The following is a 144179-nucleotide window of genomic DNA, read 5'->3' on the forward strand; positions in this document are numbered from 1 at the left end:
AGCGAAACAGGAAATGGAGAGGTTTTATCTTGTTACTAACAGATTTTGATTAAAAAACTTAAGAAAAGTTTGCCAATAAAATTCTGTAAAGGAGGGGTCAGCAAGAGCAGGAGTAGTGAGAGAGGCTGACGTCAGAAAGACCGCGCTGGGATTGGTCAGCTACAGACAGATGAAGCGTTCACTGATTGGTGCGTTAGTGTGAGACGCGCTGGGAGTGGAGAATTACCAGAGTGACGTAGACGCACAGGATTGGTGCGTTAGTGTGAGTCGCGCTGGGATTGGAGAATTTCAAGAGTGACGTAGGCGCTCCGGATTGGTGCGTTAGTGTGAGTCGCGCTGGGATTGGTCAGAATACAGAGAAGCCGTGAAGAAGTGATTTGCAAAGCTTAGTTGATTAAGAACTTTTGAAAATAAAAATGACATACTACGATCCACTTGAGAAAGAGAAAAAAATCATGGTTTGGAAAAATCAAAGACCTATTTAAAAAGGATAAGCCGATTGTAACTAGGGAAGGGCAGATACTTCCTCCACCGAAAACGCCTGCATCTTTTATGGTGGCAAAATATGGTTATCATACTTGTATATGGTTGGAGAATTGGGCAAAGTATACCAAAGATGATGGAGTATTAGCGTTTCCGGAAAATGGTTCATTTAGTTTGGCAGTATTACGAAATTTAAGAGATAGAATGATGAGGCTAGAACCGAAACCCAGACTTACCCAATTTGAGGCTTTCACTGAATGGGAAGAAGAGATGTACGAAAGGGAAAAACATCGGAGGGGGAGAAGGTATAATTATATATTTGGTAGACATTGTGGTCAAGAAAGTCATGATGACCGAATGAGAAGATGGTGAAATGCGAGCATGACTGATGGTATGTTTCCTCTGAGAAATGCTGGAGAGATGAGTGGCAGAAAATGCACAGAAAAGAGAAATAACACAGGGACAGAAGGTTACAGATATGGAGTGAGTGAATCGGAGGATGAAGTGCTGGAGGACATGTTTTATTTAAAAAAAACTCCATATCAACAGAATTCTGCGTTGGTGACGCCAAGTGCACCGGCAAAGGGGACTGTAATAAATACAAATTTTGAACAAATGCCACCTAATTTGGGAAAAATAATCCATTTAAATTTTCAGAAATGTCACAGACCGTAAGAACTGAAAAAGAAAAATCTGCAGAGTTAGCTAGAACTACACTGGAATTAACGGAAAAGATTAGAGAATTAACAAAGAATATGGAAGCAGTGACTGTGCCTGTAACTATAGGACCAGTGATACCTGTTTTTTGATAAACAAAAGGATAGTGAGCATTGTTTAACAGTCCCATATAATTGCGGTACGCAAAAGAAAGGAGTAGTTCAGGAGAAAATGAATGGAAGGTTACTGCAGGAATATCAGGATTAAGTACCCCTAAAAATTTAACTGTAAATCAAAGTCCAGCGAGTAAGACACCTATGTCAACGGAAACCCCAGAGAGAATGACAGATAAAATGAGAATAGAGACAACCCCTGTAGGACCAACATCGGAAGAATTAAGTGATTGGTTAAGAAATTTACAGAAAAAAGATACAGAACCACAACCTTTAGATGTGGCAAAATTAAAAGTAACCTTAGAAGAGTTAATTATAGGAACAATTCCAACTGAAATACTAAAAGCATATCAAGATGAGAAGTTAATGTTTTTATGTATAAGCATAACCTGGAAGCAAGGACTGCATGAAAAATTAGAAGAAACAGCGAGTGAAATGGAAATAGATTTAAAAAAAATAACTTTTGTGGCTGGCAATTGCATTGGTCTCCATTGAACTTTGGACAGCACACCTCCATGAACTTACTGATCTGTGTATGTGACTGGAACTTTTGTGCCACGTTGATTGTGCACTGGTGGTATTATATGTACTGGACCAGGCTGTAGATGTAGTTTGTTAGGAAAATGGATAAATGAAGTTTAAAAAAAAAAAACTTGAAAAAATAAAATCATTACAGGGTAGATTTTTCTGAAAAGGACATTGAAAACTTGAATACTGCAGGGAGATTGACCCAAATTAAAGAATTAATTGAATTGTTAAGAAAATGGGGTGATGTGGATCGTTGGAAAAGTAGATGGTTTAGAAGGAGAGAGGAAACTACAGATAAGGCCTCTCTAGCTTTCCCAGTGAGAGAAAAAGAGTCAGTGGTAACAGAATGTTCCATGAGAGAAATTCCTGGAGGAGGATATGTACATGTTCCATGGACTAGACAGGATATTTTGTCATTTACAAATGATTTTCCAAGGTTAAGAGAAAAACCAGTTGAATGGTACAGACAGGTAGATAGGTTTATCAAACTTTCAAAGGTGTTGTGGATAGATCTGAATGGCCTTTTTGATATAATGGTGCCTGCAGATTTATGGGCAGAATGTAAGATTACAATAGATTGGCCAACACAAGAGTATCCTAGGGATCCTAAGACGGGGGCCCCCGATCCAGAAGTAATGGAAAAAATATGATCAGGTAATTACTTTTTTGAAAAATAAAGTAGCTCTGAAAGGAACTGACTAGGTAAAGATTGACAGAACTCAGCAGGAGGCTAAGGAATCAGTGCATGCATATTACGAATAGTTATTGGTGGCTTTTAAACAATATAGTGGAGATGAGAAATTAAGTGAAAAGGATTTAAGTCATTTTGTGTACAGATTTGTTTATGGTTTAAGGCCTGAAGTTAGTGAAATGATTAAACAGCATACAGTAGATTGGCAAAACAAAAAAATAGACGAAGTATTACGACATGCAAAATATTTCAGTGATGAAATTGAAGCCAAACAGCGTATGTTGAAAGAAAAGGCAATGTGGGCACAGGTTAAGGTAGCAGAGCGACAAGAAGCCCAGTTAATCGAACAAGCTAATGGAATAGGGCAAGCAAAATAAAACCCTAATATTGGGAAAGGACAGATTAGTATAGATGAAGCTAAAAAAAAAAAAAAAATCGCCATGTCATAATTGCGGAAAACTAGGGCATTGGAAATCAGTGTAAATTGCCACCAGAAGCTAATGGTGATAATTCATCATTAAATCCACAGGTGCAGAATGAGGTGAGTTGCCAACCGCCGTGAAATCAGCAGGTAGTTACCTAACAGTGTCAGGTGCCAAAGTCACCTTTTCCACAGAAAGTAAATCCTCAAAGATACGGTAATGAGACAGGATTCTACAATGAAGAACAGGTAACAAAGCTACCGCGCGCTGGTACCATTTCGCAGTATTGGCTGCAACACGATGAGAGTGAGTCAGAAGAGATTTATGGACAGTGCCTAGGAGAGGAAGAAGAGTGCGTACTTGGCGCAACTCTAGAGGTAGACCAACCAGGACCCTTTGTGGATGGAAAGGTGAATGAAGTAAACATTAGTTTCCTAGTGGATACTGGTGCTACTTGTTCAACTGTTAGATCAGCTGAAGTGAAAAATCTTCCTCTCTCGCGTGAAACAACCCGAGTAGTTGGAGTTTCAAATAAACAGATAACAGCTTGGTGATTGAATCGTGGCAGGCAGACGGATGCGGCCCTGCTGCTCTACTTTAACTAAGAATTTCAATCACGCTTCTGGAGAGCTGATCACACGGGCCCACGAAGGAGGAGGAGCCTGCTTTCCCGCGGACTGCTAGTGCAGTAGTTGAGCGAAGCTGTGGAGCTGTGGAGCCGGGTGCTGCGGAGCCGTGACGATTCGGCAGAGAGCAAGAGAGACACAGGTGGGTTGGGTTGGGCCGGGTCGGGTTGAGCAGGCTGGTGCAGCAGTCCAATCTGCCCCCCCCCCTCCCCCCTCCCCGCTCCCCGCGGCTCCCGTAGCTCCCGTAGCTCCGGCAGCTCCGGCCCCTGTAGCTCCGGCTCGTTTGTTCTCCGCCCCACCTCGGCATCACCCTTAAGAGACTAAAAGGGTGCTTAAAATTGCGCACACAGAGCTGGCGTTACAGCTTCAACGTCTCCGCCTGCATTACAGTGACAGATGCGGACGGAGGACGGAGGTTGCAGGCACAGGAGGTGCTACCTTGTCTCACCACCCCCAAACACTGCCGTGATCTGAGAGGAGCAGCGCAGAGTCCTCGCAGGACAGCAGGACAGCAGAAATCAGCAGATATAACGTCAATGCGATCAGAGGAGATGAGAGGGGCGCAGTGAGAGGTGCAAGCTGTTAGCGCGCTTCTCTAAGTCACATCGACCACCACCCCTCCCCCTCAAGCTCCCTCCTCGTGGTCCGAGCCAAAAAACCTGAAACTTGAATCAGCAAGCCGACGCCGCAAAAAGAAAAGAAAAGAAACGACAGGACCACTGATTCATCGCCGGACTGAACCCGGCCAACAGTGGTGCCGAGTGAGCGAGTGAGCTAAGGCGAGGCGAGGTGAGGCGCGCACGCACGGGAGAACACGGGTCAGAGGACTGGCAAACTGGCAAAACCGGCACAGCTGACGCAGCGGGAGACAGTGGGACACAACGGGATGTGGCAAGGAGTAATCTCCTGACGCTGTCTTGTTGTTTGTTGCTTGTCGTGTCCAGTGTTGTCCATTGTTGTGCCTAGTGTTCAGCGTCCCGCCTTGACCCCCCCTGAGGGGACTGCCAGCGCCTGTCCTCAAGTTACCTCTCCCTCGCCACAGACGACGCCAGGCGTCTACTTACTTGCTTCCCGGAAACAGCAAACAACCCGGACACGGATACGGACACGGTCCTGGGGGTCAGGGGTTTGAGGGTTTGAGGGTCTGATCGTGTGCACCCCTTCTGCACATTATCTAACTATCTACACACCCCCCCAGCTTTATCCATCTCATTCCAATCTAACTTAACTACTCTAAACTAGGCCTCCGAGATAACAGGCCTTCAAGACAACAAAGATGAGATCTGGCAGAGTCAGGGAATTGCTACCCAACCCCCACCTGAATCCTCCCTCAAAGCCCAAGAAGATAAAGAGAGCACTCGATCTGCACATCAAACCGCTTCAAGAGGGTCTTCAAGGGTTTGTAGAGGTCACCCAAAACACCTCAGTCAAGACAGATAGGAGCGTTCTAACGGCCTCACCAAACCCAGCCTCACCTACGAATGGAGACGGCAAAAGGACAGAACAGGACAAGACACCATCAAAGGCCAACTTCCCCAACCTGAGTTCTGTCACGGCCCATCAACAACAATCGGACCCGGAACTACCAACAGCCGCCGCACTAGGCCCATCACTCTCAACATCGCAACCCCCAATCATCAGGACGAAGTCATTTTTAAAATCTCTTAGCGAATCAAAGGAGCTCATTTCTATAGAGAGACTACTAGAAACATCAGAAACAAAAAGGAAATGTACTAAACAACCCAAGATATACACAAAATTTTCCTTCCTGAAAGATCCAGGTTTAGCAATCTACTCTAAGACTGGATGCATAGAGGGTCTGCAAACTCCTCTCCTACCCGAGGCAGTCACTTATACCTGTTCTGATAGTCACACAAATGACGCCCTACTGACTACAGAGGGGAGCAGTAGCACCATACTAGACGATCCACCAGTCTCAAAAACCTCGCCAGTTCTGAGGAGTCCGGCAACGTCACCGCCAAAGGTAGACCAAGGAGCAATCAGAAGAAACCACCAAAGCTTGGCTAACACACGTGACAAGGACACGGTCGATCGCACAAGAGAGACCACATCAGAAACGGGCGGACCCGCCGTGACAGCCAACTCCCCAAATACCATCTCAAGGGAGGCACTTCACTCAACTGAAACCAACAAACCGCATCAGGAAAGTTGGGTCAGCCAGGAGAACCAGGACAAGAAACTGCAAAGCCCATCCATGACAGTAGACAGCAAGGACGGTAACAGTTGGAACATCCAAGATGCGTTACCTCGACAAACAAACAGAAATTTCTCAACGGAGCAACAAAACAACCGGACAAACCGGGACAGCTTGAGCACCAAGCAAGAAACATTACTAAAAGAACAATACCAACAACTCCAACAGACTAACATAACCACTACGCAAACAGAGCCCCCAATAAGAACAAAACCAGACCATGGGGGGCATACAAGCGCCCAGAGCGGGACAATCGAGTCCAATTCAAAAACGCGTCGCTCCCTATCTCATTACAGCGACCTCAACTCCACGACCTGCTCCGCGGAAAATGATATGACATTCATGGCCACGCAGGAATGGGAAGATCTCATCGCCTCTTACAACCTGAGGCCAGAGTACAACACTTTATTCGACGAACCAAACACCTCATTAAGCCAGGGGAACAGCAATAGCACGTTAAATCCACTAGCTGAAAGCCCATGGCCTATAATCATAAATACTTTGCAAACAACTGCCAAAGCACTAGAGTTCCAATCGCTAAAAATGGACACCCAGCTAACTGTCTTACAATCAATAGCTACTTCTATACTAGGCATTGAGGGGAAGATATCTGAACTAAACGGTCTCATAAAAAGGGGCCAAGAAGCGACCTACACGATCAAGTCACCCTCCCAACCATGCTCCTGTGAATTGATATTAGACAAACTAGCCACAATGCCATCAATGCTAGGGGACCTGATGCGAGAAATAAAATCATCAATTCCACTAACGCAAGATTGTAATGCAGCATCATTTCCAAAACAAAAACCATCAATTCCTCTAATGCAAGATTGTTGTGCAGCATCAATTCCAAAACAAAAACCGCAGGACCCCAAGCCAACACTGGTCCCGGGAGCAGCCACCAATCCAACTGCAGAGAGCAGGGAATTGACCTCTACCCAGCTAAAGGTCCCAGGCGTCGAACCAGTAATCCAAATAGCCACCCCCACTAATCTGACACCAAAGAACAACAAAGCACAGAACAAAATTCGAAGGAAAAAAAGGAAAGGGAGGAAAAAGCTCATATCAAACGTCAACTTTTTCACCAAAAAACAGTCCAACCCACAGCAAGAAGACAGCAAAAGCTCCTCTGAAGCAACGGACACAGAGCCATGCCCACATACACCACAACAAGAGGATCAAGATAAAATACAAGAGCAGCTAATTAACCCTCCTCACGCCACAGCCCAAAAGACAACCAGAAGCCCAGCCAAGAAATTTCACCTGGAAACAAACAACCAATTACTTGACCAAAACAATTGTGAACCAAGAAAGATCGATGACCCCACAGTCAAGTTTAATTCAACACAAAAAACCACTTCTACAACTAAGCTCATTAATAATACAGAACTCATTCAACCATCAAATAGCACAACTAATAGCAATATAACCGAAACAAGAGTCGAGCACACATTAAGAACCCAAATAAACAGCCCAACTGTGAGCAGCATAAGCAGGCAACCCCACTCTAGTCACAACACCTACGTGAGTTTCCAACCAAACTGCAAAAACATCACCAACCAAGCAAATTCCACTGTCATTCTCTTTGCGCCAGAATACACGTCCCTTGGCAGGGACGACATATTAAACAGGGGTAACATTCTTAAACTCCTTCACTCAATAACAACCCTAGAGAACACTTACTCTTCAGACCTGCTCCAAATTGAATTCATCCCCAGTAACGACATCATCCACCAAGAAATGACAAAAACAACGTGGAATACTCCCGAGACAGCGAAAAAGATAATGGAAGAAAAAATAATCTTTAAAAATTGGGGGATCGACTTACGACTTGTAGAACAACCTCGATACCCGGCACCTTTTTTACTTCCGCCCAGATCACCGGCGCGAAAAAAGACCAATTCAGTGCTAAAAGGAGCAAGGAGTTTCTCGCCGACAGCACATTCCAAACTTGGGGCAACAACGGTCAATGGTCAGGAACTCCTACAAAATGACCAAAACCCACCAATCTTCACCCAAAAGCTGCCATTGATCCAGCGAACCATTAATACAGCTATTCCAAATTGACAAAGGGTTCTGAACACTGAGAGCACTACAGAAAAAGTCAAACAAATAAAAATTTGTATTTGGAATATCAACGGCCTGGCAAGCAAAAGACACGACCCTGAATTCCTGCAGTACCTAAACCAATTCGACCTCCTGCTCCTCCAAGAAACTTGGGAGGAAGAACCATTCGAAATTCAAGGGTTTACATCATGCTTTCTCCCTGCCAGCAAAAATTCTATCTTTGGACGCAGATCAGGAGGTCTTGCCATCTTGGCATCCATAGCCACAATAGGAACAATAAGACCCACAGAGTTTTACATATCCCCCCCCAGCGGAATCCTGACGGTTAAAACCCAGCTAACACTACAACAACATACTCAAGAGGTTATAATAATAAATACTTATATTCATCCTACACAAAAACGAAAAGCAGCAAATGAACTGATAAAAGTACTGCAAAAAATCTCCGAAGAAGACCAGTCCGACCAGATCATAGTCGGTGGTGACTTCAATATGTTCCTCATCAACACAGACCACGATAATAACATTCAGCAAGAACTCAGCTCCGCGTGGGGCGTGCCAAGACAAAGCATGGCTAAAACAGATAAATCAACAACCAACTCAAAAAAACTATTGAGACAGCTAGAAGACCTCAACCTAAGGGCACTTAACGGGCGACTTGCTGGCGACAATCCACCGGCCCCAACATTTCATTCCAATAATCACACCTCCCATCTCGACTACACCTTTACATCCTTAAACATGTTCCCAATGATAACAACATTTAGGATAGGGGTCAACGACCTTAGTGACCACCTCCCCCAAGAAATCTGTATAAAAGCAAGAGCACTATTAAACACAGAACCATACACCGGCCCAAAGATAGACACAACATCAAACCTAAGGCGACTTCGATGTAACTCCAACAACATCACTACAATAAGTCTCGACGTAAAATCTTTATACATTCAAACAGTAAAGCGCCTGAACACACCATCAAAAGAATGGCAAAACTTCACCCAAAAAGTTGCAGACAAATTATCTAAGGGTCCAGTAAAGAAGCCTCCGTATGGCAAGGGACACCTAAATAAAACATCACTCTCTCCAGGCATGAAGATCCAAAAACGAATAATAAACCACACGCTGAGAAAGATACGGCAAGACCCGGACAATAAAGATATGCAGGCAACCTTGAGGGAAGCTAAAAAAACACTAAAACAGAAGAAATGGGAGAAACAGAAAAATAAAAACGATCAACTGTGGGCAAAACTATTCCACGAAGCGAAACAAAAAAACAGCTCTAAATTCTGGAGAATGATCAAGGAAATAAAAAATCCTGACCATGGTGGCATAGATTCTAACATCACAGAAGAAGCATGGATAAACCATCTAGCCAGTCACTTTAATAGCGAGGCTACAACTAAAGAGGAAGTGCTAAGGAGGTTGAGCACGGATGACGTGGAGGTAGTACCAGGATACCACCAAAGAGAAGCAAACAACAAACGCAGCACTTTCATCTTGAAAGCGAACGATTTAAAGAATGCCGCCGACACCTCAACAGTCTCAGATCCACAGCCATCGACGATTGGGACTGAAGACATCAGAAGACAAATAGCGAAAGGAAGACCAACAGGAGCCCCTGGACCCAATGGCTTACCATCAATGCTTTACAAAAACGACGTAGAGTTCTGGAGCGTCGCGTTAACATCTTTATTCAACTACGCAAAAACTAATCAGTTTCTACCAGAGTCATGGCATGGTTCAATAATCAGTCCAATCCATAAACATTCGAGCAAAAAAGACCCAAAAAATTACCGTCTGATAGCACTAATTGACGTAGAAGCTAAATACTTTGCAGGGAACATACTAGAGGAATTAACCTCATGGGCCGCCGCAAACTCGGTAATCCCGAACACCCAAACCGGATTCCGTCAGGGCCAAGGAACAATTACAAACATCACGGCCCTGACTCTACTGATGGAATCAGCAAGAGATAACAATAAATCTTTATATCTCTCCTTCATCGACTATACTGCAGCGTTCGATCATGTAGACCGCAACATGTTATGGCAAAAACTGACCAAATGGGGCATACCTGTTCATCTCTTAAACGTACTGATAGCACTACACTCTGACACCTGGATTAAAGTGAAACTTGGTGCAGGCACACATCTTTCAAAACCAATAAAAACAACAAAGGGCCTCAAACAAGGCTGTGTCCTAGCCCCAATGCTATTCAACCTCTTCCTAGCCGACCTGCCCGGCGAACTAGACAAAAAATACTGCCATGCACCAAAGCTAGGGAAGACCACACTATCCAACCTGCTGTATGCAGACGACCTGGTGCTCATCAGCCAGACACCCATTGGTCTTCAGCACCTTCTAAACACCATCTACGATTTTTCAAATAAAAATGCACTGCAGATAAATTTCAATAAATCTAAGGTTATGGCAGTAAACTAGAAAAAGAAAAGGGAACATAATTGGCATATAAATGGAGAACGATTGGAAAACGTAACAACTTACAAATACTTGGGCATAATACTGGACTCGAAGATCACTTTTAAACCCCAGCTGGACTCCCTGCGAGGCAAGGGAATGGCAACCTCCCTTGCCCTAAAATCCTTAAAAACTAAACTCCCAGATCTGACCTTCTATCCACTTCTCCAAGTACTTCGCGCAAAACTGCAACCAACACTCACCTACGGGAGCGAACCCCTTCAAGGAAAAGACGCCACTCTTCTGGACACAATCATCTCAAACTCTTACAGGCTCATCTTTAACTTGCCAAAACAAGTCTCCTCAGCACAAATACGACTGGAATTTGGCATCGCGAAACAAACCTTAGAAAGACGGTGTGCATACGTCACTGCCTGGCACAAGATACGTAACGCCAACAATGATTCCCTAAATTCTAACATCTGGGATGAGACTCTTCAGCATCAAAAATCATCAGCGAGGAAGTATTTAATTGACTCTCTTGAAGTGCTGGGCCTATCCAACTTATGGGACATTCCAACAGACCATGTGACGTTTAAAAAAACAGCCAAAAAAGTAGTTAGACTCATCTCTAAAACTGAAGACAAGGAGGCCCTGACAAAAAAAGCACATGGTTGGGTAATCCTTAATGATTATGGTCCAATGCAACCACAGGCTTACCTCAATGTGGGCATGAACCTAAGAATGAAAGAGAAATTTTTAAAAATGCGTCTGGGCGTAATCCCGGTATATCCTCACCTACCGCCCTGGATAAGGAAAAATCTTGATCCACAATGCCGTCTGTGTAAAGCAGGAAAGGAAGACCTTGTCCACGCAGTGTGCATCTGCCCCAAACTGAAAGATCTGAGATGCAAATTCCTGCGAGACTCATTCAAAACCTATGGTATACGGACATGCAGACAGGCAGTCAAACTTTGCTTCAATCCCAGCAAAACAAAACTAAACTGTCAGGTCGTAAAATTCTTTGAACTGGCCGGAGTCAGATACATGAGAGCTTGAGGACTGTTGATTTTAACAATGCAACACTTTAATCTGAATCAACTTGGCAAACGCACAGGACAGAGAGAACTTTTAAATACCCTTTGGTTAATTCTCTTTGCAATTTTTAATTGTCCTTTTAAATGTTTTTTATTCGACTTGTAAAGATTTTAATTAATCATGTACAAATAAAATATTTACTTACTTACTTACTTACTGATCCGGTAAAGGTTAGAATAGAGAAATTTGCTGATATGCATCGTTTTGTAGTTTGTGACACTAGTCCTGTAAATCTGTTAGGGAGGGACTTGCTTTGCAAGATGAACTGTACCATCTTTTGTACACCTGATGGTATAGCCTTTGCAACTCCAGACGATGATGTATTGTATAAAATGACAATGCCAAAAATAGACCCAGACATTACTAAAGCATTTGTTGTATTTGACCCAGAAGGATTACCTTGGAGTTAAACGAAACAGTGAAAACAGAAGTGTGGGATTTCACAGGAGAGGATGTTGGATTAATGAAAAAGAGTAGATCCTGTGAAAATAACTGTAAAAGATGGAGTAAATTACCCGAACATTCCTCAGTATAAATGAACACTAGAGATAATTGTAGGAGTAACGCCTGTAATAGACAGAATGATTGAACAAGGAATTCTAAGAAAAATAATGAGCAGTCCATGTAACTCTCCAATCATGGGTTTGAAAAAGCCAAATGGGACATTTAGAATAGTACAGCATTTGAGAAAGGTGAATAAATGTTCCTTGCTGTCCCATTGTGCCAAACCCTTCAGTAATTCTATATCAGATTTCACATGATGCAGAATGGTACGCAGTCATTGACTTGTGTCATGCTTTCTTTTCTATTATATTGCACCCGGATAGTCAACAAATGTTTGCGTTCCGGTTCGGTGAGCGTATTTTGGCATGGTGCCGTATCCCTCACGGGTATACAGAGAGTCCTTCAATATTTAATCAGATTCTAAAAAAGTCACTGGAAGATTTAAAGATGCCAGAAAGTTCAGTGCTTGTTCAATATATTGATGACCTATTAGTGGCATCGAAGACGTGAGAAGCATGTGTGGTTGACACAGTTGCCCCGTTAAATCATTTGGCAGATGGAGGACTTAAAGTATCACCATCAAAATTGCAGTTTTGTCAGAAAGAAGTACAATACTTAGGTCATAAGATTGAAAAAGGAGTGAGAAAAGTAACAATGGACAGAATTAAAATAATCAAAGAATGAGAGCCCCAATGACACAGAGAGAAGTCAGAATGTTTCTTGGAATGGTGGGATATTGTCGACAGTGGATCAGCAATTTCTCGCTGATCGCAAAACCATTAGTACGTTTGACAAAGAGTGATGTGAAAGATCCCCTTGAGCTGAATAAAGAAGAGATGAAATCTTTTAAACAATTGAGAGACAGCTTGTGTGAAGCACCGGCTCTTGGAATGCCCGATTATGAAAAAGAATTTGAGCTTTATTGCCGTGGGAGAGATGGATGTGCGCTTTCCTTATTAGTGCAGAGACATGGAACATTGAGACGACGATTGCTTATTTTTCAGCTGTACTAGATCCAGTAGCTGTAGCATTGCCTGGATCTTTGAAAGCAGTGGCTGCCACCTGTAAGCGTTTGGAACAAAGTGAAGGAATTGTAATGGGATACCCTGTGAGAGTTTGTTCCCCATGATGTGGTGATTCTTTTGACAAGCAGTAAAACACAGTTCATAGCGCATAGTCATCTAACTAAATATGAAAAGGTGATTTTGGGAGCTACAAATGTGAGTCTTGTAAGATGTACTAATGTGAACCCATCGACATTACTACTTGATGCTGTGAATGCAGAAGTGAAAGATTAAGTTGATCAAGATTGTTTGTAAGTGCTTGATTTTTGCACCAAACCGCGTCCGGACATTAAAGATGTGCCTCTGAAAGAGAGTGACTATGTGATGTTTGTGGATGGATCGTGTCTAAGAACTGGAGAAGGGATATTGAGTGCTGCATATGCTGTGTGCACGGTAGCGACTGTATTGGAAGCATCTTGTTTGAGAGGAGTACGATCTGCTCAAGTTGCTGAGTTGTGTGCACTGATTAGAGCATGCAAGTTGGGAAAGAATTTGTGAGTCACTGTGGTTACGGACAGCCAGTATGGATTTGGAGTGGTGCATGATTTTGGGCAAATTTGGTCTCAAAGAGGTTTCTTGACATAGAGTGGAACTCCAATTAGAAATGTAGAAATAGTTGGAAAATGACTTGAGGCGATACAGCTGCCTAAACAGATCGCTGTTATAAAATGTAGCGGACACAGGAAAGGATCCGACTATGTGTAAGCAGGCAATTAATTTGCCAATGATCTAGCACAGTACTGTGCACGAAACCAGACTTCATTAAATCGTAACCGGGAAAAGGAACTGGATTTATGTCCCTTGCTTTTTACTAACACCGTAAGTACATGGGATGAAGTGAAACAATTACAGGAAGAGACAGGGGAAGAGGAGAAGAAACAGTGGATAAAATCAGGATGTACACAACGAGAAGTAGACAGAGTTTGGGTTTACAGAGATGGAAGACCAGTAATGCCTGATGGCATGATCTCTACCATGGCACGGATGTACCATGGACAGGCCCAAATAAGCAGGGATGCCATGATTAGACTTTTTTTTTTTCATAATTCTGTTTATTAAACTTAACACAGTGGTCATGCGATACAGATATGTGTTTCGTACATTTCCATACAAGATTTTCTTTACAGGCATCGGCATATTACTTTCGTTATAGCGTTTGTATCTACAGTACATGCAGTGAGTTCTACACCGTACAGTGTTCGTCGAGGGATGGGCTAGATGGGGGTTCGCACAGCTCCCCCCCCCCCCCCCCCGATATACATTCCATTTAGTCCAAATTACTATCTATTTCTTAGGACATCCCCACGCTACATAGACTGTTTTCTCTCTCACCATACACCAGTCCATGTCCTCTTTCCATTTCTTCATTGTCGGTGGCGCAGCGGCTCCCCATAACTGCGCTATATTGCGCTTGGCGATCATCTGCCTGAGTGTGGCCCAGATCCTCCCTTTCACATTTAAGTCTGTGGGCTCCCAAATGTTCAACAGGCATCTCTTGGCTTCCGGCCGCAAAGGCACCCCCCAAACCGTACTCATACATTTCAGGATTCTTTGCCAATATTCTTGAATTAGTGGGCACTCCCAGAGAACGTGCAGGAACACACCCTCCATCCCACATCCCCTCCTGCACAACCCGTCCCCGCTTCTGCCCATGAGCACTAGTTGCTTCCCTGAAAGGTAAACCCTGTGTAGAATCTTCAGTTGTACCGGTTTCAGTTTTGCCGATATAGCAACTTCTTTTGGTGAGGAGAGTGCTTCCTGCCACTCCTCATCATCAATTTCCAGACCATCCCTTACCCATTTCTCTCTAAGTGCAGTAATGGGATCAGGGGTATGGTGGATGAGCTTTTTATATGTAAGGGATATGCATTTTTCTGGTAAGTGCCCATCCGGTAACCTGTCCTCAAGTGGGGATGCCTCAGGCAGCTCCGTACCAGTTGGGATGTTGGCCTGTAATGAGTGCTTAATCTGCGCGTATCGAAAGTGCTCTGATTCAGCCATATCATATGTCTGTTGTAGTGCAATGAACATCTCCACTCCATTCCGCCCCCAAAGGTCCCTTATGTGTGAAATACCTATGAGGTCCCATTTATCGAACCCTTTAGTTCGCCCCAAAGTTCCTAACTGTTCTGAATCCCATAGGGGGGTGGCCATCCTGAGTTTATTGCACACCCCAGAGCTCTATTGGCCACGTGCCATACCTGTACCGCGTGTTTAGTGGGGCCTGTGAGCTTGAACCTCGCTGGTCTAGAGTAAAGTGCTCTTGTGAAGTCGCCACCAGGCAGTAACCACCTATCCATTCCGTATGCTGGGTCATCCCCACTTCCGTATTGGCATCGATTAATTGCAGCCAGCTGCGCTGCCCAATAGTACTTTCTGATGTCTGGTAGGGAAATACCTCCATCATACCATCCGAGCGTGAGCCTACCGAGTGCTATGCGTGGTCTGCCATCCCACAGTAGATATCACTGCAAGGACTCAACCTCCTTAAAGAATGCATGAGGCACCATGTCTGGGTAGTTCTGGAGGGCATATAAGAATCTAGGCAATGCCATCATTTTAAACAGCGCTGCTCTCCCAAGAAGGGACAGGGGCAACTTCTTCCAGACATCCACATCCCTTCGAAGCCTCTGCAAGGGAGGAGCGAGATTTCGCTCATATCGAGTCCTGGCATCGGCGGTGATAAATATGCCAAGATATTTAAATCCTTCTGCCGCTACCTGTATCGTGCAGTTTCTAGGAATGGAGGGAGCGTTTCCGTGGAGAACATAGAGCGTCGACTTGCTCCAGTTAATTCGGAAACCCGAGTTTCGTCCAAAACTGGCGAAAATATCCAGCACCACTCTCAATGAACGCGCAGGGGATGAAAGATAAAGGAGGATATCGTCCGCGTACAGCGAAATCCTATCCTCCCAACCCTCGGTCCATCGAAGTCCCCGGATAGAGACATCACTTCGTATCCATGCCGCGAGTGGTTCGAGGGAGAGGGCGAACAATAATGATTAGACTTTTTAAACAGACCTGGTATAATGCAAAGTTTTTGGCTTATAGCTGAGAGCCTGTGTCAGAGATGTCTCATATGCCAGCAATTTAATCCAAGAAGGAAAACTGTGGTGAGCTTGGGAACCATAGGACGGGAGGGAGGTCCTTTCACTCGTATGCAGCTCGATTGCATTGAAATGCGGCAAGCGGCTAAGATATGTACTGGTGATTGTCTGTTTTCTCGTTGGGTTGAGACTTACCAGACCAGAAGGAATGATGGAGTTACTGTAGCAAAACTCCTACTGAGAGAGTTAATTCCTAGGTTTGGTTTCCCAGTAACGATTGAAACAGATCGAGGAACACATTTCCAGAATGAGGTTATAAAATTGATTTGTGAAGCATTGAATGTACAACAAAAACTGCATTGTGCCTACCGACCAGAGGCTTCTGGAGTGGTGGAGCAAATGAATGGCACCATAAAGAACAGATTGGGGAAAATGTGTTTGGCCACAGGTTTAAAATGGCCAGATGTCTTGCCTCTGGTGCTGATGAGCATTAGATCAATTCCCGATAGGAAAACTGGTCTGAGGCCCCTTGAAATTATCATGGGTAGAACAATGAGACAGGTTTTCATTCCTGTCAACAAACTGCTGCCTATATCTGATGACTTCGTCTTGGATTATTGCAAAGGATGGGCTGATCTGGTACATTCTGTGTTTCATCAGGTTGGACCAGATGCGACCACTCTTGAAAAGAAGCCAGCTCATGACTTGAGTCCTGGAGATTGGGTCTGTACAAAAGTACACAGAAGAAGAAATTGTCTTGTTCCACGCTGGGGGAAGACCACGACAAGTGATTCCGACAACAACAACTGCTGCGAAGTGTGCAGGGGTGAAGAACTAGATTCATGCCAGTCACACTCTTCGAGTCCCAAATCCGGAAGTTCAATCTGAAGAGGAACAACGAGAGGTATCAGATACCAGTTCTGAATCATAATCAGAAGAAACCAGGACAAGACAAAACCCAGAAGCAGGAGAAAAAGGTCCAGGTCAAATTGTTGGACAAGAAAATATACCACTAAGACGACGACTTGAAATGTCTGATACAAGCTCTGAATCTGAGACAGAACCAGTGGGAATACAAGAAAGAACAAATCAAGATACTGGAAGAACTGAACTTGGAAAAGACATCCAGAGTACAAGCACAAGAGAAATTCCCCCCGAAGTAAGAGATAGAAGGTGAGGAATTAGATAAAGAGAGTGAGGGTGAAGTAATTGCGGAGGAACCCAGAGGAGGTGTAGGGACACAACACACACAGGTAGAAAAAGAGACAGATAGTCAGCAGGAAGACTGCGTGGAAGAAACATGAGGAGGGATAGATACAGACAGTGAACCCGAAATCTTGAGGATAAAATCAAAAGAAGGTGAAATCCAGACGGAGACAGAATCCGAAGAAAGCGAAACAGAAAGTAAAGGTGGAAGAACTTTGAGGAAAAGAGCTTGGAAAACAGAGCGAGAAGGGAAAAGATCGAAACTGAAAAGGCCTTTGAAAGAAGATATTTGGCCCAACAAAATCAAGAGGTTGAGATACCGACTAACCAGAATAAAGTCTGAAAATGCTGAACAAGTGAATGAAGTGTCTAGTCAAGAGAAACAAAAGAACACTGATCAGAAGCACTTGCAAAGAGCAAAGAGGATAAAGAAACCAAACCAGAAGTACAAGTCACCGGAATGGACATATGTGGCACTTCCGGATATACAAGAGGAAGCTGATAGCCAAGAAAGTCTAAGAGTGACTGTGCAGGAGGTGTGCAAAGGAGAAGATTCGGAAATCCTGAGAGTTATCTTGTCTGACACCAGAGAAGAAACGGATGATCAGGGAATTCTGAACAAAGACTGTGAACCTAAGGACAAGGACGATTCATACATGGATTGAGTGACAAAAGAAATCGAAAGGAATTAAAACCTGGACAAGACACATGACCAGAAAGGAACCAAGTAGGCAACTAAAGCCTTAGGTTTAGACAAAGGTAAATTGTTGAAGAAAAGAGGCTAAGTCAAAAGACACTGATCATTTCCAAAATGGCAAACAATGAAAATAGAAATCCAACATGTGGATTTCTCCGAAGATGGTGTAAATTGTGTTTTTGTTGTACAGGATTACTAATGCTTGTTTGGATCATATTAGCAATAACAATTTCATTTAGAGTAACATTTGAAAATATAGGTGGACACACCAAAAACGCAACTAATGATGAAAAGGCTGATGAAAGTCATGTCACAAAATTGGTAGATAGAATAGAATTTCACAAAGAAGTCCATAAACGATTTTTCTAACAATGTTTCTTCCAAGTTATTGTATAAATATGTAAAAACAATGGAGGTTAGAGACTGCTATGTATGCATGCAGTTACCTGCATCTGTATCAGAAGGTGGCACTTATCACCTTCCTTTGACATATGGGATAACTTGTAGTGTCTTAGCTAGTTTGTTTTATAAAACAGGAAAATTAGAATACTATTACACTGATATAGATAATATTTTCTCACAGATTCCAGTAGTTCCTGAACTAAACAGGGTGATTCCTGGTAGAACGCTAGGTGAATTTTTCCTGGAAACAAGAGAATTAACTTTAGAAGAAGTGTTTAGGAATAACCTTACTTGTAGTTTAAGAAAAGAAGAGAAAACCTTCCTGAACATGGTAGAGGAGAGGAGAGTTAAAATGCAAAAGAAGGTGTCTGGGGAAAAGATGGAAACAACATTTTGGGATGTTGGGAACGAAGATCACTTAAAGAGAGAAACAAATCCAGCAATGGCTTTAGATTGGCTCCAGAAAGGGAAGTTATGCATAAGTAGAGATAATACTGTATATGATAATTATTTTGTAGGTGCAAGTGAGTGCCATGACCTATACAAAATCATGGGAGGATGGGGATCTAAAGGGGGAAAAGATCCGGTATTCCCTGGAATAGATTACATCTGTGGGAACAGAGCTTATTATAGGTTGCCGGACCATTGGTATAGGACTTATGTAGGCCTGGTCTTTCCAAAAAAATGTCATGCGGAAAGGGGAGATGACGGATTGCACGAAATAGGTAGACAGCCAACACGTAGAAGGAGGGAGAGTTGGTCAGAAATTATAGGTGATATCTTTGGAGCACTGATACCAGCAGTTGGAATATCTCTGAATGCACGTAAAATTAGAAAGTTGTCTACAGTTGTGGATCGTTTATTAACAAGCACAGCTGGAGGGTTCTTAATGGTAAATATCGAAATGATTGCCATGAGAGCGATGATAATGCAAAATAGACTTGCCCTTGATATTTTATTGGCACAAGAGGGAGGAGTCTGTGGAATGCTGAAAGTACAACATTGCTGTACTTATATCCCCGACGAAAGTCAGAACTTAAAGAAATATAATAAGAATATAACTGAATTGCATGAAGAAATTGTTCCAATGAAGGTTGAAGGTGTATGGGAGAAAATTGGTAAGGGTTTTTCCACTATTAAGAATCTGTTAACAAAACTAGGTAGCTCCTTTGTGGGAAAAATACTGATACCTGTGGCCTTTGTGATTATTTTAGTGTTAATATTAAGATTAGGATGTGTGTGCCTAAAAAGAAGAAAATTACAAACTAAGATAAAAAGAGAAAACAAGAAAAAGAAAGAAAGAAATAAGAGAAAGAGAGATAGAAGAAATAGAATTAGAAGAGTTGCAAGATAATGTGTACAAGAAAACAGTATGGAGAACACTATGATTTAAACTAACAAATGCAAGTGGAACTGAATAAAACCATTTCCGTAGAAAAATTTAGTGAAATCAGTGAGTAGTGGTGATATTAAAAATCACCAAAGGGGGGGGATTGATGGAGCAGGTAAAACAAAATGTTGTATACCTACTCTAATTTGCATGAAATGAATTAAGTAATCATTCTAAAAATAACTTGTAATAACAGGTTTGCAGTGGAAAATTATTAATCAACCTTTGCACCTTGATAAACACGAGATGCACGTGGGACTAAATTGCTAATTGCAATTAATTAACTATGGTACGCAAACTAATCATAGATTGTGGTAAATTAGAAAATTGCATGATTCATGTTGCTTTGTGATTGTTTGTGCTTTTAAAATCATCAAATGGTAAGTATTATCGCTTTAAATGTTGCTACGGCTAGGAAAATACTAATAATCATTGGGATTAGTGTGGGTTTAAACATAAGAATCTTCATTTCTATATTTTAATTACTGTTATATCTATTTTTGCTTAAGGTGGCATTCGGGCCTACTAGGCCGCAGTACCCAAGATGGCGTTCTCTGAAGCAGATGCCACCATGCGAGCACGATGAATTCTGCGCATGTCCGGATGGCTCTGGAGATCACCAAATGACCTGAACTAGACACAGTGTTCCCTGTCAAGGTTAGGGACTTGTTCGCCTGCCAATAGATGACTGTGGGAACAGCGGAAAGGACAATAAAGAGCCTGTGTAATACAACTTTTTCACCTTGGGAAGTGTTACATTCGCTGCTCTCGCCTGTGAACCAAAACGAAACTTAATAATTTGTGCCTTCCTATGCCAAGTCATCATGAAGAACCAGTTTTGCCCTGGGAAACGTTTAATAACCTACAGATAACCCCGAACTGTCCCATCAGAACATTTTCTCTGCCCCCAATTGTCGCTAATTTGCCTGATGGTTTGATCCCTCGGTGTGGGTCAGACAGCCTGTCCTGGGAGTTGTACCTGAGAATGCAGATAACGCTCCGTTTGATCAGAAGCCATCGTCGCTTGCAAATTGGTAATTAATTAACTGCGATTTCCTAAACTCATGTCTATTTACTAGATGTTTGATTTCTCTTTAAATAAAACAAAATTTATATTATGAGCTGTAGTGAGGAAATGCAAACGTAAAGAAATGTATTAGATAAACAAAATTACAATAATGAGAAATGAATTTGTGGTTCTTTAATTAATTACAGAAAATACCAAATGTTTCCTAGGCTTTAATTGTGATTTAGCTGGTTCTAATTCACCATCAACCAGTCTAACTAATTGGTCCATCGACCAAGTGGTGGAGTGCCTGGATGTTAAGGTCAGGATTCTGAAAATGTATATGTATAATGTGTATATAATGTAAAGCAAATTAATCCTGATAGGTAATAAGGTACCCACATGTCCAGCGCTTTTCTCCCGTGTACAGATGCGAGTGAGATTATTGAATGGCGAGTGTGTGTTGGTGTTATGGGCCCCACCAATGAATGCGTGTATGAATGAGTTGTGATTAAGAATCTGTGACATAGGGAGAAAATGTCAATCTTGTCCACGGCTCTGCATCAGCATCTATATAGCCTTACTACACCATTGTATAGTTGCACTAGCTCATTAGCACTGAGATTTTGTACATTAGGGTACGGTGTATAGCCAACATGGGTCAAGTAGCTCCTTCATTACTAAAGGGGCCTGTGCGGACATGGGCCAGCAAGTGTACTAATTCGCTTGGGAAACAATTTTCATGTTCACAAACAGATAGTGAAATTTCTAGCTGCTGTTATGCTTAGTATTGAGCCGAGGATACAGTGTTAGTGTATGTATAAAATGTTTGTGTGTTAGCATCCACTGATGGAAAATTGACCCAAGAATAAAAGAATCCCAATCTATAGGCATTGTGGGCTTCAACCACGAAGGTTATTTCACCCTCAACATTGCCAAGTCCATAGAAAACGATATGCACCTGAACTGCAGGTCTGCACTTATCAGCGATGTGTATTGGCTGTGGCGCCGACATTACCATATAGGTAACACGAATATGGGGATCCCTTTAAAGGTTAAAGCTTGAACAGCCAACAGTTAAATTCTATACTTCCTAACAAATACCTTGGAGGATTAATCCCAAACACCACAGGCGTCTCCAGTAGAGGTGTAAAGGGTGTTAAAGGACCACACAAGTACTAATCAGGAGACCAATTAAATAAGTACCGGACCAAAGTTGGTAGCGCCATGTTGCACAGAATCTGCTGATTTCACACAACTGTGCGTTAGGACGACATGACATCATAATGTAGGGACTGGGTCCTTTTACTACGTCAGTGCCTGTCGGCCTGTAGAATCTGAAATATAAGCAAGAAATGAATCCACACAAACGGTTCTCAGTCAAGGGTAAGATGACAGCGTTTATTAGAAACCAACAACAGATTAGCGTGCAGCACGGGGGCACCCAGCAAAGTCACTGAGTGCCCAAAGATGTGACATTGGTGATAGCTTTTATAAGCCAAAACCACAAAGGATACGGCATCATCACATACGTAGCACAAATTAAGCATAGTTCATTTGACCAATTTGCAAGGGCCTAGATAGTTATATACCATTTAAGGTCCGAAAAGTACTGTTGCAGACTGCGTGACCTAGGTCTGCTTCTGGGACTTTCCACTGTAATGTAAGATATAGGTCTGGTGCTTTTCCAGTTAATAGTTGCAACATAATAGAAAGGACCAGACATATTACAAAATGTGCTATGCTGAAATGTCTGTGTCTACATGAGCATCTCTCCCTGTCACGTATTATTCTTGATCGAACCTTGTGTTACAAAAGCTGTGTCTCTGAAGCGAATGGTAAAGTACGGGCATTTTGTGCACTGCTTTTCATGTCAACTTAGCAGGGCCTAGAAGCTTACAGCATTTGGTATCATACAAGAAAGATGGCTTCTACATTGCCCCATCTGATACCAAATCACTATCTTCTAACCCCTCACCTCCCTGCCGGCCATTGATGAACAGTATTTCAATTGTTTTTGCAAATATTATTATCAGTGCAGTCAAATCAAATCTTTATTTCGGTTATTGCTAACCATAAAAGACATACATAAAATATACAATTCATCATTACAGAGACACCAACCATTTTAGTGCACGAAGAATATTGCTATCTAAAATATGGACACAGAGCGAGGGGCATGGTTTCACTGGTCCAGGCAGTTTCTCAATCTAATACATAATTTTAAAAATTCCTTCATTTGGAGAACACTGTCACTGTGCAAAAGCTGCAAGTACAAGAGAGCCGGTCTGATTTGTTTAAAATCAAGTTTTTTTAAAAGAGTCACTAAATATAATTTACGAGGAAATTCATAAAATTTGCATAAAAAGATAAAATGCAGCATATCCTGCGGAGACTTTCCGTCGCAGCCGCAGGGCCCTGCCAATTTATTAAAAATGTCACATTTGGGTCGGATAAGCAGATGATGAAATTGGTTAAACCTAAATCTGGTCAGTAAAAATTTCTCATGTGAAGAAAAAGACCCTTCCAAATATGGTTCGATGGCCAAGGTAGTCTTAAGCATAACAAATTTTCTTACACTTGGTTTCTGGAGCTCCACGTCTTCTCTTGTGATCCTCTTATCACACAAAAATAATTGTTTTATGTGCTCCAGATCTCCCCTGTTAATTGATTGTGGATTAGAAAAAAGATCAGGGCGACCAAGATTGTCAAAAGTTGTTTTTAAATAGCTTAACCAAGGAGAACTCAATGCCTTGTCCAGTGACATAAAGTCCTTAATGATTAAGTGTGTTAGGGGTATGTTCTCATTTAGCCAAATTTTAAGCCAAAACATCAAAGGGCGTAAGGAAAGCAAGTCGCATATATATTGGGACCCCAACTCCTCATGGACGGCGAAATTAGCCGTACCAGATGGGACACACAATAAACGCTTCATAAAACGATTTTCAACAATCTGTAATTGCTCTCCATTAACATACCCCCAAAGTTCACTACCATAGGATACAGTCGCCACAGACTTAGCATTGTACAATTTCAGCATTGCACAGATTGGCTTTTTTCCCAATTTGGTTGCAAAATTAAATATTGATGCATTAACCCTCACCATTTCACCTTTTTTCTTTACAAGATGGGGTTCCCAATTTAATTTTGTATCAAAGAGAACTCCTAGGTAGCAAAATGTTTTAGTTGAAGGTATTATTTCTCCGCCAATCCTAAATTGGAAGGGTTTTCTTGGTTGCTGACCAACTTGTAACACAAAGGATTTAGAGTTATTTACCAAGAGGTCTCTATCTCTCATAAATGTATTAAAAGCTGTTAATAATGATTGCAATCCCCTCTCGGTCCTAGATATAAGTACTGCATCATCTGCGTAGAGAAGTATTGGAATTCCTCGCCTGCCAACTCTAGGACAGTCAGCATGAACATCTTGTAGCACCCCATCTAAATCGTTAATGTAAAAGTTAAAAAGAAAGGGGGCCAGGATGCAGCCCTGCCGGACACCCTTTCCAATACTAAAATTATTAGATACACTCAAATCCAGGGAATATCTCACGTTGGCACTGGTATCATGGTGCAGGGCAACCAAGAAATCAACCAAACCGCTATCAACCCCTTTAGACCTCAAGGATTGCCACAGCTTACACCGATTGACACAGTCAAACGCTGAAGACAAATCCATAAAGGCAAGATGAATAGTACCTTTCTGTATTATGGTATATTTACTTAAGATCAGGAAGAGATTAAGGCACTGAGTAATTGTGGATCGGCCTTTACAAAATCCGTACTGCGAAAGAGACATAATGTTCTTTTCCTCCACCCACTCTATCAATCTTTGCAGTACGATTCTTCCTACAATCTTGACCATGGAATCTAATAGAGAGATCGGGCGATAGCAGTGTGGGCTGCCCTTGTCGCCCTTTTTAAAAACTGGGACGATTGTGGAAACACCCCATGATCGTGGGCATCCTTCTTTTACAGCTGCGTTAAAAACTGATTCTAAAATCGGTGCCCAGAAGCTAGGATCAGATTTGTACAAATCAGGGGGGATCCCGTCCGGGCCAGGAGCTTTTCCCCCTGTGATTCCCTGTATGCCCTCTAAGACCTCAGTTCTATTAAAAACAATCTGCACACCAGTTTTACTACAGTCAGTACTAGTATCCGTGTCCTCTGTACAGCAATATAGTTTTTTAAAGTGCTCTTCCCACTCCTCCTTAGATATATGACTTTCAGTACCATTTCCCGGGTCCTGTGTCAGAAATGGTTTTCTCATTAAAGCCCAGAAAGCTGTACTACTTCCAAGGGTGGCAGGATCTAAGATCGCTAACCACGCCTCTTCCCTTAGAGATTCCTTGTGTCTTGCAATAGTATTTTTATAAATCGTTCTACATTGCTGGACATCAGCTTTTATCCTAGGCTTGGATGACAATGCTCTTCTTAGATTTTTGGCTGCTAGAGTGCAGTCCTTGTTAAACCACTTTGGACCTTTTAGGGAGTCTGAATTTTTTGTGGGAACTGATAGTAGTTGAGATACCTTCATTGCTAACCGGTTGAAGGCATTTAGAACAATGTTTGGGAGTGCATCTACTTGCGTGCATAACGAAATCTCGTCAGCACAGGTAGTTTTTATTTTGGTGTACAGCTGGTCAGGAGTTACCATGGACCATCTCAGACGGCGTCTGCCATCAGTGGTTTTCACCCTACCGATGAGAGATTCCACTCTTTCTTTTGCTATCAGTGGACCCCTCAAAAGAGCAGTGAGAGGATTGTGGTCACTGAATTCACTGACTTCAATAGAGAAGGATCCTACAAAAGACTGCATAGCAGAAGTTAACATAATAAAATCAATAAAAGTTGCCCTGTCATTCCCCTTAAACGTTGGGGTATCAAAACGTTTATTTGGGGCCATCAATGCCATCATAGGGGTTAATTCTAATTCATTAAGCATATCATTCAAAAGTTCCCCCTCAGTTGTGTGCTCAAAATGAAAGTTCTCACAGACCGGACAATTAATTTCTGTGATCAATTTAAAAAGAGGGTCTCCACAGGGATGAACATTAAAATCCCCAACCACCATGAGGTTGTGAAAACAACCCTTCATGGAGCTACTAATAAAAGAATGCAGTGTAGCTATCTGACTAGAATTGGTGCTACAAATAGTGGAATTATAAAAATTAACCAGACCGGCCGTGCAGTTTTCTCCATTTAAAACTAAACCAATAATGCCAGTGTGGTTAGTTGTAATTCTCCGAACCTTACAACATAAAGCTATAGATATAAACACAACCAGGCCCCCCTTAGCTCTGCCCCTATTTGTTGCTACTGCCGGTACGTAGTAGGCCTTAAACCCTTCCAGGAAGTAATTACAATCGATTGACCAAGTTTCCTGTAAACAGATAATTTGGTACTTTTTAATATACTGAATCCAATTGCAATCCTCCATTTTGGAACCAAGACCCGCAATGTTCCAAGATATTATATTATTAGAGGTATTGACAGCCAAATTACGTTCCGAACATTTCATATCCGTTAAGCCATGAATTTCCTGCCCGCCCGATACCTCCTGTCAGTCACATAGCTCTAATCCCGAGAGGGCATCAAATCTATTATGAGTTGCAATGTTGAAATCATTACCTCTCTGTTGCCCCACGTTGTAATCAAACCCATCATTAAGGGGCAGAGACTGTGAGGGTATACGTGTTCTAAATGGGCCAGGGGTTGGTGGATTTCTAATAAAATGGGAATAAAAGAACCCCAGAGGACGTATACAAATACTGTTGGGAGTATTGGCTAGTGCAGCAGCTCTAAGTAAAACTGTAGCAGCATGCTGAGGATGCCTAAAATTAATAATAATGCAGTCACCATTTGTTGTCTTGCTGGACGATCCAATCCAGCTGACCCTTCTTGTCGTTAATATTTGATCTGCATACTTAACGGGAAACCCACAATTCTTGTTAAGCCAGAAAACTGTCCTATTCTTTAGAGAGTCGTGATTTTCTTCAGACACCTGATGTGCTTGGGGCTGAATGGGAGGGACATTCGTAAGCACAGCCACATAGGGAGCACAATCAGGAGGAAGATTTACATGACGAGTTTTCTTTGAGTGGGTATGGATCAGATTTCCCTCAAGAGATCTCGTATTAATGGTATTCTGCAATGTTATTGTCGTGGGACCTGATAAGACAGGGTCAACAACAACCACTTTATTCTGTGTGTTGTTCTGCCTATTTAATGGAATATTGGATACACTACTTTTTGGTGATCCCGGGACAGCCACGAAAGGATTATTAATGGCTGCATCTAATTTACCAGATACGCCAGCCAGGTGGGATTTTAACAGGCCACCTAATCTATCAACTTCTAAGGCCATAGTATCTAATTTAACTAGCAGTGGTTGCATCAGCTCTACAATTTTTTCCTCTAATTTCCCCTCCAGAGAGTGAAATAGGAGAGTTAATGATTCAGGGGCGATATTAGAGCTCAATCCGCCCATGCCACTACCCTCCCCTAGATTCTTTTGCAGTCCCCCACTGTTAGAGACTCTATTGCCCCTCCCAGTTTTACTCTTGCAATGATTGCCCGTGCGCTTAGCTTGTACCTTCCTGCACAGCCTTATTGGTCTTTGCTTGGGTGAAAGGGGAGATAAGGGTGATGAATCTTCCTCAGTTAATTCTATTAATTCAGATACAACTTCAGGGTCATCTGCAGTCTGATCTATGTGTATTTGCGCTGTAGTAATTACAGCCGCCCCACTTCCCCCATTCAGGCCGTCTATAGGAGCTGTGACTATCAAAGGAGGCGGTAGTTCGGCAACATCATTACCACGCCCTAGGGACGCTCTACGGGTGTTGTTAATTTGGGTCACCTTTTGCACCAGATAATTATCCATAGTGCCAACCCCCTTAGTGGGTTTATTCGTCTTAGCCTTATGCATATTAGCAGTAATCCTTGGAACCAAGCGCTTTGTTCTTTTTTAGCAGGGACTATATAACCCTCAAATTTATCTTACACCCACGTTACACAACAATGAATAGTTACTACACAGAGACTGTCTACAATACATACAATGTCCGTGGCCCAGTCCAGTCTCTTCCGTCCTCTGAGGGCCTCAGAGGGCCCGCCCTTTGCCCGGGCTTAGCCCGGCGCCCGCCCGCGCGCGTCCCGCGACGCGGGGGAAGCGGCGTTCTTTTATGCGCCTCCGGGCGCTACGATGTCGTCAGGGAGCGCCGGGGCACCTGGGAGTTGTAGTTCCGCTCCGGGCAGCACGGTGGAGTGGCTGCCTACACCCAGCGAGGAAGCCCCAACGAAGGACAAACAGAGTCAGCAGCGAACGAGGGATGGAAAGGACAACACCCCCGTCAGGAAGCAAAACAGACTGGTGGGTTTTCAAATTTCGCGCTTTCCCGCCCCACAAAGGAAGCGGCGTTCTTTTATGCGCCTCCGGTCGCTACGATGTCGTCAAGGAGCGCCGGGGCACCTGGGAGTTGTAGTTCCGCTCCGGGCAGCACGGTGGAGTGGCTGCCTACACCCAGCGAGGAAGCCCCAACGAAGGACAAACAGAGTCAGCAGCGAACGAGGGATGGAAAGGACAACACCCCCGTCAGGAAGCAAAACAGACTGGTGGGTTTTCAAATTTCGCGCTTTCCCGCCCCACAAAGGAAGCGGCGTTCTTTTATGCGCCTCCGGTCGCTACGATGTCGTCAAGGAGCGCCGGGGCACCTGGGAGTTGTAGTTCCGCTCCGGGCAGCACGGTGGAGTGGCTGCCTACACCCAGCGAGGAAGCCCCAACGAAGGACAAACAGAGTCAGCAGCGAATGAGGGATGGAAAGGACAACACCCCCGTCAGGAAGCAAAACAGACTGGTGGGTTTTCAAATTTCGCGCTTTCCCGCCCCACAAAGGAAGCGGCGTTCTTTTATGCGCCTCCGGGCGCTACGATGTCGTCAGGGAGCGCCGGGGCACCTGGGAGTTGTAGTTCCGCTCCGGGCAGCACGGTGGAGTGGCTGCCTACACCCAGCGAGGAAGCCCCAACGAAGGACAAACAGAGTCAGCAGCGAACGAGGGATGGAAAGGACAACACCCCCGTCAGGAAGCAAAACAGACTGGTGGGTTTTCAAATTTCGCGCTTTCCCGCCCCACAAAGGAAGCGGCGTTCTTTTATGCGCCTCCGGTCGCTACGATGTCGTCAGGGAGCGCCGGGGCACCTGGGAGTTGTAGTTCCGCTCCGGGCAGCACGGTGGAGTGGCTGCCTACACCCAGCGAGGAAGCCCCAACGAAGGACAAACAGAGTCAGCAGCGAACGAGGGATGGAAAGGACAACACCCCCGTCAGGAAGCAAAACAGACTGGTGGGTTTTCAAATTTCGCGCTTTCCCTATTGTCCATGGGACTGGTGTCAATATGGCTCCTAACACTGATGGCCATGTTCTGTCCCTTCTTCTTGTACTGGGCATTGTTCCTTTCTTTCACTTTTTAGTTAATGTCTCTGATAAGACCAGATCAGATCTCTTCTATTGCATAAATCACGCAATCCAAAATGTCAAGTCAAATGTCTGCTATTTCTTGTGCTATTGTTTGATGTCCAAAAAAGTGGGGAACGAGATGTCTTGCAAGATCAGGTCTCTTAACACACTCAATAGCGTAGAATTTGGCACCGTTAGTTCCAGCACACTATTTAATTTTATTCCAGGACACAATAACCTCATATGAATTATTAGTCGTTACTCTTCTACCCTCACTTGTATAGATCTAAGCCTTCCAGATCTTGTTGCTGGCATTTGTCGTAATTGGGGTGTACTTAGGTAGTTGCATACCCTTAACCAAGTGTTCAATTCTGTTCTTTGATGTTCCAAAGCCTTGTCCTTAATATCTAACTAGCGGGTGATGCACCTCCTAGGGGTCTATTGGTGCAGACACCAGTCAACCATTTAGAAGAAAACGTTGGTGCCTTGATGGAGTACTGTCAGAGGTTACTAGCACATGACAGTTGGCACTCCCTTGGAAAGTAGCTGGTACAGACGTCTTTGGAGTGATGATACCCAGAGGCCTGGGCTTGTTGTGCGCAGTAGGTTACTGCCTCTGGTGTCTTCTGTTTTCTGTTGGAGGCCTAGCCTGCCCCGAGCAGGTGTCTGCCTCTATCTCCTGTTCTTCTTGTCTTGCGTGGTGGATCGAAGGTTGTACCTGCGAGGTGCCTCAGCTTATTCTCTGCTGTCTGGTCCGTCTGCTTTGGAGCTGTGGATCCAGGATGTCAGCCCTTGGCACTTCACTGCTGTTACTGTGCTGAGGATGATCTGGTGATGTCCCTTCCACCTTGGCTGGAAGCAGTGCCGTCGGGTGTGGGCTTTTACCCCGATCCAGTCACCAGGCTGCAGGTCATGTCGCGGTGGAGATGTTGCCTCTGGAAGAGCCTGCAGTACCTGGTGGTGAAGATAACGTAAGGTCTCTGTTAATTTCTTGCAGTAACATAAAAGCAGGTAGTCTGTTAATGATAGTGGAGCTGTGGACATATGGCCTGCAATGTTCATGGGGTGGCCAAATACTATTTGCTGGGCTGGGCTTTGCTACCCTATCTGGCGTGCTCCTCATAGTCAGCAGGGCTAGTGTTAGTGCACCTACCCATGAAAGTTCAGTTGATGCACACATTTTCCCAATTTTATTTTTCAACACCCCGTTCTTCCTTTCCACCGCGCTCGCAGCAGGAGGGTGATAGGTGCAGTGTAACTTCTGTGTGATCCCAAGTCCCTTACATATTCCCCCTATGACGTGGGAAATGAATGCTGGCCCATTGTCGGAGCTCAGAAGGGCTGGTATTCCAAAGCGTGGGATAAGTTCCTGTAGGAGGCATTTGGCAACCGTATGTGCATCACAGTTCTTTGTTGGGTATGCTTCGGTCCACTTACTGAACATGCACACAATTACCAACACATGTTTGTACTTGTGGGCGGGGGGCATGTCTATGAAGTCCATCTGGAGGCTTTCAAATGGTCTTGGGGAGGTGGGAAATGACCATGTGCAGTTGGTGTGCCCTTTCCAGTATTGTATTGTGCGCAAACAGTGCATTGCCTGCAAAGTCTTTCTGCTATTTGGCGGAACTTGGAGTTGTACCAGCATTGGGAAAACAGTCTGATTCATGCCATCTCGGCCAACATGTGAGAGATCGTGAAAAAAAGGCATGTGATAGAAGGAAGCATTGCTGAGGGCAGGCATATCTTCCCATTGGGCCCTGTCCATAACCCCTCCTTTGTTTGCACACATCCTCCTTTGGCCCATTTCTCTTTTTCATCCTCCCCTACCTTCCTCTTTTTTTTTTTTTTTTTTAAATTTTGAAAACCTTTATTGAGCTTTTACGATACACAGCAAAGAGCCAACAACCCATCGGGCCGGCCGCGAAAAACACATTTGGATGAATATCTGATCACACAGCCCTATGCCGTCAACCCGGAGGTACGGCGGCGTTACGGAATGCACAGGTACCGTGAGGTAAGAAAGAGTGTTATTCGTCTCATACTTAGCAAACAATCACGGCAGAAGGCAGATTGCCAGGAGGTATACAGTGCAGGGATTTACCAACTCCCCCCCCCCCCCCCCCCCCCCCCCCCCCCCCGAAACGTCGATCAGCACTGCGTTTTTATATGCGCCCTTGGCGAGCCAGCGCTCTCCATCCCCTCTCCAGCTCCATAAGTTGCGGTGAGACGGGTCTAAACGTATCCCGGATCATCCTGCACAGTGGAGGGAGGCTCGCAGATTCCTCCCCTAAAGTCATTCCACTTGGACCATACCTCGATCCACTTGCGCGGGCACCCCCTAGCCACATACACTGTCTTTTCGTGCAGCATGCACCAGTCCATGTCGCTGGCCCAGTCGGAAAGTTTCGGTGGAACAGCACTACCCCAGAGCCTGGCAATATTCCGTTTTGCTATCATTTGCCCAAGTGTAACCCAGATCCTCCCTTTTGGCGACAGGTCAGTTGGTTCCCATATGTTGAGGAGGCACCTCTTGGCCTCCGGGCGTATCCCCACCTCCCACACCTCTTCCATCTACCGCACCACCCTCCTCCAATACCTCTGAATCTTGGGGCAGTCCCACAGCACGTGGAAAAAGGTTCCAACACCCCCGCACCCCCTCCTACATAGCGTTGTGTCAGCCCTGCCCATCATATGCAATCTAGTGCAAGATATATAAACTCTGTGCAGGATCTTCAATTGGATGAGCCGCAATCTGGCCGATATCGCGACCTCACGCGGAGAGGCCAAAGCGTGCGTCCACTCCTCGTCATCTATTTCCAGCCCTTCAGCGATCCACTTGTTTCTGAGGGGGAGGAGCAGGTCTGGGGGGTTGTTAATAAGCTTTTTATAGGTGAGGGATATGGCATGTTCCGCGAGGAGCCCGTCAAGTAATCTATCCTCGAGCGGGGAGGCTGGCGGCAGCTTGACCGCCGGTGGGATATTTGCCTGCAATGAGTGGCGCACCTGCAAGTATCTATAATGTTCGGCATCTGCCAATTCGTAGGCTTCCTGCATTTGGGCGAATGAGCGGACCCCGGTGGGTCCCCACATATCTTTGATTTGAGAGATGCCGATAAGGTCCCACTCACGGAATCCTTTGGTGCGCCGCAGGTTACCCAACGCGTCCGAGGCCCATAGCGGCGTGGCCATCGTGAGGACTCCGGACCATCCGAGCTTTTTCTGCGCGATGTGCCACAGCTGTACCGAGTGCAGCGTCGGGCCGGTGAGTGTGCGCGCCCCCCGCCTGGAGTAGAGCGCTATTTCGTAATTGCCTCCGGGCAGTAGCCATCTATCCATCCCGTAAGCCGGGTCATTCCCGTCCCCGTAAGTCCCCTGGTTGATTGCGGCTAGGTGGGCCGCCCAGTAGTACTTACGAATGTCGGGGAGAGCGATGCCGCCGTCGTACCACCCCAGTGTTAGTTTGGCCAGTGAGATTCGTGGCTGCCCGGCCCATAAGAGTTCGCGGAGCGCCGCTTCGATTGCCAGAAAGTAGCTGTTTGGGACAAGGTGCGGGTAATTTTGAAGCGCATATAGGAACCGCGGGAGCGAGAGCATCTTAAATAGGGCTGCCCTGCCCAGCAATGACAGGGGCAGATGCTGCCAGGACTTCGCCTCCCGTTGAAGCCGAAGGAGCGGCGGCTTGAGGTTATGTTCGTAGAGCAGAGCTTTATCGAGGGTAATATACACTCCGAGATATTTAAACCCGTCCTCTGCCACCCGAATAGGGCAAGAGGCAGGGAGCCTGGGAGGGTCCCCACGGAGGACGTATAAATGCGATTTGGCCCAGTTGACTCGGAAGCCAGAATTGCGGCCGAAACTGTCCAATATATTCAGCGCCGCGATCAATGACCCGCGCGGCTTTGAGAGGTAAAGAAGTATGTCGTCGGCATATAAAGATATCTTATCCTCCCATCCCTCCGTCCATGTTATGCCCTGCACGGTGGCCACCTGTCTTATCCAGGCCGCGAGCGGTTCAAGGGAGAGGGCGAATAGGAGGGGGGACAGGGGACAGCCCTGTCGAGTTCCTCTGGCCAGCTTGAATACTTCAGACACCTTATTATTTACAAGCACCTGCGCCAGGGGTTCCGCGTAGAGTAGACGCACCCAAGCGATAAACTGGGGTCCAAAGCCCAACTTGCGCAGAACTGCGAACATGTAGGGCCACTCTAGGGTGTCGAAGGCCATGGTGGCATCCAACGAGACCACCACCGCGTCCTCTTGCAGACTGTGGCACTGCCCCAGCACCCCATGCAGTCTTCTGATATTGAGGGCCGTGTTGCGGTGGGGCATGAATCCCGATTGGTCAGGGTGTATTAGCGACGAGAGCACCGGCTTGAGCCGGTTGGCCAGCGTTTTGGCAAGTATTTTAGGTTCCGCGTTTAGAAGCGAGATGGGTCTGTATGATGCGCAAGCGTCTTTAGGTTTACCTTCTTTCGGAATCGCGACTATGGTCGCCAACCGCTGGTCCCGGGGCAGCCGCCCTTGTGTTTTACAGCTATCGAACATGAGTTTGAGGTGCCTACTGGTGACGTCTGGCTGGAGTTTGTAGAGCTCTATAGGTATGCCGTTCGGTCCGAGCGCTTTACCAGGACGGAGGTTACCGATCGCCTGCTGGAGCTCAGTCTCGGTGAGCGGGCTGTCAAGAGCCTCCCGATCCGTGTCCGAGAGAGTAGGCAGTCGTATGTCCGCGAGGAGGTCCATGGAGTCCTCCTCCGGCCTGTCCGACTCTCGCCTGTACACCTGCCGATAGTAGTCAGCGAACTGTTGTACTATTTCCCGGGGTTCCGTGAGCACTCTCCCCGAGTCGGTGCGCAACTCCGGCACCACCCTGCTGGCTTGTTGTTTCCGCTCAAGCCAGGCGATAAGTTTCCCGGCTTTATCGCCCTGGTCATATATCCTGCCGATCCTATGACGAGCCACCTTCTGGGCCTCCTGAGACACCAGCTCTCTGTACTCCGCCGCCTTTAGCTGCATCGTGTGCCTGAGTTCCCGGTCGCCGCTGGTCGGTGCCTCCCTTTCAAGTTCCCCGAGTTGCTCCTCTAGCGCTACGGTCTGCTGGCTACGTTCCCGGCGCCGAGCCGCGATAGCCGACAGAGCCTCGCCTCGCACCACAGTCTTAAACGCCTCCCACAGGGTGGCAGGGGAGGCGACCGACCCATCGTTCTCCATAAAGTAGCGCGAGATTGAGGTGGATATGTGTTTACTAGTGACCTCGTGTTTTAGGTGCCAGGGATGAATGGGCACAGTGCAGCCCTCCCGTCTATTCCCGAATATAATCTGTGCAAGGAGCGGTGAATGATCGGAAATACCCCGGGGTAGGAGTTCAGCCTCTAAGATCGCCATGTCGTGCTGGAGCAGGGTGAGGACGTAGTCCAGCCGCGAGAAGGAGTGGTGTGCGCCGGAGAAGAAACTGAAGCTACTGTCAGTGGGGTGGAGTAGGCGCCAGACGTCCGTCAGTCCGAAGGACTCGAGGAAGTCCGGCAGCCACCGTTGCCCCTGGGGCAGGTCTCTAGGTGGCAATCTGTCTTGTGTTCCCGATGCCACAGCATTCAGGTCCCCTCCCAGAACGAGCCGACCATCGGGTAGCGATAGTAGGAGTGAGCCCAGGTCTTCGAAGGCCCGGGCCTGTAGGCCTGGGGGGATATAGACTGAAAGGAGATTGAGCGCCTGGCCCTCCCAGCACCCCGACACTGCCGCGAAGCGGCCCTGCGGGTCGGTCTTGGTGGTGTCTACGTGGAGAGGCAGGGAGCGGCGCAGGAGTATACCTACTCCTCGCGATCCAGTGGTGAAACCGGAGTGCACTACTAGAGTGTACCCATATCTATTTAGAGCGTGACAGACATTCCCCAACAGGTGGGTTTCCTGCAGAAGCACCACGTCTGGCTGGTGCCGTTTAAGGAACTGTAGTACTATAGTACGCTTGAGTTTGTCCCCTAGACCGTTGACGTTCCAGCTGAGAATCTGGAGTCTTTTTTCCCACCGTCTAGTCATGGCCGTGTCGTAAGAGGGTGTCTTGTCCCACCACCCGGGCAACCGTCGTGTGATAGCAATGTGCGTGATCGTAAAGGATCCCCAACTCCCACCCCTCCCTGAGTCCCACCCCCCAATAGTAAAGCAAACATATAACAACAGTCCCAACAAATCTGACGTTGAACTCCCTCCCTCCCGGGGCTGGCCCCAACCTCCCAGCTCCCCCACTCAAACCCAACTCCCCCCACCCTGCCCCCTGCTCCGCGGGTCTAGAACTGCCCACCACCCCAATTAGCAGAGCGCCTGTCGCCCCACCCCCCCCCGGTGAACCCACCGAGAAACTCAACTTGGGAAGTTCGTGGGCTAGACCCCTGTGGTCGCCCTTCCGTAGTGTCCCAGTTCGTGCAACCCCCTTATTACGGAGTCACCCATAGAGGGAAGTCACCCATGAAGGCAGTGAGGCGGCCAAGGCACCCCAGAGTTATTAACAAGTCTCAAAATAGAGGCACGTGAGGTATACATACTGTCTGGTATCTTCAGCGCTATTACTCAAGGCCTCAGCGCGGCGTCCCTTCTCTGGACGAGCCCCAGCGGGGACTGTTGGACCTGGAACGCCAGGACCGCTGACTCGGCGCACCACCCTCGGGCCGGCCTGACGCCGATTCCATGACGGGCTGGTCCGCTTCTTGCCGCTGTAATTCGCCACCACGGGAGTCCTGCGTCGCCTCTCCCCCATCCAGCCACTCCTGCACCGCATCCGGCGTGGTGAAAAAGAGGGATCTCCCACCGGTGATGACCTTCAGTTTGGCAGGGAAAAACATCATATATTTGATCCCACGTTCGCGGAGCGCCAACTTAACCCCTTGGAAGGAGCGCCTTTCCCGCTGGACCTGGAGCGTGAAGTCGGGAAAGAATCGGACTGTGGCCCCCTCATATCGCAGGTCACCGTGCTGTCTCGCCGCCTGAAGTATTGCGTCTCGGTCCCGGAAATTCAGGATTTTGGCAATGATCGTACGTGGCATGGCTCCAGGCTTGGGTCGTGGGATAGGGGCCCTGTGCGCCCGCTCAATGGTGAAGAGTTTCGAGAGACGCTTGGGTTTAAGATGCCGTAGGATCAGATCCTCCAGGAATAGCTCCACACTATCTCCTTCAAGGCCTTCCGCCACACCCACGACGCGGATATTACTTCTCCGAGCCCTCCCTTCCTGATCATCGAGCCGCAGGGCCATAAGGCGGTGCTGGTGTATTAGTTCGTTCACCCGTCCCTCAAGTCGCTTCTCCGAGTCCTGTAGGGCCTTAATATCGACTTCGTTAGTCTTGGACCGGTCAGTAGTTTTCCCGAGGTCCGCTCGTAGCAGGGCCACTTCGATAGTGATCTTATCCATCTTGGTTTCCAAGTTCGTGCCCAGGGTCTGAATCGCAGCCATGATGGACTTCAGGGAAGGGTCCGCGGGGTCCGCGTCGTCCTTCGGGGCCCTCTCCGCCGGAGGTGGCGCCTTGACTACTGTGTATTGGTCTAGCTTGTTGGCCTGAGTTGCGGCTCCGCTCTTGGGTCGCATGGCGGGCCGGGCACCCTGCGGGCCGCAGGCGGCACCGCCCTCCGCAGCTCCGAGGCGTCCCGCGGTCCGATCAGCGCTCACCGTCACAGCCCCTGGGCCCCGCTTGCGCCCCGGGATTAAAAGAGGAAGGAGATCTCCGCCGCCACCAGAGAGGCCAGGATCCGCTCAGTACCCCGTCTCGCTCCGGGTCAGCCAGGCGGTGTGCAGTTCCAGTCGCGGCTGCGGCTTTACCGGGTGTGTGGGCCGGGCGCTCCCAGGCAGCAGGCAACCTACTGCTCGGCTGTGGCCCCAAATTAGCGTCCCCTCCTCTGCCCGGGGACCACTCCTCCGCAGCCCCAGTCACGGGCGTGCTCCTTCTCAAGGACAGCCAGGGGCCCCCTCCACAGCGCCCAGGCGCCCCCGGCTACGGATTGGGTCGACGGCCAGAGGCTGGAGCTTAAGGTAGTCTGCCAGGGAGCGACAGGGGGAAGAGGGTCCCCGTCGCCACCAGTCGGGTCCGAGGAAGGGTAGAGCTTCCGTCTATCCTCACAGCCAGGCGGTGCGCAATCAAAGGCGCGCTCCGAAGTCTCACCGGAGGGCAGGGCAGGGCGTCCCTCGGCTACAGGCCTTCCTCCGCTCCCTTTCGGTCGATAAATGGCGCCCTCCACACTGCCAGGGAAGTAGTCCGTCGCGGCCCCAGTCGCGATCCACAACTGCTCCGGTGCAGCCGATGCTTTCCGGCTCCGATCCGCGACGTCAGCCGCTTTTTACCAACCGCGCTGCTTTGTGCGCGTCAGCTCGTAGGCCCTCGCCGGGGCCTCACGTATCCTCAGGAGCCGCTGCAGAGTTCCGGAGTCAGGGCGTCCGGCCGCCGTCGACCTCCGCAGCCACCCACCCCGGTCGTGTGGGCGTCACCTGGGGCCACCGAGCCGCCCCTACGGGCACTTGGTCAGGGGGAGCCGGGGGGGGGTTCCACGGGGGCTCCCCACGGCGCGGATTAGGTCCGGATTTCAATGGGACATCTACGGTCCCGGCGGAGCTCCGGGATCAGGCGGCCATTCACATCGGCGCCTAGCCACGCCCCTCCCCCTACCTTCCTCTTAATATAAATTGGGTCAGAGTGTACCGAGTCACTGTTATATTTAGTATTCTTCTCACTGCTTGTTATTTGTACCATTGCTAACTGGCAGCCTGTCGGTGCTATTCTCCTTTCTTCCCCATCAATAAATGCGATGCCCTTTAATACATATTTGTTTGATGATGTGTGCGCTGCACATTGTATTATAGCCACTTTTGTTGGTCTTAGTAATGCTTGGAGGAGGCCATTTATCAACTGTGCATGTTATATTTGTTGGCCTGTGGGTGTGAGGAATCCCCTCATGGAGAGAGAGGGAAAGAGACAACATTTTGATAAACACAGAAAGTCACTGTTAATGCCAGACCTTATTAGGGGCCGAGTAATGAAATAAAGTGCACCCACGTACTCTTATTAAGTGCAGATATACATCTGTGGTTATTTCACAAAACTTTACAGAAGCAGGACAAGAAATAGTACTCCTAGAAAATATTTGTGAACTGCATTTAAGCATGAGCAAATATGCAGGTGTAGATCTACTCATGCGAAAATCTGAGTGTTTGCAAGCTCACTTTTCCTCCATCCACTTTTAGCCAACCTTGGAAGAAGTATTATGTCTGCCATTTTCAGGAGTAAAAATCCAACCTGTCTCAGCATTCCTACCATTACCTCCATCCTCTGTATGTAGATCTGTGGAACGTGGCAGCATAAGGTAATAGTTAGTATTCAAACCCTACTATGGAAGGAGCCCTGGCATAATCAGAAATGCTATTTTAGAGATCTTATATAATGAAATTGCTGCCATAATTTGTCGCCGCATTGCATGGCACAAAAGGGACAAGTGGTTTTTGTCACAGGACACCTATTCACTAACACCCCTAAAGACTGCACCTGTATATTCAAAGACATAATAAATCTGTACACATTGTATCCTTAAAACATCATAATACGGACCACAGTTATTCAATGCGCACTATCCTTCTGCATTGGCATATACTCATTACTAAAGAACAATAAATAAACATAATATCACTACTCTTTGTCCAATCCTTTGTAGTCCCTGGCAAATGCACTGCTTTCAAAAGCATTTTAGCGCATTCCCCTTACAGTATAAATTGTTATATATCCTGCAACTCTGAAGAACCTAGAAATGAAAAACATTAATATACATACACAATATTTCTTTTAGATGCATACATAACATAGTACTTCTCCTTGCTCCATTCAATTTAGGCAAAACCCTTTAAGAGCGCAATATACCTAGTATATGTGCTTGTGAGGATGGTGACGTTATATGTTAGGCTGTAGGAGTGAGAAATGGGAAAAACAAGCCAGCTACCTAACATGACCTAATTGTGTTATCCTGGGCATTTCATTTTTATCTTAGCAACTTACATCTTTTTTAATAATTGGAACCCAGGCCACCCAGATCATTCATCTTTTAGCTCAATAGCTAATATGTTCAAATGCACACTTCGAAAAACCAGCACTTGAAACAGGGACAATACTTATAAATGCACGGAAATAACCTGATAACTGGCAGGAGGGTCCTCTGTTCCCCCTGCTTTTTAATTAAGTAGCCTTTGCGCAATGTAATGGAATCTTTTGTCCTTTAAAATAGCAAATGTCTCCTGTTGTAAATCACTCTGGGAGATGGGGTGGGGGACCTGTGGATAGCATCACTCTGGCCCTCACAATGTCAATTGACAAGACACCAAACAGGCACGTACGACACACATCTTTTCTCTGACGTTCTTGCATCCGAAAATGTTGAACCAAAACTTATTAAAGCGCATATACACAAAATAACATTTCCCTTCATCAATCTTTAAATGAACTTTAAACTATAAATTGTAACAGGTATTCAATCCTATTTTGTTAATACACATTTAAGAATTAGCATTCCCTTCCAATCTCCGCTGCGAAGAATACATATTTTTTTGTATAACCAGTTCTGTTTATACCCACAGAAAACTGTTGTAGTGTGTGGTGTAGTCTTGGCGCAATGCCCAGAATCTGTGGCCAGCCCACGATCGTTATTTCAAAGCCAGTCCAAAAGAGTTTTCTTTAACCCCTTAATGTATCATATAATCAAAGGCCGTGCTGGCCATTTCTCAGTAACTATTGCTTTATTTTTTTTTTCTCACTCTTTCTACTCACTCTTTCTACAAAATTATCAGGCGTTGCCTTCCATCTATTTGTCTCCCTTCCTGTCTCATTAGTTCTATGTACCCTCTTCTTCGTTCTACATGTACTTTCAGAAATACGTTGGTAAAGGACATGAGATCTGCTCTGGACCATGAGACATGTACAAATTCCACTTTATTCTCCTTTTCCCCAGGTGGAGGGGGCACATTTCACAGGGGCATTATCAATGTGGTGCGTTGTGGGCACTTGGAAAGAAATCAGGGAACGTAAATTTGACTACATCGCAACTATAATATGGAGAGAGGGAGGCTGTTCCCGTATTCTGTGTTTGTCTTAGGGCCATAGCCTTCTGCTTAGAAGCACAGTGGGCCTCAGGACCATTAAGACGCGGTATTGTATTTTATTTTTCTGTGCATAATTTTAACAGCTTATTTTTCTTTCTGCAGAACTTGAAAGGTGCATAGGCTGCGTCCTGTCCCATAGTTTCAAGAGAAGCAGTATTTTGAAACATCCTGTCAAAAGTTCTATTTGGTTAACTTCCCCATTTATGAGTTTGTGCCCGAGATATTTGCAAAAGGTCTGCTCATCATGGGACAGCTCGGTGGGTTGTGCCCCTGTGGTAGAGAATACCAGTGCATAAATATGTGTTTAGCACGCACAATGTATCCTCTCTAAAAACACATTTACTTTGCACTGGTAAGGGTAAACACACTTCAGCGCACCCCCCACTTCCTCACAGAGGAGAAGCTTTCTTACTCATGTACATCAATCTAACTGAAGGGATGTCTATCAACCCCTACTGATGATAGATTGGGCCTGCCCAAAATTCGTTGTGCAAGCTCAGGGTCCAAGAGCTCTGTTGCTAGAGTAGTACAAAACAAACCTATAGTTAATCAAAGACCGCATATCAAAAATAAAAGCACTTCAAATAAATGCATACAATACAACAACATATCTTCAAATTAATGCATATAATGCAATACCAACAACAACACCCTCCTCGTTGTGAGTAGGTGGACACCTATTCACATCTGGAGACCACCCTTGGTGTCCAGCAGGAGGCAGTGCACCAGAGCCAACTCATCTCTGGCCACAACTTCCTAAAAACTAGTCCCACACCGTAATCTTCCATTCCCTTCCTTCCAGGAGAATAATCACAGTCACAAGAAAGACATTGCAATCTAAGCGACACACAATATGCAGTCCTATGCCACAATTGTATTCCCCATTTTCAATAAATGGAAACAGCAATGCAGTTGTGTTACCTGAAAGGAACTCGTACCCCAATTATAGCTCTTAGGAAGTGTATATGGGAAGGAGTAATCTGTCCCTCTTGCAGTAGACAAACTTACAGGCACACTTCGGTACAGTGACACAGAAGGTAGTCAGCAGACTATTTCTGGCTGCTCATTCCTGAGGTGTGGGGGTATGGATAACAGATAATACAAATTGATAACAGATACAAATCAGTCAGTGATCAAACAGCCAACTGCGCATTGTTAAAATGAAGCAGAGCAAGCGCCCATCATCAGACAACGTGACATGAAATGACATTTGCTACAAGTTCACCGAAAATATTCATAGATAGGAAGAAAAGAGACAGAGGTAGAGTAAGATATTTCATCCCCTTCCTTTCTCTCCGGGCCACGCAGACCCACAGAGGTGCTGCTGAACGAAATTTTTAGAATCACATAAAAGGTGAGACAAAAACAGGTGAACTCTGCACTTACACAGGCACACACATAACACAAATAGCCGGGGTCTATCCCTAGTCGGTGCGGATCTACACAAGCACCTGTTATCTAATTCCAAAAGAGTGTTAGTGTAATGAGTGTAATCATAAGGAGAGTTGGAACCTGACATATCATAAGTAGCAGTGCACAGACGTAGGGTAATGTGCAATATAAAAACAATGTGAAAGTGTCTATTTGAGCAGTCAAGAATTATTATTGTATGAAAATGGCAACAGAAATCGTCCTTGTGTCCAAGTCAGATCAGTCAAAAATGTAGATGTACAGTCAAATTTCGATAACTGACGAACATAGGTATTGAAAACAAAAATCATTAAGCTCAAGAAACTTATTAATGCAAATCAAGGAAACAATAAATCAGGTATTCCATCACTGTTTGAAACAAGGCGTTCACCCCCCTTCCTTTTCTCAGCATCCGACACCTTCCACCCCTGGAGCCAGTGAGTGTCGCAGGCAAGACAGGGAACTGCAGAATTTCACCCTCCATGAAACATCAGTAGTCTTGTGCTTCCTATTTTCAGGGAGTTACTGCGTAGTCAAGGAAAAAAGGCGAATATTTGCCCTCACCGAACCCCAGTGGTGAAGGTGACAGTGCAGTAAGTATAATCCCAGTACAAAGCACATCATCAAGTAGTGAGGTGAACCCTGAATCATAGACAGCGATAGAATACCAGGGGAGCATCTGCAGTTGCAACCCCTCACGACGCTGGGTGTGCTCAAACCGAGACAGCACCCATGGGCCCACTTCCGAGAATTCCCACCGAATCCTCCTGACCCTGCTCTCACTGAGCAGGGTCCCTGGACCTATTAGTCTGGTTGGAGCGCCACTGGCTGCCTAGAAACAGAAACGTAACCCTAATCTAAATACTGAATGAAGCACCATATCCAAACAGTTCACACCTATGACTAATATGTAAATCCGGAGGGGATGCTAATCACCAACCCTCCACCAGTCCCTCCAACCAAGGTCCCAAAGGAGCTCGTCAGCTCAATCTTGAACTACGCGTAGCCGCTGCACCTAAACCGCGTGCAGCCACAGGGGTGCTTTCACCGCAACCACCTGCAAATGGGGAGCGAACCTGCCACAACCCAACCAGGAGGATATAAACCCTCAACATGTACTCACCTAGTGATCACTGGTCTGTCAAAGCGTACCGACCTCAGTTGTCACCAGGGGACCAGGGGCCAATTGTCCTCCACCCCCATAGACCAGAGACTCTCTGCAGGCAAGACAAAGGGATTGCAGAAGCATACCCTCCTTGGTCCTAGTTACAGCCAAGCGCTGCGTAGCACCAGGGAGTGACTGCGTGCATGGAATCGAGCAGAAGGACACCATCGCCGGTCTGGAGGGGTGGAGATGAGGACCAGGAACTACAAAGGAGATCAAAATGCACATTAAAAGACAGCTGATAGTCGGCAGCAGTGTCAGATGACAAAACGCAGAAAGAGCTCCGAAGCAGAAACAGAGTCAGTGCGCCGATCAAACGTTAAGAGGAAGCAAAGAAAATGTCACAAGCAGAATGGCGACACAGTGGAAATCTTCCGTGATAGAAAAGGAGAACAAAGAAAGTAATGAGGACTGCCAGTATGACAGCCAAGACGTACTTCGGTAAACAACCAATGGAGCTATCCCCGAGACAGGCACACTGGCCAAAGAAACACTGGCTTCGGCATGAGAAGAATACCAAGAAAAAAAGGAGACAGGAGGAGAGCGCTTATAATCCAGTAAAAATAGTGCTATACAAATGTGCTGAGAGAGAAAGAGCAGGAGCCAAAGACATGACACAAGCAACTAACGGTCAAACACTGGTGTCGTCCTCCAACAGCCAGAGAGCGGAGATAGAGAAGACAAATTGAAATGTCACCACCTCAGGTCTCCGAGCTCCCGAGGAGTTGGAGTCCAGCAGCCGGTGGCCGTCGAAGCCGGTCAGATGTTTTGGGGCTGCATTCTCCACCAAATGTAGAATCTGAAATATAAGCAAGAAATGAATCCACACAAACGGTTCTCAGTCAAGGGTAAGATGACAGCGTTTATTAGAAACCAACAACAGATTAGCGTGCAGCACGGGGGCACCCAGCAAAGTCACTGAGTGCCCAAAGATGTGACATTGGTGATAGCTTTTATAAGCCAAAACCACAAAGGATACGGCATCATCACATACGTAGCACAAATTAAGCATAGTTCATTTGACCAATTTGCAAGGGCCTAGATAGTTATATACCATTTAAGGTCCGAAAAGTACTGTTGCAGACTGCGTGACCTAGGTCTGCTTCTGGGACTTTCCACTGTAATGTAAGATATAGGTCTGGTGCTTTTCCAGTTAATAGTTGCAACATAATAGAAAGGACCAGACATATTACAAAATGTGCTATGCTGAAATGTCTGTGTCTACATGAGCATCTCTCCCTGTCACGTATTATTCTTGATCGAACCTTGTGTTACAAAAGCTGTGTCTCTGAAGCGAATGGTAAAGTACGGGCATTTTGTGCACTGCTTTTCATGTCAACTTAGCAGGGCCTAGAAGCTTACAGCATTTGGTATCATACAAGAAAGATGGCTTCTACAGGCCCAATCCTGGCTAGCTCACAGTGCCTCACCTGAACTCCTAATCTTTCCAGAGTAACAGGTGATTTCGGCAGCCTTGAACATGACCCTCTAGTCCCCAAGGGAATCATATAAACAGATCCTCCCCTTTCATTACTCAATTATGCATGACCATAGATAACTTCAGAAAGAAACGACTGAAGTTTACAAAACATTTATCATAAGTATCATAGTTTAATATGAAGCAAATGGGCTGCGATTAGGCAGATGCAACCTAACAGAGTATTTAGCATTACTAACAGACTGTATAGGACAAACATAGCCACGATGACAAATTATAGATCTGTCTGGGTCTACTCTTACTATGTGAGCACAGGAATAGGTTTGCAATCTCTGGGATTGGCATTGGACCTCATACCTGGTGTATGCATTTAGGTGGTCTGCATCAGGTGTGTAAACTTATTTTACACAGGGCTGTATGTTGGGCACTGCTGTCGTTGCAGAGCAGTTGTTTCTGCTGGAATTCTCCTCTCTGGTCCCCAAGGGGGCAAGACAGAGTGTATATGAGAAAAATATTGTGCTGGAGATGCGACTGATGTAGATCTATGCGTTATGAACTGTTGTTGAACGTGCAAAGAAAACAGTACACTAGGTTATGTATTGCCAGCAAACTGGTACAAAATGTGCAGACTAAATCCCAAGAAGAGTCCCTGAATAACAAAAATGAACAGCGTATTCTCAAAATACTGTAGCAAAAACAAATGCTATGTAGAGTGAGCACAGGCAGCCTAAAACGTCTAAAATGCAAAAATAAGGGAGAACCAAGTGGGCCCAGAAGGGAAATCACTACACTTGCACTATTGCGACTTCGCTAGAAATGGTACCTTGCTAGGCCAGGGAGAGGCAATAGTTCAGAGGAAGATTCCCCGGTCGCTGGGAACAAGAACTGGTATAGGCCAGTCTTCTGCCAACTTTGAGATCCTACTGCCTCTTTTAGCACAAAACTGAATATTTTCAAACAACACTTTGTTTTACACCTAGTCACATTGTAGTTGTGAATGTATAAGCATAAAAAAATGTTGTTTTTCTGGATAGTACCTTTAATCGTACTCCATGTATTCATCTGTGAAAAATGAGAGGCAGAATTGGTCTCATCAGGTTTCAAACTTGTGATCTGCATGTCGCATCAAAGCCAGCAAAGAGCGCTTAACTCATCGAGTCATATCCCCAGCCACATACAATAAACGTATGCCCACTAGACTGCGCTGCCAATTCTCCATTTAGAATAATGATGGAAACTAGTATTCATCCAAACTGGTGTCACTAAGCTTCCAGTTGATAGTTTAGAACATTAAAAATAGATTAGCGAATTTTCACTAACTGAATAAAAGAATGAAGGCACAAATTTATTTTTGTAGCATCGAACAGTGTTTAGTGCGGCAGTCCCTCTATTCCAGGCACTGTATGTGTAATGGAGCACTTGGGTTATCTCAATTACAACGGAAAAGACCAGAGTTGTAATAATCAGCAGCCGAGTGCCTGTTAATAGTGTAAATGGTATTGCATTTCAGTTGGTTCCCATGCAGGCCACAGAGGGGAAACAAATAGGGAAGTTGAACATTTGCTGATGCATAATATATAGATATCTATCTGTACATTGAGGTGGCAATAGTGCCACTACAGCTATGTATATTTCAGAGTTTCCACTGAAAAGGCATTTTTTGTTATCATAACAGACACCTTTTGCCAATTCTGTACAATTATTGCCAAATAAAAGGTGCATCAACTTTAGCCTGTTCTTTGCACATTTTGTGCCAATCGAGTGGGGTATAAAAATAAGGGGGGGTGTTTGGTGGATCCCAAAAGAGTGATTTCCCATTTTAACTACCATGAGATTCGTTGCTCCTCTATAAAGCAATAAATAGCTGCACAGAATTAAAAGAGCATTGCATTACATTTGTTGTGCAAGGTATGGTTTGCATGGCTGTTGTGCCAGTTATGGATCATGGTCCTAACTATAACATGCACATTTCAGTGTTTTTTCCATTTTTTTAAAACCATGACTGCACTTTAAGTTGTTTTTTTAACTGATTTATTCTACTCCACTGTACAACACTTTCATCCATTGTGACACTCTACAACATGTTCGACACTCTACATTACACCAATCCACTATACTACACATCACTCTGCAACACTTTACTCCGCTGTATACTACTCCACACCACTATACTCTAGAGCAAGCTACTCCACTCGATGGGCCTTATTATGAGTTTGGCGGTGGGGGAGCGCCCCGCCCAACCCATGTTTGAACCGTCCACCAAATTAGGAGTTTTCTCCTGTCTGGTGGGCTAGTTTTGGGGGTTCCCACAGGGGTTCCTATGAAATAGGCACCGCAATGGGAATGTCAAAATCAGTACACGCATGGCATGGCCAGCTGAAGTCAATGTCGTGCAGGTACTGGGGTGCATGCACACTGGGGGGCTCCATGCTGTTCTTCATGAATTCCAGGCCAACAGCTGAACAACATGGGGAGTATAAAAAAATAGTCTGAAATGTCCTAAAATACAAGCATATGCTAACCTACATTTGTATATAATGCTAATGTTTACCAATGAGAGGATGTTTATCAGTTAAACACATGTGGTAATATACAATTTTCCAGCTCCATGTATTCTCAAAATACACAAATATGGATAAATACCAAAAAGATGGCTAAAAAAATGAACATAAATACAGAGGGCCATATTAAAAACATAAATAACATAAAACCGGGAGCCCTAATAATAATATATATATTTTCTTTTGCTGCAATCCCTCTGGGTCACCCCTGCCAAAGGGGCCTAAGGGGTGGGGGAGGAAGGGGCAGGTTATATATTATCTACTGGCGGTCGCCAGTAGATAGTTATAGTTAGGACCGAGTTTCCATAGGAAATCTGAAAGTTCTATTTTGAATAACTTTGGCGCCGGTTGACGAATCCTCGCGAAATTTTTAAAACTAATGGGGCGCTCCGCTCAGCTCCTACCCTGAAAGTCTCGGGTTGATTCGTCAAGCGGGGGCTGAGAAAAAAGGGGGGTCCCAAAACGCGTTTTCCCCAAGCATTTTCCCATAGGACCTTTAGTCGAAGGTACAACCCGAATGGCTGAACAGAAAGCCATCTATTTTCTGGTCTTTATTTTTAAATATGAATGAAAATGTAAACTAGGTTGTTTTGGAGTTATTCTAAATGCAGTCAGTGAGGAGTGCCAGCCCGATAACTGCAAAGAATAAAAGGTAAGGGAGTTAAAAAGAGAGAAATCTTTCTAATGTGGCTTAAACAGCTGTGGCTGCACACAAAGCTGATCGTAAAATGTGAATGTTTTTATATGAACGCATCGATTTATCTTTGGGAAGTCATATCATTGAAACCTGTCAAGTAATCAATTCTAAGCACAACCAGCGGTTAAATAAATGTGGAAATACACTAATTTCGGCTTTTTTTCACAAAACCCAAACTAAATATGGATAAACAGACAAAATTATAAAAAAGATATATTGCTAAATATAGACCGAAATGTCAAAAAATAAATAGAACAGAAACTGAGAGTCTTTTAATAATGTATTTTCCTCTCAATCAAATATACTCAAGAAAAAGTCTCATTCCAAAAAGGGCTGTAATGATTAAAATATGTGTATACTTTGTAAAAGAGAAAGCACATCTTTCTACATCTGTGTGATTGAAGGATCCTTTGACATTACATTCTCCTTTCATCCTCCCCCAAGCCCATCCAGAGCTATTAGTTTCAAGCGTCGTTTCTTTCAGAGACTCTCATTTTGTGGCACACACAAAGATAGCTCTCCAGAATAAGAAACAGTATTTAGCCAGAGAAATAAATTACATGCTTGTGGGTCAATTAATTCTGGCAACTGACTTACTGAGAGAAGTGTTTGCAAGGATATGCTGCAAATATACTCAAATTGCAATGCAAGTCCTATATTTCAGCAAGCGTTCTACAGTGATATCTGGGGCAGAGGAGGAGGGCTCCAGCCTCCCCCCTGCCCTCTCCCCTCCCGGTCTCTAGTTCCAGTACCACAGCACACAACCAGTTAGCCTCTGAAATGCTGACAAGGCTGGGGCGCAGTTCTAGACAATTCCGGCTTAAAAGGCAGATTATGTCAAAAGTTATGCTTCCCCTGAAAGGCTGGTGGGGTTGGGGCAGGACAAGTTACGTTAAAGGACCTTGCTGCTGAAAGACCCCCGTGGGCTGGCGCGGTCATTCCTGGCAGGGTGGACCCATCAAGTTTCCTGGAATCACTGGATTTCAGACCATCCATGAGTTCCTTACCCAGTGGGCCTACAGCCAAACCACGAAGTAGCATTTCCTCGTGACAAAAGAGCAATGGGTAAGCAAGAAAAATTGTGTAGCAGAGTTTGTTCACTTTTTGTTTTGCCATTTCTGTGTCTTTCTTATGTTTTGCTTTTGTACAGATGGAGGGTTGTTTACCTTCCAACTTACTTTATTTTCTTATTATTCTTTACATTTTTGCTTGTAATATCGATCCAGTGACCTACAGCCCTACCAACACCTACCTATACCCTTCAGGCTGGTCTCCCTGGCATATCCTGGAAAACATGGGTATTTTCCTAAAAGGCAACTGGGACAAAGGTAATCCCATAAACAGAACCAGCCAAGTGACTACTCCCTCAAGTCATTTCGCTAAATCTAAACATGAGAAGAATCCCATTTGATTTTTAAAGGCAAATATGGAAACCTAAGTCATCCTACTTTAGTGATAAAAAGTAGCAATCAAATATTTTCCCTGGGTTTCTATTCAAAAGCAGAACAGTCTCGACTCAACTGTGCAATTAGGCTGATTAGATTAAAAGTAGCTAGCGATGGAATGCCTCGGAAAGTGAAACTGCCTACTGCACAGATCTAAGTTTGACCCAAAAGTGCCAACTCAGAGTTTCAGCCTTCCTAGGTTAATAAAGAAGATAGGGAATTGGGTGAAAACGTTCATTTTTAAAACGCCTGGAGTCAGTTTACAAAATGTTTCTTGCCACATAATTCATCAATGTAATATTAAGTATTTCCCTTTCACAGCACAATTGTTGCTAGAGCGAGTAATGGAACTTGTACTCTTTGCAGCCTCTGGGTTTGACACTGAACTTTGCACAGACACAGCGCTGGCCCTGGACAGTCAGCATTAATCACGTGGAACCAGCAACAATGTTTTGGAAAGTTCTGATGATCTGTGAGTTTTGTAAATGTGGCTGACTCAACCAGGCTGCTGGGGAGGGCGGGGCGAGGGCGCTCACACAAACATCCATGGTGCCAAGAGGCGAGCGATTCAGTCTGGAGTGCACGCTCAAGAAAAGGCACTATATAACTGAGGGCAGAAAGAAACCATTAACCTCATTGTTATGCATGGCTCTTCTAGAGAGTATCTTTACTTCAGTATCTACATGTAATAATTCACTGCTATGACATAGCAACAGTTGATAACAAAACCGGATACCCACTGTTGTGGTAACAGGGCTCTCTGGGAGCCTCTCGTTGCAGCGCTGCTTGTCTGATTTGGCTGAGAGCAGAAAGCACAGCTGAGGAGGTGGGGGGTTGTGGTGGGGGAGGCAGGTATGGTGGTCGGGGTTGGTTAGGGATTGCAGGTAAGTTTATTTGGAACAGGGAGGTGAGGCTGCATTATATATGGTCCCCCACTAATCCTCTGCCCTTGCGTGAAACAGCCATTACACCGCAGCTGTTACCACGCAAAGCCTTTACCACACATGCGTTACAACCCTTGCACTGTTGCGACGCATAGCCTTCACCACACTTTTTTTTTTTTTCTTTTTACAGCGTATATGGTAAGGGAATATGCCGGTAACGGTCAAGACTATCTGTGTCGTTAGAGGAGTGAAGAGATCCTTCGCTTCCTATGGACAACCTGTGTCGCACCTCAAGAGTTCCCTTGTCGACATCCCGTTAAGGTAAGGCGGATTGGGCCTGGGGAAGGTGGGTATGAATTTTGGGCTTTAGACTGGAAGTGTTTTTTTTTTTTGTTTTTTTTTTTGAAGGAGCTGGGGCCCATGGGAAGGTCGCGCCAGGGTACGGATTTGGGCTTCAGGGCAGGGGTCGGGTATTTTTTTTTAAAGAACTGGGGGCCAGGAGGGTGCGTGCTGGGACCTAGATTTAGGCCTTAGGGCAGGGGTCGGGTATTTTTTTTTTTATAAAGGGTCGGGGGGGGGGGTTACGGGCTTGAGGACTGAGGTCAGGGAAAACGTTTATCACGCATAGGCCTCTTTACAATAAAATTCGATGTAAAAGCATGCGTGGTAAAGGTTATGCGTGGCAGAGGCATTCGCGTTGTATCGCATGTGTGGTCAAGGCATGCATTGCAATGGAATGCGTTGTTCCATCATACAACCGATCCTGCGTAGCAGCTGAAAGAAGGGTAGGATGATTTTGGGGCCATATATAAAATTATAGATGGGTAAAAAGTGAGTTACGGGGAAGTTTTTTACCTCAAGTTTGAGTGATGTGATATAGACAACTCGAGCTTCGCTCGCGATCTCTATTTGACGTCACGCAGAACCCCTTGGTGAAAAACATCCCCGTAATTCACGGTTACCATTTATAATTCTATATATTCCTCACAAATGGTTTGTCACCAAACACACACATGTATCAAAAAGTAGTTTAGTCGCTATATAAAACCAAATCAATCTATGCATGCAGCTACAGCGCAATATAGTCTACTCGCCGAGTTTCATATTTGATAAACAGAAGCTCCGGGTTCTATTCTTAGCTTCCCAACTTGTACAAACTGTGTGATGAAGGGGAAATTAAATACTCTCCACATGGCCCTGTGTGTTTTTTCGCTATGTAGGTCAGTTCCTGCAAAAAAGGCTAACCACAATATAACCCAACTGAGTTGTGTGCTCTCGTTATAAATGAAAAATGAATTACTTGCATACTTCCTGTGCATCAAAACACCCTTCTAGTTTGCAACTCATGACCACTGTTGTACCTTAACTGATTCTGCGGTTATATCACTTCTTCCATGCTTCGTCAGCTGAAAACCGCCTTAACTCACACAGTCAGCAATTCCCGTCCAGTTTCTTACACCATAACCAATGACACAGAGCCTTCAGCTGTTTCGGTTGCTCACGGAGAACTGCTCAGATGACCAATATGCTATGTACGGTCTATGTGTTTATGCTTGACGATGCCAAACTTGTCTTAGGTCTGTTGGAAAATTATCTCCCACTTCTCACTTACCTATTCCTCACTATCCACCTATACGGTTCATTTATTGTAATCCAGACCAGTGTTGTACTTTGAACAATCTATTTTTTAGGTAGCCAGCCAATGCATGGTTAGATCTGCCTAGTGTCCATACACCTTTGCTCTGTGCAGTGCTGTGAACCCCAGTTGGGTGGAGTTTGTCCTTGATAGCATGATAAATACAAAATATTATGGTATCAAAAACTGGATAGACTAGCGTACCCACACACAGGGAAGGTAACAGACCTTTCTTGAGCTGGGCGACACATAAGATTAAACCCAGACCGGCTGCCCTCAACGTTTTGGACTTCATTTTCTAGCGCTTCTGGTCAGTTAGCGCTTTTTAAACCAGCTAACAAGCTTGCTTCTGACCCACAGCTGCTCAACCTCGTTACATGCCTTTGGTGATGAACTGTCTCACAAGCTTACCTGAAGTCCTGATGGATCCCATCCATCAATGGCCCTGCTTTGAATAAATTCCAAAATTATTCCAGTAGTAACTGATTTCATTAAAATGTTCCGTCCACTAGTGTCAGATGGTTGCTAGTGCCGGCTTCTCCATGTTCCTGCTTTTCTAGAGTTAAAGTATTGTGGCCTTCCTTCAGCCCTGTACAATCTTTCCTAGGTCTGCCGGTCAATGGGATAGAATTTTTTCTGCTTTCACCACCATCTTCAACTTATAAAAAAAAAAAAAAAAGATGCCTAATCTTTTGCCTGCTAAGACCCTCTATTCTGACATTATTTGTTGCTCTCCGTGTGGAGCATGAAACAAAAATCTTTGCTCAACTTTTCATAGTTTTCCTGGTGCCGCTGCCCACACCTCTGAGGTCACACAATCCTTTCCCTAGCCCACTGTCATTTCTTGAAAGATGTAAAGAAAAGCAACTCTCACTCCTTAAAGGACTGGGCTACTTTCCCTTGTACCCGCTTTCCTTGTTCCAGATATTGACTTTCCTGTGGCACCACCCTGTTCCAGAAAGACCCCACTGCCAGTCCGCTGGATTTGCATCTATTCCTTCAAACTTTAAATGTGTGCCCCTTTCAATTTGGCTGTGCCACTCCAGCAGCTTCATGTGACTTCTCGCTTCTACTGGATGGCCTTCCCAGGTCTCCCGCTTGGATGTCTTCGATTCAGATACTGTAAATTCTAAAGTATTTTGAATACAACACCACAAGCCAATCACATTTTGGTCCAACAAGAGTTTTATTGTAATCTTTCCTGGAAGCGGTTCATACCGGTTTGGCATCAAGCGTATTGCCATCTCTAGGCCACTGAGCTAGTCCAGACCATAGCAAGACAGTGTGTGGTGCTTGGTATGAACACTTGGAGCCTCCACAGTATGGCCCTCGGCCAAAACAGTCTCAGCATTCATCAGCAGCTTTGGAAATGCCCACACACCCCCACACAATATCAGCAGCAACTTATTCAGACAATTCCCCTCCCTACCCCCAAAATTCCATGTATCGTCAGTGTATTCAGAAGTAGTCATGATAGCCAATGTGTTATTTACAAGCGGTTAGTCTTATTCACAAAGAGCGAAGGTGCTAGTGTTCTCGTAAGTAAGCAGTTAAGAGGGTGGCCTTTTTCTTAGCAAGTAGTCTTGCTGCCCCTGAATTCATAAGCAGTCGAGAGCTGGTATCATTCAGAAGCCATCATGGCGACCCTGCATCCAGTGTAATCCCAGGCACATTCTCAGTTAACCACACAGTGGTGTTTCTCTTCACACCACCAAACCCTCTATTGCCAGTGTATTCCACATGCAGGATTCCCTGCATCTGCGGAAAGGGCGGTGGCCCGATGGACACGTACAGCAGATCCCAGTTTCAGGCAGTCCATGCTCCCTTAAGTCTTCGTAACAAATTGTTCTCCAGAGCCCAATCTCTTCCTCGACGCGGATCATCAATCCGGGAGCCCCAAAAGCTTGGTCAAACAAAAACAGACCCAGTCTGTTTCAGAGCACTGGATCCCAGACGGGGACTCTGGGGGTCTTCACTCTGCCACTTCTGCCCTAAGCCTACATATGTTCTGGCGCTGGGCATCTACAGTAGCATTGAAGTGCCTGCCTTCCTAGCAGGTTCTGTTTTAGGGATATCCCAACAAAATGTTTAACAAAGCGTCTTTTCAGGCAAGAGCCCTGGAGGAGGTCGCCGGCGGCTCTGACGTTTCATCTGCCTGGGAGGGCAACGAGAAAAAAAAAAACAATATTAAGCTATTATGGTAGCAAAAAGCACCTACCTCCAAAAAACAGCCTATCGCACATTTACAGTTGCCTGTGAATTTCCTTGTACACCCAGAGAAATCTTGCACCCAGTTTTGGTACTGCTCTGTCCCCTGCACACCCCCCCCCCCCCCCAAACAACTTGCACAACTGGATGATACAATTGGACTCATGCAGCGGAACACACAACTTTGCAAAGGGAATCAGACACCAGTCTGCAAATGGGAACGGAAAAGTCAGTACAGCTTAGAAGAGCACTGCAAAACCACAGAAATAATCACAGGCGATGTGCAAGAAATCCCACAAAGCAGTAAAATTCCATATCAACTTGTACATTTTCTGCTAGGTTTATTCACCAGGGGAGATTACAGGGTGAGAAGAGTTTCTCTGAAATGAATCACAAGAGTGGCCACATACAAACCAGCATTACCACAGAGACATCACAATAGAACCAAAACAAACCCTGCAATCAGAATACAGACTAGCACCCTATGACCGGGCATGTCACATACCGTGGGGGCACCATGGGTAATGTATGGGGAACAAATGGATGCTGCCAAATGGAAAGATGGGTTCTAGAGATGGTGTCATCTAGAACCCGTCCAGGATTTAAGCTTTTCTCCCTCATTAATCAGAGCCAAGCTCCTCCTCCCACTTATTAGACCAAACCGCAAACTCCTGTTTTAACCCAACAACAGGGGTGTAGCCCCTCTTCAGAGGGGGACTGAAGCGCTCACCCTTTCAATTAAACCATAAACGTGCTCTTCTGTATTAAATGAGTTATGTAACATTGTTCAGGAAACTACCTACTGATATTATGAACAGGAGACTATTAGAGTCTGGCAGTGGGAGGTCTTTTTAAATTTAGACAAATTGTAATTTCATAATAAGTGATACCTTTTTTAACGTAACCAAGAACTAAGGTAAGAGTCCTTTCAAACAAGCCTTGCCAAAGCAAACGCATCTGGATCACACTGTGAAAAGCTCTGAAGAGAGTTACCTGGGGAAAGCCACCTTCAATGTGAGCTGGGCAAGTGCAGCTGTGGGAGGCGGGGGGGGGGGGGGGGGATTACAAGACTTCGATGTGGAGCACTGGTGCCGGCAGATCTGCTCTGGCTGTGTGCGCCCTGAACCATGAAATGCCCTCAGTCAATACTGGAACTGGGGGAAAAAACGTACTCAGGGGGCCCATGAATTAGGAGTTCAGATGTGGCACAAGAAAAGATGCTGGAGTCATGAAAGGCGAAGCTTGAAAAGAAGAGTCCGACAGTCGACTTCTACCTTTATTTTTTTACAAAATCTTCTAAAAAGAAATAGCAACAAGGACAAATGTGACAGAAAATCTGTTCCAGCGTAGTAAACTGGACACAAAGAGGCTATATTTTAAACTATCCTAAAGGGTTAAGACACTTGCTGCAGAGATCTTTGTGTGCCCAGCAATTTTGAGAGGACTGTAATAGCGGTTAAGATACCGCTGATGGAGTTCTGGGATAGTTCCGGGCTTTGTCCAATCACAATTCTGACGCAACATGGCATAGACAGTTAAAAGTGCATGCAACAAAGCTCACAGTGACACATTCAGATCACAGATTTAGTATTTTTTGTAGCTAGACAAGTGGACTACTGCTTTTGACATGGACATCATTTTGTTACTTCCAGTTCATAAGTGCATTCCTTTCATTATAACACAGTGACCTATTTACCAGCATCAAGGAGATGCATGAAAACTGTAAATCACGGGGCTAGATCATGGTTTCTTTCCTCAATTTAAGGAAGGGCTCCATTGGTAATAATCTTGTTAGTACAGACAACCCAAATCACTGTCTTATGTTTTAAATCCCGAGTCTGTTTTGCCTAACCATTCACTCGTATAATGTCTACAAGTATGGACGATATGCGATTCCTACTCCTTATAAACCTCATTTTAATAAGTAGTGTTTCCTGTACATTGATTTACACCCTTGTATGATATATTGTGTCTCTGTGTGTGATGTAAAGCGCTCCGACACGCTACACTGGGATGAGCAGCACTATAATATAACTAAACATAAATAAGTAGGTGCCATTTAGATCATTATTAGTGTAATTACTCGCACACAGATAAATCTTGCTCTTACAGTGCATGAACCTCTCTTACATAAGGGGGTTGAACAAAGTCAAAACCCTGCCTACAAGTAATAGTTTCGCTAAAGTAATTGTGAAGTGATAAAACTATGTGCCTCGGTTTCCTTCCTTTGCATTGGCATCTAGGTGTTAGACTCCAGATGGCTCTCAGCCAGGATGGTACTTGAACAAAAGATGAGCTGATGGCCCTTTAAATCAGGCCTTTGTTTGTACCAAGCTGAAAATAAAAATAAATAAGCCCCTTTTGCCAGCAGATTACTGCACTAAACTGAAAGTAAGTCTCAATACCAGCGTCTCAGAACTTTCTGCTGTAAGGTATTGAGACTTATGTGGTGCATTCCCCCCTTTATGATAGATAGCCAATACCTCTTGGAAGCTGAATGAGCCTCCACTTCTTCCTCCCTCCATTCTTTTGATCTGTAACTGAACTGAAAGTAGACAACGCGTGGGTGCTGCTGAGCGATGTCCCATTGTCAGAAAATGGCACCAGGACAAACTAGGTGCATTTCCCTGGATCAGCCGGATCCCAGATGTGGTCCAGAAAAAGCTGTTGGCAAAGGGATCTGGCATGATCCCCCTACTTTCCAGCACTGCTCTATGATGTTCTCCAAGGACAAAAGTGTAAACGGTAGTAACTACTATTTTCATCCAGAAGTCCTTTTATGAAATGGTCCAATTTTGGCACTAGCCTTGTAAGGGTCAAAAGTACTGTATATTAAATGTTAAAGAAGTATACTGCAACATTGTCATTTTAATATAAAATAGTTTTTATCAAGCCGTTTCATTTGCATTGATGTGATCCCTAATATACACTGTAGGAACAAGCTGAAGTCGCCTGAGTATAAGGTTGTATGCACCACTAACAAACTGGAACCTGTTCAGTGGCGTAGCAAGGTCAGGTGATACCCGGTGCGGAAAACTTCTTGTAACCCCAGGCTTGACAAATAGCAAAAATAGGTGTTTAAAACATATTTTTGCCATTTTGTCACCCCCCTCAGTGATTACATCCGGAGCGGCCCACACCCACTGGACCCCCCTTCCTACGCCACTGAACCTATTAAAAAACACCAATAGAACAGTTATGGGGCGATACAAGTCTTGCTTGAGACTCCAAGGGGTTACCCAAAGCCACTCTCATACTCCCGACGTATCCCAGAATGCACTAGGCCAAGACTAGCCCTGCCTGACTCACCTCTTGGGCATTGAGACCATACACTTCCACAGTATGGCGTAGAGGCAGAGCAGGAAGGAGATGAAAAGGGAGGCTGCGATGATTCCTGGAGATGGAAAAAACAATAAAGAGTGGTCAAGGCAGGCGCACCGTTGAGGAAATGCCATGCTCTAATATACAAGCGAACTAAGCCTTTTGAGATGTTGGTATCCCGCTGGTGCAAAGCATACCAGAGTTCTGCAACCCAAATTTGGGGGTGGGGGAACTGATTCTCAAATTATCCATGGACAGCTTTGGAAGGGCCCTTCGGCTGAAAATGAAACCAACAGGCCCAGGAGATGCTAAAGATCTGTCCAGCTAAAAGGGTACTTCTGGAATCCATGGGTGCTTCAGACACCTAGAAGCAGATCTGCAGGGAATTTGAGATACATTTCAGGTACAGAGTTCCAGACGCAAGGGCGCTGCGACAACAGACTGGTGTGACCGTCAGGCTTCTCCAACGAGTAGCTCGTGAGCTACTGGTAGCTCTCCAGGGACCTTTGAGTAGCTCTTGTGTGCATCCCAGCCTACTAAATTACTTTTGCTAGGCTGAATTAATATATTCATACCAACATTAAAAAGGGTTTCTTCAAGATAAAAATGCGTGCATTTTCAATACTCAAAAGATCCTTGGATTTTCAAAATACTGTCAAAGCGGGGTGATGAATCACGTGACGTTCAGGGGACTTATTACTAAATTACTAATAATATTGCCTCAGTTCCATGACCTTTGAAATTATAGCTGTTTTGAATTACCAATGAAAAAGGATTCTAAATTTCCAAACACTGTTTAAGTTACTGCTGGCAACCCTGCCTGATGCGCTGAGGTGATCGCTGCCGGAGGCCACTAATATCATTTTGCCTGTCTGATGTGCTCACTATTACAAGGCCAATAATATTAGTAGCTCAGGATAATTTTTATTGAACATAAGTAGCTCTTGTTACTGAAAAGGTTGGAGACCCATGAGGGTAGTGATGGCAAGTCAATTGTGTGTGTGGTAACCAGGAGATTGCACTGCTCGGCCACTGGTGCAACTGGACCACCTGTCTGAGATCTGGGGAAAGGCAGACCTGGGGGGGTCTGGGAAAAACCTAAGAGACCAATTCTGGCTTTCTGGCCAGGTGAAAGTGTCATAGCACAGTCAGGGCCCCAGGCGGGGGAGCGGGATCATGCTACACACCCAGGGGAAGGGGGGGCTAGCAAGCGTGGAGTAACATGGCAGTCATAGCAAATCGCTTGTACCCGTGCCTTCCCGCCCACCCATGTACATTAGGTTATGGGAGTGTTTGGTGGGTGTGCTTGACGTACATGCGTTAATTGTTTGTATAGTTTACGCGTTGTCGCTGTGGAGGCAAGCGAGGTATGGGGAAAGCCAGGGAGAGAAGTAAACGGAAAATTGGAGAAGTACGCAGAGGGGAGAGACTAGAAGAAAGTGGCCATTCAAGGAGGCAGGCGCGTATCACGAGCAAACATTTGGAATACTAAAATTGGATCGCAAGCGCACATGTTATTATGAACAGATGGGAGTTTGTGGTCAAAGTTTGGGACAAGTGTGGGGAGGGGGTCGTGAGAGGCTGAGGTGGAGTGTTGTACTGAAAGGAGGCTGGCATAGCGCTTAAGTGTTAGTAAGCTGTCAGGAATAACAGAATGCGTGGATTAGTTAAATAAGTTAAGGGGTCCCAGATTGCTCCCAATAAAGTGGCCTTTTGCAATCTAAGCAAAACAAAGTGGAGAGTTCATTCCTACCAGCTGGAAACGTAATTCCAATTGACTTTTACCATTATAATAAATACCCCGACAGGAATATTTGCTTAGGGAAAAATGCTGCAGTAAGAGCTGAACAAAAATGAAGCTGTACCAACAACTAGATATACAGGAGTCCCAAATATGAGCAACTCATTATTTAGCAAGGCACACGGGCCACATTACAAAATCCTCTCACCAAGAAATACAGATAATGAGCGGTGCGGTATTTGTGCGGTGTGGTATTTGTGCGGTGCGGTACTGCCCCATTATTCCAAGAGGCCGCTAGTGTCTTCATACTGCATCGTTTTCCCGTTCCAAGGTAGAATGTTTGGATTTTCCTATATTTTCCCTGCTCAAATTTCACTCCGGCCAGTGCGGCTGTGACAGAAAAACCCCGACTCACGATTCATAATCACGATACCTGCATGTTAATTTAAGTGCCTTGTACGAGCCTGAAGTAACCTCACTGTGGCACTCCAATTTATAGAACAAGCATTGGCAAAGCCAATAGGTCTGGCGTTTGCCAATGAAGGAGATTCTTTTTTTATGTTTCTGTAAAACATTTTGACAAAACTAATTTAAAATAGGAGACTGTACGAACGTACACTTGTGCATTTAATATTTTTGTAAACAAAACCGGTCAAAGATAACTACCCTTGCATGCACATAAGAGTCAATTTGGAAGTAAAGGAAGGCCCATTTTAAAACATTGTCGCCACAAGTAGTGCTCGCAGGTGTGAAGCACTGCAAACGGAGGCCGCAAGCCTGGAAGCCCTCTCTGGGAAGCTGCCTGGCTTTTGGAAAACTTTTTATATAAATTGTATTTCAAGCATTAACCTGCCCAAAAGTTCCTGGCACTGAAAGTTACTGTTTTCTCTGCATGTGAGGATACTGTGCTTGGGCAGAATACCATCACTCAAGGAGAAAAGAACCAATTGCTCAAGTTTCCTGGCCCTGTGTAAGCTGTAGTGGGCGGAATCAAAATATGAATGACAAGTGACCTGACCAGTGGCAGAAGAGGGCTGTCTGAAAACTCCTCTGGGTAAGTCTGTTTATGAAACTTTTTACCAAAAGCAAAAGGCCGTAGCCTAAAACCGCATATGACCAGATTTCCAGGATTACAGCCCTGGCAACCCCAGCATATATGCATGCGACCAGTCGCAAGCACTGCTGCGATTCAGCCTGCGATGGAGGCTTTGCACTGGTTTTGTGAACAACCAATACCAACTGAAGTCCCTTTAAAGTCCAGGAACACTCACTACCAGTTCCTAAAAATAGCCTGCCTCTTCTCACCACCCACAGCCTCAGAAGAATTGCAGACCCCAGTTGGGTGGAGCGGTGAGGAGGCATAGCTTACAAGGAGAGAAAACCTTACACTACATAAGCCTAAGAATATAGCCTTCTGCCTGGGCAAAGGCGGACCTGGAGCAGTCAAGTACCGTCCTAGACTACGATATGATCAATTTGAGGAAATTTACTCCACAATTACGCGTCTTAAGGAATTCCAAGAGATGAGTCCGCATGGCTCCAATTTCTGTTACTGATCGGAATCTCTGCACAGAACGCCTGTTATTACAAGTTAAACCTCTCGGAATGGGGAATAACTGTGTGAACCTGAATTTAGTGCACAAAATTTCACACCGAATTGCCCACTCCTCGGAGTTTTTCTTACTCTCACATTTCCAACCTGCTCAGTGAGGGTAGTAACTGTGTATGTTAGGACTCCTGCATGGAGGGGAAGACGGTGTGGAGAGTGGGCGAGTTAAGGGGACGATGTTACCTGGCAGGGAAAGCATTACATGCCCCCGCTTGCCTTGCATGAGGGTCACATGAGGGGCAGGGGGCAGGTCTGGGCAGCATTGTAGTCGATTTCATAAACTACATTACTGGCTGGAATTTCCAGCTGGAAAAAATCGAGTCTAATCTCACACTCGAAAAACCCAGGTTTTGCGAGGACACGGGCACATTGAATATTCTATGGAGTGAAATTGCACTCGTGCAACCTGTAATCAGGGCCCAAGTGCTTTAATGCATTTCCGGCTGACTCCTGGAACAGCATGTTACACTGAACAGAGAAGGCCTTCATGATGTGAGGAAACTCCCACATTTTGGCTGACTTTGACCCAACTGCCTAGGCTTTTTAGAGACAATGGCCTGGGAGAAAACCTGCAGATATTCCTACAGGCAAAGATGTTTGAAGCCTCGAACATCCTGCCATACAGACAAGATCAAAGTCTTGAACTCTGGATCCGTCGGTCGACTGCAGGAGCCAAGGCTGCCAAATGAGAACTGGAGGCGTTGCAATGACTGGCCTTGTCCTAACCTTTCCCCCTGCATTCCATCTCTAGCACAAAACACTATGGCTGAAAGCACTGTAATAAAGTTGAACTTTAAAAAACTCTTCAACAGTCTTAAATCAGAGGGTCACACTCACTTGGATTCCTCTCCCAAGCTTATGTTTTTCAGCCACCGACTTCCTCATCCCACATCTTTTGCATTTATGACAATGCCGCTGCATATTTTTTAAAATTCATCTGCTTCTGTACCCCGACTTGTAAAGGGTCTCAAACTCGTTCTTAGTACTCTAAAAATAACCCGCATCTAGACACAAAAGGGGTGTAAACGTGGGGTGACAACGCCAACTACACCCGTATCCTGGGGTCGGCAAGCCACAGCAAGATACATTATAAAGATATTAAGAGTATCATTCTGCTCTTTGTGGCTTACTATGAGCGAATGAATCCCACAAAATCCTCCCAGGTCATCGCCAATCACTTTTGATGACAATCAAAATCATTATTATGGTCGACACCCTAACAGACATGCTCGGTCTGGACTCAATTGGTAATCAATTTAGCTGTAGGACTGACTCACTGGCACATTCGGCTTGAATTCAATTACTTTAGTCGTTCTATGTATGTACACACACACACACACGCACTTTGTTCCAAGTGATCACACCATGAAGAACAACTTACTGAGCACTTTTCTTTTTTGCCTATGAAACATTAGTCCAGGTAGGTTGGTCTCTTGAGTGACATGAACGGTCTTAAGTCTAAAATATTTGCTGTGTGTGAATGAGGCCAATGTGAACAGCCATTATGTATATACACATAATTACCTAAGCCAACCCTTTGAGTTTGACCTCCTTCCCAAAAATACAGGCTCAACTTCGCTTCTCGACCTACAACCCGTCTCAGGTTTAGTCTGCCCCCTCTTTTCCTTACCACAGGCACGGCTACCCACGCTGTCCTGTCATTTCACTATCCAGGGCTCTGCCTTTAAGCAGCCCGATTGCCCTCGTCACAGGCTAAAAGAACCCTGTGCAACCTGGAACAGTTGTCATCACAAAGCTCAGCCAGTCCACCTCCCTCTTCAACCCCTCCCCCCCCCCCCACACCTCTCCCACCTCTCCACATGTACGAATTCTCCTTACCGGGCACAATTCCACTCGGTGGGGTCGGATATGACGTGTTCATATTGGTGCTGACTGCAGTGGTGACAAAAGAGACCTTGTGCCCTGCAACGTGAAAGGAGGAGGGGACATTGTCAGAGGTCTGCATGAGAGACATGCAAGCCAAAGGCTCCCATCTCCAAAAATAAGCAAATACACATCACACGTCAAAACATATGCCTTCACGTTTGTCCCTCCTAAGATCTGACATGAAATACACTTCCACAACAACGCTCCTTCATACATTACCAGGTAGTGCCCAATGACACCGTAGGTCAGTTTCTGAAACGCCCCCCACTTCCCAATTCAGTAAATGAGAGGGTGGGGGGGGCGAAATTGGAACTGGCCATGTCTCCGGTGGTGTCAATTGTGTTTGACGGGACTTGCACCAGCTCATCAAGATTCCGCACCCGGTCCTCGAACAGTTATCCTCAGTACAACAAAATAAACCGTTCTTTTCAACAAGTCCAGCATCTCTAACAAGACGCGTTCCAGAAGGTTCCTTTGGTTGAATGTCTGCTTAGGCTTTGAAACCAACTGCAACATCATTATCCAGATGCCTCTTTGTGAACACTCACTCTTGCCACTCAATCCAGTGATAGTTTATCCCGGGGACGTCCTCAGTGGGTGCTGCATAAAGGAGACTGGGAGGTGTGTGACCCCCCCCCCTTCTCTTTCTGGCTTCCAGGGAGGCAGACCTACCACAGAAGCTATGGGGCCACTCAAGAGTATCCCAGGAGCCCAGTCACTGGTTTGTAGCGTCAAGGGTGAGCTGGGTCACCAGGGGGTTCCACTGCCAGAGCTTCCTTGGAACACAAGTGCTCAAAATACCAGGTCTACCAGGACTCGGGTTCAAAGGCCTAGGCTCTGCAGGAGGACCCAGGGTACAGCAAAATACAGTAAAAAAGCAAATTTGCCAGACATTATCCACGTAACTAGAGATGGGTATTTAATTACTACAACAATATTATTCGGTGTCCATAAACCAAAAAGGTCAAATCTATATCTAATTGCATAAAACCCTTAAAAAGTTATCAAAATAGTATATTTTCGTCTGTCTTGCTTCCTTTTCTCCCTCACAAGCCCTGGTTTTTAGGTCTCGCCTGACCCAGCGCATGCGGTGGTCTGGCGAGACATTTTGCGAGGGCTCCAAAAAGGGCTACCAGGCCAGCCTAGAGCCACAGTGCATGTGCGCGGGCCTCGCGCTTTACCGCGATTACTTTCGCAGCCGCTTTGATGTTCTCAGTTAGGTTTCAATAGATTGCAGCAGTAAAAACAAGCATTGGCTTAGCCAATAGGTCTCGCTTGTGGGACCTTATAAGTGTTCAATTGTGCAAACTGTTGCATGGCTAAACACTTATACGGTCCCAAAGGCGAGACCTATTGGCTATGCCAATGCTTGTTCTTCTTTCAGCGCTTCAGGAGGCCTTAGGGCAGCATGATCCGGGTGCTCTACAACTGCGGTAACACCAGAGAGTGGTAAAGTCTTAGCTGTCACCATACTCATTCCCCTCCGGCACAGGTCAGGCAAGAAGATGGTACTTAACTGCAAGCGTGACTGATTTCTGCATCACTTCTTGCCTGAGTCCAGCTGTAAGAAAGCAGCAACACAACTGGAAACTCCCTCCAAGCCTGGCACATCACACCGAATGCTTGTCACACAAGCCACGGTATAAACCCACACTCATGACTGTGCAGAACTGATGGCGTTACTGGATCACCCAAAAAGCACTTCAGGACATTGATAATAGTATAAAACGTACTATGGATGCTCCAATAAATGACTATTTCGATATACGATTAATCAATTTAACACGGGTCAAATCTGCACCAAGGAAACCATAGGAAAAAATATATATACTCCGAGGCCATAGTAACACGCCTACAACTCCAAATAACAGCTACCCAGAACACCTTCAGGGTACCAGGGACATTGGCAGCAACAGCAGTTCAATGTTGTGATGCTTTCACATTTAAAATATGGGCCAATTATTAGTCCAAAAAGCAAAAATACATACTTCTAGATGTCAGATTCAGTAGAAGACATCAGCATTCCAAGGAAACATTTCATTTGTATTTCTACAGGTTCCATGCGCAGAAAACATGGTGCGAAGCGGTGGTGATCGGAGTGCAGAGAAGGAGGTGCAAAATATTGCCATATATAGAAGGTAAGGCAACTGACAGCATTATGCTTAGTTTAGGAGGTTGGGACTAGACCTGGGCGGTGAACACCACTCAGTTTGCGAAGTTTTCTGCACTCCGCGGAGCGCAGAAAACTCCGCTTCGCTTAGTGCAACGGAGTTTTTTGCCCTGCTCGCGCTCGCAAACAGTAAGTTCGTGAGCGCGAGCTGCTGCTCGAGTAGAATTTTTATCCGAGTGGCAGGAAGACCAGCGCGAACAGAAGTTCGCACTATACTCCGCCACTTGCGGAACTTCGCGGAGGTTTTTTGTAACTTTGCAAAACTCTGTGAACTACGCCCAGGCCTGGTTGAGACACATTCAATATAATAATCCCAATGGGTCTAATCTACACACAGTGGCCTTAGTATAAAATATAGTCAATGAACAAATCCCACACTACCCCTGCAGGGAGAAACAAAACCTGGGCGAATAAACTCTGGATTTAAATTCGAAAAGAGCTAAAACGTAAAGAAAGACACTTCCCTATTTAAAGTGTACATGTACACACACAAACACACACACGTTTAAACAAATAAATATTCATTACCAAGAAAGAAAAAAAAACAGCTGACATCGTCCAGGCATAAGAAGTTAAACTGGAAATATTACTTTTCCTGGAGGCAAGTTAATTTATACCTTAGAGGCCTTTTCTTGGGATCCAGTAGCAGTCAGTGGTTACACAACGAATACTCAGGTGTCAGAAAAGGGCTTACAGGTAGGCAAAACAGGTCATGGAACAATGATGCACAAAAGAAATATAACGTGCTGGCATCAGCTGATGCAAAGAGGGAACCACAACATTTTGCAATGTTAAAGGTCTAGGCTACTATAAAAACAAACAACACGGGGCATATGGCCAATGTAAGCCAAAGGGTGAACCGGTTATCGTTGGTAAAGTCTACAGTTCTTTGTAAACACTGAAGTAACATTCCTAACTAAACAAAGTATCAGTCGTTGAGACGGAGGTGTCAGACAGGGAGGCATGTCTGCCCCCGGCCCGAGGTCTCAATGGTAACTGTGCCAAGTTGGATAACGGTGCATTTGAAAATTGCAGGAGAGTTGTGAGCAACATGGTTTGTCCCACAGCACGAAAACAGGACCCAGGGCCCTATTCATGTCCAAGGTGTTATGTCAGGCATCAGTCCTATAAGGGTCTCCACTTCGACAAACAGAGCTAGCTTGGGTGCAGAGAGCCATAGTTCAGAAGCGAGGTCAGTTATGCACCAATCTGGTCTAAAAGTCTTTGTGGGCAATACCTCCTACACAGGCATGTCCCAGGGATACCCAATTTAAGGGTCTCTATCCTTAAGAGCACTAGTTTCTGTTAAAACCTTTGGATGGATGGCCACCCACAGCACCAATTAAGCAGTCCAAACGGAATGTGTGTTCTGCATTTCCGTTAGACAATGTGCCTAGGGTCATTAATCAGAAGGAACAAACAAAAACACATATTTCGGCAAAACCGCCACTCCGGCTTTTCATTTAACATTGTGTCCCAGAGAGCCCCCAAGCATGTCCCAGATGCCATAGGCTGCAGCGGGAGTGTGGAAAATGGACGTAGTTTTTAGATGGCAACAATAAAACAAGCATTAGCCAAGCCAATAGGTTAGGCCTTAGCAAGCCTGAGCAATGTGTATTGCTTTAATGTATTTTATTGCAAGAGTACACCACAAAATAGAAAGAAAACAGGAAGCCAACGAAATGAGTGTGACATATGCTTGCAATAAAATTTAAATAAAAAGTAAAATATTCACTGGAGGTGGAAATTTTTCTAGTGATTTTTTTTTGTATTTTTTTTATAACCGACCTTTCATTTGTACAATTCATTTTATTATTATTATCATCATCTGGGAAGGAAACAAGAATAAAGCCCCACCTAACTAAGCACTCATGTTGCAGGCAGCCACAATGTTACTTACACTTTATAAAGTAGCCGGAAAATATCGCCCGCTATTCCTCCTAAATTTGGACTATAACATTTTGGCAAAGGTCCTATCAAACAGATTGTCCCAACTGATGGAATTTATAATCTCCGCGGCCCAATCTGGTTTTGTGCCCCATCGCTCCAACTCCCTTAATCTCTGTACACTGTTCTCGGTCATTCATAGGATTAACCCCGATACACCAACTGCTGCTATATTATTAGACACAGAGAAGGCATTTGACTCCTTGGAATGGCCATTTTTTGTCTCCATAATGCGCCGCATGGGAATGCCCATGGGCTTTGTCGCCACAACGACTCTGCTGTACTCTAAACCTACCGCCCGTTTGCGCTTAAATGGCACACTTTCCACTCCTTTTCAGCTTATGCGTGGTACGAGGCAGGGTTGCCCTCTTTCCCCATTGTTGTTTATCTTGGCGATGGACCCACTCGTTAGGCACTTGCAGGAGAAGCATTTACACAGAGGGCTGCAATTCAACACTGGCCCACTTTTGATATCGCTCTACGGGGACGATACAATACTTTATGTCAGACATCCAAAAAATAACCTACACGAATTGATCAGAGAAATTATTAGATTTGGCCGTTTCTCTGGCTTGGGCATTAACTGGCACAAATCAGTCATATTCCCATTGACGAGCAGTACGACATCCTGGGCTCTTGAGTTCCCCCTAGAATGGTGCACCGACTCAGTGAGGTATTTAGGCATACATATACACCTAGACGCAACCCAAATATTGAGCCTCAATTATGGGCGAGCGATAGATACATTAACCACTCAAATAGAGAAATGGCTCCGACTCCTCCTATCACTGACTGGACGTGTGGCCATAATAAAGATGATCGTTCTTCCCAAATTTCTCTATTTCAATAATATACCGATACCATTCAACAACAAATTTTTTGACACACTCAATTCCTTCCTTAGCTGCTTGGTGTGGGGTGGGGGGCAGGCACGGGTTCGCTGGGCTGTCCTTACATTACCATATATAAGAGGGGGTTATGGTGTTCCAGACTTCCAGCTCTACTATTTAGCAGCACAAAGCAGCTATGCCTTCGCCTGGTATCACCCTGATGCCAGGATTCCCTATTTGAAGCCAGAATCAGACCTTGCGACGCTCCTCCCGACAGGATTACCCTAGAGATCCGCAGGACATTCAAACCGTCTCCACCACGTGCTGCGCGTGGCATAAATTGTGCCTGATTACTGGCACAGAGAGGCTATATTCCTCTGCCCTCCCTATCGTGAATCCAAGTTTACTCCCCATAACGGACGAAAGATTGGTACAGCGCAGGCTGACGCGGTTTGCTTTGACGAAGTTGGGCGACCTATATCCGGACGGCCACATTTTCTCCCCCTCAGAAAACACACGACTTACTCCTAGTAGCGTTATGGACAAATTTGTTATGAGCCGTATTCGTTCCGCACTTCGAGCCACTTTTTTCGGAAGTTCGCACTCGAGCCAGCTTCATTTTCCCCACTGACGCTGATCATAGACAGCGCGGATAGCTCGCATTTGATCTCCAAACTTTATAAGGCATGTGCCCTACTGGAGCCTGTACGAGACGACAACATTTGTAGTGCATGGGAGAAAGACGCAGGTTTGCGTCGCTTGGCCTATTATTAGCCAAGAGGGAAGTGGCTCTATACTGGGGGTGTAAGGCTTCCCCATCTGTTCAGGGTTGGTTGCGCAGTCTTGCCTATTGCAATGCAAACAGTGAACTTTATGCGAGTTAGATGCCTAGCACATCCCGCCCCAAAGATATCTGGGGGGCCTACATGTCCTATGTTGAGACGCTCAGGCAGAAGTCGGATTCCTCTCTAGAACGTGGCATAACCCCCGATGGGGTAAGGTGAACACATATTTGCACTGCTTGGATTTTTATGTATGCAAATCATTACATAACACAATTACATGTGGATTTTGGAGAGAGGTAGCGCTATGTTGAGGCTTCCTGGTTATTGCAAAATGATTGGGATTGGACAGAGGGACCCTTACATACTGTACGTTTATTATTGCAAATGATTATTTTTCTATGTTAACTGGTTGGATATACTTGTGCAAAGAATAAAACATAATCTCAGTATGTTGTGACATTTGATGACCACGGAAGGTGTACGAATATGCAACTAATTCTTTTGTACGATGTACATGGAAAATAAAGTAAAAAAACATTTTTTTTTAAAAATAACTATTTAATGCAGCACCTGAAGTGCAGGCAAATAAATTGCAGGCATTTAAATTTAATATAAATAAAACATAGCACATTTTCAATCAGATATGTAACAGAAAAAAAGGGCACTATTTGTGAACAGCATGCACCAGCTTTGTGCAGCCACTCAAAGTAAAGGGAGACAACAGGTAAAGTGGGCTGACCCATTGCCCAAGCTGTATGCGATGGTGGGCGGAAGCAAACTACAAATGACAATTTAGCAGACAAATGGATGAAGCCATCTGATCAAAAACCTATAATGTATTTTTTTTATAACACACTGGCAACACAGCTAAAGCAACCTTATAAGTCAATACCTAAAAAAATAAAAAATACACAAACCATATGTTTTGTCATAAACATTTCCTAAAAGGGGTAAAAGTTTCAAAAAATGTTAAGGTGTGGTTAGGTAATAGAGTCCAGGGTTGTCCAAGGGTTAAGTTAGGAACTATAATTAGGTTTGGGGTAAAGGTTATATACGATATTAGATTTAGGATTAGGATAACAGCATAAATGTTAGAGTTAATGTCAAAAATACTGTTAGTTTGTAAGAAGGAAGGTGAAATCCTACTTTCCATCAAGAAGGGTACGTTCACAATTGTTATAACAGTGCAAGTAATAATGTATACATTTTCCGCAATAAAATGTTTTTCGGATACAGTACTCCGTAATTGAATTTCTTAAAAAATAATAATAAAAAAAAATAATTAAAAAAAAAACACAATAATCTGTTTCATCACTTTGCACTTACACACTCCTCAGGCATTCATATGGAAGAGGGCCTCCCATACCAGTGGGGACTTGCATTTTACAGCAGCACGTCGGTCTGTAGGTTTACCCATGTACGTGGAGCACTTACCATCCAAGGTCGGTTTTGTTGTGCTATCGAATAGAGGCATGTCTGTTAGATTCATGGACACCCTCTGAAAAGAAGGAAAACAAAATGTGATCAGAGTGGAATGCTGAGCAAAGGTGCATCACAACACAGACACTGTGCAAGACGTGGGCGTGACACGAGACATAGGCGACCGAGGAACGTGTTTTTTTGAGGGAAGTTTCTTTTGTGCTGTCTGTGCTATAACTGTTCTGCAACAGGTAAGCTTGCACTCCTGCTCTCTGTGCTACACCTGCACCCCATGCGACGCAACTTGCACTGCTGTGGCTCCAGCTCTTTCCAGTTTATTTCTTGGGAGAAGGAAGGCCGCACTACTTCCTCTTCCATGGGAGGGGAGGAGTGCCGCCCTCCTCCCCACACTGCTGCAGAAAGCTAGAAAAATAAAATAATAATAAAAAGATCGTTATTTTATTTTTCAGGCTGTCGAACTGAGAGGGCAGGGCGGCGCCAGTGCATCATTGCTGCTGATTGGCAGCAATGACGAGTGGCCCCTTCAGTGTGAACTGCGCATGCCGGTTTGGCCGGCTACTTTGCTATGGCCAAACTGACATGCGCAGTTCAAACTCTCCAACCTGGCTGTGGCAGGCACAGGCCTTCAGTGCTCTCATCCGGTTTCAGCCAATCCAGACGCTTCTGTCATGCAGCATGAGAGTAGTGTCTGCATTGGATGGGGAGCTGAGGGACCTTTGCTTGACGAGTCTGGAGCCGGAGAACACTGAAGACATGCTGCAAACAAACTTTTTCTTCATTTTTGAATGTAAATTTTTATTTGTAATTATTATTCTTTTTTTAATATATAGATGTCGAGGTTTTCAAGCTACACAATTCATTGGAAGAGCCAGGCCAGAGGTTAAGCTCTAAGACACAAAGCAAGAGCCAAGCCACAAAAAAATGATCATGTAATTCCTGAAATCCTTTTTTTGTAAATCACAGAAAATATGAAAGATTTGATAATCAAATTGATAACTAACCGAAAACACCATAAAAATGTAAAACATTTTTAAGAAAAGATATTAAAAAATAATCTTTATTCTAACTAAACTTTGATTGACAAATTGTTGTAGAGCCCTTTTATTAATGTAGATATTTCAACATGTGAAAATGTATTTTAAGCATGGCTTCCTACTACTAACAATGTCACAAGCCTTGGTGAACAGGTGTTCACGAAGTGCATGTGAAAAATACTCCAAAAACGGACACTCAGTTGTCCAGCTGTTCTGACTTCCGCAGGTCTGGCTTGCATTTGAAGAAATCTAGTAAATAAATATTCATCATCTGGTACAGAGACTCTTTACCTTTTGACTTCTGTGCCTATTCAACCCCCACCCACCCAGTGAATCACTGCTGAAAGTCGGAAACCCATACTAGAGCAATTATTAGAATTAGAATTTGAACCTCAAAGCAACACACAAAAATACAAAAAGTATATATGAAACAAAAAAACAGCCTATAAGATAGAAAATATTGGATTTATTTCAAAAACAAAAATAGAAATTTTTATGGGAAGCTTGGAGCTTTCCACAATTTGGTGTTATTTCTGAAAGGTAAAACAATATGTAGGCTCAAGCACATCACTGATTTTTTTGCGCCAAGAGTTTGATCACTTTGGTTGGCGCACAAGAGTACTTCAATTGAGGCCACTGGCCATCATATCAGGTTCTGTTTCCTGTACTGCTCCCACGAACCCAGCAAGGGAAAACAACTTAATTTTAAGCCTTCAGGCTCATGCTCCTTCACACTTACAGAACATTTTAAAATTTTCATTTTTACATTGTTTTTATTATTTAAGTACACTTCATTAATCTGCTAAAACTATTTATTTGCTAAAAGCTGTCTCAAACCTCCTGGCTAGCCTTCGTGGACTCCCTGGGTCCATAGACCATAGACCCTAGACCCTAAAGAAACCGGGTTTGCACCAGTTAAGATGTCACGCACCAGGGTTTGCACTACAGCAAGAGTTTGTCCTCTTTATGGATCAAATGTCTTTATTGGACAAAACAGCTGCAACGAAAAACCTTATACTACTCCCCATCCCCAAAAACCGGAGGGTCACATCATACGCATCGATGGCTGGCACTACTCAATCATGAATAAGTCAGGAGGATACCAACATTCTATGATGGAGTCACCAACATCTGTCAGATGCAGAAGGCTCAAATATTTGGGACAGGTCAATTTCCGGAACTTCGCTGAGGGGAAAGCTATGTATGGGCGCCAAAGGTCTCTGTAGGAGTTTCTCAGAGCAGTGAGGACTAGGGTAAGGTTTTCCATCCCCAACACTTGCAATAACCTATGGAGCCACCCAAGGAGCGTCAGAATTTTTTCTGTATCCCAATGACTGAGGATATTCTGGGAGCCCGCTCTCAGCGCTAAACCAATCTGTCGTGCCTTGCGTAATTTGAGTGGAAATGTAAGCGCAACAGAGGCTAAGACAATGTATGCAGGGAAGGGAGGTAACAGAGTGTCAAGGTGGATAGCAATATCGTTCAGGATCCCATCCCAATACAGTTGGAGTTTGGGGCATTCCCACAGCAGGTGTATGAGTGTTCCCGGGGACCCACAGTGTCTCCAGCAGTCAGTGCTGCGCGAAGGGTTGCCCGGATGCAGTCGCACTGGCATGAGATACCAATACATAGCGATTTTTCTAGCCGTCTCGGCGCTGGCCATGTTACGTGCTGTGTAGCGTGCCCTGTAGAATATCTCCTCCCGTAGTCGTTAGCTGCCATCCCAGTTCCCGCTCCCAGCATTTCTGCCCTGGGGACTTAAAGTCACCGGTGTAGCCTGCTGCATAAGGCTGTATAGGTCAGTAATGAGACACTTTTCTGTGGTTTTGGTGATCAACCACCTTTCAAATGTAGTAAGAGGCCGCTGTGCTTCCGGGCACACTGTGGGATGCATCACCTGCAGGTATCACAGCCGCTCTGTCCCTGGGAGACGGCAATCTGCTTGGAGTTTCTCAAAGGGGAAGGGATCCTTGGCATCGGATAAGTGGTCAACAGAGTGACAACCAGCGCTCTGCCAGACCTGAAAAGCAGCCTTGTCAAGGCCCGGCATGAAGTCCCCATCTCCGGTGTGAGCGGGGAGGGAAAGGACGTCAGACCCTTATAAGTTGGCAACTCGGTCCAACACATGCAGGATGGATTTAGTGAAGGAGGACAAATAAAGCCCCTATACTCTCTGCGGGCGAGGCAAAAAGGGAACTTTTCATAGAGAAGTACCCACTACTCTCCTACCATGAATAGCCAAGGTTTCTCGGATTCCTCTCTGGACCATTCAACAATATATTGCAGCTGTGCTGCTGGGTAGCACTGCATAAGGTTGAGGATTCCCAGACACCCTCTACTGGGTGGCGAAAGCTCAGCTCTCTGCTCATACAAGGCAACCACTATGCCCAAACAAAATGATTCATTTCTCCCTGCAAGGCTTGTATCATGCTGACTGGGGGGCTTGAGTGGGAGCACCTGGAAGCGGATTCTCAGGAGAACCGTCATCTTTTGCGCTGCTACTTGGCAAAGCCAGGAGAACCGGTATAACTTCCATTCTGCCAGGTCTATTAATTGGTCTACAGAGGTGTTGGTAGTTAATATTCACTGTCTCCAGAACAATCGGGCTAATTGGATACCTAAGGAGGGGATAGAGGTGGATTGCCATTAAATCGAGCAGTGTCAGGCCAGGAGAGCCTCCATCTCTCTTGCAAATCAATGTACTGTTCCCAGAGGCGGATGACCTCTTGCTGCAGTTGCTCGATCTCCTCATGGCTAGATTGGTGTTCTTCCAGCATGGACACCCTATCTCCCTCCTCCCGACGGGTCTCTTTCAGCTCTTGGGATAGGTCCTTATTAACAGTTTAAAGGCCCCTCCATAGGGAAGCAAACAGGGTCTCCAGGAGGGCGTGGTTAACTGGGCCCTCATTGTTGTCGCTGTCAGTATGGTGCTACGTGCAGGCATGAGGACATTTATCTCCTATCTGGCTCCCAGTTGGTTTGGTCAGCATCTCTTTTAGGGACTGGTCTTAGCCCGGGTGGTAGCTATGGCTATCCCTGGGTTTGCATTGCCCGTCCGGTTGGGAGACCGCAGAAGCCACCTTCTCATGAGTCCCAGGGGTGGGCAAGGGGATCCCCACAGCCTGGTATCCAAGCACATGTGTGCGGAGCTTCCAAGGTCCACTGGGCCTGCCTCCACTTCACCCCAGTGCCGTCTGTTGCTGCGCCACCAGAGCAGGCTCTCAGTATGCTATCGGCCCTGCCATGATCTCCTCCACGCAGCTGCTATCATCTTGTCTGTCACAGTCAGCCACAACACGATGTGCTACTGCTATGGGTCTTCGCAGTGTCTGCCGGCCGGGAGGGTATGGGCTGCAGCAGGTTGCGCCACTGAGGGTCTCTGCAGCACTGGGGAAAGCCCCACCTCGTTCACTGCTCCCCAGCAGACAAGGATACCTTGCACTACAGTGTGCCAGAGGAGAAGGCGCTCCACTGAGCTCCCGGACTCATGGTGTATGCATGCCACTGCCTGGTGCCGGTGATCCAGAGAGGAGGCAGCTCAGTAGGCCGAGCATTCGGTCACAGGCCACGCTCGATTCGGAGCGGGCCTCCAAATTGCCAAATCGGTGCATCGCTCAGCTATGCAGTGTCCCTCACGCTCACCTCGTCCTCCGGCGGGGCAGCAGCTGTACAGGGTGTTCCCCCAAGGCCATCTTCCAGGACTGCTGCACCCCAGTAGCCAGCCAACATGTAGGGGCGAGGGGGAACGTTTGGGGGATGAAAGCAGCCAGGCCCAACCTCCAAGGTATGTTGGAGGGCGTTCAAGGCTGCTCCAGGCTCCCTGCAGCTGAAATGGGTCTAAAGTACCACACCAGGGCCGTATGCGGCTCTCCCAGTGGTCGCTGGTCGTGCTCCACGCTCCTCTGACAGCCCCCACTCAAAGCAGCCACACTTCACTCCAAGAGGACGCACCACCACCTCACTGCTGCGCTCTCTCTGTGGCCTTGTGGTGGCCGCCAGCCTGGAGAGCACAGGTGGACCCCAGTTGCTTTACTATGCCACCCCCAGGGATCAACCAACACGTGTAAGCACTGAGTGCGGGGCAAGCCCAGGCTCCTCTGTAATGCTAGGGTCTCATGGGCTGCTCCAGGCTTCCCACGGTGGAGAGATGTCCACAATGCCCCTCCAAGGCTGTGCCATGCACCCCCTTTGGTCTCCACCATCTTGGTCACCCCCTTTGTCCTCTTTATGATCAGAGGTAGGTTCACGTTTGTGCCGGATGACAAATGTCTTCCTTACTGTCAGACTCACCATGATTCAGGCATACTGGATTTAGAATACCTCCTAGAAGGCAAGTAAATTTGCTCAGAGCTCCTCCTCAAAGTATATATAATAATGAAGCCTTGAGCACTTGCAGGGTGTCCAAGCCCGGACATTGAACATAACCTGTGAAAGGGGTGGGAGGGAGGGGGGTTTATAACCCAGGCTGATCCACAAGTGCATTTTCCCCACAAGCGGAACCATGCTTGCCTTATCTACGCATATGTGTAGTTAAGGCAGTGATGCTGGAATGGGCGAGCACAGGAAGAGTAAGGATCATGCGGTCTGGTAAGTGGGGGTGGGTTTTGGGAGGTAGTTTTTAACGGGTGGGGTCGTTTTTAGGGCGGGGGTTGGGGTAGTGTTTAGGGCTCAGGGGTTTGGGTAGTTTAAAGGGCTCGAGGGGGTCGGGTAATATAAAGGGCTCGAGGGGGTCGGTAGTATAAAGGGCTCGAGGGGGTCGGGTAGTTTAAAGGTCTCAGGGGAAGGGGGCTGGGGTGTAATCTTTACCACACATCCCTTTAGCAGTCATGCCTTTACCACGAAATTGCATGATAAAGGCATGCGTGGTAAAGGCATCCGTTATTTAGACGCATTCGTTGTTGGGGCACTGTTGTAGAGGCACGCGTGGTTTAGCCATTAGTGCCTCTGTCATACAACCATGCAGAGGAGCATGCAAGGGCCAACATTTGTGCAGTGGCTTAGTAAGGGGGGGGGGGGGTCTGCGGCTGACCCCCCGCTCTTACCTGCGACTGTCGCGGGGCAGCCTCCGCAGGAATCCCCGAAAACCTCGCTCCGCTCTTTCATACGGCCGCCGTGGGGCGGCAAACACAGGGGCCGCCAAAGGTTTAGCTGCGCCACTATATTAATGGGCATGGCAACGGACGGGGAAGCACTGGAGTAGTGTGTGTTAGCTGTGCATTTACCCATAACGGGGCCAACAGGATGGTTTTTGCACCTACAGTGACGCTGCCCATGCAGCAGCAGGGACTAAAGCCAAACCGCGTTAAAGGCCAGACCAGCACTGGCTACTACCTGGGAGCGTTAAAATTAGCTTCCACTCTGAAAGTTATCTGGAAATGGGCAGAACGAGTCACACAAAGTTGAAATAGTGTCAAATGGACCAAAAATACTAAAACTTTGGTGCACTGTAGCTATCTAGGCGTAGCAACATCTCAATTTGTGAAAAGTTTGTGATCTAGTTGGACACAGCTATCAAATGGTCCGATTTCATTAGGAGTGTCCTTTGCTAAACTCAGGGCACAGTAATGTAATTTGATGGATTCTTATACCCGATCAGATACACGTATTATATAGTCTAAGTCCCATTAGGAAGAGAACGCTATGAAATAAAATTCCCCAAACCCACCTACGACGTGCACCCTTCTCCCAATCCAGAAATAAACATCTGGCAGTGGCACAAAGTGTCCTGCAAGGTCACAATGGAAAGTTGGCCACCTGTACACCCATTCATAAGCCGAGATTGTTGATGGAACTGGGACAGCACGTTATAGCAGTACCTGTGAATCATCACTTCATAAAACAAACAAAATAGATGGATGGCCTCTCGGGAAGGCTGCAGGTTATTTTAACCCCCTTCGAACAGGTTCTTTGAGGTATAACTCTTTAGCTCTGCCTCAAAGACTGTGCATTCATTCCTCCCATCGCTGCTTCAAGGAGTGCTCTTGTGCAGGTTTTAGGCTGTGTGCGCGCCATAGGGTATCTTCCATGGTTATAAGGGGGGCACCACCATGGCAGCCTCCGAGTACAGGCGTCTCCTGCGGGTTGGGTGAGGGGAACACAACGATTGGTGCCAATTGTAAGAATTTAAGTTTCACGCACACGGGGCCTGGGTGGCAGGAGCACTTTGAGACCTTTAAAATGTAGGTAGCCCAGCTGATCCCCCTCTGAGCCCCACAGCCCACCTATGTGGCCCTACTCCCCTGAATTCAGATCTTCTGTTTTGACCGGTGACAGAGTAGCTGGATCGGGGGACAGTGGGGAATGGTAAACAGGACCGTCAGCTCTGTTGGGGCCCGGAATGGCATCATTTAAGTCAATACCTGTAGAGGGGCATCTGGGGGGGGCAAGAGGGCGAGACCGGGGAGCACCGGGGGCAAAATTATCAACCTGTTCAGATTTTTAATTGTAGACAAAGGATTGAGTGGAACGAGAGACCGGCCAGGTCACTTACCCGGCTTGGGTAGAGAGGTCGCTGGGGAGAGTAGTTGTGGCCTTGGGGCCTGGACACTGGACTTTCACGCAGAGGCACTAGAGGGCAAGAGGTTAAGGTCTTAGACTTTCAAGCTGCAAGTTAAGGTTTCAGGTGCTTGTGTCAATATGGTCTTTGTCGGTTCTAATGTCTGGTCCATTGGAAAGAGTTGCTATGCTCAAGAAATAAAAGTTTAAAGTGATCATTTCATGCATGGCAGTTTATGAAATCATGGCGCTGCTATAAAGCGAAATTCAGTGATCACAATTAGAAGCACATAAGTATACTGGTGTTGTGTTTGATTGTGCAATGTAGGCAAGGTTGCTATTTGATTCCAATGTCAAATTTTGCTCAGTGCACGTTGCTTTCGAGGGTATGTTGAAAGGGGTTGCGGCTTCAAGATGCCACCAAGATCGGTCATATGGAAGGCAAAGGACACACAACTGATGGACGGAATGCAGACTAAATCAAAGCATTCACCCCCAGTCAAGAGATCTGGGTTAAATCCATCATTCCACTGCTCACCATGCCACCCCAGTTTAGACCTGGCCATATGCAAATCAGTCTTGACCCTGTGCCTCATGGGAACAGTCCAGCCCGAACTGCCAAGCCAGGTACTCCCTGGACCGGAAACAAGCATCCTAGGACCGGTTTTGGGGTTTCACCTCTCTTCAGCCAGGATAGCTTAATTCCAGTGGCACAGTGAGCCGAGGACCCACGTCTGGGCATACCCGGCGCACTTAGGGCGAGAAAGCAAAGGTCACACAATTGATGGACTAAATCAAATCAAAGCATTCACCCTCAGTCAAGAGATCTGGGTTAAATCCATCATTGCATATGGCCATGTCTGAACTGGGGTGGCGGAGTGAGCTAAAGAATGATGGATTAAACCCAGATCAGTTGACTGGAGGGGGGGGGGGGGGGGGGGGGGGGAGTGCTTGCAATGTTCAACACTCCGTCCATCATCCCCTTTGGATATGGAAGGCAAGCCGGCTGGATGCAGACATGGCATTGGCTATGGTGATATTGGATTCCATCAAGGAATTCTCGACTCTTGCATCCCACACCCCCCAACCAGATCCCAGCCTGCAGTCCCAGAGTAACCCCCTTTGCAGATAGTGCCAGAGGAACGCACAAGAAGGCCGGGCACCCAACTAGGGTGGCTTTTCCTCAGGTTCCTAAACGCGCATGGAAGGCCACACATGCGTGGTTGTGGGGGGTGGAGGTCAGTAAGGACTCCAAAAGGCATCTCCCCTGAGAGTGAGCAGCCGCGGCTTGGCTAATACTTCTTGGCAGAGGTGATCACAATAGAAGGCGACTTGGCACGCCCATGACAGTAAGGAAAAAAAATGTGCATCGATTTGGACGATGAGCTAGTAACTAGCTTAGCACAGGTTTTGCCATGGTTGTCAAAACGAATGGTTGCAACGCAGGCAGGTACTGAAGATATCTTAGCAAAGGCGAAGGTGCTTGGCGGAGAGGCCTCTGACAAGCAATCAACCCTCCCCAGACTCACAACAGCAGGAGAACTAGATAGTCAGCCTGGTACACCGCAGCAGCCCCCCCCCCCCTACCACAGACAAAATCGCTGCTCCTACAAATGCCCCCTTGCCTTTAGCCTTACCTGCAGCAGGGATTTCAAAAGGAAAGCAAAGGTAAGGATTACACCTCTCTCAAATTGCATGACCAGGTGCTGGCTGCTAAGGACCAGTTGGGGGTTACACTTAACTGATGAATTTAAGATTACGATCAAGAACGGGGTAAATGCAGACCTCTTCGAACTCACCTCACCATCGTGAAGTTGGTAACATAAGATCTGAAAGAGCTCCAAGAATGCTCTCTAGGACAGAAGAAGCCAAGGTTAGGGGGGGGGGGGGGGTGAAATCACCCGTGCTGGCTCCATGGTTCTTCCAAATGAGTACAATTGTGGTTGCATAAGAGGAGTCTGGGGGTATGTGCTGGAAGAATATGATAAAGCCTTCTGTTTGAAGAGTGTGTCCAATCAGGATGGGTTTTGGAATCAAAGAACCAATTATTGCCTCCATTATATGATGTTGCAGAAAAGTGAGTGTCCAGGGCACCAGTCCTTTCAGAGTGCAACGGGAAGAATTTATATTGATTAGATTTTTTTTTTTTTTTTATGTTTTAAAAAAAGAACAGCCTGCTGGGTTTTAAACAAAAAGGTCATGCACCAGACCCCCAGGTCCATGCAAATTCAAGCATAATTATTCCATCTATGGGACTTTAGGCCATCCAGAATTCATATTTAAAACAAAAACACACTTAAAAAGAAGTCCGAAATAGTCTGGGGTATTTCCATTGGTGAACGCCCCTATCAAGTATCTCTACTGGCTTTGACCCCTTGGCTAGACTCCTAATCCAGATCTGATGCAGCTCGCCAGCTTTATTGTGGTTTCCGCGATGGTTTCAGGAATCTGGCCTCAGGGATACAAGGACCTAGGTTCTGCAAAATACTTCAGAATAGCGCAGAAAAAGAAGGTGGGACTGGGGAGAGTTGCGGGACCTTTTCATATCTCTCCTTTCAATGATTTATTCTGTTTAACACCAGGATTGGTTCCCAAAAATGACAGGTTGGAGTTCAGGCTTAAAAGCAAACTATCTGACCCCACCTGGGGTTTTGGGGGTCAGTCACTGAAGCCTTCGACCCAGCACTTTGCTCAATAAGATGCACTCTTCTGGATGACGCGCTTGTCAAATTGAGAGACCAGGGTAAGGGCACCTTCAAGGCCAAAGTACACGTGGAGTCATCTTCCGCTTACTCCGCTTCACCCGGATGATTTTCCTTATTGGGTTTTCAATTTGAAGGAGCTTTTTTTTTTATAATAAACGTATGCCAATAGATTGTTCAGTGTCCTGCGCCTACTTTGAAAATGTCATCACTTTACTCAAATGGGTCTTCTCTCTTGCTTCTGGTGCCAAACTGTTATTCACTACCGTGACAATTTCTTGTTTTGGGGTCTGGAAGATGTGATGGTTCACTATTGTCCTTCAACAGGCTCATGGGTAGTTTCATTGGTCCAATGGCTAAGGGTGAGGTGGGGGGGCAGGGGAAGGGGAGAACACAGGGTCCCGCCATACCCCTGGGTTTACTGAGGAATGAAATGGACTCAGTAAATGGGGAATGTAGGTTGCAGCAAGAAAAAGTAAAGGCCTTCAGGGAATCACTGAGAACCAGTTCGTGGGCATGTAAAACCATGTTGCACTTGCTTTAAGTTATGGTGGGACAGCTTACTTGTCTTATGGATTATCCAGATGGGCTGCACCTTTTTAAGTTCCATTGCACATAATATGTCCAGGTTTAAAGAGAAGCATCACAGAACACTGTAATCAGAATTAAAGCAGGACATGATACTTGGTCGTCATTCCTGGTCGGTTTTAATAGTTCTAGTGCCTGGCCAGGTCCAGCACAGTAGATTCAAAAATTTGGTCTGTTCACGTAGGCAGCGCATAGTGCACCTTTGGTGTGAAGTTAGGTTCTAAATGGAATTTCCAGCCTTGGCTGCAGTAATGGCTTGGTGAGGAATGTTACTTTTCTTGAATTGCTCCCCATTCTGGTGGCGCTGCACATCTGGACGGACCAGTTCAGGAACCAATCCCTTACCTGCTGGTCAGACAGCAGGTCAGTGGTTGAATCCATTGACTTCCAACATGCAAAGCACAAGATGGTATTGAAGCCGCTTAAGGAGCTAGTGCTGGTGTGTTTGAAGAATAACCCCTTGTTCAGGGGTAAACACGTGCCCGGTATTTTGGATAACGCAGCTGATGCCTTCTACCATTTCATGTTGCAGGACTTCCGCTGTTTCCATCGAGTGGCGGAAGAGCAGCCCACTCCCTTTCCGGAGCTTCTATGGAATCTAGGTGCTCAGCCCTAGCAGACCTAGTTACTGCCAGCTTAGAGGGCATACAAAAGGGTTTGTCAGTACTAACTTAATAACAATAAACATCACATACAAGTACATCATTTCTCCTTTGATAGTTGGCTGGGCTTCCTGCAGCACATGCAGGTAGAAGCAAAGTCTGCAGCATGCGCTAGGACCACAACTCAGAATTGGTCATTTTCTCTAAACCTGCAAATGCATGTGCCCTTTCTCTTACAGAAGGCTTTAAAAGGCTGGATAAGCAGAATCCCAAAGACCTTGGAAGCCGAGGAGGGTTCTAGAGGTCCTTCCTGCGGTGTGCAGGTCTAAATAGGATACTCTACTTTTGGGCAGCATCCTTTGCTCTTGCTTTTTACATGGTATTTAGGGTCTTAGAGCTGGTGGCAACAAAAAAACACACAAAAAAAAAAAATACCCATGGGGGATTGCTGCCTGTGCGCATATCTTGGCTTGAAGGGGGGAAAAAGGGGGGGGGGGGGGTCCTAGTGATTACTTTACCCCACTCGAAAGCTAACCGGTCAGGAAAAGAACAGGTGATCCATAGGCAAGCAGGTGAGACCCAGGTTGTTGTGTAACCACACGTAGTGATTTGTCATATGCAGTTCAACACCACTTCTACCTCACTATCCACAGCACAGGCATCCCGCTGTTTAGCAAAGTGATAACCTTGACCCTTCAGGTCGTGGGGTAAAACATTTTTAAAAAAAAATTAAAAAAAGGACTATTGCACCTATTCATTTGTTCCGGATAGGTGCTGCCAATTGAACTGCATGGGTAGGGCTCAGCGCTCATTCATTCACGATAGGTGCTGCCATGTCAGTTGTTGAAGTAGGCCTCATCACCAAAGATAAGAGGATAGGGAGATGGACGCCTGACTGCTATAAATGCTGCATTTGCCTCAACATGATGCAAGGCGTGGCTAGGGTAACTTGGCCGAGTTCGAATGCCATCTATTCCACCCCCCCCCTAAATATTTGCATTAGGTCACATGCCAGTATGTTGAGCCTCATGCATTCATTTGTGAGAAGAGCAGGAGCAGAATTCTACAGGGGTCAGTTCCACAGGCAAGCGGCAGATGCCAACTTGGATGCTCATTGAAGAGGTGCGGATGGTCTGAGTGCAGAAGGTCTGCACTGACTCGCCAAGAAGTGGTAAGCAGGAGGATACCGCCGCTAGCACTCATTCTTCATGTTGGTGATGAGGACTTGGCGTTCATTGGACAAAAATGCCTCTACGAGGCGGTGATTTCTGGCTTGGTAAGATTTCCTGAGGCAGTAATTGCATGGTCTCCAAAGTTTGTTCTCATTTCAGTGGGCTGGTGTCTTAATTGTCATCTGAGGAGGTTGTTAAACACAGCAATTTTCAAGTCACTCACTGATGGTTCCATCAGACCCAATGCCCATTTCACACAGATGATGTTCAAGTTCTTTTTTGACACTTTAATTGCTTTTGTGGTGTATTATTTTTGGGCATTGAGAAATACCAACTCAATAGGGGAGGCCCGGATTGGTGCAGTGGGGTTTAAATCCCAGTCAGTCAGTTAACTAGCCAGTCCTCTGGTAGGGTTAGAGTTGAGGTGTGCGACAAAGCAGGTATACACTTTGGCATCAGGCAGTCAAAGTCAGACGAATTCTGGATTGATTGCACTCTAAATCTCATCTGAACCAGGGGCAGTGGTACTGTGGTGTTCCAGGCCCAGTGGAAGAATCGCCATCATCCACAAAGACACCATCAGCTGCACTTCCTCTGCAGATACCGAAACTAGCTACATGGACCACCACAACTTTAAACTGCAAATCAACACCAACTCTGCACTTTGAGGCACACTGGTCTATGGACCCCCAGGACCACATGCTGACTTCACCAGCAACATCACAGACTTTGTCGCTCCACTAATCAACTCCAGAGCATTCATCCAACTAGGAGACTTCAACTTTCACTTCGAGAACCCCACTAACCAACTCAGTATCCATCTTACCAACTGTACAGACACCCTGGCCCCTCAAAAAGAAAGCCAAACAACAAGTACGCAAACTCAGGCCAGCTGATACACAGAGGAACTTAAGATGACCAGGCGGCACTGCAAGCAATTGGAACGCAGGTGGGAAATGAGCCAAGAAGCCACAGACAGTGACCCCTTCAAATTACCCTTGAAGACAATGCCACCAGCAAATTTGGAATACCAAGGGGGAAGGCAATAGTAGCCCACACTGACGCCAACTCTAACAGCAGCAGGGATACCTTCTCCATTAAGGACTTCACCACATCCACAGCCAGCAACATCAACCCATCTTGAGAACTAAGCAACAACCTCTCAGAAGATTTTAGCAACAAATTCACAGCCACATATGATAAATTCTATCCTCAACCGGACCCTAGGAACCTTGCAGCCAGTCTGAAAATCATGAAACAAAGAACACACCATGGCCACATGGAACACCAGCACCACAGATGAACCTGCCACGATCATGAAGTCCATCCACACCGGGCCCCATCTCGTCCTTGCCCCCATCCCTCCAACAGAGGACTCGTCCCCTTTGGAAAGGCCTTACCTGCATCCTCAACATCTCCCCCGATGCATCCACATTCCCAAAATTCTGGAAGCACATAGCGGTCAACGCCCTCCTGAAGAAGCCCACAGCAGGCCTGGCCAAGCTTGCAAACTACCAACAAATCTCTCTCATGCCCTAACCAGCAAATGTACTGGAAGACCATCAACGGAGACCTCACCAACCACCAGCTCCTCAACACCACACAGTCTGGATTCAGACCCACCCACAGCACAGAGACAGTTCTCATTGCATCTACAGACTATATTCGGATGATCCTAGACACAGGAGAAACTGCGGCCCTCATCCTACTGCCTCTCTCAGCAACGTTTGTAATGATCTTCCAACCCATTCTGATCAGACGACTGCAAAGGGCCAGCATTCAGGGATCTGCCCTCCAACAGATGTGCGCATTTTTAACTGGAAGAATGCAGTCTCTGGGAAAAATCCCCCTTTACAAGGAACAAATTAACCACCGGTATGCCAAAGTTGCCACCTGGATGAAGTTCAACTGTCTCAAGCAGAACACCGACAAGAGAGAAGGGGTATTTTCAGGAAGGATGACTTCACCACGTGGCCCACAGACTCGACCCACAAGCAGCCCACATGTAAGAAACCTTGGATAATCAGCAACAAGCTGAACATGCCCACCTAGTTTAAAGCCATCACTGCTTCCACACTCTTAGAATGCGGCGAAAGAGCTACAAGTGAATACAGTATAGCACCAGAAAGACCATCACCCAAGCCCTCATCACCGGCAGGCTGGACTATGGAAATTGTCTCTATGCAGTCATCAATCACTTCATGGGGAGACTGCAGACTATACAGAATGCAGCAGCCAGACTCGTTCTCAACCGCCCACACTGGTAGCACATCATACCAAACCTTAGGGAGCTCCACTAGGTCACGATACACAAGGGTGCGCGGTTCAAACTCGTAACCCACACATACCGACCACTACACAACACAGGAGAACAAATAACATCAGGATGTAGTATGTGGCAGACATTACAGCGAGTTTCCCTAGCCCTCCAAAGGACTCTAGGTCACTGTTCTGGGGGTGTGGGGAGTGGCTGCTTGTGCCAGGGGACCATGGTATGACCCGGTTGCCCAGGCCCATCTCCCAAAGAGGACAGGTAGGACCCGCTCTTTGGGTTGGTTGGGTTTGGCATGGTTGGTTAAGGGCCCATCATACATGTTGGCCCAGCCTCAATTGCAGTGAGGGAGTTGGTTAGTATGCCTTGTGTAAGATATCATCTTGGGGTCCCAGAGGTTTACTCTGACCCCAAGTCAATTCATTGGTGCTGCAAGGGCTAGCGGGTGGTCAAGCATAATTTAAAAGATTCAGCTAGGTGACTCAAGGTCTAGATTATTGTCAGCAACTTGAATAGATCATGCTATGTAAATAATAATTTCTTTAGGACGTGTAAATAAATATAGTCTGAGAATTGTTTATTCTCTAACACAACAAATGGATTCAGACAATTATCATTATTGTGGCAGTTTATTTGTTATGGATCTCAGGTATATACCTTTGAGCCTCCCTAACCACGAGGCTGGCAGGGGTCCCCACCTGTGGCAGAGTACCTCGCGATCTGAAAACAAAGAAACGCAGCACAGGAGGCATGTACTGCATTTAAATAAAATGAATTGTCTATGTAAAGTGACTGGAAATTAGCTCACTGGGTGCACTGAATGTGCAGTGCTATTCCCAGAGTGAATGTTTGCTCACTCATATGTAAAATACCATTTTAAAATGCTTAGTGAAATAAATTACTGTCATGGTTAAGTTGTTTCGAACAATTTTCCACAGAGATAAAGTGTCAGTGCTGCAGTCTATTTTACCAAAAGCACAAAAAGGTGACAGGGGGAATGCTTGCATTAAGTCTTACCATTAGCAATGGCACTGGGTAGCACTCCAACCAATCATTTTGCCCACTATGCCACCTCAGATATGACCCAGCCATATGCAAATCAGGCTTGGTCCTGCTCCAATAGGAAATGTGCCACTGAACAAACCCACACTAGACTAACGAGCCTCAATTGGGGTGAAACTGGTCTTGGGTTGCAGGCAGGGATGACTGTCATTTCAAGCTGGACTGATCCCATTGGAGTAGGGTCAAGACGGATTTACACATGGCTGGGTCCAAACTGAGGTGCACTGTGGGTAAAAGAATGCTGGGCTAGAATGCTACCTTGGACAACTGGCAGTAGTTATATAAACTGCAAGCATTCCTCCGATCACCTTTTGTGTTTGCATTCCACTGTATCTACTTTTCTGTGTTTTAAATGTTTTTGGTTTAAGCACAGTGTCAATAAACCCAAACTCAAACGGTCTCTGCTATGGCGAGGTTTCACCTGCAGCTGTCCAGGCAACAATGATTATTCAGCCAGAACACAAAATTGGAAAAGCCTGCAATCCAATATTTCTAGGCGCCAGAGAGTTTTGTGGCCTCGGGGATTAAGGCAGAGTTGGTCTCTGCACAGATGGCGCACAGGCCAAAAGCAATGATGGCGCCTCTCCCACGTGCAGTCTTTAATTGTTGGGGCGTTGGAAAAAATGCAGGGGCGGGGGGCAAGAGTTAGGTGAGCCAGAGGAAGAAAAACACACTAAATATAGGTACTGGCGTTAGCAGCAGCTTTCAGTAGTTGACACACTTTTCTTGGCTGGAGGGTCCAAAGAGGGCCTCGAGCAGAGACGGAGCCAGGCTCGAGCCTTCAACAGCTCGCCCACCCTTATTTTATGGCTAAATTTCTCCCTCAGGTGCTGTCTGTGTTCCGACGCTAAAAGGTGCCTACCCTGTTGCTTTACACCTGTCGCGTTCAGTGTGTGGGTGAAAGCGAACGACTGGAAGAAACCAATAGAGGCGGGGGGGGGAGAGAGATTAGCGGCAGAATCTTGTAACCCTGCCTTGCCCGGCGCTGCACTTGTGCGCGAGAGATGCTTGCACTGCTTCAACCCGGGCTACACACCGAAACCGGCTGCTCCACCCACGGGCCTATCTGTTCCAGGAAGCACGCGCGTAATTCCCTCCTAGAAAAGGATCCGCGGCGGTTCCTGCCCGAGGCATCCTCCAAGCGCAGGGACAGACTTCGCTGAACGCATGCCAAACGCAGCGCCCGAGCAGGTCTGGGATCTCCAAATAATATGTAATTATCTCGTGACGAGGAGGCGGCATGGGCCCGAGGACACCTACTGCAAACAAACGTGAGGCGGCAACACGTGGGTAGTGGAAAAACACGATAATTAAACTGTGATGGGTAAAAGGGGGTACTCTGGGGAAACCCTTGCCGGTCTGATCTTATGTCGCCGCCAGGGCTACTGGGAGTGTGTGTTCCCTTTTCGGTGGTTCAGTCACAGATAGAGTCAGCTTTTTAAATTTAGACGCAGACAATTTTATGTTTTTAATGCCAACTATCTAGAGCAGTCTGGTCTTCCTTGCACAACATTCCTGTCCACACCGAAGTTATCCACATTGGCTGCAATTTCCCTGACCATTTAACGGGGAATCGTTTTTTTGTCATTCCGCCTTGCATTTCCCCATCAATTTTTTATTTTGTATGCAAGTATACTCAATAGCACAGTTCTTTTAGAGAAAGAACAGAAGTTGGCAGTTCTAGCTCGGTCATAATGGTTTTTTTTTGTTGGTTTTTTTTGTTTTTAAATCAACCAGGAAGAGGGCTGGTGGCATGAACAGCAGAAATTGTGAGATTAATTTAGACTTGGACTAGTTCTGCCCCAGATGTGAAAATATATACATTTAGCAGAACTTTCAATTCCAGAACACATCAATAGGTAGCGGACATGGGATCAGCTCTATGGAAAGAGCCAGACCCATCAAATCTCTGGCAGTAAACAATCTAACTTTACAGTACGCTAAACTTTTAAACAATTGCACACTTACTGAAAAAAAAAAAAAACAATGAAAACATTCTACTAATCAGACACTGTAAACAAATTAAAAAACTGATACTTTTCTAAATAATGTTCTTTTTTTTAATAATGAATGGCAGTCTTACCTTTTGAGACTCATAACCTGAAAGAGGATGTGCTGTCAGTACAGAGCTCCTTAAATTTCTAGTGGACGCCAAGTGCTAAGAAAGAACACTTACCTATGGCGAGGAGTGGAGTTGGCAAGAAAGGTTAACTTGGGGAGACGTTCTTTACAGATACTTTTCTGCAGATTGGGTTTTCTACGAAGAAGGGGTTACTTTCTAAAGACCCACATAGAAACAGGGAACCAAGTCCTTGAAAGCTCAGTTGTCCAAACTTACAGTAGCCTATGCAACCAATCACATGAAGAAAGCTTACGTAGCGCCCATCTTGGTCGCACAGGGATGTCCCCACAAGAGCATATGAGGCTAAAGGTGGGCCTGCTATGCGTTGTACTAACCAGCATGTAAACTCTATGTAAATCTCATACTAGAGAGGTTATGGGCCGCTTGCTCTGTATGGTTTGTTATGATAAAATCAATAATTGGCTTATTAACAAAAAGAAAGCTTACTTGCCACTAAATTCTTGCACAACAAAAGAGCAAGGGCAACTAATGCGTCACAACTGGAACCAGTTGCGTAAACTACAGCCCGTAAATGATTACACTCTTCCTACTTGAGGGATTAAAAAGACTAACATAAGTGCCCAAGTTGTTCACTTTGAGACGGAGCCACAACTAATCAGAACATAAGTCACTGCGGACATAGAATGATTCCTCACAGATCCTCAGCAAACCTACCTGGTGAGGCGTTGAAAGTGCCTCAGTGCCACAACTGATGCCCAATGTGACTAGTGAACTGGGGGGCACTGCTAGCTAGCCCCTGCTAAAGCCCCAGTATCATAACCCCCAGATTATGTTCAGTTTACAGTTATGTTGTATATACTCAATAGGTGGTCTGTGCCTCAAAACACTTTTTCTGGTTGAGAGGAGTAGGACTTTGTGCTAGAAGAATAGTATCGAGTCTGAGCTTCACCTCAAACGACCGGGCCGGTTTTGGGGTTAGGGGGGCGGGGAGAGAGAAAAAAAACCCACAAAAGAAATTAAACAACAGAAGCGTTCACCATATTGTGCAAGGTCTCCTGAAGATGCGTATCTTCAGAAGTATTGTTCAAGGAATGCTCTTGCCTTATGGGTTACCTGGGAACTCACTCATGGAGGGCATGGGAGAGGTCCCAGCATCTTGGCAACATGCCTGGCCGGATAGACCTACTCCTTAACAGTGAATCGCTAAAGTGAGAGGTAAACTCTATTTTCTTAGATTTTTAGGTGAAATACCAGGTAGGATGGATGAATGAATGAACAAAGTAAATGGTGTCCGCTGGCTCAGTCACGAGGGTGGGAAACTTTAGTACCATATGCAGTGACTGGGACAGCTATGCCAAAAACGACCATATTTTGTACCTGCACTGGTAAAGATGCACGCGTGGAAAAAGCCAGAACAAGAAAACACAGACACAAAGTCTCCCATGCCCTCCACAGTGAAGCTCTCTGCCAGGCGAGGAAAAGAAAAACAATGTTTTGTTTTAGGGGCACGCTGTCTCACAGAGTAAATAGAGGGAAGAAAGGCCATGAAACTTTCCATGGGACAAAGGTAGGTACTGAAATGGTTATGATGTGGAGATTCCCACCAGGTCAATCATAAAGCACACCCGTCCGACTGTAACAGTACAAAGAAAATGTGAAGGAAAAGGTGTTTGCAGACTGAAGACAGATACTGATGCTCATTTGGCTACTGTGAAATCACTCCTGTTGCCCGAAAAGCAATAAAGAAACGCCTGACAAGACCATAGCACTAAGAGTACTTTAAAATGGCTCAGGTAAACTAAATCAGTCCAAGGAAAGAATAGCCCAGTCCTGCAAAGTCTCATTTGGATGTCCTACAGGGCATCATGCTTCAGACATGTTCACCTGGTAAGCAACCTTGAGGATAGAGGAACTCCCTCCGGATTTTAGCATTATAGCAAAATCTTAAATCGGTCACTCCAAACACAACACAGTAAACAACCATTCTACCATGGACTGTAAGAATGAAGATTCTTAGAGGCAAACCATTGAAACAATTTAAGGCTTACATTCTGCATTGACACAGAAGATACATCATTCATTTCATACGATACTTATTCTGTGTCAAAGCAAAATGCACACGCGTATTTCAGTTTTAGCGGATTAATCCAACAAAGGATTAATGTCGAGTTAAAGTGCTCGGTTGTTAACTCGATATACAGCAGCACAATTGGTGTAATTTTTTTAATAATTCCAGAGAGCCATTGCTTATTTGTCGGTAAATAGTCAGCATTCAGTCAAATAAATAAAGCAGAAAAGCGTACACCCTAAACAAACACTGGACATTTTCTATGCCTGAACTTTAGTGAATGAAAATGATGCTTAGGTGGTGACTTGGCCTGCTCCCTTATGTGACTATTAGGGTAGAATGGAGACACTGGAAGAAACTGACTATATGTCCTTTAAGGTGGATCATTCTACTCACCCGATAACACACACCATTGAGAGTGTGATCTCTTTGGAATTCAGCTGCACTAGCATTAAGAGTTGCAATGTTAGCAAAGCAAATCAGGTTGCCGAGCCTTACCCTGGCGAGAAAATACAAACCCCCACCCTCTCCGTGTTTATATGTTCACCACCGCTGTTTTATGCGAGGCGCGTACAAGAACAGTGGGCAGTGCTAGGCATACAAGACAGTGTAGAGAGGCCTGTTACAATGGGACTGGCCAAATGAGGCAACAGATGCACACTCAGCCTCAGCAAACACCACTGAACCGCGCAGAAGCTGTGAACTTTACGTCACTGCCTTTAAAGCATTCCAGCCCTTTTTACATGCTTCAAATAAAAAAAACACAAGGATTGACAAAGCTAGCATGTCTGCTACTAGCTGCCAGCCTTTTGGCTTAATCAATGCTTATTTTGTTGTATCATGATATTTTCTATTTAAAATTTGTTGGGGAGGGCCAGGAACTAACATGTCCAAGAAAATAAAACATTTGCAAAACGCAATATATTTTTGATCTTACAAGCAGACATTGCTATAGTAGTGATTGGAAATATAGATAACAACTTTATGTGCAAAAGTGCTCCTTGTGAAAGAACAGTATACGGTTACTCAGTGATGTTATCCAATGACTGAAGTGGGATGATCCATTACCACACGCGGTATGCTGCAGAGGCTGGAAGAAAAATGTGAAAGGCACAACAACAGACAAATGGATGAAGAGGGCTGGCTGAACACGTTTAACAAGTACATTATATAGAATTTTGGTCAAATCAAAAGGTCTTGGCCACTGCCAGACCTTAAAAGTTCTTCCCAGCCACCCTACATCCAACTTCGAACCCCCATTCTACCTAAGCTTCCTGCTACTGCCCTGCACCTCACCCTACTTCCAACAGCCCTGTACAAGGCAGTCAGCCTCACCGATCTCTCTCTCAGGTTAACTCTCTCTCAGGCTGTACAGCCAGGGAGCGTGCACCTGATGAACATTCTTGTCGTGCCTAAACAAGTCTCCACCTGCCCTCCTAATGCAGCCCTCTTAACAAGTAATCTAGGAGTTCCACGGATTTGCCTAAGCCGCTTCGCCCTGTACCACCGTGATATGGGGTTGCCCTCACATTACTCGCTGTGATGAAATATGGCAATTGGGTGCTCCCTGGCACTGAATACATTTGCTGCCCTGCAAAGATGGGAAGAGAGAAGAAAATACAAGCTACCCACCGGCTGTGGTGCGAGGGCAAACCAGGAGGTGCCCCTAAACAAAGATAAATGTGATGTGCCCCAAAAAATACCTAACAGGCTTGCAAAGATGGCAGGAGAAGACAGCGAGGTCATAAAACAAAACTATTGGTGCAGCAGAAGTCCTGATGTGCACCTGAAACTCTCCACGCCCTGCTGCACTGGTAGCACAAAGTGGCTGAAAATCCTGAGTAACCACGACCATGGCTGGTCCAGGTAGGAGATGCCCTGACAAAGCAGACACAGCTGATGCAGCATAGCCAGTAAGAAGATACTCCAGACACCTGATACAGTGCCATAAGCTAGAGGGTGCACTATGGTTGGGGAAGGGATGTTAATAGTGGCTCAATTGTAATACAAAGAATTAAAAATTACTTGGTTGATGCTGAATTCTGCTAGGATGTGGGAGCAAGAGGTTGTAGGAGAAGGGAAAAGGATGAGAGACCGAGGAATGAGCCCTGCATGCGTGTGAATAAATAACATCTATGTAGGGCATCGTACAGCTTTACCGAGGGTTCCAAGAGATGTACGAAAAGGATGTTACCATTACCTAATTTATAGCACTCAATTTACCAACCTGAGGAAGGCTGGAAGGTTAAGTTGACCTCTGTGGGAATCAAAATAAAAAACCTGCAGTGGCGCCGGCTCAAATCACTGAGCCATCCTATTGGCAAAAGTAAAATGTGAGGGGTGCAAGGCCCTTCAGTTGCTCTTTTCGTAATTGCAAGAGGGCTGATGTTGAGTGAGATGAGCAAACAGTCTGGAAGCGAACACCAAGGATATCCTCTCTTGGTTCTCTTGTACTTGTCAGAAACAAGTGGAGTTGAGATCTAACGGAGATGGTGATCTCGACCAGGTATGCATCATTACTGCGATGCAGCTTGCATTGTTCTATCAGTAGGAGAAAGCAGTGCCTAAACGCATGTTGGCAGCTTCCTGCCTCAGGGACTGAGAACCTGTGCAGGCTGGTGGGGTGGGATGGGATTTGAAGGTGGACATCTAACTTGTGGTGGGGGTATGGTTGGTCCCACAAATTCTGGTAGTCGGCAACACACCGGATTACACTCAATTGATAAAGTCCTGCAGCACAATGCACTACCATCAATTGTAGACGCCTGCTGCATACCGCACTACCCTCAATCATGGGAGAAAGCTGCAGCACTTCCATCAATTCAAGTTGCCTGCAGCCCAGCATGCAGTGCATTACCACCCAACCCTAGACACCCACCACTCACGGGGACGAGATAGTAGATGCCCCCTATTACTACACAGGGGTGTGGAATTTAATAAAATATCTACTTGTCCATGGGGCAGGTTGCTTCATAAATCTACTTGTCCTGTAACAAAATTCTCTTGTCCCTTTTGTGCCATGTAATGCGGCGACAAATTAAGGCATCAATCTCATTATGTAAGAGTTCTGATAAAGCCTTTCTAATTATGCCAGGGCTCGTACCATAGTAGGGTTTGAATACTAGCAATTCCCTTATGTTGCTACGTTTCTGCAGGTCTATATACTGGGGCTGAAGATAGTGGTAAGCAATAGTTCAAAGATTGGAATGCCCTTTTGAGTCTGTGCAAACCTACTAACTTGCATGTTTTAAGGTTTTTTTACCAACTCCTTTCTAATCTTTTCACATACTGAAAAAAGTTGGAAATGTACTCCCGACAGAGGCAGACGTAAAACTTCTTCCGGTGTTGGGAAAAAACTGGGTGGAGGGAAAGTGAACTTGAAACATTCAGATTTTCACATGAGCAAACTACACATGCACTTTTGCTCATGCTAAAATGCAGTTCACTAATATTTTCTGGTAGTACTATTTCTTGGCCTACTTCTCTAAATTCTTGTGAATTCACAGAAACTGTATATATGCACTTAATGCAAGGATATATACCATGGATGCACTTTTGAGACTTTCTTTAATAATTGGGCCTCTAATTAAGCCTTGCGTTAACCATGACCTTTTGTGTTTAATAAAATTCTCTCTCTCTCTCTCTCCCCTTCTCTCGGTCTATCAGCTGGCTACACTGTGAGTGACAATATTCTGCACTTTTACAATGAGCATATTGGCACACAAAGTAGTTTTGTTCAGTTCTTGGAACTGCTGTGGTAATGTGTGCTTTTTGAGACCAAAACCAATTTTTTGCTTTTGCTAATGCTTGTTAGAATGGGTAGGGCCCTGCAGCTCCCACACCGATATGGTTTTATAAAAACCATGCCAAAACAAGTCCCACATTGACAAAACCAAAAGCCTGTCCGACAACTTCAGACCTACTGGCTTTGCCAATGCTTGTTTATTCCCCCCCCCCCCCCCCATCGTATTTTAACTGGTTACACTGATTTTCCATTATGAATATTTTGGGGAAATACAAGCATACAACATGTTACTAAATGATGCTGCAAAGATATGGTACCTAAAATCTTAGAGTAGTTTAGCAAAATGTGTTTTCCTACTTGCATTTTTTGTGAACATTTTATTTTGAAAGCAAAGAATCATCACTGTTGCTATCAAGCTTCTTCAAATATTTGCATATGATCAGAGAGCATTCTGGGAGCATAACACATAGCCTCATATTACTAAACTTTGAAAACGTGTGTACACGTTTATACTGGAAACACAGTCAGTAGTGCAGGCCGAGCTGACAACATTTACTTTTAGTGCTCACCCTAATAATAAAGCGGTACAAAAGGGGGTGGTGATGGACGGAGCATCAGAACCGATCAAACACTCACACCCAGTCATGCTTGTTTCCAGTCCAGGGAGAACCTGGCTTGGCAGTTCGGGCTGGACTGTTCCCATGAGGCACAGGGTCAAGACTGATTTGCACATGGCTGGGTTCAAACTGGAACGGCAAAAAACGATGGATTTAGGCCCAGATCTCTGTACTGGGGTGAATGTATGACATTGTTCTGCATTCTGTCCATCAATTGTTGTTTTTGCATTTGTCACCCTAATAATAAAGGCTTTGCATTATTGAACCATAAATAGAGGTTTGAACATTGTTAACACATGGACACACATATTACCTTAACTGCAGACAATGCCCTTCCTTGATCCATAATGTGGTACTGTAAACTAGCAGCCAAAGGGTTAGTGCTGTAGGGGGTCGGGCCTACTTGTCCCAAGGACAAAATACACATGAAAACTTGATGCCCTTGACCCCAAACAATATTCGTTGTGCTATAGGAATTCCACATCCCTGCTACACGTGTATTGCACTGCTTTACACAGACCGGCTGCACCTCTGCATGATGGGGAAGACCCTGCCCATAACCACTGCACTGCCACAAGACAGAGGTGCATAAAAATACCTGGTGTGTCCACTGCGCCCACTATAGACAGCAGCACAGCACTAGCAAGCAACCATGGGATCAACAGCACAAAGCACGACCCACAAATTCCAGTCACCGCCAGACAGCACTGTCAGCGAGCCTACAAGTACACAGCCCCACCACGAAACTCCTAGGCTACTAACACACAGCACTGGGTTCAAACGTCACAGCCACGAACATTACCGTGGAGTCTCAAGGCCCGCAGCACAGGGATCTACGGTCAGCAAGGACGCACCACTCTCAAACCCCAGTCTGTAGCGCTCAAATATTTCCATAAAATACATTTACGTGGCAGGCCGGTTTCACAGGAGGGTCTTGTGCCGTACCTTTTTCGTCATAAATAGTGGTTGCACATCACCCCCCCCCCCCCCCCCCCCGGAAAAATGTGCCACGATGCACCTGGCGCGCAGTCACATGGGTACCATCAGAGCCACACGTGCGGGAGGCAGAGCGCGGGGTGGGGTCAAGTGCATTTAGGCTCAGAGTAACCCATGCGCCGACGCTGCAAACCGAGCAGAGCCCACCTCAATGTCAAGGCTGTCGAGGGCACGGGGCGGTTCTAGGGAGGAGAGATGAACCGTCAACGTGACCTGCCCGCAGGCAACCTGACCTGCCCGAGGGCAACCTGACCTGCCCGAGGGCAACGCCCATCAATTTCTGGCACCACGACGCACACTATTGAGTAAAAGTAGCTGGACTGGAAAACTCTGGGTGTAGTGGCCTTAAAGACACTCGTAGTCTGGTGCTGAGAGGGAGAAAAGGCAGCACCTGAGCCGAAGATAGCTGCGCGGTGACGCAGCACTTGTCAGGGGCACGCTCCCTTACATCGGCCACTGACTTTCACACCTGCTTTTTGAAAACAGGAAATATACAAGCTTTCTGAGGCTGGTAAAGGAGGGAATTGGAACGCAGCCCCCCACCCCGAGACACACAAAGGATTCCCCATCCCTCAATATTTTGTTTTGCCCCATCGGAGTCGGCGAGCGCTACTCCACCGCGCAGGCAAGATACAGCTCATTTTCATCTTTTGGTGCAGTTTCTGTGAGAGCCCAAGATGACAAGGGCACCCCATCTCATGTCCAGCATGCCCGCTCGAGGCGCCTAAGCCGGTCCAGCTGTAAGGGTATCCAGCTTGCCTTCTCTGGTCTCTGGGTGGGCCATGTTGGAAATTGCGCTGGGACGTCTTCAGAATTGTGGAATATTGTACTCACTCTACTAAATGAAGTCTGCGGCAGAATGTACTGGTTATACGTGTACAAGAATTTAATAAATATTATTCACAGGAATTACGACAAAGCAGTGAAAAAAAGTGTTTTCCACGGCCTCCACGTAACAATTGTCCCTGTGCATTCACTGCCATTGTACTATTTTATTTCTGTTTGATAGAATGCAGTCTCTGCCTTTGCTAGGATAGCACATTTATTTGGGGCCCTCGCTGCTGCTAATCAACAAAATGAGGCAGCAGGAAGCCACTTATGTGTTCACAGGTCTGTCCCAGGCTGAGTACATCAGAGCAGTGATGGAACTGTGAACCCAACGTCTCACTCTATTCACCCACAGCTTCGCTCCATCACGCTGGTGCCAAGTTGGTGTGTGGCAGTAAGGGGTGGGAGGGAGATGCGAGGGCATGGAAGGGGCAGACTGAATGTTAAAAACAATGCATTTTCATGTTAATACATTATTAAAACCACTTTAACTGAATCAATGGAGCCAGGTGAGAGGGGCGCTATTGCTAGCATGACCTTAGCGCAGACAGCTCCGAGCATTCCTCTGAAAATTGGCGCCTTGTTCTTTGGCCCAGCTTGCTCATGTGAGAAGCCAGACTGGTTGGTATAGGACCCACATACAATGGAAAACTGTGTGGATAACTGACTAAATGAAATTTGTTCCACTTCCTAACTCTCAGTGACATTTTAGACAACTCTGGCTTTGGTCTCATTGCCTATTTGAAATCACTTAAGAGACCCTAGATGAAAATCATTCCGGTTATTCAGTTTCACCCTTTTATTATTGTATGTACATTTCTGTAGGCTGTGGTTTGCTTGCTTTGTTTTCAATCATGCCGATGACATGGGTGGAAAAAAAAACAAAAAAAAAAAACACCAAAAATTGATTCACAAGAGCACCTGGAAGCAGATATAAGACGAAAGGGAGCCCACCCCCCTCCCTCCCCTGACCCCCAAGAATGGACCAATGGCATGAATCTCTATATCTCAACTCAAGGAAACAGGCCCAAATGTGGGCCACAAAATTAAAATGTCCAAGAAATGCCTGCACACCCAAGCTCCTGGCTTGTCACTACCCAGCGACTGGCATCACATCCCGAGATGCCACCACAAACTGGGACTTCAGCTTGACTGAGTTAATTAACTGATGACTGAAGTCTAGCAGACCCTAAGAGGCTCAGCCCTCATCCAACCTCCTTGTGCGCATGGCAGAAGACAAGACGGAGTACTCAGCCTCGGTGTAATTAGTGACACCGGAGCAAAAGTAAGATTTCAGCAGGGGGAACAGCCATTACAACGCGGTTTTTACCACGCGCAGCTTTTACATCGCATGCGTTACAACGCATGCGATGTTACAACGCAATGTCATTACAACGCAAGTCTTTACATCGACTTGCGCTAGATGGCGTGCTAACATTACAAATAGTGTAGTTTACTATCCCAACACCTTCCCTACTGTTACGTGGACTGGAGTTGGAATAGTAAATTACACTTTTATAATGTTAGCACGCCATCTAGTGCAAGTCGATGTAAAGACTTGCGTTGTAATGGCATAGCGTCGTAACATCGCATGCGTTGTAACGCATGCGATGTAACTGCACGCGTTGTAATAACACGCGTTGTAATGTCATACAGCCTTTCAGCAGAGAATACTGCTTACTTATGTAACTCTCTCATCACAAGCATCAATGTTACACTATTCCCAGTTATTCTTTTTATCGTGATTGGAGGAAAAACGGATGAGTCTACCTCAGAGTACTAAAACAGGAAAATGAATGTGTGGCCTTAACATTACATTAGAAATATAGAAGTGTGCAGTTCCTTTTGACACAAACAGCGCGTTACTGGCGAGTCAAGTCAGTGGAATAGGCTCCAATATTAACATTACAAACATTTCTCTGCACCGATATCAAACAACCCAGCTATCCCACATAAACCAAGAGAAAAATTTGCAGAACACACAAATGGCAGCAAAAAAAATAAAGAGGTTTCCAAAGCAAATACAATTCCAAAACTATCCTGACAAAGGCTAAACACAACCTTGAAAAATAGTCCTTAAAAAGTCAAGACTGCATGCAAGTTTACGTTGTTGGAGAGAATTATTCCGTCCCGACAGTTCTTGGAAAACAGCAGTGTTTACAAAAGCTTGTCAGTGAAAAAGCGGTCCGTTTGTTGGTTATCATAGTTCTGTAGCCTGTGCTCCCAGCCAAAACCAGCCTAGGAACTCAAAGCGGTGAAAAACAAAGGAAGCCGACCACCTCCAACCCAGACAAAACAAGAGGGGGACTCAAGCACTGGCACACAAAAAACATAAAATAACACAGTGAGGGCATGCCAAGAGCAAGGCGAACGGGCGCGACTGCGAAATAGTTCACAAACCTACAACCTGCCCACTTCATGAGCCTATCCGTTCCCACAGAATGGCGCATGCGTCCCATTTTCATGTCAAAAACAAATACTTGGCAATGTCAGCTTTTTGGCTCTCATTTTGAGGAGGCAGCCCGACCTGCTTTCGGATGTCAAACTGCACAGACAAGTCTTGTCCCTTGAGGGAAAATAGATAAGGCATTAGGGTCACGCGGGGCGCCATAGAGCTTTCATCACCGCCACAACAACTCACCTAGGCCGGGTTAAGTTGCGTTGCTCAATATACCACTCTGATCAGAGACCGGTTGAACATCACTACTGTCTCACCGGGCTTTCACGGAGACTCAAATATTTGTGTCTCCTTGGAAACCGAGATACCTAAAATGAATGCTCTGTAGAGCCACCAGGTGGAGGGTGGGGATGGGCGTCAGTCAGGCAGCTATGCCTCTTAACCAGCAGTGTCTGCTGCCGCAAGAGGGAAAAGCAGCGGCAGTCTTTGTGGTTATGTCCAATTTTAGTGTTTCTAATTTCGTAAAATGGCGTGCTGTCCTTACACACACACAGCAGCAGAGAGCATTTTACCCATAAAAAAAGGCGGCGTCTCCTGAGGAGTGCTCAAGGAGAGAACTTCCCCAGAAAAGGGGAAACGCCCCCAGTACAAGACAGTGAAGAGTGTTGGCAACACATAGTCAAAGCATGCAACATTCCTGTAATAATTATTTCGCCCGCAGCTCCACAGGACTAATTATTCCATGCATTCATTGTGAATAGCCCCGTTAGCTGCAACCCCTGTAATAGCGCTCGTCGGGAGCACTCAATTTTCATCTGCAACTCGCTGCAAGCTCACCTCCACTAGAGAGGGGGGGAGGTGCCGGGGGGGGGGGGCAGGGGAGTAACTTCCCCGTCACTATACTCACTTAGGCTGAAGAGCACTTTAAGCGGGGGCTGCACTGAGCCGGATGGGCTGGTGAACTTAATTAGTTTTTGATGTGTCTTTTCTGTCTGCAGGTAAAACAACCACAAATAACACTGCTAGGGAATACTAGGGGATGGGTCGTGGGCTACAGGCTGGAATGCACACTAAAGGAAACAGAAACAGAGAATTCATTAATTCACAGAGCGTGGGAGACATTGAAAAAGTGAGCATGAAAAAGAAACGCAAGAAAGAAAACTAAAGAGGAGAGGAAAATGATGGGCATCTAAAAAGGGGGGGGGGAGCAATGGTGAAGTAAAGGAAGGTGACAGGAAAGAAGGAAGCATGAAACAAAAGAAGAGTAAAAGGTGAAACAGGATGAAAACATGAAAGGATGGATAGAAGGAACGAAGGGTTACAGGTTGGATGGTAGGGTGAAAAGGTCAACACTTGAAGGTGTGAATGGGTTGAGGTATGGATGGTTGATGTTGGATGAAAAAAGTATGCTTGCATGGAGATGGCTGGGGGATACAAAGATGAACTGATTAACAAATGGGTGTAGGACGAGGCGGAAGGATGAATTGATAGATGAAATGAAGTCTTCTAAAGTGGGACAGGCTGCTCGCTCTACATGCTCAGTGGTATGTTTCAAGTGAAGGGCAGTTTCACTTTCTGGCTTCGAATTTCCAGGAAGTGGTCATCACTACAGTGGGCACTCACAATGGTCACTCAGGGTGAAAAGCACCCTCACGTGCCCCCTTCACAATACTTACTCCCGGTGAATATAACCCCTTCCCCCAGCTCACAAAGTTCCCTCCCTGGAGAAACCACTTTCACAAAATGCCTGCCCTCCAACCATTCTTACTCAGGATGAATGCAGCTCTAACCAACCCATGTACAAGGCTCAGGACTCCGCTTGCCTGCATCCCACAGAGGGTGAATACTCAAACACACTGGGGCAATTTAACAGTGAGAAATACCGCGAGGTCACTTCAGAAGGCTGCAGCTGCAAAACCCTTTATGCCATACAATACCAACTATGGCGTGCCCAGAGCTCAGTGACACGCTTACGGTTAACCAAAAGCATGGTAGTTAACAATGAGCTGCCTTACTTGTGTAAAAATGACAGGGGCTTAGCGGTGTGTAAATGATACATTCGCAAAACTTTGCATCCGGACTACATTTTCAACAGATTTGTTTTTTTTGTTAAAAAAAGGAATTCGCCTGCAAAAAAGTTAGCTTTTTTTAATTTCACAGAACCATTTTTTTGCAGGTTTCTCACCTGTCTTTTTTGTTTACTCAACTAAATTCATGAAACTAGTGAAGTAAAAAAAAAATAGAAAAATAAGTCAAAGATACAGAAAATTACTTCGTATGCACCCACTTCAGAACTTTTGCCCTAATTGAGGGCCTTCCTGTACTTTGGGCCTTTCTGGTACTAGCCTCCAGAGGGATGGCTATATTCACCGGCTACGATTTTATCTGCAGTTGCATCGTGGGTGCCTTCTTAGGCCCCACAGCAAAATAGCTTTCTAAAGTAGTAAACACAGGGTACTTTTTGAACTGATCAGAGGAGTTAAAGGTTATTCTCGATTTTCCTGGGAGCCTATGGGCTTGCGAGTCTGGTTTAACACAGTCTGGTTTCACCTCCAGTATCTTTGACCCTCCATTTGTTTTTAGGTTGAGCATTCAATACCTCATATATATATATATACTTTAGTATATACTTCTATTGTGGGCTTAAAGCCATCCTCCTGCTTTTCATTTGTTGGTTTCAGTGTCCTTTAAAAATCATTGCTTGCTAGTGGTCAGTCCTGCCTCTTTGTACCTCCTCTTTCCTTCCTCCCATGGAGCAGGGACCAAGTACTGTATCATTCGGCTTTGGTTGTTTATCTGTTGTTTGGAGGACTATTTTTTTAATTCTTTCCTCCTAGTGTTACACTGTGGGTGCATGTTCAGCTTTGGCGCCCGTATTTCATTGAATCTTCCCTCTCACCCCCTCCTGATCACTGCCAGTTGAAGAACCACCCACAGCTTCTTCTCCTGAGTATGTTACATTTGTATTTTCATTTGGAATTCTTTTTGAAATGTTTTGCGATATTTGATGGCTAGGCATGTGTTGGGCTTAACAAACAAAACACGGTCAGCCGACAGCTGTAAATCATGTCCTTATCCAATCTCTCTCCTCCAGCTCGTTTATTTTTTTGCTGTTTAGCTAGTGCAAATGAAGGATTCTGTTACGGTAATATAAGCCTGGTTATAGTGCCCTCGAACAGGCATCGAAGTGTCACCCTTCATACTTTTGCCGCCCAATGGTAGCATGCTTTGCTGCGGGGTGAGCTTAACTCTCCTCTTTGCTCTTGTTTTCCAGGGAAAGGGACGGAAGACACCCTGTCAAATAGTAGGTTCCTGCCTAGTCTCCTGTAAAAACAGACGATGGGCTGCGCCTAGCGGGTTGATATGATCTGTGCTGCTATCTGTGTGATTTGATAGACGAGCAAGGTAGAACAGGCGTCGGCCTGGTTGCTGCTCAGAACCAGTGTGAATGAGCAGGCAAGAGGAGAGTTGCTGCCTGCCTTTAAGCCAAGGGAGACACAGAGAAGGGTGGAACAATGCTTGCTGGAAACAAGAGCAGCAGGTACGGGGCGCTGCTGTGGCCACACGTCTCCTACACTCAAAGGGGTGGTGGATCCTGGATCACGCAGCCCCAGATCTGTTCAGCCTGAGCATAGTGCTGCGGGCAGATTTAAACACCGGCATACTCACACTCTGACGTACCCGCCGGTCCGGACACACGCCTCCGGAAACAGCGACCTCCAAACCACGCTAGTACTGTTTTTTTTTTAGCTCCAACCATTTGGCTTCTCCTCATCCCTGACACTTAATTAGTTACAAGTTTCCAGGCTTCTCGCACTGACTCGCAGCCTGGGACGGTTTCACTTTTTCACCTGCTCCCTTTACTGGTTCTGGCCGGCGTCTCGGCTGTTCCCTACACCCGAGACCTGATTCTAGCCACTCCAACGGGAGCACCTCGGCTCCGGGCTTCTCGGCTTGAGCCACCCGTGGTCCTACATTGACAGCATAGCGTGGCCTCCACGCTGCTCATCTTGTGAAGGGTGCATATGAGTTTATCCATCCTCTCTGTACCATTATGGCCTGTCATATCAGACCACATGCATTTTGATGCTTGTGGGATGGCATGCCCCTCAAGCGCTGTTGCCTCCTTTGTACTGCCCCAAAAGGAAAGTATCTGTCTGATTCCCCATCCTGGAGCCTTTCTTTTGAACTATTATGGTCTGCATGGAATCACCAAGCACTACAGCCTCTTTAGGCTGTTGCCTATTCCCAGATTGATTGTGGTTCCTTTCCATTGTGATTTAGACACTAGCCTCACTGGGCTCTACTTCAGCATTGTTCAATCTAGCCCAGCCCAATAATATCTGACGAGAAATCAGATTTTTCCTAGACAGGGACCCAGACATTGCCAGTCACCATACCTTCTTGGGTCCTGTCATTACACCTCCTTTCCCTTCTTTGTCGTGTGTATGTTGCTGAATTCTGAAGCCACCACCTTTGTCTCTCAGGTTGGTTGGCACATGTACCTACAACTAAATTAGCCCCAGACAGAAGAGGTAACAATTTTACCCTAGTTTGGTAAGTGCCTCTTCTCTTGCCACTTTGTTAAATCAAGAAAGTGTCATACTTGCGTGGAGGATAATTAACTCCACGGCTGGTTGGATGTGGTTTAAACCAAGCCTGTATTTCTTTCTTGTCTTCTTTTGCTTTAGGTTCCATCGGTGAAGCCTACTGGACAATCACCCTGGTTCAGTACAGGAAACCGAGGCAGCATCACACAAATTCTTTCATTATGCTCTTTCACATGAGTTGCAGTAGCTGTTCACTAACCGATCCGGATGAAAGCTGGATGGCTGAAACATGCTGATTTAGCATATGTGGCTGTCTCTAATGGTGGTCAGCTGCATATCCCAGCTCATTGCTTCTTAATCCTGTCGCTAGGTAGCTCAATAACGTTTTCTGTTAGCTAGCCTTGCAGGCAGTTTTAAACCCACTATCACCTCATTTTAGCACTGCACATTTTTTTCAGTATTTGGTCACACACCTAGCTCACCTAGGGTTTTACTATAACCCAGTTGCCCATTTAAAACATCCCTGAGCTCCTCCCTCGTAGAGAGGAGTTGTAGCCCGTGTCAGAACTAGGTTCTGACGCGAGGAGGCACCCCTATGATGAAGTATGACACCGATGGTGTGTGAGGGGACCCATCCTGATAAGGGATACACCCCCCCCGTGTAGCTTGGTTTTCTTAAATCCACCTTCTGCTTAGCCACTCAGTCTGGACCCGTGGGTTCGTTGCGTTTAGTCATAGTCTTTTGCTGCCAGGAAGGCTAGGTTGAATCTTCTCTGGTCGACAGCTGCCTGTTGGATATCTTTCCTCGGCAGGGGGACACTCGCGGGATAAACGCTCTTGCCATGCTTCATCAGGGGTATTCTGCGTGTCTGGTATTTGCCAAATAGCGTTGCCCTCTCTTGATTAAGCTCCATGACGACCGTCGTGGAACTGCTATATGGACTTTCCGAAGACGAGGTGAGTGCAGCTCCAGTACTGTGTATCTTAAGATCATACTATTTGTACATTCCTATAGCACTGCTGCACCTCTTTGTCCTTTGAGGTTCATCCTGTTCTACACCTTCCCACTGCCCTACTTTTTGCATGCTGCCCAATGCCTTCAATCTTTTACCACCCCAATTTTATTCTTTAACCATCTCAGTCTTCCTTTCCCCTCCCATGAACTCTTACTACTTCCCAATTGCTACTTGCTTCTCCCCCACTCTTGCTGTCTGCTTGTCTCCAACCTTACATGCTTCCTTCTTTCTTTCGCCCTTGCACTTTCCCTTGCACTTTTCCTTCACCTTTCCTTCTTTCCCAAGTCCTTGCACTCTTCTGTCTCTCGCACTCTTCCTTCTCTCGCACTCTGCCTTCTCTGACCCACCCTTGCACTCTCTTCTCAGGCCCCAACCGTCGCACTCTTCCCCCCCCCCCCTCGCACCCCTGCACTTTTCTCCCTTCTCTTCTCCCTCCCCGGTCTGCCCCCCTTTGCTCGTATTCCTCCCACCCTTGCTCTCTTCTCCCATTCTCACCTAAACATTTTCTGTTCTTTGCTTCCCTCTTTGCGGTAGCTCTTCTGCCCTCCCCCGTTGCCCTCTTTGGACACAGCACAGGATCCTGTAAGATGCTAAAGGGCTTCTGCACACATTGTGCCTCAATCAGTAATTTGGAGTTCCCGTGGCAGGCAGTGCGTTCTCTTCGCTGTACTGGTTGTATCCGGTGGACCTGGGTTCAGTGCCATCATACAATTGCTGTAGCAGTGAAATGGGCACTTTATAGAGTGAATGATCTTCTGTGATTCTGCTGTTGACGTAAGAGGTAAAAGCTGCCTGAGCAATGGGTACTGGCATTCTCTGTGTGCAACAACCCCCAGGTATCTTCTTTTTCTGTGCCAACTCTCGCATGGCTGTCTATGCTTGCTGTACATTTTGGGACCCAACAGTCGCTATCCCTTCTCTAAAATGAAATGGTCTAGTCACTATCCATGCTTCAAACCGAGAACCTTGCAGGATTTTGTTTCTTCAAAATTAGATTTAATGGATACCTGTCAACGCTGCCTTTCCCCCATACTTCTGCATTGTTTCAACTCAGTTGCGCAGTCAATTTGCTCCCCAACCCCTGTTTGCATGTTGCGTTCAACACCCTCACCGTTTATGTTGCTTCTGCCCACGTGGCCCTCCGTGTTGCTTTTTCCCCACTTGTGCCCATGATGCAGCTTCCACCCCATGCCCATTGTGTCCTTTCCCAGACCCACTTAATAAAGCAAAACACTTTTACGCTGATTTTTTGCATTTTATTTAGATTCAACATCAGGAATGCTGGACAGCACAGCTAAGAGCCATTGCCCACATTAATAGGGCCCAAAGGTGAGACCTATTGGCTTTGCCAGTGCTTGTTTTTCTGGCGACCTCTTGGCAGGCAAATGAATGGTCCAATCTTCTTAGGACTAAGACCCTTATGTACTAACCCATTTCCCCATTGTGAGAAAGTACTTCTTGACATGGTTAGCTCCCCCACTTTTTGCCTAGATAAGTATGTGGTTTTGATTGAAAGTGCACAGGGTCCCTGCCAACCAGGTCCCTGTGCCACAGCTCCGTCTTTAAAACTGTACTGCGGTTGGCAACTTCAGACCCCCCCCCCCCGTAAGTCCCCAGTAAATGGTACCCCTGGTACCTAGGGCATTGGAACTGAAGTGGGACCCCAGTGACTCCTCACCAAGGACATTAAAACTGCCACCGCAGCCTGCTTGCCCTGGTGCAGGCCAAAACGACAAAGACTTTACACACCACCTGGGTGCCATGCCAAAGCAGCACTGCCTAATATATAGGTAAGTCACCACTCTAGCAAGCCCTAAGACGGGGTGCACTGTATCACAGGTGTGGGCATAGCTGCATGAGTAGATATACCCCGACAATATTTAAGTCTATGCTTAATATTGTAAGTGCCAGCGAAGCAATAGAGAGTACATGGTCTGGAAACTCGACAGCTTGATTTCCCCAGCACCATGATGGCTTCACTGAACCCAGGAGTGTTTGGCACAAACAGCTCCTCTCAAACCCACACGGACGCCAGTATTGGATTTATTAAAACATGTACTCCGAGGGAACTTCGGAGGTGCCCACTGACAACCTACCAACCCTGTTGTGGTCTCTAACTGGCTTTAGGCAGCCTGCCACCACCAGACAGGTTTCTGGACCCATGAGGCCAGAAACAAAGCCCACCCTTAGCGGAGGTGTCACACCGCCTCCCCCAGGATGAGCACAGTGCTCAAGAGGGAAGCTCGAAAGGCTTTGCACCTTAGTAAGGAGACCACAGCCTCTGCTGCTAGCAGCAGATGGCAGTCTCCAATTCGAACTCCCACTTTTGCAGGAGAGCCGGTGGGAAAGCAAAGTGGAAACAAAAATAATAATATTAATTAAGTGTGCCCCCCTTCGCCAATTCCACCCCTCAGGTGCTGAAGGGGAAGTGAAGCATATTTTTCAGTGCCCTTTAAAATAGTGATACTTATCCAATCAGGGCTAGGGCCCTCTTCCACACTAAGGTGTCATAGCTAGAGTATGTAAACAATCTAGGTAAGGGACACATTGGTCCCTACCAGTCACTCCACTGTAATGCCCCTAAATCGATTATTTAGGTGGCACCCCAGACCCTGAAATAAGATTCCAGACGATCTTCCACAACTGATCTGCGTGTATCTAAGTACAGCCGGAGGTCTCCGTTAACATCAAAAAGAGACACAGCGAAATCTACGAGGGGGTGCATCTGAAAGTCGCCTTCCACAAGAGAAGGTCGGGGCATTTGGCGAGTCAATCCCCATGGCACTGTCCCACAAAAAGTTAACACTGCACCAGCTCCATGTGCTGGTAGGCCAGCTCAACTTTGCCCTCAGAATCATTCCCATGGCTTGCCCCTTCTCTAGATCCAGATCTATGGCAGGTTTAACAAAAAAACACCATCACATGTAATTGCCTGCCCAGGTTAAGGACGATTTATAGATCTGGTGCAGTTTCCTGAATCAATTTAACTGTTTAATAGCCTGACCAGCCCCCGCCCATTTCCAATCAAGCACTGGGTTTGTACACAGATGCAGCAGGAAGCGTAAGGTTTGGGGTGTGATCAAAGGTGCCAAATGGTGTCAGGCAACTGGCCTTGTGCTTGGGATCAGGACGACACAATAAAAATGTAAATTTAAAAAAAACGTTGCTTTCCTAGAGCTTCTCCTCATTGTTGTAGCGGTCTCCATTTGGTAAGAGGATTTCAGGGATAGGAGTGTTATAATGTGGTCAGATAATATGTTGAGGTTGAAGCCGTGAACAGGTAAAGAGCATCTTGCAGGCTACTCCTGACGCACTTGGATCTCCTCTGCTTGAAACCGAATGTGTTATTTAAAGTCAGTAATGTCCCCGGCATTCACAACACCACTGCTAATGCTTTGTTTTGCTCCAAGTTGTAGGAGTTTCAGAATTTCCACCTGCGAAGGAAAAGATGACTGAGTTCCCCGAGGATCTGTAGAGGATCAGTGCCCTTTCTTGCCTAATTTAGTAGCGGCTTGCTTGGTGCAGCTTACAAGGGTGGCCTATGAGTGAGCTTTTCGGTCTTACAGTGTCTCCTTGCACACATATTCACATTGGAGACAATAATCACATTTGTCCTGTGTTCTCGGTTATCTCCTTATGCGTCTTCTTGCAGGAGTTGTGTATTCAGGGCAGGCCGATTTTATACACTCGGGCCAACGTATCAGCTGCAAAATTTCTTCTCAAAGCTCAGAGGGGTGAAGGACATTGGCAGTAATTTCTAGGTCAGGAAAGCATTGGCTGGCTAGGCCAGGCTGAGTTCAGAGTCGAAGGACAGTAGGAAGCTACTATCCGTTCACAAACTCACAGCCATCGTAGATGCTTTGGTCAGGGTATGCACTTCGCCTCATGAGGTCGACCTCTTTTCTCTGTGGCCTTCAGGGTCAATGGATTACTGGACAACTCCCAGCAGGATGAAGTTAGCTGCCTTCAGTCGATGCCCATATTTCCCATGATAGACTGTTCATCACGCTTAGGAGGTCCAAAACTGACCAGTTAGCAAGAGGTCCCTACATTGAACTTCAGACAGCTGACGGTTCCAACATTTGTCCATTTGCCTGGATTAAAACCTACCTGACTTTGCTCCCGAGGCTGGGGAACCCCACTTTATTTATTTATGCATGCAAAGCGTGGCTGCCCGTCATGCTACCAAGTCTCAGCAGTCTTTGCTTCTGTCTTCAGAGAGATTTGAGTTGAGCCATACAGTTACTCTACCCATCCATTCATAATAGAGGCTGTGACCTTTGCGCTGGGAACACGACGTCAAGCAAATTGGGCGGTGGTCCTCCACATGTTTCAAATGCTAGATCACCCTGAACTGTTTTTATAGCTAAGCCTTCCAAGATCGTACGAGTCCTCAGTCAGTCCTTCGCAAGGCACACGGAATACTGGTTGCAACAGCTCCATAAGCTGAAACCACCAGTTTTGAGGAATGTCTTTTTCAGATGGTGCAGAGTGGGAGATTTCTGGATCCCGTAGCTACGAAAGATGGTGGAGGACGCAAAAGGCTTTAAGGGCCTTCAGTTACTGGCCCAGATTGTCCTGCGCTTGGGTGGTAATAACCTGGTAAAGGTGGGATGGAAGGAAGTGAGGTCATCCACTGTTAAGGAGTTTGCTTTGTTGGGTTGGTCATTCCCTAATGCTTTCATCGCATGGTGCAACATGATACGCAATCGCAGCTGGGACGAGGGCACTAAATCAAGGACCATCAATTTATTTGTGCAGCGACTTATACAGAATTGGCCAATCTGTGTCCGGAACTTGGTAGTCTGAGGAATATTCCTCAAACTCATTAGGGGTGGCGGATGTTCCATCGTGACGGGAGTTACGCCTTCCTGCCTTGGGGGGGGGGGGTGATCTTTTTAATCGAGACTATTTGGTCATTTAAGTCTGTTTTTGGTGGGGAGGAAGAAGGACTTCACTGCCCTGGTCACCCTCGTGGCAGATTAGCACCTAGCAACACACACTCCTCACAGAGAAAGAAAGTCTTTCTAAACCAAATAACTCTTAGAACTGCACTGAGGGGGATAAACGGCAACCCTTAGGTCTGCAAGGAACATCCACACCGGCTTACAGCTATGGTCTCGTCTCCGCCAATGCGGAGCAAGGGGCTTTAGCCCCTGTGCTCATAGCCTGCCCATTTTGATGGCTTGGTGTGCAGTGGAAGTGGGGCCACCGCAGGTGGTCCATAGCGCAAGGGGTTGGGAACACAGCCCAGGGATATAGATGGTTTCAACTGTGTGGTCTAGGTAAGCGTGCAGGAGGTTAGGATATTTCAGCACTGTGTGCTGTGAGCACCAGGAAATGGCTCATTTGTAAATAGATGGATCAATCATTGCCGTTTGCACAATTTTTCTTACAACTATTTGGTATCATTTGCACATTTTCTTGTATGCCGGTCAACAATCCTTATGGTACTCAAAATAGTTTGCATTTCTGTTTAAAGTTTATGAGCGTCACGTTTCCGTGAATTGTGTATAACGCATGACTTTTTTTGGATTAGACTGAGTTGGAGCGGTGTGTGGTGAAACCTGGGGGTCTCCGGTGACTATCACTCACACTGCCTCTGCTAGCCCACGAGCGCGATGCGTTTGTTCCCTGCCCCGGATAGAGTAGCAGCATCGCACTGCATTTGGTCCACCTCGATGGTGTTTTTCCCGCGCTTTTGAATCGGTGGCCGGGAAGCGTGACATTAGCTACCTCCTGTCAGCAGGCTGAGCCTCAGACTGACGCCGCGTTCGTTACACTGCTGCAGGCAGTGCATGTTGCTGTCCGTCGTCATTGAAGCCACACAATCTAGACCCGAACCAAACCAGAAGCAAAGTATAAATTAAACAAAATCCTTCAGAGTTAGTGTGTGTATAGCTGGGTTTCTTGTCTGATTATTATTCTCGTGCCCGTAGCCGGTGCTCCCTCCCCCATGGTGCTCTAAATGCAACTTGTCACGGAAACTACAAAAATAGCAGCGATGTCTTAAGGATTCGCAATCACTTAATTCTTGCACCCATGTGGAAACTAATAGACAAATCTCGGGAACAAAATATAGTCATATCGGTAAATTATGTCAAATAACGACTCAGTATTGACAGGTTGGAGAGTGGATTGAACGGGGGAACGCCTAGAAACTTTCAGGTTTTGCTTTGGTACATACACAGCACCCAGTGGAAGGGGCAGAAACCCTTTTCTGCCTGCGGCTTCAGCTCTGAAATAAATTTAAAGTGGCATGCCTGTGCAACTTTAAATTTTTTTTAACATGTTGTTTAAAGACGAATTACTATTTTTGGAATCTTGGGTGATGACTAATAGGCGTCTGTTCAGTATAACGTTGCTTGTGATGGTTTCTTATGTAAGGGTGCCCAGTGAAAACACTGACTCGACTTTTGCCCAAGTATTGAAGCTTCGAAATATAGCAGAGCCGCTGGATAAGGGTTGTTGTAACTCATTGGAAATACTACAAGAGGAAACGAGGGAAAGCTACAGTGTACAAATCCACGAAAAAACACGGCAAGATTAAACACCCACTATCTAATGGGTCATAGTTAATATATGTTGCTAATATGGAAAAATTATTTAAAGGGATGGTTGCCCTCACCCACCAACATGGTGCCATTCTCCATCATAGGGCTACTCCTCACACCTGGTAACTGGTGCTCAAGTAAAAGCCAAAAATGCCTTGGGATCAAGTTCATTCTATACAAAAAATGTCGAAGGTGTGGACTACAACACTGTCAAACCCCTGGGACAAACACGTCCTTTTCTTAGGTTGTTCTCTTCAAAAGCACCTATCTTCGCTAAGAGAGAAAACAGTATATATAGCCCGGGGTTGCCCCCGATAAATGGTCCAAGACTTAGTCCCCCTGGCATACATACCGGGGCGAGATATGTACCCCTCTCCGTGTAGCTGATGAGGACGATCCCCCATCCCCGTGACTTCCAATATAATTGAATTGCTGCAATAGCTTCAAATTTCCCAACAATCACGCTGGCATATAATGAATGGGAAAATTCATTATTTGAGAAGTAGAGCATGAAGGGGCTTAAGGGGCAGCGGGAACGAATAGCAGTGTGGATTGTTAGGGTTACTTGAAAGACAATATGTTGCAAAATAAACAGTTTTAAGGGGGGGGGGGGGGGAGAAGAGAGAGAGAGAATTTGTACCCAACTATTTACTAGAGAATATTTTTAGGGGGGGGGGGGTTGTTAACGCCCCAAACACCCCCCCTGAAGCAAATCCTTGAGCACAGTGAGAAATATTCTACCCCCCTACTTTTCTATGTGTGTGAAGATGGCATGTTTCTCTGCGCCCTTTCTCCAGTTGAGTGATGGCCAGAACCATGCGAGAATGAGCACTGCTGGAAAAATATCCCTTTGAGGTAGTGGGAGACCAAATCTACATAATGTGGCAAAATGATGTAGTTTATAGCACGTTTAACCAAATATATGTGCAGGCATTGAGTGTATTCTGCCACTGTGGATCCCATGCACCCATGTCAAGAATTTCCCTGTTTCTGTGTGTCTAAAAGGGACACCAAGTGACTGAACACAAGGACTATTTAAACTTGTTTAATAAAATTGGGAAGCCTAGGATCTCACAAGGAGAGCTTTAATATATTACATCATTATCACTAGATTTACATCTCCTAAAAATAATAATTTTTAAACAACCTTTCCCCACCTCCAATGTCCTAACAACACTGTTCCGTCATGAGTGAAACAAGAGATGTTAGTTTATCATGTGCAATGTACATCTGGCCAATACTGTACTTGTAGTAACATAATATATTACACCATACATAAGTGAGACTATTCTAGGCCACGCATCCTAAACTGGATTTCTTCAAGCTGGCTTCAGAGAGTTGATTCTCGATTGACATGAGAGACAGTGCGATCAAGCCTTTGCATTGGATCAAACAATTTGGTCAAGTATGGGAGTTTTGCTTTGAAGCTAGTTTTCCTGGTTATAAATCGTGCTATTTCTCCAGTGGATTAATATCTCCTTTTCTGGTACTTTAGCATGGAATGAAAAATGCTTTGTGTTCCAACTATTTATTGACCTATTTTTTGGGACATACTGTTCAATAAACAGAAATATCACATGTTCAAACGTCTTGTTGAGATCAGTTCCCTTGTCAAGTAGATAATTACAGACACTAGACCTACAGGTCTGACGTGATTTTTAAGATGTTTCAAAGCCTGGGGAGGATGAGGGGTTTATTTTATTTGGGAGTTTTGTTAAGCGCCGCTTGTCAGTATGCTGTATCCTCTGTATGCATGGGGCAGGGAAGCTGGAGGGTCCAGTCCTGAGGGAAAAGGAACTCAACAGCCATTAACGGGATTGTGTCTGCTGCTACATTTCCTCATTCAAAACATCAAGGTGCGTAAAAGCCTACGTTCATTAAATCAATGTCCTCAAACCTGTAATATCAAGGCAACAGCTGGTATTACTTGTCTGACAGGTAGGACAGCTTGGTTGGGTGAAGGGGGCATTGGAGTAGCCGGATGGACACAGAGCACTCCTTACGCCAGGTCGAACAATTAGGTTTTTCAGGACATTCTTGATTTAGGAAAGTATTTTTCAAGTCTGTCTTGGATCTGCAGAAAGAGAATTCCCGGGAAGTAACCCAGGATGTGAAAGAATCTTCCATCGATAGTCTATTTTTGTGCAACAAAATGAGCCTGCCCTGTTTAGAGTTACACTAGTTAGCTCTCTCTCTAAAGTTATTTTAGCAGAAGTTAGTTAAGACATTATAGCTGCAATATTGGAACCACGTAGAACAAGGAAAAAGAAATGTGCAATTAAGAGATTATTTAGACATCAAATGGGTCGTCCAAACTCTGGCAATATCGAAGAAAAACTGATATTGACGTTTATGAGCCGAAGCCAAACCGTGTTAATATTTTTCTGGTGGTAGCTAAAAGAATAGGCATGCAAAATGGGGTAATAATGCACACACAAAAGACACATAAATCGTTTGCTATTAATCACTCGGGTTTATATGAGACTTCCAAAACCGGTTTGTGTAGGAAGGAACCTGCCTGCAGGACAAATATTTTGTTTTGAGTATTTTGGGGTCTCACTGAAACATACTGGGCACATTCAAGGGTGTCCGGGATTGCCTCGGTAGGAGCAGGCGTGCTGGTCTGACTGGCTTCAGTCGTGAAAGAGCCCCTGTAACAGCCAGAATACCACCACTCCCTTCATAACACATACCTCCACCAGGAACAACACAAACCGAAATCCACCAACACCACATAGGTATATTTAAAGGGATGTTTCACGCTCTAGCACAACACCATAGTCTGAGTTAATTATGCCCCAAGACGGACATATACCCAAACTGGGAAAGATCTCCGGATCCAGACACACCCGAAACCACACTACAACCAAATGCACAAAGTATTAACCACCATCAAACTACGGATAATCCCACTCAAAACACAGACGAGGCTGTGGTCTGTGATGGAATTGTCAAGAAAAGGGCGCCACGGTCTCCACCCCCGCAGTGCTGCAAAGGCATACTATGACAGTAGAGCGCTATACAAATTTGTGTTACAAAACATATAACATATTCCTGGTTAATGCTTGGTCGCCGTTGGACCTTGGCAGAAGTGTCTCTCTTTCCTGTTTGCGACTGGTTACTGTTATGCTGATCTTGTGTGGGATTTTCACAGATACTAAAACTGCACCATCCACAATATGATGCAAATACGGTATAGATTGCAAAATACGTCCTTACCATACGAAGGCTGCCAACTCCTTCACACCACACACCCAGATAAACTATCCACCAAACACAGGTTGTAAAAATGTCTATTATCCAACAACAGCGATTCCAATTGCTCCCAAGACCTAGGTGCCAAGTACCGCCCTTGCCACACCAGGCTTCACAACTATCCCCGCATCCTACATTAGTCTTTAAACAACGCCTCTGTAACAGGTTACAGACTGCCCACGTGTCCCAAATCCTAGCCACGAACTAGCCCCCTTTACTTCTGGCAAGCTGAAATGTGTTGCTTAAAGCTGCAAAGCGCCCCTTAGTAACAAAGCAAACTATAGTAACACAGGTTGAAAACTGCTTCCTAGACAGACAGCAAGCTTGTCTTGTCCTCGGACTCCAGACTGCCTCCCTGCAATGCAACCTTGCCCAGGGGAGGGGATGTGGTCCGTCGGCTTAAACTGCCGACTTTGGTGCTGGAAACCAGAGTTCGAGCCTCGAGGTCGCGTCCACATCCTGTGATTCTGTGCAAATATCTTAATCTCCCCGTGCCTGAATGTGTAATGTAAATACGGTGCTCATGTAAAGCGCTCCAATACCTTCGGGTCGAGTTCGCGCGATATAAATATGCAACAAAAAAAATAAGTTATCCAGTGCAAATCGCCCCCCGTCCCACACACGGTGCGGACTATCCACCTGCACATAACATACCCAGTCTCACATTTACTGCACCGGCCGCACAGCACCTCTCCCCTGCCATCCTTCCCTAGAGCTGCACAAAGTCCCAAGAAGGCTGTGCACTGCTCCCTCGCCGCAGTCTGAAGCCACCCCGCAAGCAAACTGCCCCCTCCTCTCGCCAGGGAACAAGCTGCCTCTGTTCCGACATACGAGTGCAAACAGCCACCTTGTCCCACACGGAGTAAAAACTCCTCCCTGCTCCCAAAGCTGCAGACAGTATCAAAGGCTGTAAACAGTCCTGTCAAACTGCACAGCCCTCTAACACTTGACAGAGTGGAAACTGCTCTATCCACCGCAAACAACCGCCACCACGGAAGGCTGCCCCTCCCCCACCACAGCCGCAAACTGGACCCCACCAGGATGCACCCTGCCGCCCACCCAAGGCTGCACAGTGCATGCGCACGCATACATCTTACCTGGGTGCCGTTTTCGGGGGGACCTCCGGCCCCCGCCATCACCGGTGGCTTCCTTCTCTCTTGGGGCAGCTTCTACTGTTACTTCCCGAGTATAATTCGGCGGGTCGGCCCTCTTCACAGATGGGAAGGCGAAAGCCCTCCCCAAAGGCGGCACTAGGAAAGGGCGGGTGTCCGAAACTTGCCTAGGCCCTCCCACGGGACGTGGCTAACCACGGCTGGAGTGCATGGGACCGGCTCCTGGGAGGAACCAAACAAGACCTGGGAGGGGCTGAGGAACCGAAGCAAACCTGTTTTTCGGGCGGGACTAACTGGGTGCGAGGAAGCCTAGAAGGATGGCCTCAGGGGTCCCGTGCAGATCCGGGGCATGGCCGCAAGCAGCTGCGGGGCAGCGCATAAAAACACATCTGCACGCGCCGTCCTTCAGTGCATCAATCTGGGCGACAGACCTCAGAGTCGATAAATATCTCCCTAACCACGTGTTTTTTCGGTGAAAACGAAAATGTCATCAAATCGCCAATATTTTCAGAGAACGAAGTGTGAGATATTTTTTAGAAGCGACTCTCCGAAGCTTTTACAATTTTAAAAGACAGTTCCCATACTTTTTGTTAAAAAACTAACATTACGGAATGGTGAGCGCCGACATTGAGGTGCCTTTGGCTGAAAAGGAAAAGGGGTTCATCTGCACAGCTGAAAAAGAAACGAATCTCCATGGTGCAGGCTACCTGAAAGAAATGTAAATACGTGCTATACATCCTACAACAAAGCTGTCCGGACCGGGTGGAGATACTATCCGCAGCGTCGGACCGCGGGGGTCTGCCTGTTAGCGGCGCACACCTTTGACTGCACGTGTTGGCCCGGGGTTAGTTTTGCCAAGTCCACAGGGATGTGCCGCCTGTACACCTTATATCTCGGCCCCGTCTCTCGTCCGCTAGCTCGCGCCGCTGTCTTCCAAGAGCATAGCGTGCTTCTCTTTGAGCGGAAGCAAAACACCCACGTAGAATGCGCTGTGAAATACTTATTTTCCTTCAGTTCCGAGGGACGGAGAGTTATCTCCCCCAGTTTCCCGCCTGGTGTGTAGAGAGCCTCTGAGTGTTGCAGCCAAGGAAGAGAGTGTGACCAGAGTGTGTATACACAAACTGCACAAACCTACTGCCTTCTCATAGTAAAACTACCCACCCACCTCCTGACTCCTGGCATGGTGCAAAAGAACGATGGATTTAACCCAGATCTCTTGACTGGGGGTGAATGTATGATTTATTCTGCATTCCTTCTATCATTTGTTTGCGTAGCACTTTTGTCCCTAAATGGGATGGGTATGCCCAGACGTGGGTCCCTTGCTCACTGTGCCACTGGATTCAAGATAGCCTGGCTGATGAAGGGTAATACCCAGAAACCAGTCCCAGGATGCTTGTTTCCAGTACAGAGAGGACCTGGCCTGGCAGTTCGGTCTGGACTGTTCCCATGAGGCACAGGGTCAAGATTGATTTGCATATGTCTGGGTCTAAACTGGGGTGGCATGGTGAGCAAAAAAACAATGGATTTAACCCAGATCTCTTGACTGGGGGGGAATGTATGATTTATTCAGCATTGCGTCTATAATTTGCGTAGCACTTTTCGCCTTAAGTGGGATGGGTATGCCCAGACGTGGGTCCCTTGCTCTCTGTGCCACTGGATTCAAGCCAACCTGGCTGATGAAGGCTAATACCCAGAAACCGGTTCCAGGATGCTTGTTTCCGTGGACCTGGCTTGGCAGTTCGGTCTAGACTGTTCCCATGAGGCACATGGTCAAGACTGATTTGTATAAGGCTGGGTCTAAACTGGGGTGACATGGTGAGCAAAAGAGTAACAGATTAGGATGAATGTATGATTTATTCAGCATTCCGTCCAACCCCTAAGTGGGATGGGTATGCCCAGAAGTCCCTTGTTCACTGTGCCACTGGATTCAAGCTAGCCTGGCTGATGAAGAGTAATAACCACTAAAAAAGGGGACCCCTAAGTCAATGGAGGTAGAGCAGCAGGGGATAAATCACAAGTAAATACAAAACGATCTGCTATACCTATAATCTTTTAAATGTTGCATCTAAGTCAATTTTTGAAAAGAGAAGAACCACTCTATCTAGACCATGCATAAATCATGATGCAAAAACAATTAAAGATGTTTATCTTTTTTTTATTTTGTTTTGATTTTCGAATTAATTGAAAAAAACTTACTTAATAAGTGTGCAAATTAATATTGCGAAGACAATTTAACGAACAAAGGACAAAATGGTCCTACAAAACAATAATGCCCATGGAAAGCCTAAGATATAAAATTGTTCAGTACTCTCATTCATACTCAATCACACCATAATCACATATAAAACATACATCCTAAGGGGTAAAAAAGTGAACAATTTAGAGGCCCAATGTGGTAGGCTAGTCTTATAAGGCGTGAAAACACACAAATAGTAAATTAAACATGAATATTTATACAATCAAAAGTATCCAAAAATGGAAAGTAATGAATCTGTGTGAAGAACTATTCAGTTCAAGACGCCGACGCGCGTTTCGGTGTGACACCCCCTTTCCTGGGGTAACACCTTCTTCAGGGCATGAAATTATTCAAATGCGGTTTCCATGGGACCTATCAGGTAATAGACACAGAATATGAACATAGTATACAAATTTTGAATTGTTACATTAAATGATTTAACATTTTCAGCACTAAGACATATCAATCATCAAATTGGATAGGCACTGGTCTAGGCAATTGAGTGGTTGAGAACAGGATACATGGTTTGTATTAGAACGTTGCACACATCAAACAGATAAGTGAAAAAAATGAAAGATAGAACATATGAAGAGGGGTTTGTAAAAGAAACAATAAGAAGACAGTTTATGACAGGAGCCCAAGAGTTGTTAAGGGTTGTTGCTAACATTCCTATTTCTAAAAGCAAAAAGATGACTCAGAAATAAGGTACAAATACATGCTCACCAATAAACACAGGGAAAATGTCCTCAGGTTCAGTAAGACAAGTTCAGAATTTCTTGCAGGGGACGTGAATAGCAATAGAATAACGCTTGTCCTCTAAGGGAGTTATTGAATCTAAGAACAAGTATGGGAGGAGATTTTGGTTTAGTTGTGGAGACTATAATAAACGGATACTGTATAACATAAGCCACAAAAATAGGTTGGATCTACCTGGGATCAGTGCGTCACAAAGTATCTTTAGTGAGTGCTTCCAGACAGGTAAGTTGAAATTCTGAATCTAGAAAGAGAAGTACAGACACTGTCGTAGAGTCGTTCTGAAAAAGACTCCCGATAGCGAACAACAAACTTAATTGTTGGGGTGAGCTACCTACTTGATGATAAAAGGAAAGAACTTGATTCCGCTGCTTGGGCCAGACGTAAGGGCGACTTCGAAGTAGTGGGGTGGATGATGAGTGATATGGAAATTCCTTAAGATCTGGGAGTCAAAAAAACAATTGGTGTTAGAAAGAAATAGAAGAGAAAAAAGGAGAAAAACGTGGGTTTATAGACACCTCTACTAGCACAGTGTCGCCGGTTTTAGTATATCGCTCACCATAGGGAAATATCCAGACTGGATAGTTTGAAAGGAAAAACCACGTAACTCGAATTGAATATGTGGATTGGACAATAACGCGGGTTTGCCGCGAAATCTAAAAATAAACAAAGACAAAAGGTGTTGGCGTTTGCGGAAAGCGCGGGGGATTTAAAAGGGCTTCAACTTGCCTAGTTGCTCCAATTTTTAAAGGCGCTTACTGTGAAACACCCGTCTAAGCTCACTCGAGCCGAGCAGACAATGGAAGGCGCTCCTTCCTCAAGGGGGTCTTTCTATACGGAAGAGGCCACGTAGCTCTGATTAGACAGGTGGGTTAGGCAAAAACGTGGGCTTACTGCGAGTTCTAAACAAAAACGGAAAACAGATGCTGTTAGCGCTCACGGAGAGTGCAGGGGATTTGGGAAAGCTACAACTTGAAAAATGCCAACGATTTTTAAGAGCCGCTTACCGTGGAAACGTTTCTAAGCCAGATGGAAATTCGTCTAAGCTTGCTCGGGCAGCACGGACTGATGTCGGGCAGGGACTCTCTCCGAAGGAAAGTGAAACGAACAGTTTGAAAGCACTCAGCTGTTTAAATATCGTTAGGGGGAGTGCACAAACTACGTCGAAAAGTGGCATGTAAGAGGTGGCTAAGGATCACACCAGAAACATCGGACCGGATTTTTCAGGACTGGTAACAAAGGCTGGTCATTAAGAAGTGCACTAACTCTACTATTATTGTGCAGAGGCCCAGAGTGGAACATATCAAGTCGCATAATTTGTAAAAATTCAAAAGATCAAAATAAACATAGCTCAGGTGAAAAATATATAAGGACAATCCAAATGAGATTTGTAAGGGCCCTACAAAGTTACAGGAATATGAGGTTAATGGATCAAAGTGCGAATCAGATCTAGCGTGGGAACTGCGATCAAGGTAAGACAAAATGATGAAGGTAGTCTTCAAAAGGCAGGTAACTCGCAGTATCAAGAGGGTTAAATGATTGCGTTTTCCCAAGGTAATTCCTCGTTTAATCCCTGTGTTTTGGAGTCCAGAAGAAAAATCCAAAACACTTCTCGCTTCTTTCGAATGCGAGCACTGTCGATGCCCTTTTGTGTTCTGACCTTCTCTAAGATGGTCCAACGTAGTTCTTTGTCTGTATGTTTGGACTCCATCCAGTGTTTAACCAATGGGGCTGTAAGGTTGTTGCGCCTGATGTTGGACTTATGTTCCCCTATGCGTGTTTTGCATTCTCTGCCGGTCTCTCCCACATAGGGGATGTCACAGGGGCATAAGATGACATATATGCAGTTCGATGTTTTGCAGTTTGTCATCTCTTTGAGGTTGATTGTTCTACCATTGATTACGAAATTGTCACCAACAATGGCATTGGGACATGCCTGGCAGCTTCCACATTGATAGTGACCCACAATGGGGGTGCTGCCAGTTATGGATCTCTGTGTCGCAATGTTCCGTTCTGGTAGTTTAGCCCTTATCAACATGTTTTTAAGGTTTTTATTCCGTCGGAATGCGAAAAGAGGTTTCGGGATCCTAGTTGTCTGGTTGTCTAGATTGAGCAGATGCCATTGTGAGTTGACAATTTGGCGTATTTTGTGGTTTATGGGGGAGTGTTTGATAACACAAACCAGTTTTTCCATCTCATTTTCTTTCTCTTTGGGGATGAACAGCGTATCCCGATTGTAGTATCTCGCTCTCTTAAGAGCATCCCTAACAAGTCTGTTGGGGTATCCTCTTAGTATGAATTTCTGTTTCATAAGCTCTGAATGAAAGAGATAATCTTTGACTGAAGTACAGTTTCTACGAAGTCGTAGAAACTGACTGAATGGTATACTTGATTTTTGGCTGTTGGGGTGAAAGCTCTTGAAGTGGAGCAGGGTGTTCCTAGCGGTAGGTTTCGTGAAAAGTGATACCTGAAGTTGATGGTTTTCATGTTTGACATAAACATCCAGGAATTCTAGTTTCTCCACACTTCTTTGTGCTGTAAAACGGAGATTGGAGTCTGCTAAATTAATCCAAGAAATGAATTCATTAAGGGATTCTTGGTCACCGCTCCAGACAAAAAATATATCGTCAATGAAGCGTGACCAGTGACGGATGTTCTCGTAGAAGGGGGCCACCTCGTTGTAGATGTTTCGATCCTCGAAGTGCCCCATGTATAGACAGGCGACACTGGGCACACAGGCCGCCCCCATGCTTACTCCCTGTATTTGATGATAAAAATCACCATCAAACTCAAAAAAGTTTTCTTCTAGAACAATTTCCAAACATTGAATCAGAAATGTTTTGTTGTGTAGTGATGTTTCTGATTCGATTTTGTCTTTAACTGTTCTCAGAGCATCTCCTTGTGGGATATTCGAGTATAAGGACTCGATATCCATGGTGACTAAAATTTCTCGTTCAGGATCATACTGTAGGCCCTCTATTTTAGAGATAAAGTGTCCTGTATCCTTGACATAGGATTGGAGCGTGGTGACCAACGGTTGCAGAAACCGATCAATATATTTTGAAAGTGGTTCTGTCGCCGATCCTATAGTGGATACAATGGGTCTCATTGGGGGGTCTTTTTGATTTTTATGAGTTTTAGGAACTCCATAAATAATCGGGATCCGGGTGTGAGTATGAGTAGGGGTAAGATACTCTGCTTCTTTTTCGCATATTTCCCCCCTCTCTACGGCTGATATGACCACCTGAAGGATTCTACGTTTCAGTCTAGGTTCCGGATTGATGTTGATTTTTGAATAATGTCTAGGTGCCCCCAAGAGTGCATGCATTCTATCCTTATAGTCACAAGTGTCAAAAATTACTATGCCTCCCCCTTTATCGCATGGTTTCAATGTGATATCTTTGTTGTTTTTCATGATGGAGAGGGCATTATTTTCTTCCCTAGTGATATTGTTAGTGGGAAAAGGGACAAATGTGGTTATTTTTTCAATCTTGTTCAGGACAGCTTTCTCAAAGAGGTCTACTTCTTTGCCAATTTGATCAATAGTGGGGGTAAAGTTCGATGGTGGTTTAAGACCCGAACGGTTCTCATTGTCATTATATGCATCTCTGTTCTGGAAAAATTTCGTGAGTCTGATTTTACGGAAGAAAGCATGAATGTCTGTCATGAGTTCAAATTTGTTCATCTTAACTGAAGGGACAAAGGATAAACCTTTGGTAAGTAAAGCTTCAGTGGGGTCATCCATCGTGTATGTTGATAAGTTAAACACTGGAATTTTCTCTATGTTCGCCAGTATTGGTTCTGGCGGGTCCTGATGTACCTTTGTGGTTGAGCTGGTTCCTGGTATCTCTGTTGTTGGACTGGTTCCTGATATTGACTTCTCTGATGTGTACCCTGATATTGATTTCGGTATTGGTTTTGAAATCGTGGGCGGAATCCGCCCCTTCGATTCCCTAAAAAACGATTCTCACTCTGATGTCTCTCCGCGTCTGATCTGTATTGGGGGGTTTGATAAGGTGGCCCCTCACTGTCTGAGTCAGTTGTATCTGAAAATGTTATAATGCGTTTGTTGCTCCACTGGGGGTTGGGGTTACCAGTCGGATTGTCATTTGTTGAAGAGTAGAAGTTTTCGGATAGATAAGGATAGGCCTTTTCCTGGGAGAACAGTCTAATATCCTTTCTTAACTTGTCTGTTTTCCTTTTGAGTAGATATTCGCTGAATGAATCTAACTCTATCACGATCTCTTCTAATTTCTTCTTGCCTTCCTCGAGGCCACTTGATGCTTTAAGTTTGTCTTCTAGGTCCGTAGAAACTGTACTTCAGTCAAAGATTATCTCTTTCATTCAGAGCTTATGAAACAGAAATTCATACTAAGAGGATACCCCAACAGACTTGTTAGGGATGCTCTTAAGAGAGCGAGATACTACAATCGGGATACGCTGTTCATCCCCAAAGAGAAAGAAAATGAGATGGAAAAACTGGTTTGTGTTATCAAACACTCCCCCATAAACCACAAAATACGCCAAATTGTCAACTCACAATGGCATCTGCTCAATCTAGACAACCAGACAACTAGGATCCCGAAACCTCTTTTCGCATTCCGACGGAATAAAAACCTTAAAAACATGTTGATAAGGGCTAAACTACCAGAACGGAACATTGCGACACAGAGATCCATAACTGGCAGCACCCCCATTGTGGGTCACTATCAATGTGGAAGCTGCCAGGCATGTCCCAATGCCATTGTTGGTGACAATTTCGTAATCAATGGTAGAACAATCAACCTCAAAGAGATGACAAACTGCAAAACATCGAACTGCATATATGTCATCTTATGCCCCTGTGACATCCCCTATGTGGGAGAGACCGGCAGAGAATGCAAAACACGCATAGGGGAACATAAGTCCAACATCAGGCGCAACAACCTTACAGCCCCATTGGTTAAACACTGGATGGAGTCCAAACATACAGACAAAGAACTACGTTGGACCATCTTAGAGAAGGTCAGAACACAAAAGGGCATCGACAGTGCTCGCATTCGAAAGAAGCGAGAAGTGTTTTGGATTTTTCTTCTGGACTCCAAAACACAGGGATTAAACGAGGAATTACCTTGGGAAAACGCAATCATTTAACCCTCTTGATACTGCGAGTTACTTGCCTTTTGAAGACTACCTTCATCATTTTGTCTTACCTTGATCGCAGTTCCCACGCTAGATCTGATTCGCACTTTGATCCATTAACCTCATATTCCTGTAACTTTGTAGGGCCCTTACAAATCTCATTTGGATTGTCCTTATATATTTTTCACCTGAGCTATGTTTATTTTGATCTTTTGAATTTTTACAAATTATGCGACTTGATATGTTCCACTATGGGCCTCTGAGCAATAATAGTAGAGTTAGTGCACTTCTTAATGACCAGCCTTTGTTACCAGTCCTGAAAAATCCGGTCCGATGTTTCTGGTGTGATCCTTAGCCACCTCTTACATGCCACTTTTCGACGTAGTTTGTGCACTCCCCCTAACGATATTTAAACAGCTGAGTGCTTTCAAACTGTTCGTTTCACTTTCCTTCGGAGAGAGTCCCTGCCCGACATCAGTCCGTGCTGCCCGAGCAAGCTTAGACGAATTTCCATCTGGCTAAGAAACGTTTCCACGGTAAGCGGCTCTTAAAAATCGTTGGCATTTTTCAAGTTGTAGCTTTCCCAAATCCCCTGCACTCTCCGTGAGCGCTAACAGTATCTGTTTTCCGTTTTTGTTTAGAACTCGCAGTAAGCCCACGTTTTTGCCTAACCCACCTGTCTAATCAGAGCTACGTGGCCTCTTCCGTATAGAAAGACCCCCTTGAGGAAGGAGCGCCTTCCATTGTCTGCTCGGCTCGAGTGAGCTTAGACGGGTGTTTCACGGTAAGCGCCTTTAAAAATTGGAGCAACTAGGCAAGTTGAAGCCCTTTTAAATCCCCCGCGCTTTCCGCAAACGCCAACACCTTTTGTCTTTGTTTATTTTTAGATTTCGCAGCAAACCCGCGTTATTGTCCAATCCACATATTCAATTCGAGTTACGTGGTTTTTCCTTTCAAACTATCCAGTCTGGATATTTCCCTATGGTGAGCGATATACTAAAACCGGCGACACTGTGCTAGTAGAGGTGTCTATAAACCCACGTTTTTCTCCTTTTTTCTCTTCTATTTCTTTCTAACACCAATTGTTTTTTTGACTCCCAGATCTTAAGGAATTTCCATATCACTCATCATCCACCCCACTACTTCGAAGTCGCCCTTACGTCTGGCCCAAGCAGCGGAATCAAGTTCTTTCCTTTTATCATCAAGTAGGTAGCTCACCCCAACAATTAAGTTTGTTGTTCGCTATCGGGAGTCTTTTTCAGAACGACTCTACGACAGTGTCTGTACTTCTCTTTCTAGATTCAGAATTTCAACTTACCTGTCTGGAAGCACTCACTAAAGATACTTTGTGACGCACTGATCCCAGGTAGATCCAACCTATTTTTGTGGCTTATGTTATACAGTATCCGTTTATTATAGTCTCCACAACTAAACCAAAATCTCCTCCCATACTTGTTCTTAGATTCAATAACTCCCTTAGAGGACAAGCGTTATTCTATTGCTATTCACGTCCCCTGCAAGAAATTCTGAACTTGTCTTACTGAACCTGAGGACATTTTCCCTGTGTTTATTGGTGAGCATGTATTTGTACCTTATTTCTGAGTCATCTTTTTGCTTTTAGAAATAGGAATGTTAGCAACAACCCTTAACAACTCTTGGGCTCCTGTCATAAACTGTCTTCTTATTGTTTCTTTTACAAACCCCTCTTCATATGTTCTATCTTTCATTTTTTTCACTTATCTGTTTGATGTGTGCAACGTTCTAATACAAACCATGTATCCTGTTCTCAACCACTCAATTGCCTAGACCAGTGCCTATCCAATTTGATGATTGATATGTCTTAGTGCTGAAAATGTTTAATGTAACAATTCAAAATTTGTATACTATGTTCATATTCTGTGTCTATTACCTGATAGGTCCCATGGAAACCGCATTTGAATAATTTCATGCCCTGAAGAAGGTGTTACCCCAGGAAAGGGGGTGTCACACCGAAACGCGCGTCGGCGTCTTGAACTGAATAGTTCTTCACACAGATTCATTACTTTCCATTTTTGGATACTTTTGATTGTATAAATATTCATGTTTAATTTACTATTTGTGTGTTTTCACGCCTTATAAGACTAGCCTACCACATTGGGCCTCTAAATTGTTCACTTTTTTACCCCTTAGGATGTATGTTTTATATGTGATTATGGTGTGATTGAGTATGAATGAGAGTACTGAACAATTTTATATCTTAGGCTTTCCATGGGCATTATTGTTTTGTAGGACCATTTTGTCCTTTGTTCGTTAAATTGTCTTCGCAATATTAATTTGCACACTTATTAAGTAAGTTTTTTTCAATTAATTCGAAAATCAAAACAAAATAAAAAAAAGATAAACATCTTTAATTGTTTTTGCATCATGATTTATACATGGTCTAGATAGAGTGGTTCTTCTCTTTTCAAAAATTGACTTAGATGCAACATTTAAAAGATTATAGGTATAGCAGATCGTTTTGTATTTACTTGTGATGAAGAGTAATACCCAGAAACCAGATGCTTGTTTCTGGTCCTCACTGTGCCACTGGATTCAAGCTAGCCTGGCTGATGAAGAGTAATACCCAGAAACCGGTCCCAGGATGCTTGTTTCCGGTCCAGGGAGGACCTGGCTTGGCAGTCGGTCTGGACTTTTCCCATGAGGCACAGAGTCAAGACTGATTTGCATATGACTGGGTCTAAACTGGGGTGGGATGGTGAACAAAAGAACAATGGATTTAACCCAGATCTCTTGACTGGGGGGGTGAATGTATGATTTATTCAGCATTCCGTCTATCATTTGTTTGCTTAGCATTTTTCGCACTAAGTGGGATGGGTATGCCCAGACGTGGGTCCCTTGCTCACTGTGCCACTGGATTCATGCTAGCCTGGTTGATGAAGGGTAAAACCCAGAAACCGGTCCCAGGATGCTTGTTTCCGGTCCAGGGAGGACCTGGATTGGCAGTTCGGTCTGGACTGTTCCAATGAGGCACATGGTCAAGACTGATTTGCATATGGCTGGGTCTAAACTGGGGTGGCATGGTGAGCAAAAGAACAATGGATTTAACCCAGATCTCTTGACTGGGGGGCGAATGTATGATTTCTTCAGCATTCCGTCCATCATTTGTTTGCGTAGCACTCCTCACAAGCATTCCGTACCCACCGCCCACTTTCCCCTGGCACCGCACAGCACCCCGTCCACCCTTCCCAGTTACCTCACACTGCTTCCCTGGCATCTTACAAGTACGCCATAGCCTGCCATCTCGTAGCTCGCAGACCCCCGTATCTCCATCCTCCTTGACCTCCCGCCTTCTTCTGGCACCTCACACAACCCCACCATCTCCTGGGCCCCCACTCTCTGACAGTACAACAATAGACAGTCCTCCTCCTGGAAGCTCACACAATCACTATAGGACCTACTGTCATGATTGCATGAGCGTCGGCACAAGCCGCGAAGAAACCTGGATAAACTACATTTCCCAGGTGGCCCTGCTGATGCGCGCATTACGTGACGTCCCGCACGCACCGGAAACAAATAAAAGCCAAGACACCCATGGGGGCGGTGCCAATGATTCTCATGAACTTCGGTCCTGTTCATCGGCCTGTGCACTCTCCGTTTCCAGCTATTCTTCCGAGTTCCCTACCGCGAGGTGAGTGACGAGGTGTGTCCTACCCATTTGTGGCGTCCCCGGATTCCTGGGGCAACGATCGGCCGGCGCACGCTCCGCTGCTCCTCCGCAGCGAACGCTGACGTGCCCCACTCCCGCCTCCCGCCCACGGATTTCCGGGCCGTCATCCTTCCAGGTGCGCGCTCCTCTGCTCTCTTCGGAACACCGAGCATAGAGTCGAAGCGCGAGCACCACGAGGGGTGGCCCTCCGACAAGCCCTGTGGTATCGGTCCAATCTCCGGGGGTGAGAGATCCCCGCAACCTCAGCGCTCCTCCGCCCAAGGATTTCCGGGTGTAGAGTGGCAGTGCTAACTAGTGCCTCGGTGGGAGAGAGAGATCCCCACAAAACTTAGCGCTCCTCCGCCCAAGGATTTCCGGGTGTAGAGTGGCAGCGCTAACAACCCTGTGTACTTGCGTCTCAGGTTAGCCTCTCCCTCGACCCTTGCCGTCTCGTGAGTTCAACGGGACACGAGGAAGAGGACTACTATACCCAGACCCCATCAGCCAAGGAGAACAGCCTCCCAGTGAGAGTAACTGGGCCAAGGCATTATTACCAGTCAGGGGGAGGATGGAGCATCAGGTAATAGGGGGAAAACACGCGACGAAGGGCTGGCACATGAGGGGGAGATAGATGAACCTGACCCGTTTCTGACCTATCTGCTTGTTTCCTTTCAGGTCTCTCTCCCTGCAGTCCCTACCCTTCCTTCCCTCGCCCACCTGTCTCCAGAGTCCGTGTGTATTATACATATCCCGGACTGGGGACGGATGGGAGGTGGACCATACCTAGCATCAGCGTCATCCCGAGGAGAGGATCAAAGGAGCCCGTGACACCTACCACCTCATCCTGGCACATCACACAGCACCATCTGCCCTTGGCGCAGGCCACCCCACCCAAACCTAAAACTATGCACTCGTGGCCTCGGTACTCAAAAAAACAACTCCTTCGCCACCTTACTGTACCACATTCAACACCCATTCGCAACGCACCTCCTGTCACCTCTTCACTATTTTCCCCTCTGCCTCCCATTACAGCACAAACAATCGCTGCCTCCTAGAAGTTAGTGTAATCCCTATAATACCCACCACGTCTTGTAATTTAATAATTTCCATGGATGTCACATCATCGTATCCCCCAATACAACATTGGATGCCATGCCTTCTCTTGACAGCTTGCACTTTCTGTAGTACCTCGTTCTTACACACTTTTACTTCCTTCAGTCTAGCACACCACAAACTGTCCACTGATATCTCCTTGCACCATATGCTATGTCATGAGGATTTGTATAGTGCAATTACCACCCAAGGGGTATCCAGGTTCTGAAGTAGATGAGTAGGCCGATCAGACTCCTAGTTTAATAGCAAGGTCTTCAGTTTCTTGTGGAACTCGAGTAGGAATGAGGAGGTCCTGGTGTGATGTGGAAGATCACACCAGGAGTTTGTGGCGATGTAGGAACAGTAGCGTCCTGATTTGCTCTGCTGATGCAGGGTATTTGCTCAAGGTGGTGTGGTTGTTTATCTGGGACATGATTTTACATGGGAGGTTGTCTGTGAGGGAGAGGATGCGCTGATTGTCTGTGAGGGAGAGGATGCGCTGAGTGTCGTCTGTGTAGGAGACAATGTTGATTCAGTGAGGTCTTATGAAATAGGGGAGTGGCATCATGTCTGTCAGACAGTATCTTTATTTTGGCCTAAAAGAGCAAGATAAATACATAATATATAAAAGCCATGTAGACTTTGAAGAGGGGAAGGCTCAGCGAATATCCATGAGGGACTTCCCAAATAAGGTTCTTGAGAGTGTAGGACAGGAGCCTGACTCGCTGGGTCCTGTTGGAGAGAAAAGAGGTTAGCCATCTCAGGACGGGTCCACGTAATTTTTGGTTGTGTTGCAGAGGAGGGTGGTGTGGGAGATGGTGTTGAAGGATGCAGAGAAGTAGAGTAGTATGAGTGCTGTGGTTTCTCCTTCGTCCATTATGGTCCGGATGTCGTCATTTAGTGCGATTAGAGCATTCTCCATGCTGTGGTTGTTGCAGGATCCAGGCTGTGAGATGAGCTGTCGGTGGTGTTGTTCAAAATGGTTGGAGAGCTGTTTATTCACAGCTTTCTCAACAACTTTGGATAGGAAAGGCAGGAGTGAGAAGGGTTTGTAGTTGCTGAGCTGTTTTGGTTCTGCAGTGGGCTTTTTCAGGTGAGCTGTGATTTCTGCATATTTCCAGTTGTCCTGGGAGGTTCCGCTTTGGATGGAGGTGTTGAGGATCGTGGTGAGGTAGAAGCTGATCAGGGTTCCTCCTAGGTTGTAGATATGGTGGGGACAGAGTCAATGGGGGCCTCAGAGTAATTGTTCTCACAATTTCAGCGGTGTCTTCTTGGGTGAGGGGTTTCCAGTTTGTGATCCGGCGGTACAATTTAGTGGTGGTGGGGAGCGGAGTTCTTGTGCCTTGAATTGGGGGTCTAAGATGATGTAGATATTGAGAATTTGGTTGTTAAAGAAATCTGAGAGGTTGTTGCTGAGGTCTTGCGAAGGAGAGCTAAAGTTGATTATGTGTTTTGTTTATGGGTCTTTATTTTTTTAATCTATCACAATGTGTAAATACGATCATAACAATTGTATCTATAAGGGTTTGACCATTGAAATATTGGAGAAAATATAAAATAAAAATGAATAAATGTAAATAAATTAAAAAATGAATGGAATCATTTATTTTTAATAACAATACAAAAACAAATCAGCTTTATGTTCTGCAACACTTGAAAGTCTGAGTTTCTAACTATGCATACATGTACATATGGGACTTTATATAATACAACGTAATATCTCTTTATTATCTCCCATATACCTGTATACCTTTGTATGTAGTTATGTATCTATATATTTATTACTTTACGCCTACTGTTGAGAAAAGAAAAAACTTAAACTCTCTCCGATTCACTACTCTGTCTCATCTTATACCTCTTTCAATATATCCTCTACCTCCACTCTCTGACTCATCCCAGACTTTATTGTACTATTATGACCTCCCTAATAACCCTTTCTACACCCTTCCCTCCTCTAACTCATCCCAAACCGCATAGTACTACTATAATTTTGCAAATATCACTTTCTAGACTCTTCCCTCCTGTGACTCATCCCAAACCTCATTTTACTACTATGATCTTCTAAATAACACTTTCTAAACTCTTCCCTCCCTTAACTCATTCCAAACCGCATAGTACTACTATAATCTTGCAAATATCACTTTCTAGACTCTTCCCTCCTCTATCCCTCCTGTGACTCATCCCAAACCTCGTTTTACTACTATGATCTTCTAAATAACGCTTTCTAGACTCTTCCCTCCTTTGACACATCCCAAACCTCATTTTACTACTATGATCTTCTAAATAACACTTTCTAGACTCTTCCCTCCTCTAGCTCTCCTTTATCCTTTTCAATCAAACTAACAGACTAACAAGTCCACTCCTCGAATTACCAACTTTTATTTCCCTATACAAATCCACCTTGGGTTCCGGAGGAGCGTGCTACCAGCCAAAAAGCACTTCAATGCCGCATCAGGGGTAGTAAGTGCTATATAAATACAATTACAGTCTTCTTGTGTTTGCCCCTCCCCAGGAGGATGGATGTATTACTAGTGTCCATCCACAGCTTAGTTTTCAAGTGCACAATTTTCTTTTTGTTTAAGCAATCTGCAGGAATGCATGTGTCTTCCAGTTGTCTCCCTCATATATTTCTCTCACCCATCCACGATGCACCAGTGTTCCCTTCTCTCCCTTTGTATGCCTACTCCACTTCCCCACATTGCTTTCTCACCCTTGTGCTTCTCCCCACCAGCTCCATGTCACTCGTTTTTGCCAGTTTTCTCCTCATCTAGCCTGATGCCCCACTTTGCTTTCTCTGTGTATCCTTCCCACATGCCACACATGGCTTCCGCCAACCCATCCGCACATGTTGTTTCTGCTCCCATTCTAGTGTAATACGTCTGCCCTCAGACCACTGTGTTATTTCAGTCCCCACCTTGGAGCATTGAGAAAGCTGTGCACTGACAAAACCAATAAGTCCCAAAGTCAAGACTATTGCCTTTGCCAATGCTTCGTTAGACTGCAGTAGTCTATCTTAAACTGTGTGTAATGCATTTTTAGCTAATTCCTACCAGACTGCCAAAGCTATCTGCAAAAGAGATATTGTGAGCTTACAATTGGCTTACAGCCTACCTATTGCTTACCATTGTTTGGCTTTATTGTCACTCATATTTGCTTGCTTCTTATTCAGTGGTTTTCCTTGTTACACCTTGTCCATATTGTGTTTGTCCCTCCACTAGAGTATAGCCTTTTTAGCATTCTTTTGCTTGGGTGACCTGAACCTTTCCGCGGCTCACTTTAAGAAAACGAAAAAAGAACGATTGATTGACAGAATGCAGAACAATGTCATACATTCACCCCAGTACAGAGATCTGGGCCTAAATCCATCGTTTTTTTGCTCCCCATGTCATTCCAGTTTGAACCCAGCCATTTGCAAATCAGTCTTGCCCCTGCGCCCAATGGGAACAGTCCAGCCCAAACTGCCAGGTCAGGTCCTCCCTGGACTGGAAACAAGCATCCTAGGATAGGGGTTTCACCACTCATCAGCCAGGATAGCTTGACTGCAGTGGCATGGAGAGCACAGAACCACGTCTGGGCATACCCATCCCACTCGGGGTGAGAAATGCAAAAAGAACAATTGATGGACAGAATGCAGAACAAGGTCGTACATTCACCCCAGTACAGAGATCGGGGCCTAAATCCATAGTTTTTTTGCTCCCCATGCCATTCCAGTACCCATCCATATGCAAATCAGTCTTGATCCTGCGCCCAATGCGAACAGTCCAGCCCAAACTGCCAGGCCAGGTCCTCCCTGGACTGGAAACAAGCATCCTAGGATAGGGGTTGCACCACTCATCAGCCAGGATAGCTTGACTCCAGTGGCATGGAGAGCACGCGAACCACGTCTGGGCATACCCGTCCCACCCGGGGTGAGAAATTCAAAAAGAACAATTGATGGACAGAATGCAGATGGGTATGCCCAGACATGGGTCCCATGCTCACTGCACCACTGGATTCAAGCTAGCCTGGCTGATGAAGGGTGCTGCCCTGAAACCGGTCCCAGGATGCTTGTTTCCGGTCCAGGGCACACCTGGCTTGGCAGTTCGGGCTGGACTATTCCCGCAAAGAACAGGGTCAAGACTGATTTGCATATGGCTGGGCCCAAACTGGGGTGGTGTGGTGAGAAAAATAATGATGGATTTTACCCAGATCCTTGTGACTGGGGTGAATGTTTGCATTATCCAGCATTCCGTCCATCAATTGTTTCTTTCTCTTTCACTTTAACCCCTTCCATGCGCATGACGGAACCACACCGTCATGAGCCACGGGCGGCATGTGCTCATGATGGCATGGTTTCGTCATGCTGTGGCCGCTCCGCCCACGCGGCACTGATTCCCCGCCTGTGCGGGCGAAATAACGAGTGGGCGGAGTCGTGACGGAACCACGCCGTCATGAGCACAGCTCGCCCGTGACTCATGACGGCATGGTTCCGTCGCGAGCATGGCGGCGCCGAGCTCACCCCCCCAGCGCCGCGGCGGAATTAGCGCCGCAGCGAAGGAGTTAAGAAAACTTCTTGTTTCTTTTTGGTAAAGCACTTCATGAATGAGTGCATGTGTTTTTCAGCTCTATCTCAGACAAAATCTGAGAGTTCAGAATCTTTCAGCCTTTCTCCCACCATATCTCATGCTACTGTGCTACGTGTTACTCTCTCCATTATGTGCTTCACTTTGTGAAACAACACCTGATCCTGCACTGTTTTGCTTTCTCCCTCCTGAGCTATCCACCTCTAAACCTCCCCACTAGCGTTGTTCCATGTTGCTTTGGCCCTTGTGTATTTGTCCCCCAAAAAACACTCACGAGTTCCTTGCTGCTCTCTCCCTGCTTCCCCGATTTGTGTTGCTCTGTCCCTCATATGCTCCCCAACCCACAAAATATTCAGACTGTTGTCCTCCATGTTGCTCTCTCCCTCATATTCTTTCCTCCCGCAAACCTCCAAGCTTTGTGTTGCTATCTCCTTTGTGTGCTTCCCTTCTTCATTGATCTCTCCCTCGTGTGCTTATTCCCCCAGAAAACACCATACACCACTCCATCTTGCTTTTTTCTTCATGTGTTTCACCCTGCAATGCCCTATACTCAATTGCTATCCATGTTGTTCCTTGGGCGTCGATTCACCAAACTAACACGGGTAGTGTAAGTGACATCACACACTCTTTGGTGTTAAGGACATCACAGAAAGTGACATCATATGACTCAGAATCTTCTTAGAATGTGATGTCACATGACCTTAAATCTGATAGCATGACGATAATTGACTTCGAGGAAGTTCCATAATAACTGCATGATTAATAAAACACAGATGAATGTCTATTTCAGATACTATCTAAAGTATGCGGCTGACATGATCTTTCAGTGGTGGGGGGGTTCCTATAAATTTGCTGACAAGCCTTTGGATCTGAAAGGGCACTTATTCAATATTCAAGTCCTCCTTTCTTGGTGTGCCACACCAATGGAACCTAGCTTCCAGGAGCCGACCACCATTTTTCCAAAATGTGCACCATATCAAGAATATCGTTGTCAAAAGTATGGGGGGAAAATACATTGTTTACCATAATATCGCGATCCTAAACTTATAATGGTAATTACAAAAATATCTGAAAAAAATATAGTTGACACTCATCAAATAATAGACAAAAATATAAATACAATAATATAAATAGAATTTAATGTAGTAAATGTTAAATAATTTATGATATAATTTTAATATAATGTAAATTAAATATACTCCACTAATGTTTAAGACTATAAATATATATCCACAACAGAAGAAGCTCTTTCTGGGAACAATGACCCAAAAGCAGTGGTGCCTGATGCCAGCGGAGTGTGCCGTCTCCGACTCAAAATCCTTCACAAATCCAAGTCAGTTGATGCACACTCAGAACATAATCATCAGAGCAAACTAAAGTTCTTTAACTTATGACCTCTGTACGTGTTTGGACCGTCATGCGATCTCCATCACATGAGATGCAACAGGAAGTGCTGCAGATTATACAAACATTCATGAACATTAACAAAGGACAATGCAACATAATGCAGGCACATTGCGGCGGCCAGGATGGAATGTCTAAAAGCGGTTGTAAATTTGTGCACTAATAAAATTCACGAGGCGCACAGAGTTGTAAAATCATTCATTTACTCACTCACTCTAACTCTCAGTCATACATTTTCACCCAGTCACACTCACTTGCACTCAGTCTTACGCTTACTCATTCTCACTCACAGTTATGCTCACCACTGTCACTCATTCATACTTTTACACTCCCTCACAGAGTTGGCCTAACGGCTAGGGCGCTCGACCTCGGACCTGGGTTCAAGTCTCGGTAATGACGCTGAACATCTTGTGATTCTGGGCAAATCACTTAATCTCCCCGTGCCTAACAAAGAATGAATGTGTGTCCTAATGTAACGTAACTGGTGCTATGTAAAGCGCTCTGATACCTGATTGGATTCGGGTCAAGTTCGTGCTATACAAAAAAATAAAAAATAAACTCTGTTATCAATCACTCTCACTTATTTAGTCATTTTCACTCTTTCGTTCACTCTCACTGACTTACTCATGCAAACTTACTAACAACTAATCTCACTCATACTACCTGGCATGAACTCTCACTGACTCCCTCACACACACATGCTCACACATTCAGACACTGAAGCTCACATATGCACACATTGTCTCACACACACAGGCTCACCTGCAAGTATGGACATAACATACATTTCAACACATTTGTACTCATTTTAGCTTCCAGCTAATATCTAGTTTGAGTTCCTGATATTCCATTGTTCTTGCAAATAGTGAAAAATACATTATTCACTATCAGGCTAATAAAATTGGGTTAAAAACAAGGAGATGGGAGTCCCAAATGCCCTGCCCATATTGGTGAGCTGCCCCTGAGTCATTGGCACTGACTTTGCCACTTTTGAGGCCAAGGGTCTCAAAGGCAGTGCCAGCGGTCGCAAGGTGCAAACACAGGGTTACATCTGCGACTACTGTTGACCCCTAAAAGACGTCCATGTGGTGCTCCCTCCATCATTTGCCCCACTGGAAAACGCCACCCATGATACATGTTGCTCTCTCACTCGTGAGTGCTTTCCCCCAGGCAAAACCCTCTCCGCTTCCCCAAACAGCATTTACAAGTCAAGTAGGTTCAAAAGAACTATTCGCTTTTCCAATTTTTCTTTAAAGTGTGACAGCCTATGTTAGACTGTGCGTAACAATGCATTGCCCACCACGCCCTCGCCGCCGTCCCCCGCATCCGAAGAGCGACTACAGGAGGAAGGTCCTTCTCCTACCTGGCCGCCAAGACCTGGAACTCCCTCCCGACCGACCTGCGCCTGACCCAAGACCACCTCTCCTTCAGGAAGAAGCTGAAGACCTGGCTGTTCGAGCAGTAGCGGCACCCCCCCCCCCAGCGCCTTGAGACCCTACGGGTATGTAGCGCGCTCTAGAAATGTCTTTGATTGATTGATTGATTGATTGATTTGTTTAACTAGCATTTATTTTTCCTTTAAGTTGTGTGTTTTATACTTCATATGTAGTTACCTTTAGGCGAAAGAACAACAAAATACTTACAGGGCGATTTGTTCTTGTTAGCTATGCGTCTGACCCCGCCCCACACTCACTAACCCTGGCCCCATCTTACTCAGCCTGAAAATTCCCACACTTTTGAAAGAATTTCGTCTGCTGAATATAATTCAACAAAAACATTTCAAGAACTTAAATGCGATCCCAAAATATCTGTTCCAATTAAACCCGCCAACAAAATCCCACCAGTTTATCGGTAAACTTCACCAACAAAAAGTGCCAGATTTGATGAGTAGTTACTGTCGCCTGTGACCTGCAATCCAGATGATTCAACGCGGCCCTTTGTGTTCGACCCTAAGGGCTTTTAAGGGGGATCCTGCTATCCAGTGAATGCGGATAGAACAGGCAAGTACTCCCATTGAACACTTTTTGTGTGAAGGAATGTTTGATGGCTCATTGTTTTTCATGGAGATCTCCAAAAATGAGTTAAAAAAATTGCTATCAAGATTTTAAGGTACCCACGAAGTATGTAGTTGACATCACAGACAGTGACGCTATATATGGTTAAGGTGAATGAAACATTTTTATGCTAGCACACCTTCACTCTTCTCACTCATAAAGCCATGCCTACACGCAGTCCCAAGTTTGCCGCAGCAGATTTGAAGTATACTTCACAAACCTCAGCACAACTACAAGATACTATCCACATAGACCATTCTATAAAACACACACTGTGGAGAGAGCAGGAGGGGCGTGGCCAGCGCGAGCACGTGCTCTGGAGATGAGCTACTGCGACTAACACCAGCAAAGGTGGCCTGCATCATTCCTTCGCCGCGCAGCACTGCCCACCGAGCGAAGCTGCGTTTGAATGCTCGCTGGTGGCGCTATTGGGAAACCGAACTTTTAAACCTTGATGCCTGTGAGATTTTAGCTGATTTGTTGTTTTAACATCTTTTAGCTTTTAACCATTTTATTTTACTGTAGTATTTCATGTTACTTGGCACCTGCATTTTTATGAACTTTCTTACTTCCTGTGTCGAGGAAGCCACTTCGCCGGTTAGCGGTCTAGTTGCATGGGAGGGACTTAAAAGGAGCACGCTGCCGCGCCCGCGCGCAGCGGGCGCGCCGCAGTCGCGCCGAAGGCGCGCCCAAGGCAAGCCCGTCTGCGCCCGTCCGCGCTCAGGCCGGGCACAGGGCCATACCCCCTAGCCCTCCCCCGCCGGTTAGGAGAATCGCTTACTCGGGTAACGATATGCTTAGGTGGGACTATGCTGACAAGGGAATACACTGTCATAAACTGTCTCCAGCTTCCCTTTACGGAACGGATAAGATCTTAGACAGAAATGACAGGAACCCCATATGCAAGGATTGTCTCACCCAGTTGCCTAGGCTATTAAACCTCCCTATCAAACAAACTGTTTACACTCAGGCTCCAGACAACGGTTTTGGAGGGGACACTCTGAAATGTTCTTTATTTAATGCTAGATCGCTAGTAAAACATTCGGAGGAATGCGCTCTCCTGTTGGAGGAAAAGAATATTAATCTGGCATTTATTACTGAGACATGGCTGGAGACTTCGTCGGGTCCTGACCTGGTGAAAGCTACTCCTTTTGGCTACCGGTGCTATTCACTGGACCGAACTCATAAAAGAGGCGGAGGGCTCGCAGTAATATATCATGACTCACTGACCCCCCATTTTCTTCCTGTCCAAGTCCTAGGATGTGAAGCTTTGTCTTTCAAGATCTTCTCAGTTTCCTATAAACCTTTGAAAGGGACTCTTATCTATCGCCCTCCTGGAGGGAAAAATGACTTTTTAAACTCACTAAGTCTGATGCTTGAAGATGGTTTGAGCCAACAAACTTTCATGGTACTCGGAGACTTCAATTTCCATTTGGAAAAAACTGAAGATCCAGACACAGCCAGATTGAACAACATTATGGCCTTAGACGGTCTCAAACAACTGGTCTCTTCTCCCACTCACTCGAAAGGGCATACCCTAGATGGGGTATTCTCCAACAACTGTGATCTGACCAACATCTCTGTCTTTCCGATCACCTGGTCCGACCATTTTGTAGTCGCTTTCGAAGTTAACCATGTGAGAGGGGGCTCCGAACATAAGAAGGAAATCACTACTAGGGCTTGGGGTAAGCTAGATGTTAAACACCTGGAATCTACTCTCATTGATTCAATGTACACTGCCCCACAAGATCCTGATGCAGCGACTGGCTGCTACAACAGTTGGATCAATGACGCCTGTCTCAAATTAGTTCCCCCTAAAAAAATGGATTCCAAAAAGGGCACTATCTACTGCCCCTTGGTACTCTGGTGAACTTAGGGACAAAAAATTATTATGCACGCGGGCCGAAAAAATATGGCGGAAGAACTACGATTTGGCTGACAGAGTAGAATTCAAACTTACCATTTCCAGATACAAACAATCCCTCCTGTTAGCCAAGAAGGAATATTTTTCTTCGCAGATCATGAAAGCTAAATCAGACACTAAGGAGCTTTTCAAAACAGTAATTAAACTGTCCAACCCCAGGACGCCTAACGGTCCTATTGCCCTGGATTTTTGCAAAATCATAGCCACTTTTTTTAAAGTCAAAAGTGGAAACTATCTTTCTTTCACTCTCAGAACAGATAGATAAAACCTATGACAATTCTAGTTCTAAAATCTCGCACCCTTCAGATAGTACCTTTGATCATTTCCTACCTCTGAATTTTGAGGACACCAATAAACTTATGACCAATATCAAATCAGGCGCTCCCTCTGATCCTTGCCCCACCTGGATTATCAAGCAGATCGCGGGCACTATCTGTAGTGTCTTGACTCCCCTGTTTAATGATATGTTCCGTACTGGAACTTTTCCCAGCTCTTGGAAAAAAGCATCAGTACTTCCACTTCTAAAAAAACAGTCCTTGGACCCTACAGATCCAACTAACTATCGCCCTATCTCCAGACTTCCTCTCCCTGCTAAGATAGTAGAAAAATCCATGAATAGGCAACTTAGCGATTTCCTTCTGGATAACAACTCCCTGGATCACTCCCAATTTGGTTTTAGAGCCCATCACAGCACGGAACTGGCTCTTCTTAAATCCACAGAGGAGATTAGAGAGGTGATGGACAAGGGAGGAAGTGCGATGCTGATTCTATTAGATTTGTCTGCAGCCTTCGATACCGTTCACCATAGGGTATTGATGAACAGGCTTTCTGAGATAGGGATAGGTGGTCAGGCATGGAATCTGCTGCACTCCTTTCTGAAGGACAGATCTCAAACTGTCGAATTCAACAGAGATATCTCCGAACCTTTTTCCCTCCCTTGCGGGGTTCCGCAGGGCTCATCCCTTAGCCCCACATTATTTAATATTTATGTGGCACCTGTGGCGGGTATCATCAGATCATATGGGTTCCAGCTTACCTCCTATGCTGACGACACTCAAATTGTGCTGTCTGTGATGGAAGGAACCGAAAAGGAAACAGGGGTTCGTTTTTCGGACTGTATGGGATCCATCTCCAGGTGGATGTCGGCTAACTGCCTCAAATTGAACTCAGCCAAAACAGAGGTTATGAGATTTGGTAATAACCCTCGGATGTGGACACCCGACTGGTGGCCGGACATGCTTGGCCCATGTCCCACTCCCTGCAAAAAAGTTAAAAACTTGGGTGTGATGATGGATGACAAACTTATGTTGGGGGACCAGGTGAGCAAGGTGACATCTGGATGCTCCTTGGTCCTCAGAATGATTAGAAAAATTAGACCATACCTTCCGATGGGATGCCTCAGAACAGTGGTGACAGCACTTATACTATCACGTCTTGATTATTGCAACAGCCTGTACGTTAATATGCAGATACAACATCTAAATCGCTTACAGGTTATTCAAAATGCTGCCGCCAGATTGCTGACTCGGACCCCTAGGACTGTATCAGTCAAGGACAAATTACAGAAGCTGCACTGGCTCCCTATTCGTCTGAGAGCGCGTTTCAAGGCTGCGTGTATTGTGTTTAGGGCTCTGAACGGGATCGGTCCAGAGTTCTTAAGACAAAAGTTTTTCTGGTACGCTCCTAGTAGAACTCTCAGATCCACCGAGGCCAAACTAGTACAAACACCCCGATTTAAAAAAGCCAATTGGGGAGGCAGAAGCTTTGTACATAATGCTTCCAATATCTGGAATGAACTCCCATTTATGTTAAGAAGCTCCACTGAGTTCGGCTTTTTCAGAAAACTTCTCAAGACTTGGTTTTTCTCACAGTTCTAGTTTCTTGTTATGGTTAGTTGGCAGTGCTTAGCGCCAGGACACCGCAAGGTAATCGTGCGCTTTATAAGCTATAATAACATAACATAACATAAAAATATGAAGCATGAGGTTAAGATAGCTGGTGGATCCTGGCGACACGCAACTGTAACAGAGAAGCGAACTGAGTGGTGGATGTGTGGAACCGGCAAAGCACCAGCCATCATGCGAATAGGTGAGGCAAAGCCAGAGGCCTCACATGTGGAATGGACCTGCAGCTGGAGGAAGGGTGATGGCGTGAGCCTCTGGAGGTGCACTGGTGTGAAGGAATACGTTTTTCATGGGGCAGAGGACTCAGGTGGGCGACGTCTTCACATGCCTCTTGGAAACCCCCCAGTGGGTAACAGACCATTGAGAGAGAAGAGGACGTATTGAGTGGCTGAAACACAAAAGGCGTTGGCGAGATCTGTGCTTCGGCTCTGATGAGGCAAGACAGGGCTTTAGGATCAGCCTTATGGAGGACTCGCGTGGGACAAACCGGGGAGATTGTAATTAGGTAGGATGACCCAGCTTCACTAACGAAGAGGGAATTAATGAGCTGCTTCTCGACTCTCCAGGGCACCCTTAGTGACACTTTGGCAACCCAACTTCAAACACTAAAATCGGAAATGACTGTGGCCATACCTGACCTAGGGAAGGACATACAGGCATATGTGATCAAGTGAACATCAACAAAGAAAATGTCTCAACTCGACACCGATCTGAGTATCTGTGTCCGGTATGAGAGCTTATATGAGAGAGTTAAAAGATAGGGTCAATGATTTGGAGGACATATGGTGATGAGACTACCCAAGACTGAAAAATGTGAGGAAACAGGCTGAAAGAAATGATGTTGCGGGCTCTCGCAATATTGTATTCCATAATGGGCTCCAGGAACCCGGTGAGTTCAAAATTGGCATAGCGAGGGCACATAGAGTGGGTACTCCAAGAGACTCATTGAGGCCCCACTCCAGAGACATTCTTGCTAGGCTATCATCCTCATCGCTCAAGGACAGCATACTTTGCACAGCCAGAAGAGCGGAATCAATAGAATTTAGAGACTCTGATATTGAAATATTCAAATATCTCCCTCTGAGTAGCCTCAACAAGAGAAGAGAATAGATACCAATAACAACCAAGATCAGGAAAAGACAAATCAAATATTGGTGGACCTTTCCATTTGTACAATGGTTCCAACTAGATTTGAAGAATCACATTGTATGTGTTCTGGAGGCGGCACGCGTGCTCTTGGGTCTTTCAGAAAAGAACCAAGTGAAGATAAGAACTGAGAACATGGCCACTTCGTGGTCAGTTGAGGGAAGATTCAAAATGTTCCATAATAACCAAAGAAGAGGCAACAAGAACCTTCCCAAACTCTTAAACTTGGAAGATGGTGGGATTGTGCTGTAAGGGGAAACATATTTCTCCCACTGATTGATTCTTTATATGTTCTGTTGCTCTCTTGACTTCTCTTGTTCAGCAAGATAAGCTGTGAGTGTTGGTTATATTATACATTATCTGTACTTATGGTGGCAAAGGGAGTTGTTGGTCAAGGTTTTGGGCTCAACAGCACACCTGGGGTGATTCACGTCCTGACTCTGGGTTGTTTTATTAGGTTATTAGTGGGTATTTTGGGGGTGGGTATTGGGGGTTATCTATAGAGAGAGGAGCAAAGCTGAGATTCATACTGCACACAGGCTAATGCACCCACTTGTAAGGGGGTTAACATGAGAGCTGGCCAACTCTCAACTCCTGCTACTAATACCCACAGCTAATTCCCACAGTGTAGATTGCACAGTAGCTCACAAGTGTCAGGGGACTTAACTCTCCCGTGAAATACCATAAAAGTTGGGAAATCCAGATCTCTGAACAGCCTGATATCATATGCCTATAGGATGGTCAATTGCTCTTCAAAGATATGGTGGAGATGGCTCATAAGCAATGCCTGAATCAGCGGCATGTCTCATCGTCCCAGAAGGTATGTGGGGGTGTCTTTGAATTACAAGAAGCAGTGAAAGACACCAAAGATAGACAATATGTACTTATCATTAGAAAACCTAATGGGATAGAAATTATGTTAGTGGATTCTTATGTGCCAAACTTGTAGCTGGAGAAATCTCTAGGCACAATTTTGGAATTGACTTAGATGAAGGTTGTTGGATAATTAATCTGGGTGCGATGCTTTGATATGGTTGAGGACCCAGCCAAAGAATAAGAGATATTTGACATTTGCAGAAATACCCATCCTTTGGATAGAGACTATACTTTTTCACATATAGTCATAGGATACACTCTAGAACAGAACTAATTTGGTGTCTGACACCCCCTTGAAAGGAATGGAGACAAATGATGTAGGACATGTTCCAGTGACATGGGACTTTTTTATGGGCGACATTACTGGTAAAAGGGCATTTTGGCTGTTTGATATCAGTGAACTTAAAAATAGACTATTTTATGTTGACCTGAGTAAGTAAATTCAGGAATACTAAGAAGCATATGTAATTTATGGAGATCAACTACCCGGGATGCCTTGAAGCTAGTGATTAAGGGAAATGTATTGCCATCTCAGATGATCAAAGGTGCCACAGGGCCCTATTTAAAGAGTTGCTGTAAAAGGACAGCAAAAAGGTGGAACAGCATTATAGAGGGTCTAGTAACTTTACCTTATTGACAGAACCTACAGCTTTCAGTGGACAACTCAATGTATTGTTTACAGAAATATAAGAGAGGGCATTGTTGTGGTTCAAACAATGTTTCTAAGAAAAGACCAACAATATGGACAAACGGTGGACAGCTAGACTGTATATGCTTAAGATTAGCAGTAGAATTACTAATGTTCTGGACACCAACAGCTTCCTTACAACATCTGAAAAACCAGAACAAAAAGATTTTAGCATTTTTAGAAACCTATCTAAGAGAGACTGAATTGAAGTTCACACTCTCAATGTGTTCTTTGAGAATGTTGATTTTCTAAAATAGGGACTGTGGAAATGTGAAAATGTGGACAAACGTGTATCTGACACCTGCGGCCGACATGGCTCACGGGTGGGGAGGCAGGCACGGGGTCGCGTGGGAGGGGGGACGGGCGAGTGGTCGCGAGGGAAGGAGGGTTCTCGCGGAGAGTGGGGTTAAATAATAACAAAAAACAAATAAACATACTTTTCCCGGGTCCTGGTCTTCACTGCTGGGTCTGCTTCTACGTTCCTGCTTCCGCAGGAGTAGAAAGAAGACAGCCTCCCTCTCCCCTCCAAAGCCAATCACAACGCTGCAATGGCAGCATTGTGATTGGTTGGGACGTCGACCACACAGGCGTCTCTGGGGAGGCCATTTTCTCCATGTAGGCTGCATGCAGCCTACACGGAGAAAAGGGAGAGTGCGCATGACTGGTTTGGTCGGCCCCAGATGGCTGACCAAACAGTCAGGGCCCGCAGCATTGGGCTAGCCACTGCTCCCCTTCCCTTGAACAGACCCACCCACCCGCCTGCCCCCAACTAAACCCTTCTGCTTTCTCAAGTGCGAGAAGCAGAAACATAAAATGGGATTTATAATACCATTTTATGTTTCTGCTTCTCGCACTGCGAGAAAGCAGTGGGGCGACGCTCCTCCGCCCACATGGAGGAGCAGCCACGGGCATCTGATGAGGGAATTCAAAATGTGCAAATTAATGAAGCAGTAGAGCTGGATGGGTTCACAACGACCCTTTACAAATCTTTCTGCACTTTAGCTCCCCACCCCCCCCCACACACTAGACCATGGCTTATTACTCTCTCTCAGAAATGCCGGTGATCTCCTCTACGATGGGGGAAGCAGGTATTGCTGTTCTACAAGAGCCAGGCAAGCCTGTGCCTGTGCTTCGTATAGACCTATTTCTCTACTTAGTGTAGATCTTAAACAGTTCTAAGGAAGTGCTGGCTAATTGCATAAAACATTATAGTCCCTGCTGAAAAACACCCAGATCAGTCAGAATTTATACAAAAGAGCATCCACAGAATTCTGAATTTGGTGAAAAAGATCTGATCAAAGAAATCTCTCCTTGACCAACTGTTGGAAAACGAGGCAGCATCTGTGAGGCCTGCACAAATAACATGACTACATTTGTCCTTCACTGGGAACCAAACACCCAATTGTAGCGCCTGACTCTCAGAGGGTAGCGTTGCAGAGCAGTCTGAGGCTTACTCAAGGGAGCTGGTGTGGGCTAGTAATCGCCATTTGCAGGTGCACAAAAATAACACTCAATAATTGATTGTCCAGTCTGTACTTTGCTTTATAAAAGTAAGAGTACATTTATTAAACACACATTCCACTCAATACTATGCACCAATTTACAAATATACATAAGCTGTTGGAATTACTTAGTGACATTGCAGAATATCTCCACCCCTCCCGCAGGGGGGGTGGGGTCTAGTACCACCACTCCCATGTATGCACATCAACTTGCCCCCAATGCAGTTAATTGAACATAACCTGGAGCGAGGGCCCTGCGCACTGGCACTATCCCAGTGGCGACCCACCCCATTACCTCAACAAGCATTAAAAAGGGGTAAACCTGCCTTGGTGACACATGACCCTGACTGAGCATCTCCTACTGACCATAAAGTATGCACCTCTATATCTTAAGGGCTAGCAGTCTGGGGTCTTCACCTAAGCGCAGCAGCAAGAATCCATGTTTACGCACACTTTAGAATGACAGTACTCATCACCTTGGTTGATCATTTGACTGCATCGCAATTACAGCCCCTAAGGGCATCACAGATGAAATCACAGGATTGCGCATATACAGCCAGACACCCTAGCAGGACTGTCTGGCAACATAGCCCCACTTGGCTTATGACATCTCCTTACACATGTGACTTACAGTCCCTTCA

The 144179-nt window shown here is 45.6% G+C and overlaps 1 protein-coding gene across 3 annotated transcripts; it reads right to left on the reverse strand.

The window, feature by feature from the left end:
• Positions 1–52666: 52666 nt before the first annotated feature.
• LOC146784338 (uncharacterized) lies at positions 52667–114757 on the reverse strand. Of its 3 annotated transcripts, none has more exons than XM_085636101.1 (5): positions 114577–114757; positions 69437–69500; positions 62223–62306; positions 57022–57106; positions 52667–53659 (listed from the first exon to the last, which is right to left on the reverse strand). In XM_085636101.1, the coding sequence occupies exons 1-5, from the start codon at positions 114613–114615 to the stop codon at positions 53593–53595; spliced, it is 339 nt and encodes a 112-aa protein (XP_085492227.1). In that variant the 5' UTR covers positions 114616–114757; the 3' UTR covers positions 52667–53592. The 3 variants fall into 3 exon arrangements, with proteins under 3 accessions (XP_085492227.1, XP_085492228.1, XP_085492229.1); XM_085636102.1 differs by having other exon boundaries at positions 69329–69500; positions 114577–114714; XM_085636103.1 differs by lacking the exon at positions 114577–114757 and adding an exon at positions 114134–114334.
• Positions 114758–144179: the final 29422 nt, after the last annotated feature.

The sequence above is a fragment of the Triturus cristatus genome, chromosome 11 (assembly GCF_964204655.1).
Source record: "Triturus cristatus chromosome 11, aTriCri1.1, whole genome shotgun sequence".
NCBI lineage: Eukaryota > Metazoa > Chordata > Amphibia > Caudata > Salamandridae > Triturus > Triturus cristatus.

Excerpts from the sequence above, each read along its gene's own strand:
- LOC146784338 (XM_085636101.1), bottom strand. The coding sequence starts at position 114,615 with ATGGCGGGGGCCGGAGGTCCCCCCGAAAACGGCACCCAG. Across the intron at positions 62,307-69,436 it reads AACAAAACCGACCTTGGATG|GGCACAAGGTCTCTTTTGTC; the intron begins GTAAGTGCTCCA and ends TTCACGTTGCAG. Across the intron at positions 53,660-57,021 it reads ATGGTCTCAATGCCCAAGAG|GCAGATGAAACGTCAGAGCC; the intron begins GTGAGTCAGGCA and ends TTGCCCTCCCAG.